Raw genomic sequence first — 144,179 nt, 5'->3', positions numbered from 1 at the left:
CCAGCATGGTTGTTTTTATAAAGCTCTAAGAGTTTCTTATATGTGGCAAGAGTTGAAAACTAAATAAAAATAGAAGCTGAATAGCAAATACTCTACTTCATTTGAAATAGGCAAAGAACAGGGTTTTCAGTAATAAGAATGATACATTAATTAAGGTATCTTTTTTTACTCTCCCATTTCTTTACTCTAGTTTCCACAGGGAAGAAGGGAACAACTGTCATTAACATAGATTATATATATTCCAAAAACTGTAAAGGCTATTATATAGTCTTGGGTGTTTAATCATTACCACAGTGGTTATATTTTCATCTAATCGAAGAATTAAATGATAATAGAAGAATCATTTTCCCAAGGCCACACTAGAAAAATAGGAATAGAATACTGGCCAATTTTAATTACTTCATTATTTTCTTTCAAACTTATTTGGTAAATAGTTTGTAAAGTTTATACTTTAGGGTTGTATCTTTATTTAAATTTTTCTTATCTGCAGCTGTTTTAAGAAGAGGGATAGAGTAAAAATGCCTTTAATCTAGTATCTTTAGTTATAAATCATGGGTGTATTTTCACCTTATTACCGTTAGTTTGCCAAATGCCAGAGGTGGTGTAGCTTAGTAGTTAGAAGGACATAGGATTTGGAGCCAGACTGTGTCCGTTCCAACCTCAGCCCTGCTATCTGCACTATTTGTGTGACCTTGAGGAGTTTACTTTCTGCCTCTATACCTCAGTTCTCCCATCTGAAGAGTGGGGATAGTATTTTTTGCTTTGTTCTGTGGATTAAATATGTTAATATAAATTAGGTGTTGAGAATAGCATCATTATTAATTAAATGTCAGTTATCTTGGTGTGATGAGTACATGTCTGAACTAGTGCAAACACTTTGTTGCTACAGTGGTGCTTTACTAAGAAACTCTTTGCTAGAGTAGAAGACACTATAAAAGGGGTCTCCAGGAACATGTATAAAGGACGCATGGACAAAATCAAAGGAATTTAGGATCGAGGGTGGGAACTGGGGGTGGCCGGGGTGGGGGGAAATTGTGGGGGGAAAATGGAGACTTGAACAGCACTTGAACAGCAATAAACCCACTAAAATGGGTCAGTTCTAGACATTTAAATGTTTTCAAAATTAAGGATTAAGGCCATTGAAAGGCTTATGAGGAATTTTATCATTCTTGAGCATTTACTATATGTCTGGCACTGTATTAAGTGCTAGTGTCATTTTTGTTATTCCCCACAATTCTAGGATGCATTATTCCCCAACTGTACAGTTGAGGAAATGTTCTTGCACACCATAATATTGAAAAGATTTGGAGAAGAACCACTTACATAGTTTCTTTTTAACATTTGTTTAAGGGTTAATGTTATTAAGTATATTGGATTATTGGTATTAATGTTTATTAATTATACTGGATTATATGTATTGCCTACTGAAATTGTCCCACTACTCTATCCATGCCCCATTCTCATTTTTATCCCATCAGGCAATACCTTTTGGACCCAAATAGAGTTCCCTAGGATTAATGTATTGCAAGCCACTCAAATATTTTTACTTTACGGTGGAAACAAACCAAACCTAGATTGAGTGCAGGTGTTTAAACTCCTGGGTCTTGGCAGAATTCACAAATTCTTGCTGCATGTGGAATAAGCTGAATGTTTGGGCATCTGCCCCTTGGGTAGGATTGTGGTTTAGGAAACTTGAAACCTGTAAAGATGGCCTAATGCTGATCCTTTGAGGTAGAGGCTTTGAAGGTCTCTATAGAACCTCTGTCGGCCAGCTTCAGGACTTCCATGGCTGACAGCAAAGTAAGTGACTAAGTGGTTAATGCCATTCCTTGATCCTCGGCAGGCCGCCTGTAGACCTCGGGAAGTGGTCCTCTGCCTCCACGGAGCACAGCCCAGGGGATCGGGGTGCGCGTCACTCACTTAACTTACGGGAAACGCGCTGGCTCCTCCACTCCAGGCCTCCCCACTGCAAGGATCGACCTGTTTTATAATCTGTAAGGGAGTCCTCTTACAGATGGAGAAGACAGGGGAGACCCCAGGAGATGGCTTCAGTGAGAGCCGTGGCTAGCTCCTTTCAGGCCAGAATGTGGGGACCGCAGGCCCGCGGCCGGCCCTCCTACCAGAAGCCTCCCCAAAGAAGTAGCCTCGCTCCCCCGGGGCAACGAGCCCCACACTTGAGATATCATGCCAGGTACACATGGTCCCTGTGACTGTATCCGTGGAACTGGACACTTTCCCTGCCGGCCAGAGGACCATGTATTTTCCTGGAGAGCACGCTTCCGAGATGGACTCCCAAACCCTCAAAGGGAGAGGGCCCAGGGAAGAACCAAGGACCTGGGGACAGGACAGGGTGCCAGCCGCTGTTCCTCGCCAGGGGGAGCAGGGCCAGGAGGGCAAAACCCATGCCCAAGAACGAGTTCCTTCGTGGGGATTCAGGCCAGTGCTCCACGTGCGTGGCTCTGAGACTTGCTTTGGCTGAAACTCCCCCAATATGCTCTGAGGGGGAAAACACGGACCAAGCGTCTTGAATTCCCTAAAGTCTATGCTAAACATACAAGGAGGGAGTGTAACTACTTCGACCACAATCCCCCCAGAGCTCTGGTGGGCTCCTGCCCTTGGTGTCTTAAAAGGCATTCACCTGCAGTGAACCTGGGCACGGGCGAGCAGGAACAGGCCCCATGCTGGGAGCCAGGGAACAAACAGGAGTCTCTGCTGACAGGGTTCAGAATGTCCCAGGGGCTCTTTCCGGGCCCTGGCGAACTCTATGGCTTGGAGAGTGCCCACGATGTCCTGGGATCCTCCACGGGATGCCTGTAGACGTTGGGAACCGAACATCTGCCTCCCCAAAGCTCGGACTCCAGGGGCCGGGGTGTGCGTCATTCACTTAACTCTAGAAAACGTGCGGCCTCCTCCACGCCAGGCCTCCCCACTGTGAAGATCCCCCTGTTCTTCCATCCGTCAGGGGGTCCCCACTTACGGATGGAAGAACGGAGGGGGGAGGCCCCCAGGAGACGGCTTTTGTCGGAGGCGCGGCTGGCTGGTTTCAGACCGAGATGAGGAGCCGGGTAGGGGCAGGGCAGGCTCCCCGACCAGAAGCCTCCCTCGGGGCCACGTGCACCACCCTCGAGATATCAGGCCAGGTTCCCAGGGTCCCTGGGGTCGTGTCCGTGGAACTGGTCGATCGCCCCGCCACCCCGAGGACCGCGCGTTTTCCCGTGGCCCACACTTCCCGGCAGGTCTCCCACCCCCGCAGAGGCAGAGAGGCCAGGGAAGAACTGGGGACCTGGGACTGTGCCGGGGGTCTGGCCTCGGTTCCGCGCCGGGTGCAGTGGGCCCCGGGCGGGCGGGACCCACGCCCATGGATGGTTCTCCCTTGGGGAGTCGGGCCTGTGCACAGCCTGGACGGCTAAGAGTCTTGCTTTTGCAGAAACTCCCCCAGCCTGCTCTGAGGCGGCATACGTTGACTGGGCATTTTGAACTCCCTAAAGCGTGTCTAATCCACCCAAGAAGGGAGTGTTAGCACTTTAACTGTTCTCTGCACAAGAGCTCTAACACCCTTCTCTTGGAAGGAATCGGCGGCCTTCTGCCCTTGGTTGTCTGCAAACGGCTTTCACCTGCGGTGATCGTGGGTCCGGGCCCTAGGACCAGGCCCCATGGTACGAGGCTGTGGAAATAACAGGAGCCTCTGTGGCCAGGTCTCGGGCTTTCCCGAGGGTCTCTCCGGGCCCCGGTGCCCTCTCTTGCCCAGAGAGTGCCCACGCCTTCCCTTTATCCCCTGATGGAGCTCTGTAGTCTGTGTGAAGTGGTCCGCTGCCTCCTCGGAACTCGGACACCGGTGGCCGGGGTGAGCGTCACCCGCTTAACTTTCGGGAAAGCTGCCAGCTCCTCCACTCCTGGCCTTCCCAGTGGGGGTATCGCCCTTTTTTTCCATCTGTAAGGGGTTCCCCTTACAGATGGATGAAAGAGGGGAGATCCCCAGGAGTTGTCTTCAGTGAGAGCCAAGACTAGCTCGTTTTGGGCAAGAATGGGCGGCTGGGCAGGTGTGTGGCGGCCCCTCTCACCAGAAGACTGGACAGAGAGGACGCCTCCCTCCCCCGGGGCAACGTGCCCCACCCTTTTTGATGTCGTGCCAGGTTCACGTGGTCCCTGTGACTGTGTCCGTGGAACTGGATGCTGTCCCTGCGGTCCAGGGGATTTCGTGTTTTGCTGGTGACCACACTTACGAACAGTTCATGTCTGCCAGTTACAAGCACTGCAGCCTGCTTGTGCTGGTCACAAGTAAATGTATGGACCTTCCACGTACAATGTTGGAAAGTCCTTCTCAGTTTGGACCATTGTGAGAGAGAATATTTCAAATATGTCTTGGCAAGAGTACCAATGTGTAACCTGTGATTTGTGAAATTCTTCTTCTTATCTGCCTTGATGTAAGAATGTCATTACCTGGATTCCTAGCTATTAATTTACAATCAATTATATATCTTCTGTCACCCCTTAAAGATTACCTGGTAATTATGGAGATATGGAATCATTCAAGCATGTTAAGCATCTCTTATTTATTAATTTATAATATCAGCATTTGAGTAGATAAAAATATCTGGCCAACATGAATTTATAATTTAGATAACAAGATAAAATAAAATATGGACAACATCCAGGGCTGTATAGGTATTCAAAGCCAAAATTTCAAAGATGAAACATATGATCAGATAAGCATTTAAGGAAAAGTAATGTCTTGAAAGATAAGTTTTGAAAAGAAGGATTTATGGGTTTGCTGAGATTTTTGTCCCATGGGAATGGTGTCGACGCTAGTATTGCCATAGGAATAAGTTAGGTATGATCGTAAACAGTAAGTAGATATGTCAGCTGGGGGAAAAGTTTATGGTCAATGTCAGATTTCTTTTTAGAAAAACACATATATATATAAATTTACTTACCCTTCTGATGACATATTATTTATTCACTAATACAAAGTCATCTTGAAGTTCCTTCCTAATAATGTATTTAATGTCAAGAGCATTGCTTTCATTCTACCTTTTGTCACTGAATGTTTATGAAACTAGTTGACACTGATGTCTGAGATCGAACTTCTCTGGTAGTGGTGGAGGACTGGAACTACATTTTCACCAGCCAGTTTGTTTAGCACCAACCTGCTTCTGTGTTTTGGGCACATTAATGATGCTGAAGAGCTCCTTCTTTACCCCACACAGGGCTGCTTACTTCTCTTTGCTGATAAACTATGGACCTCTTGAATGAAGTCATATGTGGTATTTTTTTTACTGGGTGGAGGTGGGTAGATGGGTATAAGATTTTAAAATGACCCTAGATGTCCAAAGTTGTGCTCAACTTCCTGCCCTTTCAAAGGAAGAATAGCAGAGGCTTGATCAGTTCAGCCCTTCCTCCTGCATGAAGCATCGATGTGACCTTATGGTTAAGGGTACAGACTCTGCAGTCAGGTTGCCCTAGTTTGAATCCTGGCTTCACAATTTTCTAGCCCTGTTGACTTAACCAAAATACTTAGTTTCTCAGTGCATCTGAACTTTTGTCTGTAAAATAGAGAGGATAATAAATATCTACTTTGTTGGATTGTCCTGTGACAATCAAATAATTGAGCTATGTCTTTTAAAAAGTGCTAGATATTTATTAAGAACACAAGTTCTTAAGAACACAAACTATTATATAATTATAAAATTGCATAGTTTTATTTTCTAATATATTTCATACCACTGAAAATTTACTATTATGTGGGATAAATATAACTGCCAAAACTTTAAATGAACCTTGAAAGGCTTTTATATGTTTGCTTATTTAAAAAAAAGTTTGCCCTACTATATCACTCCTTTATGGCATCAGGGGAGTTTTACATTGTTCTCCATAAACTGTGTTCTCACAGTCAACTGTGCCCTTGTCTTCAGCTGTCATCTAAAATGACAGCTCGTGGGGGGGGGCAGTGAAGGTGAAGGAGAGGAGGGATTAAGCAAAAAGGAAAAAGGAAAAAGGAAAAAGGAAAAAGGACTCATGGACAAGGACAACAGTGTGGTGATTATTGGGGAGAAGGGGGTAAAAAGGGACTAAATGGTAATGGGAAAAATACGATAAAGATTAAATTAAAAAAAGAAAAAGAAAATGTGTTTATTCTACTGGTCACAAAGACTCGCTTTGCTGAAATACTTTCAGTGGTCTACCTTGCTTCCCCATTTGCTGAGAGAGAAGAAAAAGCAAAGAAGGATTTTCTCCCCTCTCTCTAACGTCCTTCATCTCCCCGCTCCCCCACCCCACCACACATAGACATGTTGGCATTGATTTATCTTCAGGAAAATACAGTAAGAAAACATGAATAAGAACTTTTAGTCCTCTGCATTTGAACCTTTGGACTCAACTTTAAACAAATTTGGCATATGTTAGCCATGTGTTTAAATGTCAGCCAAGTAGTTAGATGTCTAATATTCAAACATAAGCTGCAAAGTTTAGAATTGCAGTAGAAAATTCCCTTTTTGTTCAGAACTGGGCTCACACAGTGGAGTTTCATGTTGTATGATTTGAGGGGCACCAGACAGCCTTTTTCCTTTGTCCAGAGATTATCCCCTTTGCCCTCTTGTTCTCCATGCCTCTTCCTTTACAAATTATTTTTTGGGAAAATGACAAAGACTTGCATGCTAAAACAAGTTAGAGTACTTTCAGTCTGGAAGGACTGAGGAAGCATGACTACGTCCAGTATATAACATTTCAGCTGAGTGAGAGGAAAGCGGGGGTGGGGTGGGGGGTGGAGACTGGCCTGAATTAATCTTTGCCCACATGATTTTTTGTTTGTTTAGAGTTTCTGTTTTCACTTATTTCTAAAATTTGTTGAAGGCAGATTGGTTCAGCATAGGCCTCCCTGTGTTATGTTATCTGGCAAGTAATGGTTACCTTTTAAAAAATGAAACCATCAAGACTAAGAACCAAACAACATTAGCTAGATTTAAAGACTATTCTAATACAAGCAAAGACAAGTGTATTTCCCTTTGAGAAATGATCTAACACTCAATGACCATGATATTGAAATGAAAAATATTCACTTAATGGAAAACAAAGGTAGAGTAACTACCTACTATTGATGTTTAAATTGTCCCCTGGTTTCCTCAAAAGCAATGCCCTTTGTTTCAATCTCTCGTTTTTGCCAAATAAGTGCAAGTATGGAAGGAGATTAACAAAGTATCTGCAAACACCCTGAGGCCCCAACTCATATCCAGCTATGAGAGACCTGACCAAACGTCATCATTCCAAATGTTTTATTTCTGTGTTTTCTCACTTGTGCCAATAATTAAGAATGGCAAAAGACTGACATCTTTTCTTGTTTCATTTGGTATAACTGTTACTCTACCATGTACCCATTAATCTTGCATCTAACAAGTCTCTTTGGGTCTTGGGACTTTTTTTCTTTTTTGGCTTTAAACTGTCCTGATTGGGAATGTAGGGCAATATACTTTTTGAACCATTGCGTTCACATGCTGCAGAGGAGCTTTTTAGGCCTCTGGCTGTATGTGATGCTTCAGCCACATGGGAAATACTTCCAGGCATCGATGAATGACCCCATTAGGACTGGTTAAGCCAATGTCATAGGAGGTTGGCTAATGTCAAGCCTAAGTCATAGGAGGTTGGCTTTGCTTTGGGGCTATGAATTCTTCATGGAAGGAGAAAGGGTAGACTGTAAACACCGGAGGTTAACAACTTAATTCAGTCATGGATGTGGTAAAACAAAAACAAACAAACAAAAAACATACAAATGGCAGACCATAGGTCTTGAAGTTTGTCTGATTTAGGTTCAAATCTTGCCTCTGCCATTAATAGATATGTAACTTTGGGCAAGTTACCTGAACTTTGAATGCCAGTGTCTTTTCTTTAAATGGAGACATAAAAACACTCCTCAAGGACTAGTGCAAGGAGGTGAATAAAATAAAGCATTGGAAATGTAAGTGGGTTGTAGGCCATCAGTAAATATTAGGTACTAATATTAAGGTTGTAGATTTCTAAATTTTTCTAATCCATTTACTATCATCATTATCACGATTCTGCAAGTTTCTACTTTCTTTTTATTGGGGCACTTGATTATTAGATCTCATTATTTTGAAAATGTAAAAAAGGAGACTCAAACTATGCTTGTCAGTCTTCTTTTCTGTAAGTTGTGCTAAATTGCCAACGTAAAGATACTTAATATTCAAGTAGAATTGTCCAAACACCTTGCTCAGTAACACATTCACTGGGGGTATTGTCCCACTGACTCTAGGCATCTTCTAATAATTTGTCATATTTTAACTTAATAAGTTGGCTGATATTTCTCTTAGAATCTTTATTTGATGGCTGTTGGTTTCCTAAATTCATGAGACGTTCCGTAACAGTGCCATCCTATTGGGAAACGAGATTTAAGCATCAGTTAGATGCTTATAAACATACATAATGGACCTTTTGTAGAGTTTATCACTTGCATTTACTTTAGAAATATTTACTATGAGAAGAAAAGCAAGGAAAGGCCAGAGAGGGAGCAGTATGTCAGCAATTCCACTCTCCACTTCGAATGAATTCTGTCTTCACCCCTGCCTCATGTCCCCTCAGAATTATTCAGTGTGTTTGTCAGAATGGGAATTTAGAAAGATGAGCCTTTATTAAGATAAAATAGACTACATTAATTTGTGATAGAACTATTTTACAATTTCCATCCCAAATCACCAAGTTTGGGGGCATTTATTAAAACATCGTTAAGATGGTGTGGGGTCCCTTGCATTTTAGGAAGAGAAATTGATGTTCTAATTAAGACTCAGAGCTAAGTGAAAGTAACCATCATAATGCGCTGTCTTCAGTGAACTGTAGATTTAAACCATGTATTTCCTTACTTTAAATAATTATAAAATACAGTGTTATTCCTGGTTAGAGAATTTTATATTTTAATTTATTATACGTATGGAACAAATTTAAAATAAGTGAGAAAAAGACCAATCTATTCCAATCCTGGTTTTACCACCATTTTCTTGTTTTTTGTTTTTTTTTTTTTTCTGATTCATTTTGGGTCAATTATTCTACTTTAGGGATTTCACTTCTTGATCTTCAGGCTTTTGATATTAAAGACTTTTAGGTTTGCTATTTCCCTTGGCAAGCAGTTTTAATTGCACCAATAAGAGTTCTTTCTGTGATCATAAGCTAAAAGGGCTGTTTGTAGTTTGTTTTTAAAAATATTCTCTCTCATCTAAGACCTCTCATGTTTCCATGTTAAAAAAGCAGAAATTAGTCACTGCTTCACAGGCTGTCCCTCTAATTTGAAGTCCTAAGTATATCTTTTTTTTCCCCCACAGCGAGGTAGTTTCTGCTACTTGACTCAGTAGCAAATTATAACAGTTGCACACTATTTCATCATTTGAATATTACAACAAGCCTATGAAATAGTAGATTCACTTATTGAACCTCTGAACTTCAATATTGATTGAATGAAATGTGGGTATTAATGTCTTATTTCTTTAAATGGGTATTCCATGCACTAAGAAGTTAAAATTATTTTTTAAAGTCATTACGTAGCATTTGGGCTCTTTTTTAGCTTTTCTATATCAAGGGCAAGGTTTTTTCTACAATATGATATATCACATGATCATATTTGAGGCTTTAGTTTTTGTTATTGTTGTCAAAGTAAAATTTACATAGAGTGAAATACTCATATGTTAAATATACAATTGAGCTTTGAGAAATGCAATCACATATACAAAAACCAACACATCAGTCAAGATATTGAATATTTCTAGTTCCCCCAAATTCCCTGGGGACATTTCCCCTAACTCCCATCCCAGGCAATCGGTGCTCTGACTTCCTTTCCCACCACAGCTCAGCTTTGCCTGGTCTAAACAGTCTTATGAATACAATCATGTAATAGATATGTTTCTGTGTCCCACTGCTTTTGCCAGCATAATGCCTAAATAGTTTATGGTATAAATGTTTATTACCTTTTATTGCTGACTAATATTCCATCGTAATGAATATGCCACAATTTGTTCATCTGTCCTCCTATTGATGAGCATTTGGGTTATTTCTTATAGTTAGCTGTTATAAAACAAATCGCTATAAACATTTTTGTACAAGTTTCTTTGTGGATGCAAATTTTCACTTTTGTAATTGCTAGGTTACAAGTTAGATGAAAAGCCTAGGCTTTTCCCAGAATTGTTCCATTTGATGTGTCCATCAATAATGTATACTGTTTGTTCCATATCCTTGTCGATTTTCAGTGTTATCAATCTTTTAAACTTTAGCCATCGTAGTGGGTATGTAGTGGATCTCATTATGGTGTAATTTGCATTCCTTTGGTTAATACGCTAAGATTTTTTCTTGTGATTCTATGCAGTTCATGTATGTTTCTTAGTGAAGTGTTGAAATTTCCCCCCATTTTAAAAGATGATTGTCTTTTTGTCATTGAGGTGTAGGCATTCCTTATATATTCTGGATACACTTTTGGGGGGCAATTAGTATATTGTGAATACGTTCTCTGAGGGGGTGGCTTGCCTTTTTATTTTCTGTCACTTTCCCGATGGGCAAAAATCTAACGTTTTTGTTTTTTTTATTGTTATTGCTTTCTGCATTTGAAAACATATTTGCCTTACCCCAGGTTTCAAAGATATTATTTTCTTCTAAATGTTTTATAGGTTTAGGTTTTACATTTGGGCCTGTAAGTTTAGTATTTACATTATGTCCCCCGGTGTGAACTCATCTCTATGGTGTAGCACAAATGTCAAGGTTACTGTTTTCCCTGTGGATAGCCAGCTTCATTCAGTACCTTACATCGCAAAGAGGTTTATTTCCCTACTGAGTAGTTTTATCCTTTTCTCCAGTCAGTCGGCTGTATAAGCATGTTTGTTCCTGGACGATTTTTTAATTTAATCCTTACGTCAACATCGTAACATCTTAATTACTAGAGCCTAATAGCAAGTCTAGAAATGATAGTATCTTCCAATGATTTGGTCAAAATTATTTTGACTAGTGGAGGTTCTTTGCATTTCCCTTTAAATTTTAGAAATAGCTTTTTAGTTTTAGTGAAATCCTGCTGAGATTGTAATTAGATGGTATTCCAATTTATAGGTCAATTTGACACGAATTAACAGTTTAACAGTATTGTTTCAATTCATGAACTTAACACGTCCCTTCATTTATCTACATCCTTATTTTCTCTGTGCAGTGCTTTGTAGTTTTCAGTATATAGAGCATTAGATATTTTGTTCAATTTATTCCTAAGTATTTTATTTTGATCTTACTGTAAATACAATGTTAAAGTTTATTTTAATTGTATAGTGCAAGTATATGGGAATAAATTAATTTTGCATTTTGAATTTGTACGGAGATCTTGATAAATTCATCTAGTTGTCTCATAGATTACTTCAGATATTTTTACATAAAATCATGTTATGTGCAAATATATACTTTTTCTCACTTTTATGAAGTTTATATTTCTCTTGGCTTGTTGCACTGCATGGTATGGAACAGAAACGATGAAGCCAGATACCTTTGCTGTATTCCTGCAGTAAGGTAAAAGTGTTAAGCGTTCAGTGTTTTCTACCATCATGTAAGCTGTAGGTCGTTTACAGATGGATAGTAACGGATTGAAGGAATTCCACACTATTCCTAATTTGCTGTGAATGTTCATCGGGACTGGTGCACTGTTTTCTGTGGCTGCTGAGATGACCGTATGACTTTCACCTGTTTATTGTGCTGACTTACAATCATTTCCAAATGTTAAACCAACTTTGCTCTCCTAGAATAAGACCATTGGGCCATTAAGTTTTACTCTTGTTATAAAGTGCAAAGTTTAATATGCTAAATTTGTTAAGGAGTTTTACATTTCTATTCACAATGCACATTGGCCTAGTTTTCTCTTCTTGCAATTTCTTTGTCAGGTTTTGGTATCAGAATTATGCTGGCCTCAATGCAATCTGGGGAGTATTCCATCCTTTCCCCCTTTACTGAAGGATTTCCTTGAGTTCTTGATATAATTCACTGGGAAAATCATCTAGGTCTGATTTGTTCTTTGTAGACTTTTTAAAATAATTACCTTAGGAATAAATCTATGCAGATTCTCTATTTTATATTGTCTCAATTTTGGTAAGTTTGTCTCTCAAGGAATTTAAACATTTCATCTAAGATGTTGAATTTATTGGCACAAAGTTTATCTATAATGTGCCCTTATTACCCTTTTAACGTCAGTGGCATCTGCGGTTATTTGGCCTCTCATGTATGGTTTTGGTAGACGGTGTTCTTCCCCTCCCTCACTTTATTCTGCTCCTCCTGCTGTTGTTGCTTTTCCTCCTCCTCCCCCTTCATCCTCTTCCTTCTCCCTTTTCCACTCCCTCTCTCTCTCTCTCCATCCCTCCCTCTCAGTCTCCCTTTCCCTCTTATTCTCTCTTCTTCATCCTCTTCCTCCCCCTCTCTGCTTCCCTTCCTCCCACCTCTACCTCAATAAATCCTGGTAGGGATTTTCTAATCTTATTGATCATTCTAAAGAAACAATTTGACTTTAATTTTTATATTGTCTGTCTGGTTTATTTTATTTTATTGACTTTAGTATTTTATTTCCTTTCTTCTACTTCTTAGATGAGTAAATTAAACCCAAAAGATTTTGAGAGGTCTTATGTTTATTGAATTCTAATTTAATTCTGTTGTATTTACAGAAGGTACTCCATAAGATTTCAGCCTTTAAAATGTATTTATTCTGTGGTACAACATATCACCTTGGTGAGTACTTCATATGCACTTAAAGAGTACAGATATAATTCAGTAAATAGGAAGTTGTTTATGGTGTTTAAATCTTTTCTCTCTTTTACTACTTGTCTTTGTATAATTGTTCTAACAATTACTGAGATCGGAGTTACTATCAAACTACTTTTGTGGATTTCTTTTTCTTTAACACTGTCAATATATTGCTTCATGTACTTGGAAGCTCTGTTATTAGGCACAGATACATTTATAATTTATAATTTAGCATGATTTTATTGAATTAGTCCTTTTATCACTAACTTTCTTTATCTTGGGTAATATCCTTTGTCTTGAGGACAGTCTATTTCATGTGCTATTAACACAGCTACTCCAGACTTCCTACGCTCTTTTCATAGTGCATTTATTCCATTTACTCTCAGTCTGTCAGTGTTCTTATTTAAACTGTGTTTTTTATAGGTAGCATGTAGTTGAGTCTTACATTTTTACTTAGTCTGACAACCTCTCCTTTTTTAGTTGGAGAGTAGAGTATAGGCCATTGCATATAACATAATTATTGGTATAGTTGAATTTAATACCATTTTATATTTTTAAAATTTTGTTATCTGTTTTTTTTTAATCCTCCTTTTCTGTTTTGCTATGGGTCAATCATTTTTTAAAGTTCCATCCAAAGTCCTCCATTGACTATTTAGTTTTACTTCATTGAATAATCTTTAATATTTTTATAATTATATCATTATATTTTAGTGATTGATTCAAGGTCTTCAGCATGCATCCTCTAGAGATATTTTTTAAACCCTTTACCTAAAATGCAAGAAATACTTAATAGTGAAATCCTAGTTACCACTCCCATTTTACTACTATTTTCCCATTTTAGTACTATTTTTACTCCCGTTTTACTACTGTTGTGTTTTGTAGATATATGTATGAACTCCACAGTGGAAACTGATTTTGTTTTAAAGTTATTTGTCTTTATAAAAAAATTAAAAAGAAAATACAGTCTTTATATATTTACACACATTTTTACCACTCTTTTTTTTCCCCATCCCTCCACCCCACCCCAGCCAGTCCCACCTCCCTCCCCCACCTCTACCCTCCCCCTTGATTTTGTCCTTGTGTCCTTTATAGTAGCTCCGATAGACCCCTCTCCCCACTATCCCCTCCCCACTCCCCACCGACTATTGTTAAAATGTTCTTAATTTCAATGTCTCTGGTTATATTTTGTTTGCTTTTTTCTTTTGTTGATTATGTTCCAGTTAAAGGTGAGATCATATGGTATCTGTCCCTCACCGTCTGGCTTATTTCACTTAGCATAATGCTCTCCAGTTCCATCCATGCCATTGCAAAGGGTATAAGCTCCTTCTTTCTGAGTGCCCATCAGCAAATGAGTGGATCAGAAAATTATGGTACATTGACACAATGGAATTCTATGCAGCAGACATTTTTACCACCCTTGCTACTTTTATTTTACCTTTAGATTCAAGTTTGTGTTCAATGTTAATACCATGTATCGAGAAGAATTTCCTTTAGAAATCAGTGTTCTGCTGCCAATTAATTCTCTCAGTTTTCTCTATATTAATACTACATTTTTTGGAGAGTGAAATATTTTCACTGGATTTACGGTATAGGGTTGTCTCACACCACTTTTTCCCATCTCTCAGAGCAGTAAACAAATACCAGTCCCTGTCCTCTGGTGTTCTTTGTTTTTGATGAGAAGACGTCTGTGACTTATATCGTTGTTTTCTTATATGTAATATTTCTATCTGGTTGTTTTCAATATTTTCTCTTTATTCTTTCCTCTCAGTTGTTTGTCAATAATGTGTCCAGCTGGGGTTTTCTTTGTCTTTATGCTGTTTGGAGTTTGTTGAGAATCTTGAATCTCCGTGTTATTGTTCTTCATCAGATTTAGAAAGTTTGCAGCCTTTCTGTTTTCAGGTATGTGTTCCTCCCCCACACTCTCGAGCCTTCTGGCGTCTGCGTCACATGCATGTTCGATGATGTGCTGCTGTCTCCCTGGCCACCGAGGCTCTATTTCTCCATTTTTTAATTCATTTTTTCCGGATTTCTATTGTTTCTGCCTGAAATGTACTAACCTTTTCTTGGCCTTTCTCTAGTTTACTTTAATGCTCATTGAATGACTATTTTTTTTAATGCTTTTCATTTTAGTTCTAGAATTTCTTCTAATTCTTTTGTTTTTCTTCACCTTTTAAAAACTAGCTTCCATTTTTATTTCTTCTGAAAGTTTATTTTTGGTCTGAATGGATTAACAATTTTTTCTTTAAGCCATTTTTTAAATAGATGTTTTAACGTGACTGTCTGCTATTTGCAATATGTTGCTTTATTCGTTATATGTAACTTTATTCTCTTGGTGATTGTTCACACTTTTGCTCATTTGCTTGTCAAGTAATATTTGATTGAATATTGCACATTCTAGATGCTATGTAGTGGTACCTGGGTTTTGTTTCCCTTCATATTGTTTTTTATTACCCTTCATATTGTTTTTAAGTTTTTTAAGAGTGCTTCTGCTCAAATTCGGGCTGGTCAGAATGTCTGTATCTCTCTGTATAGCTCTAGAATCTCCAGCTTATATTCTGAAGTTCTCCTAAAATTTTTTCTGAACAAAAGTGTGTTTTTTAATGACTCTACTTGGTTTCATTTTATGGGATTATCACCCTTTTCCCCTAAGGGAGAAAAAAAATTGACTAAGAAATCTGGTCATTCCTTTATGGAATAAACTTATTTAGAGAAGCATTGTCTTTGTAGTTTTAAATTCAATTATTCCCTTTAGGTTGAAGTAGACAGGTGGCAAACACCCTTTTCAAAGGAATTCTGCCTTCAAGAGTCTTACCGGTTGTAGTTAGACCAGACCTCGGTGGAGAAAACAGTACTTCAGGATACAGCGGTTCTGCTGTCCCAGAAGTAGGGTCACCACGTGGCAGTGTGTCAGGCCTAAGACACTTTTGCTCAGTATAGTGAAAAGCACATTAAAATACGGATCGTGTGGTAAGCGTTCTGTGTCTATCTCGGGCAGTAAACTAAAATGCTATGGGAAAGTACAGAACCATCTCCACCTCAGTTACCTTATGTGTAAAGTAATCAACATGTTTTGGGTGAAATGTGAAATCTGTTTACTGTCAGTTTTCCTGCAGCTTCATCTCTTTTCTGGATCCTCAGTTTCTTCTTCTTAACTTGGATATTCCTGAGACCTTGCAGAGTTTTCAATATTTTGATTTTTTCATCTCTTTTTTCAATCTCATATCTCCCCCACCATTCCAAGAAGTAGCTAATCTTTCAGTTAAAAAAAAATCTTCATCTACTAAACAAGTCATTAAAACTTACTTAAAAGACCCATGGACAAAAACAACAGGGTCAGGGAGGGTTGAATATGGGAGGTTCTGTGAGTGTGGGTAGGGCAGGGGGAGAGAATGGGAGGAAATGGGGATAACTGTAATTGCACAACAATAAAAAAATCACTTACAAGAGGCAGGGATGGGAGCCTTTGAATCTACAGCATTAATCTCATCATGAACCCTAATAACCCCCAATTTGTTCTAAATTGTGTATTTGGTGTCGTTCACTAACCTCAGAGTCTAGGAATCCCATGCACTGCCGTGGCACCTATCAGTTTTCTCCTTTATTACCAGTGAGGTTTATAATTTTTGTAAATTACATATTAACTTAATGTGTGTTTAAATACATATTTTATACAATTTATTTTAAGGAAATATGTATATTTAAAGGAGCATATGTTTAAATGCTGTTAGAATGTGGGAAGTTTACTGCTTTTTCTATGTAACCAGTGTGCACGTCCAAATGATCACCTTTTATCTTTTCTAAATCTAATCAGAAGCCTTTGTTTTATAGGTAGACACATTATCATACAAATTTGCTACTAATATTGGCAGATTAAGAAACATAGTTTGGGATTCTTTTTGAAAATTTTATGCTTTGTAGTTTAATATGTGCCTATTCTCTGTTTCGGGGAAGATAACCACATATACAATATTTCATCAAATGTTCACCATTGCTACAGACATCCTAAGTACCATTATCTTTTTTTTTCAAAATTATTTATTTTTTTTAGAGAGAAGGGAAGGGAGGGAGAACGAGAGGGAGAGAAACATCAATGTGTGAGAGAAACGTGGATCAGCTACCTCTTGCATTCCCCCCACCTGGGGACCTGGCCCAAAACCCAGACATGTGCCCTGACTGGGAACCGAACTGGTGACTTCTTGGTTTGCAGGTTGGTGCTCAGTCAACTGAGCCACCCCAGCTAGGGCTAAGTACCTTCATCTTAACAGCAAACATTGCAAGTGTTAATAGCAAATGCTTGTTTATGTCTCAACTTTTTTTTTTTTAATAGGAAATGCAGGCTGTCTGGAAAAAATGAGAGCTTCTACTTTTCCAGGCAAATCTCTTTTCACTAGGGTCACAGAGAAATAAGTTACCACGAGGGGCCAGATTAGTTGCCCATTCATTCACTCATTAAATTACTGTCCTACAATGTCATTCCCACTTCTTGGTCTTGGAACACAACTTGACCTTTCATTATGAATTGCTAAATAACAATTATAAATCCATGTATTTATTGTCCTATTTGAAAAGGCTGGTTTTGATGTTTCATTGGCTGTCAAAGTTAATCTGGGAGAGATTGATTGTAGTAAATCTTGTTACTTAAACCCTCAAGGGTGGAGTCATAGGTTTATTGGTGGTATCACAACGACTCATAAAGATAATTGCCTGCCCACAATGGAAACTGAAGTTTCTTTCCTATGAAAATTATAGCATGTTGATGAGCGTCTGATGCTGACATTACTGCCACTGACATGTGGGATTTTGCATATTGAAATGAATTCAATCAAATCATTTAGAAATAGCCAGACACAGTCTACTTATTGCTAAAAGAAACCCTCTCAAATTAAGACTGAGTTAGGATTGTATTGACTATTCATTTGCTCTGATGGTAAAAACAATCTTTATATTAAAAACGATGCTTTTAGAAATCAGAGACATATGCAACATTTTCCACGTTGTTTTGATTAATACTTATACTCTCCTTAGGACTCTATGGAGTCTTGTGAGATTCCTAAAAAGAAGGTATTGGAAAATTTTCAGCGTCCAGGGAGAATGTAAAATTAACTCACTAAATTGAAATATACTCAAATGCATTATAACTCTTATAAACACAAAAGAATAAATGATCAAAATGATTAAAAAACTTGATTTAGGTGGTATAGGTACCAAAAGAAGTGAGAAACACTTGGTCTGATTGCATTCATATATAAGACTGGTCTGTGTATGTTAATCTCCCCTTTGTAAAATGGCCGTGTATGTCACTGGAACCCTTCTGAAGAATGGAAAAAAGTGATGGATGAGTAAATGCGGAGTTAAACATTGCTGCTCCCCACCATTGGTAGAGCGCTGCTAGTCTAATGTCTATGCCAGCACACTCTAGCTCCAAGATTAGGCTATGGAATCATTCTACATTCTGACTCAACCGCTGTGACCTGTGGGAACGTCACCGAGCCTTTCTGGTCTCAGTTTCCTTCCTTATAAACTGAGGTTGTTGAAGTAGATGATCGATTTATGATTTTTTCTGGTATTTAATCGTACATTTTGATTTTCCCAGATGAAACTGTCTTTTATTTTTCTGGTCACAACTGTGATCATTGGAATTTACATAGTTCTTCATGAAAATTGGTGTCAGAAGTTTCAAGAACATATGTTAGACTTCCACCCATTCTCTCTCTTTTCCAATTTTGTTTTAAATAAAGACCAAAACTTTTCAAACCAGAATGGCAACATTTACCAATCCTTAAAGTGGGATTGTCATTTTTTGGTCAGATGTAGTTAAATGACAGCTACAAAATGTAACTTTATAAAATGTAAGAGCCTGCTTCTGCTTGGAGTTGGTAACTATTGTAGTGGAACTTATAGAAAAAGAAAACAAAGTATCCTAACCCCCAGCAGTGATGTCCAGCCCTTAAGCAGAGGCACTTCATCATTTTAAAGCATAAAATGCCTCTCACTCCTACCCGTATCCAGTGTCCTTCTGCTATGTATCCATTCTGGCGTGTTAACTTTTCTACTTGACTAATGACTAAACTGAGATAGGAATGGAAAGGGACTTGTGTTTAAGTTGTGAATAAAAATGGCTGGTAGGTTGTACTGCTTTTTACTATTTCAAGAAAGCAGTGTTTATCTTCTCCACACAGTTTAGGAATAAAACAGCTTTCCGTCAAGTGCAAAGATACATGTGTGATTCTAAAGTAAGGTGGTTTGGGACGTGAGAGAGTTTGTGGTTGCTGCACAGTCTTCTGTTACGGGCCAAGTCCAAATTCAGCTCTATCTAGATCACTCAGGAAAACTAATCCTAAGAGGTACAATCCTCATGACCTTATAGAAATAAAAGTGCTATTCCTTTCTTCCACACACATAATCTTCAATATTAGTATTTGAAGATTTACTATAATGAATAGGTCCTTGAAGTCTTCTTACTTTATGAAGAATGTAGTATTACAATGTATGACTAGATGAAAGGAGTATTTAGTATAACTTGAGGACAAAATCTCTACCATAAGTTTTTAAAAGAAGGTAGAGTACAACCAATTTCTAAAGCATCATAAAGCTATTATGCTATAATCACATTATGGTAGATTTTTGGCTTTTAACCAGTGTAGACATATGTGTCAATATCACTTCATGAGTAACTGTGCCAAGTCCTCACTGAGTGTCATCAATAGGTTTGTGACTTCAAATGAAGTGATGTATAATGAAACCAACTTTACCATAGGCTAACTAAGTAAGAGTTAAGTTCTGCTGGCATCTTATGAACATTAAAAGAACAAACAATGTTGAACAAAACAATGGTATTCTAGGACCTGTTGTATTTACATTTAACAAGGACAAAATTCTATGCCAAACCAGCCTTGCTTATATGCGCCTATTATTTGCTCCCAACCTGTACAATGTGGTAGATGGCCCGCCAGTCTCATTCTGCGTGTTTTTTGCGTGATCCTTCTTGAAATGTTTGCCCTTCTTTCATCCCCCAGACATCCCCGCGGAGCGGGCCTTTTCACTCGGCCTTCAGGATGCAGTTCCAGTGTCCATTCTCTGCCACCAAGCTCGGCATCTCTCTCACACCCATCCTCCTGTGTGGGTCAGGCCCTCTGTCAACAACTACCTCTATCAGAACGCATTCTGTCAATGTCAAAACATGTTAAAATTTGTCTTTCTCTTCCAGTGGACTTTAAACTCCCAGGGTAGACATTTGTCTCATTTGTCTTTGGATTGTGTATGACATGGTGGCCAATAGAATGCACAGAAGGAGGTCTAGAACTGTGATGCTAAACTTTCCCTTAGCATCATGCCTCAAATGTCAGCTTCTTGGGAGCTATGAAATCATTGAAATAGTACTGAGCTGAGCATTTCAGTTATTATTTTGGAGAAAATTGAGGGCAACTTACCCAACCTGTATAGAAATTCCCAAAATCTTCCCCCACTACTATTTACGAGTTTATAAGGTCTGTAAAAGGCAAGGACAGAGTCTTACTCATCTGTGTGGACCTCACAGTGCTCTGGATACAACTCAATGAATATTTTATTGAGTAAATGCTTATCAGTCACGTCCAATTGAAAGTCCTATTACTATCTCAAGTTCAATGTTTGGCTAGCCACGGACTCAATTTTGATGACGCCCTTTTTGAGGTTATCAGAGGTATTTTATTACAAACGTCTGGGACAAATATATCCTTTAGAGATTTATTTATTTACAGAAAGAAAGAAAACCTTGTTCAGGTTTAGAAACTGGAACTCCTGGGTGTGGTGACCAGCAGGAAGACAAGCCACCAATGAGATTGTTTGCTCTGCAAAAGAAGGGGTAAGAATGAGACGAACAGTATTAGGAGACCGGAGGGCTGAGTGCTGTGAGGCATAAAGGCAGAGGGAAACCACAGAGACTTCTTAGGTACAGGAAAATCCTTTCTATGACTGGAATCTGTTTGCCTTGCCTCAGTATAGAACCCTTTTTAATCACCCTCAAATCTTCAGTTGAGACTGACTGCATTCATAAATAATTTGGGTGAGTGTTTTGTATTTTGTTTTACTTCGATCTTCAGAATTTGAAAAAGATCATTTCACATCGATCGAGACCAAATGATCAAGGATGAGAGAGATCAGGTATCAGGAGACAGATATGGCCTCAAGAACAATGTGCAGGAACCTCGGGAAGAGCTTTAGGTTTCTGCAGGCTGTGGGTATTCTGAAATAGCTTCCCTGGCTCTGGAGGCAGGGAGGGTCGCAGTGAATAAATAGATTATAAGAGCATCTACTAAGTACTACTTTAAAAGTACTGTTAAGTGTAGTTTCTTATTTTCTTGGTATATCTGAGCTTCTCAGGGATGGAATTATACCTTATACCTATTTTGTTTCTTCTTCTCCTGTCTTAAAAACACAGACAAGTGACTCATAAAGCGCACAGTTGGTCAGTTTGAATAAAGGAAATGAATAAATTAAGAAGTTTACACTGTATCCTCACCATTAGAGCCAATAAATGGTCAGATATACACTGGTTTCAAAGTAATTTTATTAAAATTGGGGGCCAAGAGGAAATCTTCTAGATGTGTGATTCCAAGAAGCAATGAGCTCAGTAGCACTCAGATTTTACTGTGCTTCGGAATGAGAGGGAGGTTTCATAAAATGGACTTAGGGGGTTGCTTGCGGAGTTGAGCTCTGGGTTGGGGCCCACCACCTTTGCATTTCCAGCCAGTTCCCAGGAGATGTGGATGCTGCTGATCTGGGAAGATCATGCAGATTTGTGAGCCACTGATCAAGGTGACACATTAAAACAGAGTGTTCTTCACAGAGAACACAGCAGGAACACTTTGTTATTGAAATGCCTAAAATATTCTCCGCTGCCTTGCAGTGTAACAAAAGCAGAAGGTACTCACGTCGCACATCCTGAACTCGGCCACCCACTCGCTTTGACCTTAGATAAACCACGAAATCTATTTGTACTTCAGCTTCTCAGGAGGGGGTGCATGGTAGCCTTCATATTTTACAAGCTCTTTCCAGTTTTTCTAGAATGAGAACTCTCTTACTACAGCATAGAAAGTACTTGGTCTTTTATGGAGAACAAGAGTTAAACTCTAGTGATGCAGCAACTTTTTTCACCAGAAGCTTTTGTTACAAGACTATCATCAGCCATACCCTGAAAGATGAACGCATTAATGATAATAATTAAGAAAAACCAAAACAGAATTGACCTTGATCAATCTTTTACGCCTTGTTTAGTACAAAGATATTGAATGTGCCTGATTGAGATTGGGGTCTAGCCTCTCCCCTTCATCATCACATGCAAACAGGCTGTACAGGAAAATGAAGCGATTGCCCTCTCTGTACGGGAGGAACGTCGTAGCTCTTGGGCCCTTTGCACATTAGTTAGGTTAGAACAGTCTTGCAAAATGAATGAAATAATTTCCCACTTCCTCAAGGTCTCGAAGCAAAAGCACTTCAAGCTCACATGTTTTTTTCTGTTATAAAACAAGATTGGTGTTTTAAATTCGGCCACGTGGGATAAAGACATATTTTTACTGTATTCTTTTCTCAAAAATGATTCAATTATCTAGAATCAGAATGCCTTTTGGGGACTCTGTATGCAGGGGTTGGTTGTGAATTTACATAAGTTGAAGGCATGAGCAAGGCCTAAACATTAATTTTGAGCTCTTTTATATAGTGATATGCATACAAGTTAGTTAATTATGAGCACTTCAAGTTTATTCTCTCACCATTAGCCTTGACGCTTGTTTGTTTTTTGACACTGATTGATACTGTCTAGATAAAATTGATTCTTTTGCTCCCTCTATTGTTTGGTGCGGGCTAGAGCTTTGAAAGGGCTTGAGCTCCATGTCTGGCACCCTTTGTCTGTGAACTGCCACATCCCTTGCAGAAGGAACTGGGGCAACATTAGGGAGTCACATCTGATGTTGGGCAGCTCTAATTTTGAGTTTTCTGCTCAGCATCCCTGTAAATTCTATACATTGGACTGACATTTGGATTCTGGGAGGCAGGAGAAAATGATGCAGACTGCAATGGACTTCAAAATTTTAATAAAAATCATGGTATTCTTGGAGCAATCATATAATTTTAAACACAAATTACCTTTCCTTGATATTATGCAAAAAGTGTATTTATGAGTATGGTGACCACAGATGCCATTTCACCTGGGACAGTCCTGGTTTCTGCCAAGTTTCTAGGCAAACATTCATAATGCCATCATTTGCCCCAAAGTGCTTCAGTTTGGATGGTAAACATGGTCACCTTATTTATTAGTAGTGTCAACCATATTTTTTTAATTACTTTTTTTTTGGTATGTATATTAAAGAAGTAAGTGGCAAACACTTTCTGATTTCTTGTATCCGTATAGTTTCTAAAATGTTTGGAACAGCAACAGGCATTTACTTCGGCGAATAACTAGCCCCCGTTTCAAAGAGGGCCCCCAGCAGACTCACTGAAGGTATTAAGGCCAGGGAACACAAGATGTGGCAACTAGGCGACCGGTCCAATCAGTGGTGATTGGAAATTTACGACTGATCGTTTGTATATGTGGAAAAAAATGATCTGACATTTTGAATTATTAATGGTGCTGGCTGTAGTGCTGAATTATTCAGGAAACAGGGGAGGATTGTCATGGGTGATGTTTGCAGATAAAAGGGTCCATTATGTAAGAATGATCAGCAAGTTTCCCAGTGAAAGGGGTCTTCCCTCTCCGTCATTACTTATGAATGTTTGTTGTTACCGAATTCTGTTCACTTTCTATTTAAGTCATCAGTACTACCTTATAGTATCCATAAATATCATAAGTTTTTCATAAAAGTTATATTCTGACCATCATTTTTCTGGTTTCAGGTAGATGACATATTTAGCACCAGCTTTATTCTTAGCATTGTCATCAGCTCTGGAATATATAAAGTAACAATTTAAAGTTCAGTAAAGAAACACAAGGCAATTATACAAATGTAGATTCATAGTAAACAGGAAGTATGGTTATGGTACAGAATGGATGACATAAAAATTTAAAGACATTTAAGAGGTGGCAACTAGAACATGCCTGCTGCCTGGGCCTTCACATGATGTACACTGTGCTCGGTCCTGATGTGCCAAATGTCAACCCTTTGGAAGCACTCACACCAAGTGCTCGAATAAACTGCGGCCAAATTGGCAGAGCAATTAAGCAAATGGCATGATGAAAAGACCTCCTTTTTATTTATGAGTCTGTTGTTCTGACTCAGGGGCCATTTTGCTCTACATGGAATGAAGAGGCTTTCTGGAAATTCTGGGCACAGTGACAGGGAAGGGGAAAGAGATTGAAGTAACTAATGCCGGGAGAACATTAGAAGAAATTGTGATTGATACGTCTGGCACTAAACAACACCATTTTGAAAAACTCCAAATAACTAAGAATTTTATCATTGTCTTTCTTAAGCTAAATGTTTAATTAGAGGATAAGTAAGTACATTCTGGGAATTTTAAAACCCTTTTTTTCCCCTTGGGAAGATATTAAGACATTGAGGAGCATGAAACTATTGGAATCTTTGCCCTTCATGTTCCTGGCAGGATAAAAGTGGCTAAACTTGACCAGGCAAAGCACTGGGCATCATCAGAGTGGCGGCCTTTAGTTTCCTTCCTCTCTTTTCCTAGAAGCAGTAATTTTTCTCTTTCCATTTGGCCAGGCCAGAGCATGAGTACCACTTTTTTCCTACATGCAATTGTCATACAAAGGTACTAAAATAATATGTTCTTGAAGCATTCAGGAGTTAACACACCTAGAATAAGGATTCTTATTTATAGAATTTTTAGCAAGAAGGGGAACTAGAAAATATTTGTTTTCTCACTGAAGGAAGCAAGTTTTTCTTGTGAAATTCAACTTAGGAAATTTTGAGGTTGTATTGAATGATTTTAGAATAGCTATAGAAGTCTATTACTAAAGGGTTGTTTTTTTTTTTTTTTTGTCTGAACTCTCAATAAAAGGTGAGGGTATAACACTGAAGGAGATGGAATGCCAGAAAAATTAGGTAGACTAAAGCTCACGCAGATGGGAGCTAAGTTAGAACTCATACTGGGCTCTCGACTTTTAAGCTAGAATACTTTCCTTTATTTAAGTACCTTCTATAGCTTAGCTACAGAAAAATTCCTGGTAGAAATATTTGCACAGAAATTAGGTAAAGCTAGTTTCCAAATGATAAGCTAACATTATCCTATATGATACTCAAAGGAACATTTTGTGAACACATCTGAATTATTGGAGATGATTCTTCTCCATCTGTTCAAATCTTACTAATCTATAAAGAACCAGCTCTGTTAGTCCGCAAACAGAATTAATCTAAATTAAGACCAAGAAATGCAAACCGGGTACACAAACCCTGACCAGACCTGCTGAATCGACCTCTGAAGGATGAGGATGTGGACAAGAGTTTGTTACAGGGTATGCATGTTCACTTGTTAGGGCGGGGGCTTAAATAATACAATTGTATTTTTATACAGTTTTAGAGTCTAGAAGCCTGAGATCAAGGTGTGTTCAGGCTTGATTTCTTTGAGGTTTCTCTCCTTGGCTTGCAGATGGTGGCCTTCTTGCTGTATTGTCACACGGCCATCCTTATGTCTATGTTGTCTGCCTCCTAATCCCCTCTTCTTATAAGGGTACCAGTCATACTGCATTAGGGGCCCCCAATGAACTCAGTCTACCTTGATTCTTCCTTTAAAAGGCCTACATGCAAAAAGTCCTGTATCCTCAGAGTCACATTCTGAGGTATTGGGGTTAAGACTTCAACAGAGTTTGGCGGGGGGCACAATTCAGCTCATAGCAGCATGCATGGGTTAGAAGTCCTATAGCAGAGGACCTCGGGGCTGCTTAAAGGCACTGCCCACCTGGGAATGTTTGGAACAAACGTCGTGTAGTTCGTAATTATGCTAATAAGAGGCTGAGTCTTTTTTTATGATGAGAGATTATTTTTTCAAGTACAGTTGGCATTCAATATTATATTAGCTTCAGGAGTACAGCATAGCGATTAGACGTCTATAAAACTTATGAAGTGATCCCCTTAATAAGTCCAGTACCCACCTGGCACCATACATAGTTATTACAACATTGTTGACTACACTCCCCAGGCTGCACTTTACATCCCCATGACTGTTTCGTAACTACCTATCTGTGCTTCTCTGTCCCTTCACCTTTCTCACCCAGTCTTCCAACTGCCCTCTTATCTGGCAACCATCAGTTTGTTCGCTATGAGTCTGTTTCTGTTTTGTTTGTTCATTAATTTTGTTCTTTAGATTTCACAGATTAGTGAAGTGATATGGTATTTGTCTTTCTCTGTCTGACTTAACTCACTCAGCATAACGCCCTCTAGGTCCGCCCATGCTGCCAGGGGCTGAGTCTTAATGGCAGTCTGTATTAGAAGTCAAGGACCGGAGTCGGGAGGCAGTATGGGATGCTGAAAACAAACCGGATTTGTCACTAGCAAAGGCAGCTCTTTTGACTGGTAGTTACATGAACTTAGGCAGAAAATTTAACCATTCTAAGTCTTACTTTTCTTATCTGAAAAATAGAGATAACATTTATCTCATAGGTTATTTTCATAGACTAACTCTGATAATGTTTAAAGTGACTGATACAGTGGCAGACAGATAGCAGCACTCAAATATTAGTAAAAATAGGATTCTAGTCCGCCCTTTGCCACTTATAAACTGTATACCTGTATTCATTTTCCATGGTTGCTGTAACAAATTGCCAGAAACTTAGCTGCTTCAAACAACACAAATGTGTTGGTTCTGGAGGTCAGAAGTCTGACATGGCTCTCGTTTGGCTAAGGTCAGGGGTCAGCGGGCTGTGTTCCTTTCTGGAGGCTCTGAGGGGAGTGTATTTCCTGTCCTTCTCAGCTGCTAGAGGCCGCTTGCGTTTCTTGGCTCACGGTTCCTGTCTTCCCTCCTCAAAGCCAGCAATGGTGGGTTTAGTCAGCATCTCTCTGACGCCGTTTCTATTGTTGTCACATCTCTTTCTCTGACTCCAGCCAGGGACAAGTCTGCTTTTAGGGACCCACATGATTAGAGTGGACTCACCTGGACAATCCCGTATAATTTCCCCACCTCACGGTCCTCTACTTAATTGTATCTACCAGGCCCCTGTTGCCAAGTGAGGTGGTGTATTCACAGGTTCACAATAATGATGGCCATTATTCTGCCTACCACTCTATCCTTCAACACATTTGTCTGAGCCAATTCTTTAACAATAAAATGGAGATATTACCATCACTGCTCTTACCTTGAGTGGCTTGTTGTGAAAATTTTATATATGATAGTAAACTCGATACTGAGATTGATGCCACAGTCTAAGCTTCTGCAAAGTCACACTTGCTGAGCTAGTTCTAAGGTAAACTGATGACATAATTTGGGAGTACACATAAATTCTTTTCTTGGCACACAAGGTCAGTCCTGCTTAGTGCACGGGAAATAAGAAGATATCCGGTACATCTTACACTGTATTATATTCACACCACATAAAGCAGCACTTCAGAATTCGGATCTCACAGTCAGAGATGTTGGGGTTTAACCATTTGTTTGCTATCATTTACTAACTGAATGACCTTAGGAAATTTCTACCTGATACAAACCTTCATTTTCTCACCTGTTAAATGGTGGTAATATCTAACTTATAGGTTTGATTTGGGGACTAAATAAGATAATGAATGTAATACATTTATCAAAATATCTAGCACATATGAAGGACTCAATATTTATTAAATTTTGTTATATTTTGCCTTCTGCTTTCCAAATGGCAGATATGAAGGAAATGGGAATAATTTACATTGTTAATAATTGGCAAAGATGAGTTTTCCCTTTCCAGTGTTAAGACCTAACAACATTTACAAGAAGCAAACGTGGTGAGTAAATTAAAAATATAAAGTTTCCAGGTGTCTTCCCTTTTCCTCCCTCCCAAAGATAGTCCTAGCTTCCTTTCTCTCCACGATCAGTTTCTTCCTCTTTATTGACTATCAGAAGAAAGGTCTGTCCCCTTTAGATGTGCCCTTTGACCTTTTATAATGCAGAAACTGGAGAAATGGACAAATGGCAGGAGAGAGGGTGAGGAGGTATTTTGGGAGGAGAGGATTTGAGCAGAAATGTGCCAGAGGAACTATATATAGTAGGAGTAAAAAGGCAAAAGAGGATTTCTAAAGGTATTGTTATAAATCATGTATTCACTTTCAAATATTGAGCAATACAATTAATAAGGGATTGTTTTGAAATTAGGGTTTAGTTATGAACCTATTCATTTGCTCTACAGCAAATTGTGATAGGCTAAGGTCGCAATGCAGCAGATATTGAGAGAGACTGAGGGGGAGAGAGAGAAGAAAGGAAAGAGAGAGAGTGAATAAGGCACCGAAAGAGTAGATTAGAACAGGGAACGGAGGGAGGTGTAAGCCAAACTGTTTATTTTAGACTGCGGACAGGTCGAACCCTGCAATATGAGTTGCTTCTGTCCATACTCAACCACTCAGAGTTCACATTTAAGGTCATATTTTAGGCAAGGCAAGACCACAGATCGATTTGCTAACCTCAGATTTAAAAATTCTTAACGACCGGGCTATGTTGGGTCCCATGGAAACAAATAACTGGCTTTACTAACTGGACATTTTTAAGCTGGTGGTTTTGGCTCCACAGTCCCAACTAGAACTGAGGATCAAAACCAGGTCTGGCTGTGAGTGAGTGGATACAGACGTGTCAAATAAAAAGTGACATTTTCATCCTGGACAAAGATCACAGATTATATTAAAATTGTAAGTTTTGGCTTTGTCCCTGGGCTATAATTCCAGTTCTGATACATTGTTCCTCCCCCCATCCCACTCTTTTCTAGAAACAGTGGCAATTTTCATCCAGAGATTGAGCTTGTCCAGGTAGCTGAAGTTAGATTTCTCTTATTTATAGATTAGATGCTGGCCTGATTTTTTTCAAGTCCCTAGACACAACCTCAGAAACTCATTAATACAGAAAAGTAGAAGCTGTAGTAGCTAAAAGGCGAGAGAACTGCAATTCTTACGCTTTCCATTTAACATAAGCACTGCAAATGTTATCAAGGTTTTAGAAGACCCTCTCCTCGGGGCTACCGAAACCCAGACCAAAAGCCAAAACAAGGCGTGGCTCCTCCAGTCAGAGGAATGACCATCTGGTCCATGAGACCGACACAGACATAAATCACCACAGGGCAAGTTAAAAAGTGATTATTATAAGCCACGCAGTCTGTGAAAACAGAGAAGAAAGAGGAGAAAGGTCATGACAAGCTTCATTGAAATGGTGATATTTAAACTGAATCTTTGACTAGCTAGCATTTATTTTCAATATTGGCTACAGTTTGTTTTTTTACCATAAAAGTTATGCACGTGCAGGTTATTTGGTAGATCTAAGCCAGCCCTCCATTATCCAGTAAAAGGCAACACTAGCATTTCGCCTTTTTTCTTCTTTTTATGCATAGTTCTTGCATATGTTACATATTTCATGATTGAAGTTGATCTGTATAATGTATATTCCACTTATCTCTTTTTAGAAAGGTCATAAGCACTTTTCCCTGTTTTGTTCAACTTTGTCAATAAAATTGCAGTGTATTTGCCTATACTATAATTTTAAACAAATCTCTTATAAGTGGATATGTAAGTGGCCTTCTTTTTTGTTTTTTATTTGCGTGTTCTTTAGTGTTGTGATGGGACTTAAAAGTGCAATTAATATCTTTAATATTACCTTTGCTTCATTCTTTACTTCCTTAAAGTAGTTTTCTAGAATTGGACTTTTGCGTATAAACACTTAAAGGTATAATGGGGCAGAAACAGAAATAGTGTTCCAGGTACAGGTAGCAGCATAACCACAGGCAGACTCTTTTCCCAGTTGAAAAAATATAAACATCTAGAGAGAGGACTGTGAGTGTAGGGGTGATTTGCTACATAGATCCTATGTTAGTATGTATTTTAATCCCCTGGATCCATCCATGCCTGAAGCCCTTTTCCCTAACCTTCCCAATCATGCTTAAACCAGATTGCAGTTTCAGTCAGTTATGCCTGAAAATATCCTGACTAATACAGGTGCCACAGAAGTGAGTTTGTTTAGGAACAGGCGATATTTATGTGGAAGACTCTGTAGTGAAGGATGAAAACAAATATAACCTACTCCTGTTACCGTACAGCCATTTGGGGTTCTGCTGCCTGCTGCCCATATACTCCAGAGGCAGAGGTTTGGTGGAAAAAGAAGAGAGTCTTTTATTTAAAGGCCACATAATTTTGGAAGAATAACAGGTTTCTGCCTTAAAGTCCATTCCCTTTAAAACACCCAAAGGCAAACAATCCCTCCACCCCTTGCCAACGCAGTCCAGGGACGCACCTGGAATCCCTTCGCCAATTAAAAATACCGTTCTGTGCAATATGCAGGTGGCCGCATGTGGGGAACCGTTCCAAGCGTGGGAAATGTGGCTCAGCCCCCACTCGGAAAAGCCAGTGGGGAGCGACGTTGGCGGGCAGGACCCATGTCCATGGAGAGGTTCTCCAGTGGGAAATCAGGCCTGCATTGTACCTTGACTGCTATGAGACTTGCTCTTGCTAAAACTCCCTCACCCTGAATTGAGGCAGCAAATGTTTACTGAGTATCTTCATCTTCCTAAAATCTGTGCTAAACCACCCAAGTATGGAGTGTGAGCAGTTTCCCCCTGGGGCTGTAACATCCTTCTCTTTGAAGTAATTAGCAGTACTCTGTCCTTTGTTGTCCTTAAAAGGTATCACCTGTGGTGAACCTGTGCATAGTAAATGAGGACCATCCTCCATGTAATGTGCCCAGGAAAGCAATAAAAGCCTGTCCAGGGGGGGGTCTGCTCTCTCTCTTGGGCTCTCTCTAGCCCTCTTGCCCTGTCTCACTTAGAGAGTGGCCATGCCATCCCTTTTCCTCCACAGGATTTCTGTAGTCCGTGTGTATTTGTCTATTGCTGCCGCAACCGAGCCGGGATCCGCATCGGCTGCAGCCTGATCACCCAGGCGGCTTAGTGGGTTCCTGGTCGCAGTCTGGCTTCAGGCTTCTGTCTTGAGTCTGTGTGCTCCTGGTTGGGCGGGGCCACGAAGATCACCAGCACTGCCATCCCCTTTTCATGCAGGGAGGGGCATGGAGCTCACAGCCTGGTCATGGAGTCTCCAGAGCCCGCTGGCTCTGGAGTGCTCAGGCCCCCTACTGCTGGACAGGTTAGTGAGGGGGAAGGAAAGAGAGTGCTTTTCTATGCACCCTCCATTTTAAATCTTTTACCCCCAAATCCTATGGACTGTGGGAGTGTCCAACTCGTCAGCCAGTTCAGGCTAATGCCCACCACACAGGTCAGCCTGCACCCTGTCCTTGCCCTTCCTTTGGCTGCCCCGATCCAAAAGCAGGTAAGAAGGGTTTCTAGCCGCACAGGATCACAGCATCTCTGCCTGGGCACTTGGGCATCATGCACATGCACAGTTTGTGCACCTGTTACAGAACAGACCTGGGGGGAACGATATACTATTACCGAAAGCACCCCCCTTTCTCTCCGGGGGTCCTCCCCCCCACCACCTACTAGGTTCACCTTGCCCGCTGCCAGAGGAAAGACATCTATCAGTGACAGAGATTGGTGAAAAGGAAAGGAATTATTTATTTAAAAGTTATACAGACTTAGAGTAATGACTTAATGTCTTCATTAAAATACTAAAGTTCTTTAGAATACCCACACAGTCCTTCCTTCTTCCTCTGTCCAGTCTGGGTTACCCTACCTCAGGAAAAGAAGTAGAAGTCCGTGATTCAGGTTCCCGGCACCATCAGCTTTGTTGCCGCCACGGGGTCCCCACTCCGCCAAACCTGCGTGGTCCTCTCCCCCTACTCTGCCAAAGTCATGTGATCCTCTTCTTGGTATGGCTGCCACACCTGGGTTTAAATCCCAGCGCCGGTCTTCCTCTGCAGCCCCATTTCCCACTCCTCCTACAATCAGTTACACCTGTCAGCATCCCCGTATTCTTCCAGCTTTACTGGGCTGCCACAGTGAGTCTGGGCAGGTGTGGCCCCATGGCATGGAGCCAATCTTCTCCAATCTCTCATGCAGTCGCTATAACCAGGAGGAGCTGCTTCCCAGCTACATCTTGGGTGGAAGTCACTCCCATCCCCCTGGCTCAAAGCATGGCCACAGCTATTTAACATATCCATGAAACCAGTTAAACGTTATAGACATGTTAAATGACCACTCCAGAGGTTAGCTGCACAGCTGTTGCTGTACAAAACAGCTCTGAATGACCCTGCTCCATGTGTCCCTTCCCCCAGCTCAGGCTTGTGGCAGTGAGGACATCCTATATATATTTTTCTAATATTTCCTGGACACCTCAAGTTCTGGGCCCCATTACAAATCCCTGTTTGGGGCCCCCCTCTTGGCTGCACCCTGTTACATACCCTCACCCAGAGGAATTGTATGCCCTGGCTGTGGCTTCAACCCCCCACCTTGGGATGGGTAGGTCCTTCCCCTTCTCTGGGGTAGGCAGGTGCTCACACCATCTCAGGGATCCCTCCTCTACTCCCTGGAGTGCAGCCTTTCGTGCTGGATCAGGGTTCCCCACTCCCTGGCAATCTGGCCAGACCCCCCTGTTACACTCCCTCTTGAGCCATTAGGCTGGAGTTTCTGAGAATCCCCAGGGTAAAAGAGCTTGCCCTGGACAAGTTCAGGGGCCTTGAGTAACAACCAGACTAGACGGACAAATACACTTAGGAGTATTTTTAAGTTCATAAAAATCAAACAAATTAAACATCGAGTAAACAAAATGTTACTGATTTTTAACGCAAGCCTTAGTGAGGGGAAGGAGGGGGCCTGAGGGAAGTAGTAGCCGCAGGAGGACCTGCAAGACTTTAAAGAGAACAGGGAGGAAGTAGGCTTCAAGGCCAACAATACGCTTGCCATCGCACCACTGATTAGAGGGAGACAGAGAGGAGCTGCTCACCCCCTGCTATGCCCTGCCCCCGAGGACAGAGCAGCTATTTTCAGGGAGAAGACAGCAGGATGACAATTTTCTTGAGGGTGAAGAGGAAAATGGGCTGACCTTAAAAGAAAAGAATTTTTTTCCAGAATACATCTACGACTGGTGGGAGAAAAAGCCCCTTGAAGAGATGTGAGAAGAGAAACCTCATTCTCAGACCAGATCTGAAAAGCCAGTGTGAACAGCAGGCTGCGCTGGACCAGCTCCTTTGGCTCAGGAAAAAGTCAGCCAAGTTTCCTGACTTCTCAGGCTCTGAGGAGCGGCTTGAGCCCAGGCCATGCAGGAGAAAATGAGAAGCACAGGGCTGGTCAGGGAGTTCTGACAAAGTAGAGGAAAATGACTTGAAAACTTGGCTGAGATGGATTTGGAACTGCAGAAAATAGCTGAGAAGTTCCGTGGCAACCGCAAGGGCTGATGGTTTTGGAGAGAAGGGCAGTGTGAAGAAGCATCTCTCACATTAACTATTTCTCACCACTTCGTTGACCTTAAATTGACACAATTTATTTACCTACAGGCAGAAAGTAAAATGAGCTTAGTATTCATTACATGTTTGACACAACTGGAAATGTCTCTACTTTTTTGGCAGCAGGCTACTGAAAGTAAGAATAGCATGACTTGTGACATATTCTTTCTAACAAAATAAGCATGTTAACACTCTTGTGACAATGACTTGTGATACCATCTTTGAAGAGATATTTGTTTCAGTTTAAAATAAGATTCAACTAAGGAAAAACTCAAGTAAGCTTCAGCCTGATGAATATCTTTTAATTAATTTCTGTATACAATCGTTGTTTGCTTGCTGAACATGTTTAGGCTTCTCCCTCCTCTACACTTCCGGTGAAGTGGTTGTAAATTTGTGTTTGCTTTACTGCACGCTAAGGGGCGTTGAGTCTAAGCCTCCTTCCAAACGGCCAACACTTTCTAGATTTTATGATGTGGAACCATCGATGCCTAGATCCGTGATTCTTCCAAAGATGTCGGTTAATCAGATGCTTGAGGTGGAAAAAGCTTCAGATAATGTGATTATTCCCCAATGGCTTTTCCAACATGTGGGTTAAACCATTTTCACTCTTTCCCTTGAGAACCTGAGGCTACAAAACAAATCCCCATCCTCTCCAGGCAGGGTTCTGTCTCAGCACCTCCTCACGAGCTCCTTTTTTTCTCTCCACAGGGCAAATCGCAGAAGTCCTCATCCTTGTTCTGACATCACTGAAGTCGTTTAGCACCTTATGCGCAAGCTTCTGGGAAGAATCACCTCTTGGGATGCTGTCTTAGGCATTAGAAATTACTCTCTCTCCTTCCCCGTGCCTTAGATGCATTTCTGCTCAAATTAAGTGAGGATGGCCCATTTAAGGAGCCTGGTAAAGACTGTGTCTTTTCTGGATGTACAACACGATGCTTACAGAGACGTTGGTATTCAGGTACACAATGTTGGCCTGAGTTCTTTATACCATTTTAGTTAAGCATTATTATAAAGTTGAAAGTGAAACACTTCATTAGAAACTCAGTCTCATCCCTTCTCCAGGACCTATACAAATGAGCCAAAGACGTCAGTCAAAGTTCTCATAACTCTAAGAACACGGGAGAACCCAGACTCCAGCACAGTAATGTCGAGACCTGGTGTATCTATTCAGAGGGCAGCAGAAAAGTAACAACGTGGAGACACTTCCCGCCCTCAAGATTCATAGATTGCTCAGAAAATAGAAACTTCTGATAAGGGTTTCTTGTTTTGCCTTTTTAGTCCTACAAGAGGTTGTAATGCTTTGATGTATTCAATCATCACTTAGGGAGCTTGTTCAAGTGCAGACTTCTGGGCTGTACTCCTGTATATTCCAGTTTCATAGGTCTGAGTGGGTCCAGGATTTAACGTTTAAGCAAGTGTCCCAGATGACTGCACTAAGTGTTCCATGGGCCATATTTTGAGAAACATTTCCACAGGGGATAGAGTGCTCAGCTGTGTCAGGACAGCTGGGGAGGCCCACAGTTCCCCAAGCTGGGTAGAGATGGGCTATGCTGTTTCCCTACTAGTGTGCTCCTGACAGATTCTGACCAAGATTGTCCCAGGAGAAAGGGCTATTTGCTTATGGGTTCAGATTTTCCCTTCATGATTTACCCTTGACTCTTGGGAAAGGACATGATTTGCAATATGGAAATAACATCTGGGGGTTGGAAGTCCAGAGGATGGCTAGTTGTAGGCGAAGCAGAATTCAGATACAGCAGTACAGTTTGTGGGCTGGTGCCCAGTAATTACATCCTGTTGGTGAGGAGCGTTCCAATCTGCTTTAATCGCTCATAATGTTTTATGGTAATGATCAGATAATTTATCAGCACCCTACATTTGTCCAGCATAATTTCTGTTCACCACTCTGAGTTGTGACTTTAATGAGTTGTTTTAGCCAAGGTACAGGATGTTGATTCACTGTTAATTTCAAGTGGGAAGACAGCCACAGCAGCATGTCTCTTGGGTTTTTGGGTTTTTTTTGTCATTGTCCCTGAGAAGCTTGGATGGATAATGCTTTGCCTGCTTTGTTCTCACATATCTTTGATTACACTCCTTTTCTCCTACAGAAGCATCCATTTGGCACTCTAGTTGACTTGGTACATAATATTTACCATTAACTAAGAATTAGAATAATGAAGCTAAGCTAGCAAGCTACAGACTCATGTTTTGCAAAAAGTCAATATGCATGTGAAATGTATCAATTTTCCATAAAAATATAGTTTGGAAAAAGTTGTATAGATTACTGAATTTGTTTGCCTATTTCTGTTTTTTCCCAAGGTCCAATAGAATATGTCGGCTAGAAAAACTAGCAAAGTGAATTTTAAAATTCAAGTTGTAATGTACTTGGCTTAGGAACAAAAGCTGAGGAGATAAATGGAAGCTGGATGTCTTTCTCCTGAGAGAAACGGAGAAGGACTAGCACATTACTAATGTGGCTGTGGCAGCTGAGTTTATTATATGTTTATACTGCTGACTTAAGTACTTCATACAGAGGAAATGTAGCAGTAGACAGCGTTGTTCTTTAATCTACAAAGTAGCCCTGTTTTTAGCTTGGCACTAAAGAGTAGCAGGTGGCATCACTTCATGCAGTAGATGCAGCCTGGAAATGTGTTTGCCCATTGAACTTTTATTTAAAAAATAACATTAAATTTTCTGAAGGTCAACTTTTTAAAATATGTTCAGTTGCAGTTCATTTTCAGTATTATTTTGTACTGGTCTCAGGTGTACAGCTTAGTGGTTAGACAATCATATACTTTTTATAGTGTTCCTCTCGATGTTTCCGGTACCTCACTGGAACCACACATAGTTATCATAATATTATTGACGATATTCCCTATACTGTGCTCACATCCCCGTGACTATCTTACAACTACCAATTTGTACTTCTTAATCCCTTCACGTTTTCCACCCAGTCCTCTAACCCCCAACTCCTCTGGAAACCACCAGAGTCCACCCTCTGTGTCTAGGAGTCTGTTTTAATTTTGTTTGTTCATTTATTTTGTTCTTTGGATTCTGCATATGAGTGAAATCATGTGGTATATGTCTTTCTCTGACATTTCATTTAGTGTAATACTCTCTAGGTCCATCCATGCCATCACAAATAATAAGAGTTCATTCTTTTTATGGCTGAGTAATATTCCACTGTGTATATGTAGCACTGCTTTTTTATCCACTTGTCTATTGATGGGCATTAGGGATGCTTCCATATCTCGCCTATTGTAAATAATGCTGCAGTGAACATAGGAGTACATACATTATTTTGAATTATGGTTTCCTCAGATAAATACAAGGTGGAAAATTTTTAAGGGAAATTCTGTAATGATTGTTTTTAAAGGTAAAGACAGTGATTCTTTTTATAAGCTGACTCCTAATGTTTTAATTTTAAAACAGCATAGCATACCAGGGGCCAGGAGCATGTACCTGAGCCATTAAGAGACCTGCATTCCAGTCCCATTGCCGTTTCATTAATTGGTTATAGAATCAAGAGGAATGTATTAGGTGGTTTCTAGGAATACTTTAACATCCAAAATTCAGGATCCTAATTCCAATGTTTCAGTGGCTGGGTTTCTTCAAAATAAAGGAGAATGAAGACTCAAAAGATGTTAAAATATTCTAAAGCTGCCATTTAATAGAGTAGCCACTAGCCATGTGTGGCTATTGAGCTCTTGAAATATGTCTGCTCTGAACTGAGATGCACTGTAAGTGTGAAGCACATATTAAATTTCAAAGGCATTAAAAAATTGGGAAGTATCTTATGAATTAATATTTTTATATTGTCTATATGTTCCAATAATAATATTTAAGATATATTGGGTTAAGTAAAACATACTAAAATGAATTCCACTGTTTCTTTTTTATTATAAATATAAACCGTTTTAATTTCAATAACTTAAACTTAGGCAATTCATAGTCTACTAAATTTAAAATAGAAAACTTCAACTCCCACACATGGCTCACACCATGTTTTGGGGGGCAGCCCTGCTATGAAAGACTAGTGTGTCCTATCAAGGAAGAAGCCCCCTGAAGAGAAGGAAACCTTCGTCACGGGTTGTTCAAGCTAAGCCTTGATGGTGTAGATGAAATTCTCCAAAGATAAGATGAGAACACTATTTTCTAAAACATAGTTCACTGAACACTAGCCTTGGGAAGCGCATCCCCATAGCACAACGAGTTTAGGCAACCATGCTCGCTACTAACCCCCCTTACTGATGCACAGCATTCATTAACATAATGAAGCTCAAGGAAGTCCCTAATAAAGCTGTTTTTCTTGTGTTAATCCACTGTTTCCCACATGACTCACTTGAAACAGAATCCCCTTCTCCCCTCTAAGATATAACTAGTAGTAATGGACAGACTCGAAACGGTTACTCCAGGAAATGCTGGTGGGTGAGATAATCACTAAGCCCCTTTTGTCTGTTGCGTATTTATAGGCAGTTTATAGAGACTCATCTATAAACTGCACTTACTTCTGTGTTTGCACTCTTCTTTTCTAAAAAAATCCTTTCTCTAGTCTACATAAAGGATTTCTTTTCACTTTTCTAGGCTACTTGAAACATATCACCAGTTACATGCGTTTGTGTTATCAATCATCCTCTTAAAAATTTCTAATTTGCCTCCCTCCCCAAAGAAGAGATGGAGTCAAGGGTGGAAGGGACGAGGGGCGGGGGTGCCAGCATGTACGGAACAGATACCGAAGGAGAGGTGACAGGACGCTGAAAATAAATTTGTCCTTTTTGAAATGTTATGTTTACTGTAGTCCTCACCGAGAAAAGCGCTATGTTATGGGTTAGATAGGTTTCTATAAACTAGCTGGAAAAAACTAAATCTGATTTATAACTTTGTTTTCCAGCAAAATTGCATTCGGCAATCCCAAAAGCCAATTTACAGGCAAATGCTAGGAACATACATTACAGTTGGACATGACCAATATATATAGATGGACTCAGAAGCTCAGGAAATAGAAGTAATCAATATCCTGTATGCGTTTCAATGTCCTACCTTGATTTTTGCAATAAGCCCTTTGCTTCCCCACGCAATGAGGAGATGAAGAGGATGACAAAGTAAAAGTTTCTACAACAATGTTTATAGGATCTCATAAATCATGAAGGAACAACAAGAAGGCACTATCAAGCACTTCCCTAGGTTACGGAGCAGTGAGGTTTTTATTCTTAACAATAAGTACTTTCATAGAACAAACCAAATTATTTTCGTGTCGCATGAAACAGGTAAGAAGCAGACTGACGTGCACATACACACACTCCCAAATTCAAAAAGCCCAAAGACTGGTTCCTGGTTGCTAAGGAGAAATAGAATGGCTCGGATGCACAAGAGAACAGAATGGCACATTCACTTGCACTGAGTCCCCACTGACGGGAGGTCCTCCATCCAGGGAGCCCGAAGTGCTATAGATGCATGGAGCATTTAAGTGACACTATTATTTTAAAATAAAATATTGTTACTGAGTTAAAAGTAGAAAAGATGCAAATTAAAAATCTATTCTGAGCTGCTGAACATTTGTTTTTAAATAGATTTCAGGATGGCTTTCTTTGATTTGCCCTCCTTGCTGAATTCCCAGAAGACAGATGTTTCTTTTTCTGATCAGCATTTTTGAGGTATAATTTGCACCACTCTAGAAGGTTCCCTTGAGCCACTCTTGTTAACTTCGGACTCTGGGGACCACTGATCTGCTTTTACTATTGTTCTCCTTTTATGAATTTTATATAGATGGAGTATTATCATATGTAGCATCTCATGTATGGCTTCTTTTACTTAGCATGATGCCTTGAGAATCATCCAATAGTATGCCTTTTTATTGTTTAGTAGCATTTCATGGTGCAGATACACCATAATTTGCATATTTACTCACCCATTAATGGAAACTTGAGTTGTTGCCAGTTTTGTTGGGTTTTTTTTTGCAATTATGAAGAAAGCTTCTATAAATGTTAGCAGATAGGTCTTTATGTGAACATAGATTTTCATTTGCCTTGGGACATACTTAGGAACAGGATGGCTGAGTTGTGTGTTAAATATATATTTAACTGTACAGTGGACTCCCCGGCTGTTTCACACAATGGCTGTACCCTTTTGTACCCCCGCTGGCAATGCCTGAGTGTTCCAGGACGCAGACGTCCTCACTGACGTGAGTATTGTCGGTGTTTGATTCTTGGCTACCACATTCGGTGGGCACACTGTGGTTTCAATTTGCATTTCTCTAACGTAATGATGCTGAGCATCCTCTCATGTGATCATTTGCCATTTACATATCTTTTTTTGTCAATTATCTACTCAAAACTTTAGCCCAATATTTTAACCATATTGTGTATCTTGTTGTTGATTTCTAAGAGTTCTTTATATATTCTAAATGTACATTCTTGGTGAGATATGTATTTTCCACATATTTTTCTCCCAGTCTGGCTTACTGTTGTATTTTCTTAAATGCAAATATTTAATAAATGGTAAATTTATTAAGCTTATTTATAAATTTATATTATATATTTACATGTTAAATATTTTATTTATAAATATATAAGTTTATATTTTATAAAGATATAATTTAAATTTATAAATATATAAATTAAACTTATTTAAATGAAATGATAAACATTTATTTAAATGATAAATTTTTAACTTTGCTTTTATTTATGCTTATTATGTCCTAAGAGATCCTTGCCTAACTCAAGGTCACAAAGATTTTCTCCTGCTATGGAAGTTTTTAAAATTTTAGCTCTTATATTTAGGTCAATAATGCATGTAGAATTTAAGTTTTGTACATCATGGGAAGTATGGATTGATATTTATATATCTTGCACATGGATATGAAATCATTACAGCATTAACTTTGGAAAAGAATGTTCTATTCCCACTGAATTTTCTTGGTGTTTTTGTCAAAAATCAATCAACCATGTAAGTGTGGTTCTGCTTTTGGTCTTTCTGTTTTATTCCACAGGTCTACATGGCTTTTCCTACACTAACAACATGCTATCTTAATTAGTGTTAATTTAAAAGCAGGTAATTTAACATTGAAATAAAACCATATATGTGGGGATACAGAATTTGCTAAATGTAGCATTTCAAACCTATGGAAAAAATATTTATGTAATTTTTTCCCTCTCAGAATATTCCAATAGGTTATTAACTCAGGACAACTGAATTCAGCTCGACTGATTAATTTTCTCCCAATGAACTGGCTACTTTTTTATTAGCCTCAAAGTGGGCATAGGCTGTTTTAATAAGAAAGCTTGGCTGGTATTATACTTAGAATGAAAGATGCTGTGTTTATTTACATATGTGTAAGTATTACATGTTACATAAAAGGAAGATCCTGAATGATAGGCTTCTTCCCTCACTGCTGTGAGGCATATGAGTACAAACACAATATTTAGAAATAAAGTCTTTAGAACCTTAAAAGAAAAGGAAAGCAATACAAACAGCAAACACTGGTAGTGGTAGGGTGGTGATAACAAACCATATTCAAGAACACACAGGTTTTCATCATTAAAATACTATTTTAAAAACCACAACTGTTTCTAGCCTTTGTTTGTGGAAAAGCCTGGTGCATAAGAGGAGTAAGTAATTTATATTTGTTCAATCTCATGTTCTTGCGTAATTGCCAGTTGGGACTGAAGCCAGTGGTTCCATGCTTTTTTAACAGGCCTGGGTTTGCATGCATGTGTCTAGAGAAGTTGCCGGTGTTAGTGACTCGGAAGTTTACTCCCTTAGTGTTTGGCCCAAGAGGGCACCCAGATATTTCATTATGTCTCCTTAGGAGCCGGCTCTTCATAAGAACTGGCTGAGCTTCATCCCCAAGTATAGTTATGGGAGTATGAACTAGACTATAATTCTAGAAGACGGCAGCATTAAAAAAATTTCAGCCTGCCTTCATTTGCCCTACCCTGTCTGAATGGACGTTACTGAAAGTTAATCACAGCTCCCTCAGCTGTTAGGGCCTTTAACATATAGTTACCTAAACTTGCAGTTTTATGATTTTTTATGATTTTTTGCCTTTTTTTCTTACTTCCAAATCACTTATCTTTTTTCTCTTCATTCCTTTCCTCTGTTACTCCTTCCTGTTTATCCTAAAAACTGATGTAAGTGGCTCTCTAAACTGCTTTGAATTTCTGTACTTACCATCACCTTTTGTATCCCCATATTTTAGTTTCATGCTATTCCTTTTGCCTAGAAAATTTTCACTATCTAATTTTCCTGAATAACTTGTATATATTCTTCAAGGTCCAGCTCTGACACAATCAAATGAACTAATTTGTGTCAAATTATATGTCCACCTTATAGACAAATATTTGTTAATGATTGAATACAAGCATAAATGAAGCAAGTCTTTCCTAATTGTTCTCCTTCCTATGTCTTCATCTTTACAGCTCAAGAACAAGAGCCCTATCTTAGGTTATTAATATTTCATGAATGTCACTATGGGCTCTAGGGTCTGCCTTTCCCTCTCTGGATTAGATCCTGGCTCTACCCTCTAAATAGTTATGCAAATTTGTTTTTTCTTGTGACTTGGTATCTTCATCCCGGCAACTGTAATCATAGTACTGTCTCTTCCATAAGGTTATTGTAAGGATCGATGAAATAATACATAAAGTGCCTAGGACACACCTAACCACTCCAAAACAGTAGCTATTATTATGAACTGAAGCTTATTTTTTTTTTACATCACATTCACTGATATTTCAACTCTACAATTCGATTGTCCCCTCCTGTCTCTTAAAATTACAAACATTTTGTGTTATTGCAAGAAAGACTGCCCTAACATGAGAGAATGTGAAAATTTTGTTTTTTATTATATTGACATAAAATAGTTACACCAAGTTGTCCAAATGCATTGGTGAATTAAAGTCTCCAACTCTTACAAATTTTTATACATATATCAATGCATTTATAAATACACACATATGTAAAAGATATATATTTTCTTCTAAAATAAAGTGCCCAAATCTTGATACATGGGGCATAATACAGAAAAAAGAATCACAAAGTTTTATCAGTTACAGACTGTATTTTCACAATATAAGAATCTGTTTTATACACATTTATTTGGGTATAGTGAAATTTAATCACCAATTTTTTTCTGAATTTTCCTAAATAAATGAATTTATCCAAAGTACATGGTGGGACAAAAGTAGGTTAACAGTTATGAGTATGTGAAACAGAGTTTATTCTTGTATTATTATTTACTAATTATTGTATTATTTTCCACATGAATAGCTGTAAACCTACTTTTGCCCGACTCCGTGTTAGATATCGTGCAACCAACATAGTGATGAATCAGAGGCTATTTTTTCTTACTGCATCTAGCACAGAGCGTTGGCTCCCCAAGAGAATGGCTGTTTAGCTTCATTCTTAATCTTCCTGCTCTTTGGATTGTTGTCTTTCTGTGAAGGTGGTATGCAGAGAGAGAAATGAAGCAGACATCTCTGACTCTAAGTCCTCTGTTAGCTTCAGTAAAGTCAGGGTTTGGTAAGAAGATTTCTACTGCCTTTACACCATCCTGGGCTTGTTGAGAAAGGGACCCGTAGGGTCTGAATCGAGCGGTCCTGCGGCCTCTTTATAAGGAAGTATGGTTGGAGATACAGAAGGAGAATTAGGTGTGATGATCCATAGATCATTTTAGAGAACCAACTCGAACTGAAATGGAACTCTTATCACATACGGGGAAACTTCGTGAGAACGTGGTTTGGATTTAAGAACAAAATAAGGGTTAAAGAAAAACAGATAATTTACAATAATTCAGAAAAATCTATTCCCTGCTCTAATATTTCAGCTACTGTTCCTGCATTTTTACTGTATTTTCTATTATGTTAAGACTTTTAAGGTAATCATTTGTAGACTTTGACGAGAAATGAAATTCGAAAATGCCTTGAAAAGAATTCAGCCTACTGAAGCAAAGTGAAAATGCCTAAAAATAGCTTCATATGAACCCAGCTATTTCAGAATCTCTGATGATTACATGTTCAAACTGCAATAAAGTGCATTTTATTCAAGCAGGAAAGCCAGCACTGTATTGCATAAAACACTTTAACTTCTCAACATACAAGAGGCTGAGAACAAGGGGAAACCCAGACACTTCCCAGAGTCAGAACAAGGAATGGTGTATTTTCTCTTATTTGGGGGGAGAAAAAAGAAAGAAGGACATGAAAGTGTTTCCAATCACCCTACCTGCCTCAGTAGGGCCTTTGCAAGGATGGAGCTGCCTAACTACTGATTTTGGTGAGCATCTTGTTAATGGCTTGCTTGACGTGTGTGGTGGAGCTGCGTCGCCTGGTCTTGCCCTGGACCATCCTCCGGCGACGCACCTCTCGACACAGCTCGTAGAATATCTCTGTGATGTTCCCTTCACCAGTGCAGGCAGAACACTCATAAAAAGCACAGGCCAATTCTGTGGCCAACTTCTCCCCTTCTTCTGTACTAACCTGTCTGGAGTGGTCCAAGTCAGCTTTGTTTCCAACCAAGATGAGAGTCACATTCTTGGGCTTTTTGATCTCATCCAGAATGTTTTTAAGTGGCAGCATTTCCTCAAAACTTCCTCGATCAGTAATGTCATAGACCAGCACGAAGCCTTCCCCCCATCGCATGTGTCCTTCCCGCTGGATGGTGTCTTCCTGATGGCAAGAAAAAATAGCAGTCAGGAGACCTGGATAATCCTGGTGTGTAGATGCTGCTGTTGTTAATGGTGATCCTTTAATTACTATTTCTGCTAGTCAGTGTCATTAAAATTTCTTGATATTCTGTCTGTACAACTTTACCCTCTCAATCACTTTGGAAAAGCAGCATTACTTACTCATAGCAAGGTATTTCAGGGAACTAAAAATTTTCTATCTGCATAGACCTTAACTTTCTGCCTCTAATTTTGCATGCCATGTCATTAAATCTTTAATCGCAAGAACCATAAAGAAAGCATCATCTTAGTTGAGCACATTGCCTCTGAGACTTTTCATCACAATTAAAGGTTTGACAAACAGGTAACAGAGTAGACCTTACCTCGTCCCTTAGAGATCAGAATTAGAGGCACAGCGTAGTGACATGGTTTTGATTTTGTTTGTTTTTTGTTTTATCTCTTCATTCTTCAGATTATAGACAATTAGCCACCAGGGGCAGAAATACTGATTGATTGTATACAGAGTCAAACTCACAGCCAGGGACATTTGTCCCCTGTGATCTCAATGTCCCCAAAATATCATACAGTCCCAATAACGATAGAAATTCATCTGAGGTGATTTTCGAAGGGGGCGATCACTCCTTCTTAGGAAGGCGCAGGTATGGTTTGGAACTGCATTGCCTGCACGTGTTTCCCTGCTGCCTGTCTCTAGAACTGTTCTGGGTAGAAGGTGGGAGCACATATAGGAAAGAGGTGATGAAGAGAAAGAAAAGTCTGTAATTAGTTACAAGAATATTTCTCGGATTAAATACTTTAATTCAAGTCTTCTTGGGGCCATAGGTCACTCATAAGCACCATGGAATCATCAGCCTTCTAATTCTCATTCCTAGCGGTCATTCCTATCTTTGGGAACTAAACCTATCTATGAACCTCTTTGTCATCTCAGAAGTGACTGACCTCAAAGCAAATTTTTATCACTTTCCATTTAAATGGATTGTTATTGTTCAATGTTATGGCTCAAATTTTGAATAGGATGTGGTGAGGTCTAGAAAGAATTCTACAGGAGAGATTCCTAAAATGAAATATTCTGAAAAAAGATTCTGAGGTCATATAAATTTGGAATACAATATATACTAAATCCCTTACAGATTCACCTTACACATAAGCATAATAAAGGCCCTAAGAAGTTCTCTGGTAAAGATACCCGCTTACCTTTATCAGAGCATTCCAAAACCACTTTTAACCATTAAAATCTACTAGTATTTTACAATCTCCCCAAAATGTAGGTGGGCGATGTGAATGTTATGGTATTTTCAAAACCTCCTCGAAGTACTGGGTAATTTACATAGGGTGCATACATAAGCTTTTGAAAAGATATTAACATATAAATACTTAGACATTGAACGAAAAAAGTCTTTACACATAATGAATTAATTGTAAGAAAGTGTCTTTTGTTCATATTATGCACATCTCATTTTTATTTGATCAAGAAAATATTTTAGCCGAACTCTTTAATCACCTGACCAGCAGTATCTAGTATCTCCATGGTGACAACTTCATCATCAATGGTTGCTTGGTGGCGGTAAGTTGATTCTAAGGAAAGAGCAAAAAAAGAAGATAAAAAGGTAAATAAGATCATAGTTTGAGTTGATCCTTAAAATAACAAATTAGTCACAGGAGTATGTCTGTTGAGTAGCATAAGGGAATGTGCACACTAGGAAGGAAAGGGTAGATGTGCGAGAATGTGCCATCTCTGTATTCTGAGAGCTCTGGAAGTAACAGGTAACAGACTTCCAGGGTATAGCATCCAAGAGTCTCTTTGCCTCTTTGCTCATTTTAGTTTCCTATGAGGCCAGCTTCCTGATGCTCTCTTCCTTCCAAACTGAGGCCTCCAGCCCTGGCTGGTGTGGCTGAGTGGATTGAGTGCCAGCCTGTGAACCAAAGGTTCGTTTGTTCGATTCCCAGTCTAGGGCACATGCCTGGGCTGTGGGCCAGGTCCCCAGTATGGGGCAACCACACATTGATGTTTCTCTCCCTTTCTTTGTCCTTTCCCTCTCTAAAAATAAATAAAATCTTAAAAAAAAATAAAATGAGACCTCCACATCCTAAAATGAGAAAGTTGTTCCTACAAAATGCATCCTACTTTGATACTAAATATCCAGTTTTTGGAAATCACTGCTAATTACTGTTCCTGAAAAGATGACATATAAGCAGGAGCTGCTCATTTCTTTCCAGACTCCAACCTTAGAAATGTAATAGGCATTAGAAGAAGGTGATTGTTATCCATGTAAAGCTGTGAGAAACCCTTGTGACAGTAGAAGGTGGGTGGACCCTAGTGTTTAGGAATTGGTGAGAAAAGTAGAGGAGGGCTGGGCGGCCTGGAGGGACATGGAATGGAGCAGAGTTCTCTTGCTCAGGTTGCCTCTTCAAGGTAGAAAAATGATGGCAGCTCAGCACCAGCTGGAGAGTGGCCCTAAGCTCTACTGCGGGGAGAAGTTAGCAGGTGCAAGAGTTTGGGGTGGCTCAGAATGGGCCCCTCACCACATGAAATGGACACCAGAGGTTAAAATAAATACCAGCTGGTGCTCCTCTATATGAAAACTAGACCAGTTGAATGAAGAACTCAACAAATGACTGACTGTGTTGATGAAGTTCAGGTTGAGGAACTCTCCCAAAAGATACCAGTAAATGATAAGAAGAAAAATGTAAAAGTAAAATATAAGACCTATAGATAAAAGAAACAGACATGTTATTTTTCCCTTATAATATAAGCCTCAAGGAGAGAATTAAGGACACAGAGGTATGAAAACAAGTGAGGTTGTAATAATGGAGACTTTCCCAGAATGAGAGGTATTGAAAAACTTCAGAACAAAAGGACTAATAGGATACACAAGGAAAGAAGTCCCGTGTCTCAACCTGTTACCACATAATGTAAGGGTATTAATGACAAAGAGGAAAATTTACAAGGAGTAGAGAAAAAAAAGTGCATCGTCTACAGAAGGACATGATTCAGAATGACATTGGATTTCTCCCCAGCAAAACCGAGTTCAAGATCCCAATGGAGTGAAGCAAAGCAGTAAAACTACATCAAAAGCAGTCCAGAAGCACAATTCTAGGTAATTCTAGGAGGTGGAGGAAGAGACCAGAGGCAGGTTTCCATGTACTTGTCTTATTCTGGAAGGTTGAGATGATAAAAAGAAAGAATAGAAAAAGAGAGAGCTAAGTATTCAACTTAACTAATTAGAAGAGGAAAGCAGAATAAATTCAAGAAAAGAAGTAAAAGAGAAAACAGAGGGGGAAAAAGATCAATTTAGCAAAACCAAGGCATGGTGTTTGAAAAAATTTAAAAAATAGAAGAAGAAGAAGAGAGGTAAAAATCTGGCAGTGCTATCCAGTAAATTAAGAGAGAGGGTGTCCTCACACAAAATTTAGCACAGAAAGAGGAAATAGCTAAATATTCTGATGAAATAAAAAAATAAAATAATATTATGAACTGTATACCACAAATGTCAAAACCTGATAAATTCTGAGAGAAAAAAATGCATAGATTGTAGCAATAAGAAAAAAACAACCAAATCATATTCAGTAAATACATTTAAATACTAATTATAGAATCTCTCCAAATCATAAAAAGTGACTGCATCCAATTGGCTTTAGAGGAAGTTTCTATTAAACATTAAACACATTCTAGAAAATAGAAAAAGAATAGCTACCCAGTTCCTTTCATGGGACATTAGGCTGACTCTTATAAGATATGCCTCTTATTACTTTTATGAAATTACTTATAAGAAATTACTCTCATAAGAGTAATAAGTCAAAAAAGAAAATTGTAGGCTCATTTCATTTTTAAACATAGATTCAAAAATTCTAAATAAAATATTCCATTGAATCCAATAGTTATAATAAGAACAGTACATCATGATCAAATAGAGTTTACCTCAGGAATGCAGTGTTTAACATCTATCAGTGCAATTTAACACATTAAAGGCTAAAGGGAAAAACTTACATAATTACCTCTATAGGTGAACTTAGAGCAAGATAAAATTTATATGAACTTAAAATGTATGTATACACAAAAAAATACTTCCTTCAAAAATAAAAGTTAGCACATATGGCTTACCATTTGAACAAGAATTGTTCTAAATGCTTTATTCATATTAACTTATTTAATTTTTACAAATACCTCATAAAATATGTATTACCATTAAACCCATTTTAAAGGAGGAAACTGAGGCACAACAGCATTAAATAACTTGCTGAAGGTCACACAGTGATAAGTGGTAGAGATGAGATTGGAACTCAGGGAGACTGGTGTTAGAAATTTAGGCTTTTAACCACTATGCCAAGTTTCATACACACTAGACCATACACCTACAGGAAAGAGGAGAGCAATGGTGTCTGAATAGGGGATGTGAGAAAAATAAAGTGAGATAAAGGCTTCCCATGCATATGGCACCCTGCCAGGACCAGAGCAGCATGACTAATATAAGTGTTAATTTAATTAGCTCAATTATTTGCATCTAAACTCTCCAAATCACTAACCAATCAGCAAACCAGCCAAACCTACACGTTTCTGTCTCACTGGGGTAGCTGTCAAGCCAGTGCTTTTAGTTTTTTCCCTATTTATCTCATGTTTCTGACCTTCATTTCTCCATATCATCAACCATCTCACAGTTCTTTTCTGAACACAGTGTTATGTTACTTTGCTGGAAATATAATCTACTCAAAACACACCGCAGAAAGGAGGCTTAACTAAGTAGCACCAGCCCTGCACAATGACTATTGCCCCAGCATGGCGCACTGCTGACGTATTTCCTGAAAATTAAGATTTAAAAATGAGAGGATGTTCACTATATCTTGAGAAGTGTTTTTTACATTATTGTCATTCTCCTAGAATATGTGATCCATATGTGGCATGTCCATTTCTCAATTCTAGAACATTCCATGCCCCTACCGTACGTTAAAGGGGTGATTATTCTTTTGTGTGATTTAACGCTCTAAAATACCATTCACAGCAATGATTCATCTATTTATTTCCTTTTTCATCTTCAGAGTTTCAGCTTGCAGAGGAGAGGCCCCGAGGGCAGCGCACATGGTAGAATCCATGCCCTTCTGGTTTCTTCCTCCACTGTCTGCAGTGACCTTTGCTCTGCTTTCCCTTTTAAAAGGACTGGCATCAGCTCTGGGGCCTGGAAAACAGAGTTCTGGGCTCTATTCCATCTCTGCACCAAAAGTCTGACAGACAGGGACATTTTTCTCTGCTGCTTCCATGATAAATAGGGTATGTATTTCAACCACAGAAGACCACAGTAGGGGGAAATAGAATATAATAAAAATTGTGTGAAGTTGTGTGGTTCTTCGGCTGTTTGTTAACTGAAATGAGAACGATGACATGCAGGAAATGAGGGAATGTCTGCCACCGACACAGCCGCGGGTGGCAGCAGTCTTTCATTGGAGGACTGGCTTCATGCCATTCTGAGCACTTTTTGAGTCTCGTCTCTCCTGCGTTGGGAACCCACCCCAAGTACATGCAAGGCAGTGCAAGTGTTGCCCAGAGAGGCCAAAGGTTGCACATCTTTGTGCTAGCTTTTCTAAAGATAATTCTAAAAAATGTAGGAGGTACTTTGTGGAACTGACCTCTACTACTCATTTTAAAGCATTAAAGAAAATATGTGTGTGTTTGGAGGGTAGAAACTTTTCATTTTGCTCATTCTAACAGAAAATGGTCATTTTGAGCCTTTTTTATGAAGGGTAAGAAGATGATTAAAGAGGTATTTCTAAATAAAACCAAAATGTTGTATACTATAAGAACAATATTAGTTTTAATATGGAATTAAGCATATTAAAATTATATCTGGATCACACTGTATATGAGGGATACATGGTTTAAGACCTACATTCAGTTACATTTTTCTAAAAAGAAGTACATTTTGTATACTCTAAGAGAAATGGATGCTCAAAAGGATGTCATATATGGTTGATCTTTTCAATAATTTAGCTTTTTTGGTAAGTTTTAACATATTAATATGGACAATTGGCCAATACAGTAACAGCAGAAGTTAGTAATGTTGATTTGTGCTAGAGTGGAAATTGTACTGACCTGAGTTCTATTGCTGGTGTAACCACAAACTAGCCACACAATTGTGGATAAATTTACTTGGTTAGACTTGTTTTCTTATGCCAAATGCCGATCTTGAAGTTCCTTTCTGTGCCAAAATTAAAAGTACTAATATTAAAGAACCATCCAATAGTTCTTTGAATTGGTTGAGTACTTCTGCTTTAGTGTTCAGTTCAGAGATTTGTTCCGGGTGTGTGCCTCTGTCTGTAGGAGCCTTTCCAAGCAAAGGGAACTGTATGGAATGCAGGCAGGAAGAACCAGTCACAGAATAAAATCATTGTTGGGTCCTGTATGTCTCCCAGTTCCTACCCTCATTCTTGTCTGAGTCTTTACTAAGCAGATTTGAATTGATGCCATGATCCATTCAAATACAGAGCAGGGTGCCTCCACGGGGCAGTAGTGGTCAGCGCTGAAATGCAGTCTCTCCCTCTAAATGCCCCCAATGCACACACACAATTGCACACGATCCAAGCTTTTGTCTGTATTCTCTGCCATGTTCAGCATTTTCTGAGGGTAATATGACTCTTGGAGAGATTCAGTTCTCTTCTGGGACCTAAGCAGAACATGGGCCCTATTGTTTTACAACCGGAACATTGTTGCTCCCACCATCAAGGGCTTTTCCTGGTTGGACGATCGAAGTCCAAAACCTTGTAGGCTGCAGTGGTGATTTCAAATGCTGTGCACATGGACCGGGGCTGGCCTCTGACAAAGCTTCCACTGACCCACAGTGAGAGAGAAAACTTCAAGGCAAACTATAATTGTTCAATGTAAATAAGTGATCGAGCATTTTCCTGGATTATTATATCCTTCAGAACTCGTGAACATTAAAAATACTTCCTTCTTTTATGAAATGCAAGTGCTTATAAAGGGTGTAAATTTAGTTCTTCTTTACACTCTGTCCTTTGCTTACATCCCTAATTGTAATTCCTATGGTATTCCCTTCCATTAAAAAAATTAAAACAAACACCAAAACAAAAGCAAAAAGAAAAACAAAATCATTGAATCCTGAAACCTAAAAGTTTGGAAATCACTTGCTACTATAATAGCAAATATTTCCTTCATAGAATTCTTTCAGAGAAGTTAATATTCAAGTTTTTGCTGATATGTTGAATGGTGTTCATGGTCTTCAGCGTTTTCAGGGAGCATTAAATAATTGTGTTACAGGCTGAAAAACTGACCTGTATTTCTAAGGGAGGCACTGAATTCAGAGTTCTAGACTTTTTTTTTTTTTGCAAATATTCCACATTGCTCTTTTAAAATGTTATTTTTCAGTTACAGTTGACATTCCACATTGTTTTACATCAGTTTCACGCATACAACACAGTGGTTAGGCAATTATATAATTTAGCAAATGATCCCCCTGATAATTCAAGTCCCCACCTTTGCTTTTTAATATAACATTCCCTTTTGGTGGTGAGTTTGAAACTCTAAGATAGTACCAAGCTGAGTCCAGGAAATGCCCACTGCCTTGGATCAAATGGACTGGGAACGCCCTGGGCTAGAACTTCAGTGACTCACACATGTGTGCACACAAAGCCACTTTCCAGCAGGAGTTAATGAAACCCTCACCTGGGAGTGAGTCATAGCTCTGATATTCCCGAAGTCTGATCAGCGCTCTTGTTGCTTAGCAGCTGCAGTCCTTTCAGAGCAGTACAGTACAAGGTCACTCAATAAAGTTTCATTACGCCTAGTGAAGGAAGCCTGCGTTACAGATACTGACGCAGGCAGACTCCTATTAATAGCAGCTGTTTTTCAGAATGAATAAAACAAAAACAAAAGAAAAAATGGCTCACCTAAGACATTAAAAATAGTAACATTAGTTACTGGAATATATTCAGAAGGAGTTTAAAATTTTTATGAGATCATTTTTATAAGCTTCCTCTTTTGTTCAGGTGTACTTGTATGACTACACAAAATTAGTAATTTTCTACTGAACTCTTGTAAATCATTAAGAGTCTCAGGAACTTTGTAAAGGGCATATAAGGGATAAAAATATAAAAGGAGAGTCAATATTTACTTAGGTGGAACAAGTAATAGATAATGATTGATTTTTTTAATCTGCTACATTTTTAGATCCAAATACATCATCTTCAGATTAGATTCTGGCTATATTAAGAACACGTTAAAAAATTGATGTTGAAAAACAATTTACTTAAAAGTAAAAACAGAGAGGTGAAGATCTCTTAAAAGATGGAGTATCTTAAAGATGTGAATTTTCTCAAAGTTATTTATAGTTTTAGTGTGATTTCAATCAAAATTATATCATGTTATGACATAGTTTTAAAAATTGACCTGCGAGAATAAACTGGTGAAGTCGCCAAGATCATTTGGTAAAAAGGTAAAGAAGGAAGGCTTTCTCTACCGGGTATCAGTGTGTTCAAAAGAGCTCACCATTATAGAGCGTGTGCTACTGGTTTGGGGACGGGAAAAGCAAATCTAGAACTGCATCCTGGAGCAAATGACCCAATATACCTGTACCTGCAGGTTCTGTACCCACGGATGCAACCAACTCAGGATCAAAAATACTTGGGAAAAAAGTTACGTGTTGCTAACGTGACTACGTAGTCAGGCCTATGATGGTTGCGTCTGGACTGAGCATGTACATTTTTTTTCCCTTGTCATTATTCCCTATACAATACAGTGTAACTTATTATAAGTAATCCAGAGATAAAGCATATGGGAGGATGTGTGTGGGTTATATGCAAATACTCCATTATTGTACAGAAGAGAACCAACCCCTTGTGGATACCAAGGAGGACTGATCATATAAAAGGCAGCTTTGGAAGTAGTGGGGAAGGTGGGGACTATGTAATAAACAATAGGAGAATAATTGGTCAACTATTTGGGAGAAATGTTAGGTCTTCACCTTGTTCTTCTCACTAAAATATATTCCAGATAGACTAAAATATTAAAATTAAATAAACAATAAAATCACTCTATCCCATTAACTGTTGAATTTTCCTTCATAGTACTTATCACTATTGACATATATTTATTTGTTTACTAACTCTTCTTTCTTTATCAGACAATAGCTGAAAAAAAAACCAAACCCAAACCCCAGAGGCTTTCTCTTTCTGTCTATTGATTTACCCTCAGCACCTAGAATAATTTGACACAGAGGCTCATTTAACACACATCTTGTTGAATGAATGAGTAAAGCAATGAAAGAAGGCAAAAGGGGAAAAATTTTCCTTTTAAACTGACCATATATAACAACAACCACCAACCCTCCCCCCGCCAAAACCCAGTCAGGAAACAAAAACATGCAGGGATCATCTCCGCCCCCTTCAGCACTCCGAGTAAGGCCAGCTTGTCCCGGGACACTGTGCCTGGGAGCGAAATAATGGACAGCTTCCCTCCTCTTCTGGATTTCAAAGTTATTGCCCTTTAGGATACCAACTGTGGTTCTGAAGCATAGCAAACAAAAGCTCAAAGGTTTCATTTGGAGTAAAGTCTGAAGCTTAACTTAGAGCCCATGGATTTTTAGCATTACTTTGGAGACAACTAAAAATATTTCTAATAAATACTCTGTTTTGGACTATGAAAAATACGCATGACAAACACTTCATATATCAACATTATTGCTATTTTCAAGATACATATATCAATTTTTGCTGCTTCTTTTGTACTTTTTAAATAGGTTTAAGACAGCCCTGTCTGATGTGTTTCAGTGGATTGAGTGCTGGCCTGCGAACTAAGGGATCACGGGTTCGATTCCCGGTCAAGGCATGTTCCTGGGTTGTGGGCCAGGTCCCCTGGGGGCATGCAAGAGGCAGCTGATTGATGTGTCTCTAACACATTGATGTTTCTCTCCCTTTCTTTCTCCCATCCTACCCCTCTCTCTAAAAATAAATAAATAAAATCTAAAAAAACTTAAATAAGCTTAAGACAGATTCATTGGAGATAAGAGGGGAAGGAACTCAATTTATTTATACATTTTCCCCAAATCAGTACTCACAAGTTTTATTTTACTGTTACACTCTCCTCAGCATACCATTTTATCCCACATCAAACTGACCATGTCCACTCTCTCTTCTGTCTACCATTGGAATGTTGCTACATTTCTCAGTGGAAAAGCATCATTTCTAGCTACTTCCTTCTTGTCTCTGGTTTGGCCTGATTTCTTCATCTTTGCATTAAAATCCATGCAACACACGTCTAGCTTCTTAGGGGACGTCCTTGCATGATTCAATAAAGCACTTCGAAGACATTTGAAAGGTACTTAAAAATGTTGCAAGAGCAAATGTCATTCTCTCTTTTGAGTCATAAACTCTGACTGGATAGTAGGAGGAAAGAAAATTTGACCTACCGAGAGTGGGATCATATTCCCAGATGAACCGTTTGGTCAGAAATCTCACTACAAGAGCTGTGGAAAAAAAGAGCAACATTTCAAACAAATTCGTTAATTTTCTTATAGTTTTTATCCTTGTAAGGAAGGAGAAATAGCCCATCAAACTACACATGTTTTATATTTCCTTGGAATATGAACCAAGTACACTTATTTATGTTTATTCAGATACACTTTTCCATTTTATACTTTGGCTTAAAAAAAACGGGTATAATATTTTACGGAGTTTGTTGTGCATTAATCAACAGCTTAGCTTTGTTCCTTCAGTCACAGAGGTAAAAACAAACAAATAGAAAACATCACAATGTGAAAATGCGCAGATGTAAAAATGTTACCAAACAATGAATCCAGTCATGAATCATGCAATACAAGTGTTGAAGATTTGAATATTGCTAATGATCGATAAAGGCAAGTTTAAAATGTGATATAATTTTTCCTGCAATGAAAAGACCACTAACTGGTTATTTACAGTATGAAAGGTTTTCCAAATTAAGGATTGTATTAGTGACTCATTAAAGCTCATCAAAAGTAACGCTGCTGAATTCAGGGGCAAGATCTGGAACGATGCTAAGCACTTCACTTGCATGGTCTCCTCAACCCTCCCTGCCTCCCTAGGAGGCAGCTACTAGGATTGGTCCCAGTTCCAGATAAGAAAACTGAGGCTCTGAGAGGTGAACTAATTTACTTGAGGTCACCTACCCAGTTAGTGGCTGAGTCAGGATTTTCATCCAAGAAGTCTCTTTCCAAAAGCCTGTACGTTATCCTTTGTGCTCAACTGGATTTAAGGCCCAGGCCATCTGGATAATATTTAACTCGAAGATGGGTGGAAGAAAGAGAGGCGCTGAGGTATGTGGACTTTATTGTCCTTGAAAGTGGATGGGAAACATGCTGGACATTAAAAAAAAATATTTGTATTGTAGTTGAAAACAGCGGTGTCTTTAAGAAACTTTTTTTTGGAAGGGAGTGTCAGAAACACTTCAAAAAGGCAATGAAAGCTTTAGATCCTTTCTTGGGAGAAATGGGTAGCCACGCAATTTGGCACACAATTTCAGCGAGCTCGTGAGCCCTCTGAAAACCCTGGATGGCCTTCCTGGGATCCCCCTGACCCTGACAAAAGAATCAATGTTTGTCACACTTTATATTTTAAAACATATTTATCATGTGGGTATTTTTATTTTTGTGGAAATGCCCTGTAGGTAGTCGTCGAAAGATACTCCTTGAAGAAACGAGACTAGTTAGTTGACAGTTACTGTCAGTCTTTACCTATTGCCTGTGTTAGAATCAACAGAGGTCTACATATCAACGACCATAGTGCCTCAGACGAGAGGACCCAGAGAGGTCCCAGTCCAACGTTCAGTCAGAACCTCGGAAGACAGACCACGAGCACATGGTGGCTTGGCTGGAGGCTAAAAGCAGCAACGTCGTTTCTAATTACAGAGTGTAAGGCTGGATTTGAGCCAAAATTTTTGCAGTGCCTGAAGTAGCAGGCCACTGACCCTGCAATGCTTCCCACAGTGGGCCCTGTGGTTTTATCTTCAATTTTCAGTCCATCACTGCTTGCTCTCTTGAGAATGAGCCTTTTTTTTTTTCTGTTTGCCTTAAGAAATAGTAAGCACCAGACAAATATTCTTCTGCTTTTAAATTTTTCCCAACTGTTCAAGATGTGTTTATGTGTTTTAAAGGATGGTTTGAATGTCAAATAGAGATCTCATTTGTAGTTTATTGGATACATTTAAGAGAGTAAAATAAACAGTCTTATTTTAAAATGTCAATATTTATGAGATATCAAAATTTTCACACTCTTTGTAATTAAATTCACAAGGAAAAAATTAGATATAAAATAAAAAATATGCAAGAGGTCACATAGTTTTCCAAAATGTTTTTAGGAAACGTGCAAGCAAAAAATAAAATAAAGACTGATGAACTAGTCTTATTACTAATCTTTTTTTAAACTGAATTTATTGGGGTGACACTGGTTTTCAAAACCATACAGGTTTCAAGTGTACCACTCCAGAAAACGTCATCTGCACGCTGCATCGTACACCCATCTTTCTCTCCCTATCCCCCCCACCTTGTCCACCTCCACTAGCCCTCACCCCTGTCCCTCTGGCTAACACCACACTGTTGTCTGTGTCTGTCTGTGCTATGTGTATATGTTTTATGTAGCTCGGTGGCAGAGCACTTGCTTTGCATGTAGGAAGCCCCGGGTGCGTTCCCTGGCATCTCCATAAGGGTCCTTCTTCTGTTTTTAAATCAGCATCAGGAAGCATAACTGCCCTCAGTATTCAAAGAGTTTCATCTTTTGTTAGAAAACGTAGTTTTTAACTCTACAGGTTACAACCTAGAAAAGTGCATTTATCTGGCATCTTCTAGAAATGCACTGTTAACATTAACAAAGTTTTCTTTCTACATAACTAATATTGGAAGTACTCCAGTTGCAAGACCATTAAAACTTTAATCATTTCCCAAAGGAATGTTTCTAAAATGTATTCGACATTCCATTGACTACAAATATTGAACATAACTGAACCCTCTTAAAGTGTTTGGACCTTGGTTAGGAACCTTGGTTAGTGAGTGCCCTGCGCAGTTCCGTGGCAATACTTTCCCAAGCTGCAGAGCGGTTGAAGCAAAACAACTCTGGAGTGCTAGGGCTCTGAGTATTTTTACTTCTTGAATATACGTACTTAATACACACAGAAATGTGATTTTTGCCTCCCTCAGATATGATGGCTTTCTCTTTTTTTTGCCATAGTCACCGAGACTATCTCTAATAACCTATTCATCTCCTTTGTGACTTTAATTATTCCAAAGACTGACAAGCCATATCAAGAAGCTTGTTAGCATTTTGTCTAATATCAGAGTAAATTAAATTAGTTCTGGGGCTTCGTTCTAAGGAAGCTGTGCTGTTGATATAAAGCTGATTCTGCTATACCTTTGAGACAGGACTTTGTCGTTGACAAGTGGCTCCTGCTGACCCCTTGGGTTTTGGCTCAGCTTAGCCTGCTCCCTTCCGGCGGGCAGTGTCGCTGGGCTTAACCAGCGAAAGCGATATAAACATTTTTTATGTTCTTTGTAAAGAGACCCACATCATTCTTCGATGGTTGCTTTAACAATAGAATCATACATTAGTTAAAAAACCCAATCTCTTTCAAGTGCACCAAAAAACATAAAAACTGCTTTGAAAAATTGACATATGTGTTTTCTTTGAAAATGTGTTTTCATCTCTCTCATAGATTGATTACTCATGGAAAGGAGGAACACATTTTCTATTTTTAGTTTTTCAAGAATATTTTATTTTAAATTATTACTCCAAGGATTGCAAATAATTTTCCATCTGTGGATGTGATATCTGTTAAAGGCTCTATTGTTACTTAAATGGTGACTGAGGCACGTGGGTGACATTTCACCATCTACCGATGTAATTATAAAATGTCACCAGTATTGTCTAGCCCCCAAACTTATTATAATACTATTATGGCATACCATTTTCATACGTGATATACCCTACCACTCCTCACCCCCCCAGTTCCACTCTCACCACATTCTCACCTGTTACAATAATGCACTCGCTCCCTCAGTGGTGTCCCTACTTCACCTGCACCCCAGAACCCCCTTAAACTCCTCTCCATACAGCAACCAATGACTGCTAAACTGAAAACATCTCGTGTCACATCTTTGTCCCAAATTCTCCCTGATCTTATCTCATTGGATAAATATTTATTAAGTACCTACTCTGTTCTGTTCTAGGTGTTTGGACTAACCCAGCAAACAATTCAGATTAAGATCCCTGACTTTACAGAGTTTATATTCTACTAGGAGGAGACATGCACATAGAAATGGTGAGTTATGCAGTACAATAGGTCAGAGGGGGTACATGCTGTGAGATTAAAGTATGGAGCAGGGTAAGGGATTCAGCACTGCAGGATGAAGATGTGAGGTGTTACTTAAGACCGGGTGACTAGGGCAGGGCTCACTAAAAAGGTGATATAAAAAAGAGATGAAGGAAGATATCTGGGGAAAGAGTCTTCCAGAAAGAGGGAACAGCCAGTGCCAAGTTCCTAAGGCAGGGATGTGTGATTGATATGCTCCAGGAACAGCAAGCAGGCCCGTGTGGCTCAGGCAGAGTGAGCGACAGCCAGTGTGGTAGGAGATGAAGACATTCCCTGCCACTCTCCCAGGCAGGCATTCTGTAAACACACTACTACTCCTATCACCAATAAAAAAATAATAACAACAACAAAGACAACAACAACTAGAATGGTTTTTATTATTTTACTTGATTCCTCCTTTAGAGTGTATATTCCACAGGGAGCATGAAATTTGTTTTATTCATCACTGTGTTCTAGTGTCTAAAAGAGTATGTCTGGCCACAGTAGACTAATAAAATTCTTGCTAAATAGATGAAAAAGATGAATAAATCCAAGTCACAACTTACTTTTCTTAACTATTAAATGATAGCCAGGCATTAAGAGAATCAGCAGAAAAATTAGCACAACAAAACTTAAAGCAGAACCATGCCATTCATCATTCTACAACTTTTTCTAAAAGGTTATAAGAATATATAATCTGAAATGCTTTGGCCATTTCATTATTCATATACAAATTATGATTCTATAGTTTATTAAAATAGTTACTGTAAACTTGATCTATTTTTCTTTTTAATACCATGTCCTCTCTACTCCCACTATTCTGAGCAAAGTTTTCTTTAAAAATAAAATGATGGTATTGGTAATCTTTAGTTCCTCTAGGAGTCTAATATAAGGTCTTGTTTCTCCAGAAGTTTTAAGGTTTAACACGTTTAATTGGTTAGAGTGAAGTCTCTGCGTTCTGAACTATCTGATTTCCTTTCCATTGCCTTGCACATCCATACCTTTACACCATGTAAGCCAAACATGTCTAATGGTTAATCTAGAGAAGAACATTTTTCTCATTTTGCCTAATTTATAACTTGCTTGGATAATTTGTCCTCATTTGTGGTTTACTTTTGGTATTACTGGCACTGAATTTCATTACTATCGATAAAAGCCATTCTCTTAAAAAAATGAAAAATTCACTAAGTGGAATTTAATCCATCAAAATATTATTTCAAGTGACATCAATAAGATAATATTCTATTTATAAGCAAGATCTAAAAAGCAAAATTTCTACCTTAAAATAGTCATGCTATTTCTAAAAGTTAACAAGTCTGGGCTAATTTTTCTTAGCCCAGAATTCTGAATAATTATTCCTGATGTCATTATCAAAAAGAGGCAGACATTAGAAGTACCAACTTTAATGGTCAGAGTAATATTTTAAAATAAAAATTGATCTGTACAATATTTTAGGAAGACATGAACTTTTCAAGGTAAGTAAAAATGAACATACATGCTATTCTTACACTCTAAAACGTGTAAGAGATATACTCAAGAGAAATTCAAAATGATTTCCAAATGTTACTTTTTAAACTCATGTTCTAAAAAACTTATTTCATTATTTTTCATTTATACAATTCAAGCATCACCTGATTACCAGTGTATGCATTTATTGGACTGGCCAAAAATTCCATGTGATTTTTTTCCATAAAATAAAAAATACATTTTTCATTTTCACCAATAACTTCATTGATTTGGATATTTTGAGTATGTCTGCTATCTCCCATGCAGTATAATGTTGATTGATCTCAATTAATGTCTCAATTTGATCGCTAGCAACTTCAACTGCTCTCACAGAGCATCATCCAGTGAGCAATCTCCAGTACAAAACTTTGCAAACCACTTCTGACACATTTGACCAATCACAGCATTTTCTCCAGACACTGAACAAATATTTTTTTGTATTTCAGTTGCATTTTTACCTTTCTTGAAATAATAAAGCATAATATGCATATTTTCTTCCATCTTCAATATTAAAATGCCGACACAAAAATTCACCAATTTTGGAAGTTTTTTTTAAAGGTGTACTTATATGACATCTGTCACATGACAATCTAACAAAATTGTTTCAAATAAAGTTAAAGACAACTAAGCACTACAAGAGCCATCTTATGGAAAAAAATGAATTTTTTTGCCAAGTCAATATATCCCTGTATGTCTTACAAATTAAGTCTTGTCCATTACATGTAGTAGGTATTCAATAAATACTTGAGAAATGAATTGAGGAAAAAATTAAAATTTGTATAAATCATTTGATTCCCACATTACTATTGTAGTCAGGTCTATACTGTAGTGGGGTTTTATTATTTGAAAAAAAAATTCTTTAAAGTAGAACTTCCATTGAATATATATCACCACTTCTCAGGTTCACTGCCTAGTTCATATGTCCACTGACAACCTGATTGGTCACCCACATTGCAAACTTGACTGAGAAGGGCAGGACCCACCACGCCTCTTTTCTTAGGCCAGAGGGGAACCACTCTCCTTGACTTCATACTATACTATTAGCCCTAAGTTTCACTCTAACGCTTCAGTGGCCAAAAAGCTTCAGAGAAGTACAAATAAGCATCTTACAAATACAGGGTGGGACAGAAGGAAGTTAACAGTTGTTCATTTGAAAAATAATACAATAATTAACAAATAATAATATAAGAATAAACTCTGTGTAGTCACAACTGTAAACCTGCTTTTGCCCCACCCTGTATAAAGGGGATTCTACTTTAGATTTTTGGAGATAGCTTATTTTTGATTAAATGAATTTTGTGGAACTAAATAACCATTTATTAATCATATTAGCTGTTGGGTTAAAGTATATGTATATATATGTTTAAAAATATCATTAGATAGGTTTCAGTTATGTTTTAATAAGAACACTAATGGGATTTCTGGAATGCTAAATATCACAAGGGGAGTTTGTATTGAATACTAACTACAAGCTTATTTATTTCTCACAAACACTCTTAAAAGTAGAAATTAATTTTTCCATTTTATACATTAAAAAACCTGAACTTAAAAGTAAATAAATTTTACAGAGAGCAGTTAAGTGACAAATTAAGATTGAACCCAGGGTTTTTTTGTTTGTTTGTTTTTTAAAGATTTTATTTATTTATTTTTAGAGAAAGGAGAAGGGAGGGAGAAAGAGAGAGAAACATCAATGTGTGGTTTCCTCTCATGCACCCCCAACTGGGAACCTGGCCCGCAACCCAGGCATGTGCCCTGACTGGGAATTGAACTGGCTACCCTTTGGTTCACAGGCCATCTCTCAGTCCACTGAGCCACACCAGCCAGGGCTTTTCTTTTACTTTAAAACTCATACTTTTTTTTCAATATTTACCACTATATTTTAACATTTTTATGAATATGATTTGATTCTGGCTGGTTGAAATTATTTTCCATATGAACATTAACGTTATGGAGAAGCATACATTGAAAAGGGCATTTTTGATCCTGATTTCTTCATCCTTGGTGGAAGGAATATCCATGATCAGAAACCATGGCAACACAGAAAGAGAGTATGAATTTCCAGGAGCAGGAAGGAAACTTACATAATTAAGATTTTTGTTTTTCTCTTGAAGAGGTCTTTAAGGATGCAGCGGAGGAAAACAAGAATATAATGATATAGACAGAGAGTAGTATAGGATGAGCAACTGTTTCTGTACTCATTTCCTCAGTCATTAACAAGTTTATTCTCTCAACAACAAAAAATAGGATGTCAGGAACCATTTTAGGCAATGAAGACAGCAAAGAAAATAAGATACAGTTCCTATTCTTGAGGAGTTGAGAGTCTGCATCTTTTCATGTCCTGGGAAAAGTATAAAAAGATACACGGGTAATTTAGAATATTATCCTATTTAGGTCTTGGAAATATGCCTCGCTAAAAAAAAAAAGGAAGGAAGGAAGGAAGGAAGACGACTGAGGTGAGTCTAACTGATTTTAGTGCCTCGGGTGGGGGTGGGAGGAGGAGGACAAGAATCAAACCAGTATGTGTTTTCTGGAAGAGAAAATGTAATAGACAAAATCAGAGTGATATGTATAAAGTGTCAATCCTATGACCACATGTGAATTTCACACACATTCATTTAACCAATAATTATTTATTCAACATTGTGTTGGGCACCAGAAAAAAGTAAGACAGTGAATCCCCCATACAATATATTAGAAATGACTTCATATTAGAGCTTCACTGTAAGCTGAGTCTCGGGTGAGCAAAAACTTGCTAATTCAGGAAGAGCGTTCCAAGCAAAGAACATCATGGTTCAAGGCCTAGACATGGGAGGGCCTGGATCAGTTAGGAATCACGTGTTGTGCAGGGCAAGAAGAGGGATGTTGGGTGGCGCCAGATGGGGAACAGATTGTGAAGGAGTTTATATGTCACGGTGAGGAGCTTGGACTTTATTCTGAGGTATATGGGTACACAGGAGTTCTGGGTAGGGCTATGGCTCAATTTGATCTGGTTACCTATAAAAATTGGTCATTGATTAGATCTAGAGAGTTAGGAAGACAGATTAGTCCAAATGGAATATAAAAGTCTGGGGTAGAATATAATAGGGAAATGAGTTCAAGTCAGGTTGGACTCAGACCTGTTGAAAATGAGACATTAATGAAAATATCCAGGTAGAGAAATACCATCTACCCACCCACCCATCCATCCATCTATCCTCTATCCTTCCATTCGTACACTCAATATATACTTATTGAATGGCTATCATGTCCCAGGCACTGATTGACACTGCCCCACAGACAGCTGACTTCACAGGCTGGAGCTGCAGGAAGTGACTGGTGAATGCATTGGGCATGCAGGACATGCCCCATGAGGATAGTTTAAAGTGAGAGGAGCAGATTCAGCACAGGATTTTACTTTCAGACCCATCTCATGGCGCTCTCCTTTGCTTCCTACCTCCTCCCCACCTTAACTCCTCCACATTTCTAGCTGAACTAAAACAAATGACCGGATCGGCCAGGAGACAAAATTTTGTTCATATAGCTGTAGTTTCTGAAGTAGCCCCATCCCCACCCCTTACCTCACCAGCTCCCTTGCTCTATTCCTGTACCAGTCAAAATAAATTGGCATAAAAAACCCTTAAGCGCCATAAAACACAGGCATTAAGCAATTTAATGGAAATTTAAAATTAATATAATATAAAAGTAGATGCTTTATAATGCCAGAAGTTAAAATGAGAAGCAAATCAATTCCAGATGGGGGGCTAGGGATTGCTTTTAAATTATTGTGTTCGCTTAAGCCAGAAAATTTTGACTTATCCTGCATCTGACAGAAATATCACCCTGAGAAAGAGTTACAGAATAAATTGTCATTGTTCTGTGCAAAGAATTCCCTAAAGATAAATGGTGTAATCTCTAATAATTGTTAGGGAAGTGCTCTTTTCTCTCAAAATTTAGGTAGTCTAGCTTCAGGGCATTTCAAATCCTGAAACTGACTTTTTTGCTATGGAATGGAAAGTAAAGGTTAATGTGTGTATATATATATATTTTGTTTTCTTTCCTTTTTTTTTCTTTCTTTTTAGGTAAAAAGTTTAATTTGACAGAGACAATTTCCCATTCTCATTTGAAGTGACAAATGAGAATGGGAGAAGTGGCAGGACCATGACTTGCAATTTGCAACATGTTTGAGATGAAGAACTATGGGAATGCTTATAAAGAATGTAAAATCAAGAAAAACCTGTATTTTAAAATTAAAAAAATAATTTTTATGATTAAATAAAAATAAATTATTTGTGGATTTAAATTGGAAGTAGAAACAACAGAAATTAAATTTGGAATATGGTAATCAACTGATTTGGTTTTGTCTTTCATTTGTATCTTAAAGGTTAATGAATCAAAACCTATGGATTCTGTGCCCAAGAATTCAAACCAGTTTTATATAAGTTGAAAATCGTTATTCATTTTAATTATGAGTGATGGTTAAGAGACAAATTACTAAATTTTCCAAATGAGAGTTTAAATTTAGTAATTTATAATTTAAATTATAAATAATATTTTACACCAAGGCATCATATTTAAATAAAACTACTTGTATTAAGTATTTTCTAAATTTTTAAAATATTTGGTTATAAAATTTGGATTTTTAATTTTTACTTTTTCTGGAAGAGGAAACATGTTAATGTCTGAATTTTTTAATGCTTATATTAACAGAGCACATAAAAGTTGGTAACATAATATTTGGAGTCTGTTGAGGCATAAAAGTGATGCAAGGGGCTAAGTATCCCAGAGAAGCAGAGAAATATCTCCCATGATCCCACCTGATACCTTCTTTGATAAAGAACCAAGGATCATACACGTTATGCTACTTACACACACCGTCTGCTCCAGACTCATTTTGCTTCCTGCCTGTATGGGCCCATGTAGATTTGCAGGCTGTGCTTATGACTGCAGCCTGGGGCTGTGGGGGTTACTGCTATCCATATGGTGTCTCCATTGGCAGCCCCACCACACTTCTCCTGCTACCTCCATTACCTCTTAGAAGAAAAACACAGACACTTCAAAAGTCGTAGTGTACATGGAGAGCTTGAGCCTGGCAAAATGAGTGTGAGAGGAATTGGGAGAGGTGGGGCTGGAAAAGTATCCACATTATGAAGAGCTTATAAATCAAGCTAAGAAATGTATAATTATGCTTAAAATGATGAGCAACCATTCAAGTATTTTTATATCTATTAGAGTATGATAAACACAAAGATGACATGATCATCTTTTTCTTTTATCAAGGTCACTGCTGCTTCAAGGCCCAAATGAACTAGTTGGATGCAGGTAAGGCTGGAGACAGGAGCAGCTATTAAGGAGCTATTCCAAAAATGCAGAAGGAAAACAAACTAACAAAGTAATACAGAATGACTCCTCCTTCATGCCTCTTCATTAGTAAATGTGTCAAGTCATAATTAGAATTATGCAGTATGTGGTTGATTCAGTCTGACTTCTTTCACTTAGCAACATACATTCAAGGTCCTTCCACAGCACGTCCTGACTTGAGAGCTTATTTCTATTTATTTCTGGGTATTCCAATGTATGGGTATATGACAGTTTATCCAGTTACCAGATGAAGAACATCCTGATTGCTCCACATTTTTGGTAATTATGTTTTGGCTGTAAACATTTGCATGAAGGTATTTACGCAGACATAAGTTATCAGAACACTTGGGTAAATATTTAGGAGCTTAATTGCTGGGTTATGGTAAGATCATGTGTAGCTCTATAAAAACCTGCCAAACAGTTTCCCAAAGTGGCTGTAGCAGTTTGCATTCCCACCCGAGATGAGTGAGTCTCGCTTGCTTCACATCCTTCTAGCATTCCACACTGTCAGTTTTGTTGTGATTCGGGGTAGGGGCATTTTTACCATTCTAACAGCTGTGCATTATTTTCTCATTTCCTTGCAATTCTCTAATGAAAAACGATGTTGGGAATATTTTCACATGGTTGTGCATCATCCATCTGTCTTCTCTGGTGAGGTGTCTGTTCAGATATTTTGCCCATGACTTAGAAATAGACTATTTTTAGAGCAGTTCTAAAGTGAACTATGTCTATCTCTTCAATGTTTAGTTCTATTTTTGGAGCTTTGATCTGTTCTTTCATTAGGGCCATACTTTTTTTTGCTCTGGCCAAGCTGTTACAGGTGTAAGGGGTGGAGCCTTAGGTGTTAGTTAGGGCTGGGCAACCCACTTCACTGTGTTGTGGTGCTGAATGTGGGGGAGGGGTCCGAGAGGGAACAATGCCGCTTGCTCTGCTCTCAAAGGCTTTCAGTCACTTCCTCTGCTACACAGCAAATTGGGCCCTTCTGGTGCTGATTCCCGGGTGGGTTGTTTTGTGTTTGTTCCAGGACCCTGTGGGTCTCTCCAAGGAACTCTCCTGTGAGGCTGGGAATTTCTCCCGCTGCCTCAGCCCCCATAGGTTTTTACCACCAGAGGTTTTGAGGCTTTATTTCCCCACACTGGAACCCTGGGTTGCATGGCCTATCTTGCTCCCCAGTTGTTCCTCCCCATTATCCACACGGCAATGTGGGACCGCAGGGTCAGCCAGTTGCCCCCTTACTGTGCATCCTCTCGGACCTGGATGTCTATCTTTGCCCCTTCTACCAGTCTGAACGAATGTTTCTTCTTCAACTCCTTGATTGTCGGATTTCCATACAGTTCAATTTCCTGGCAGTTGTGGTTATTTTTTGTTTTTAAATTTGTTGCTGTCCTTCTTTTGGTTGTGCGAGGAGGCAAAGTGTATCTACCTATGCCTCCATGTTGGCCGGAAGTTCTATCTGCTTTTTCAATTGGAGATCAGTTCATAGTTCCATCAGCTTCTGTCCAGGTAAACTAATCTTGGCAATGATTTTCTGTGTTTGCCTGTCTCTCTCAAGATTTGAGGATATGGTGGGTTGTCCAGAGACCTTAAATTTTTAATGGTCCAAGACAAGCATTGGTTTTGTTTGTTCAACATTTTTCTCATTGTAAGTAGGTTCCAGAGCTCCCTTACCACTGCCTTGTTATCACTGCCTCTTCAATATTCTCTCCCCTTTCTTTCATCCCTGCCATGCATTATATGTATTCTAGGATTTTTAAAATGTGTAATAACACTAATATGAATTTCACTGGTCTTCATTGGACTTTACCATCGGGCTTGAAACAGAATTCAATGACAAGTATTTAACATCTCCCAATTAGTTTTATTTCTAACTTTTTCAAGTTACTCATATTCACCTAACTGGACAGATTTTATAAGAATATGTAGTATATATATGTGTTTGTATATATATACTATGTACATATAATCACAAACTGTTGATTATGCTGTACTAATAAATAATATGTTAATTTTTAATGTAGTCATCAACTTTTGTGTTATCTTTTAGCCTCAATATTCCCAGAGACACTGCTTTGTTCAAATTAGAAGGTTGCACTTCAGATTAACTTTGTTAATCTTTTCTTCTCACCTCAAATGACGCAAGCATATTCTCCTGCTAGCAATTTATTTAAGAGTAAATTGTCACACAAAACCAAAATCCAACAGCTAGAAATTTATGGACACAGGGCAATGACTGGAGTATTTTATAATAAAATTTTACCTTACACTTCATCTGTTTTATTCCTTTTGTTCTGAAATAAATTAATTTTAAAAGCTCACTAAGTCATTGTCATGTTTATTTGTTTACTGTATACATAATTCTTATATGGATGTATGTTGATAAGGGTCATGTGGTATGATTTGAATGTCAATTATAGGTTATTGGTGATAATTTATCGATTAGTCTCTTTTTCTGTCTTGTTTTTTCTAGCATTTCTCTGGGGAAGAATAACAATTTGGGTCACAAGAGGAGAGAGGAAAGAAAGAGTGGTGGAGGAGAAGTAAAAAGTGTAATACCAGCCTCTCTCATTAAACCACCTTAAAAAGTCACTGGCATATTTTTATACACACTCTGAAATCATACTGTCATCTGTTATGTTCTGCTTTTGAAGTAATTGGCACAGATCTTGATGCATATGTTGACAAACTTACACAGCTCAACCAGCTCTCTTCTAGGTGTTCCAAACTCACTCGTTCTTCACAGCGTGGGATATAAAAGCAATCTGCACCATAGCAGGTAGTACATTTGAATACACAAATAGTCACCTCAAAGAACCCTGATTTTACATCCAAGGGATTTGGCTCTTCATTGGTACTTTTCTGGGGAGGCAGGGGGATAGATGGAATAGTAAAGTGTTAGGTAATGTAGGTCATGTTGGTGGCTATTAACAAATGTGTGTGTACATATGTATTTACATACACACAGTGTATATGATGTATATATGTATACATCATCTGTATATATACTTATGTGTGCACGCGCACACACACACACACACATGATATGATGCCAAGCTTGGATTGGGTTGGCCAAAATGTCTACTTAGTTTTTCTCTGTAAAATAAAAGACCCATTTTCCATTTTCACCCATAACTTTATCGACTTATTGATTTGGATATTTTCATCATGTCAGCTATCTCCCACATGGTATAACATTGATTGTTCTCAATTAAGTCTCGATTTGATCACTATCAACAGTTGTCCTACCTGCCTATGGAGCATCGTCCAGTGAGAAATCTCTAGCGTGAAGCTTCTCACACCACTTTTAACACATCTGATCAGAGCGCCTCCTCCACACTCTACACACATTTTTTTGTGTGTGTTTCAGTTGCATTTTTACCTTTTTGAAATACTAAAGCATAATATGCCAAAAATGTTGCATATTTTCTTCTCTCTTCAATATTAAAATGGCTACACAAAAACTCACCAATTTTGATAAGTTCTTATACAATCTAACAAAACTGTTTTGAATGAAGTTAAAGATGACTAAGCACTACTAGAGCCATCTTACAGAAAAAAACAAATGAACATTTTGGCCAGTGTAATACTTAAATGCACTAAAAATGAATTCAACAGTAATTAATGATTTCTTCCATAGAACAACTAGAGAAAAAATAAATCAAGGACATATATTTTTTTTCTATGAGGTTTAGAGTTTGAGACAAATGCTCCTAGGTTTAACCCATTTCATTCACTCATGCAAGTCTTTATTCATCCCTATTATGTGCATGACATTGCTGAGTGACAATGCCAGCCCTGAGGATTTGTTGTTGTTGATTGACTCATTCAATATTCACTGAGAAACTACAATGTACCAGACTCCTTTAGGACCTAGAGAGGTAACCAAACAGACCAAAGTTCCCTTCCTGATGCTTTATCGTCTTTAGAAGGACAGATATTAAATCCAAAAACAAGTACATAGTGTGCTACATGGTGGTAAGTGCGATGGAGAAAAGTAAAGCAGAGAAAAGACAAAGGACTGGAGGGGTTGGCATGGTGTACATTTTAAGAATAATGATCAAGGAGTGCTTCACTGATAAGATGTCATCTTGGCAGAAACCCAAAGGGGTCATCCAAATATCTGGGGGAGAGCAAATGCAAAGGCCCTGAGGCAGAAATACACTCTGCACATTTAAGTAAAAGGAGGTAGCTACTGTGCCTGCAGTAGAGATAACGAAGGAAACAGTGGAAGAAGTGAAGGGTGGGGAGGAGGTCATGCAGAGCCCTGCAGATGCGTGTAAGGATGCTGATCGGAGGCAGAGAAACATCAGACCATTGCAAGGAAAGAAGTGACGTGATCTGATTGCTGTGTGGATGATAGACTGTCGGGCTCAGGGCAAGGGAAGTAACGGGGAGATCAAGGAGGACGTTATTGTGATAACTGAGATCCTGGCAGCCTGGACCGGGGAGCGGCAGTGGGAGTGGTAGGAAATAGATTCACTTCTGGATGGGCTGTGGAGTATGAGAAAGAAGGAACAACCTGGGAGGATGAAGTGCCATTTCCTGGCATGAGGAGAGGCTAAGGGCTCAGAGTATTTTAGAGGAAAAGTCAGGAGTCAGTTCTGAATAAGGTAAGTTTCTGCTACCTTTTAGACAAGCCATGGAGATGTTAAGAGGCAGTAGGATGTGAGAGCCTAGAGTTGAGGGCAGAGATCCAGGCTAGAGAAATAAATCTGCAAATATGTCAGTATAAAGATGTTATGTAAAAACACAAGACTGGATGAGGTCACCTGGAGTTATCACTTTGTTTGATGACACTACTGTGAATCACACAAATTTAGTGAGATGCATATTCAGTTACTATTTGGTGGTGTACCAAATATAGTTCAAGTGTGCAATGCTACAGGACCAAGACTAGAACAAAATGAGAGTGAGGGACAATGTGGTAAAGCATTTACTTAAATGTTTTTTTTTTTTTAGGCAGGAAATTTCTTGGATATTTTTCCCCTTTAAACTAGGCCTTGACCTCCACTCCCCCAAGGGAAGGTAGGTCAGAGCACAAACACAAAGAGAAACCAGATATTTATTCATGGATTTTGGCATTCCAGAGGCCAAGAGCTTGGCTTTAAAATTAGATTCTAGCCAGAACCCCCTTCTCACCCAGCCCTTAAATACCCCCATCCTCAGACGCCTCAGATAAATACTTTTTCTGGCCTAGAGAAGAAAAGGGCAGAGGAATCCCTAAGTAGGTTTAGGGTATTTAGAACAAGGTGTGGGATGGGGGGTTGGGGGGGGTGGGCATCTCCTCCACAGCCTGTCTTGGACCTGAGAGCCCTCGTGAAATACCTCAGGCTAAGGACGGACAGGCCCAGGCAGACAAATCACCAACAGGCTAGAGAGCTACTGTCCAAAGAGAACCCAATGCACATCCAAATGCTTGTTCTATGGCTCAAAAAGTGCCAGAGGTGTGCCATCAAGAGTCAGTGGGCCTGGGTACATCCTGTGGTCTGACAGGCTTTCTCAACCTCAGACGCCCTCAAGTTCATCAGTGGATGGCTGCACAGCAGAAAAGCCACCTGCATACCGATGCTGGCAGACGCCCGGAGGGACAAATGGTGAAGAACTTCCAGTGCTTGATGTAAGCCCTCATTTGTTCTGTCTTACTACACAGAGTGAAGAGGAAAAATCAAAACCCTACAGTGGCTGAATGGACCATCCGTCCACGACACAACCCTGAAATTACAAACCAAACTCACATAAACGTTGACTATTTTAAGTTTCATGTCAGAACACAAAATAAGACTTAACATTAGAAGTGGGTTGTTTTAGAGAAATTTACCAATCACACGAGACCACATTTGCATAGAAAACGTGTACATAAGCTCTTTGGGAGAAACCGTGGTGCAGGGAAATATAACACACTGTACTTGGAATAGTAAGAAATGAATTTGAATATTAGTTCTGTCACTTGCCCAGGAATCTCAAGCAAGGTGACTGTGCTCCCTGAGCTCCAGTGCCCTTCCTTAGAAAAGGAGGACGTCGAGACGCAGTTCACCAGACTGTTGTGATTATCAAATGCCGTAATCCAGGTAAAAGTGTTGCATAACCTTTAATGGTTCCACAATAAAAGGTAAAGAAACTGCTACCAGGAGCTACAAAGTACCAGGTTCCTTGTATTGTGGTAAATTTCTGTGTATTTTATAATATATTTAATATACAGGGTGGGGCAAACATAGGTTTACAGTTGTTTGTGTGGAAAATAATATAATAATTAATAATAATACAAAAATAAACTGTTTCATGCACTCACAACTCCAACCTGCTTTTGCCCTACCCTGTATAATATAGGGTTGTTATATTATAGTATATGGATATTATATTATATTATATTATATTATATTATATTATATTATATTATACTATATTCTTGGCTTTCCTGAGATAGCCTTATTATACTGCTAGTGTCTTGGTATAAGTTTTAACAATGTCCCTTTCATTCTCAAAAGTACTTTGGTTTGGATGATAAATTGCATGGTCACCCCATATATACTTTTCATACAATCTCCTTGCAAGGGAAAGTGGGTACTTTTACTTTTATCATAGGTGAGGTTTCTAATGCTTAAGTGGCTTTAGTAGTTTACCTATGTTCTCACAGCTATTCACGCTGCTCTACTGAAAATCGAATCTAGGTCCATCTGCTTTGAAAGGTCTGTTCTATCTACTGCCCTATCGTATGAGGTATAATACTACTTTTTTGATTTGCAGAAGCATAGTATTGTGTGTGTGAACTGGAGCACATTCCCTGAAGCACGGAGCATGGGGCGCCTTTAGACTGACAGCCGCAAGTCAAGAGCCGAGCCAAGGCTTATCCTTGAATTCCTGAGCAGGCAGCCTCCCGAAGCCTGTTTACCTTAGCAGATTTGGCCTTCGCCTGGGCTTGGAAAGCAGTACAAAAGCATGCAGATTAGATTTAAGCAAATCAACTAAAAAATATTACATGAACGACCCAGCTCTTCAGTTTTATTTTTGTTTGGGTTTTATTCAAATATTCTTGAGGGAAGAATCTACATCTCCCTCAAATCTGCCTTTTTCTTGGCATTTTAAAGCTTTTAATTGTGTCCAGCTTATAAATCTAGTTTAGTGAACCCTCAAAAAAAAAAAAAAAGAAAAAGAAAAAAAAGAGGCTCTGTTTGCTTCAGTTAAGCCCGGAGTAAAGGTTTATGCCAGATCTCATTTTAACAGAATGAATTCACTATCCCCTGGTAAACATTGGATGAAAGTTATAATTATACTGGTGACCAGAAAGACTCTCTGGCTTTGATTTATAAAATTATATGATCTTAAGTTAATACTACAAATCAAAATGATTGAAATCTGGGTCTGAAAATGAACATTATTCTTATTGTAAAATTTTCTTCACACAAATAAGCATTTTGCAACATTGTTGAACTAAAGCTCAGTCTTTACAAGTCAAATGATATTCAAGGGAATGGTCTTCAGTTAATTCAGGCTGAGATAATCTAACAAAGATGGCGGGAAAGAAGAATCATCGTATAACTGTAATTATGCAGATGTGCTTACTATTAGAATAGTGAGGACATAAATCATTTTCCCCTTATACTGATAAAAGATGAGAAAACTGCAGCTTTGTGTGGGGAACCGTTCCAAGGGTGGGAAATGTGGCCCAGCCCCCACTCGGAAAAGCCAGTGGGGAGCGAGGTTGGCGGGCAGGACCCACGCCCATGGACAGGTTCTCCAGTGGGAAATCAGGCCTGCATTGTACCTTGACTGCTATGAGACTCCCTCTTGCTAAAACCCCCTCACCCTGAATTGAGGCAGCAAATGTTTAGTGAGTATCTTCATCTCCCTAAAGTCTGTGCTAAACCACCCAAGTATGGAGTGTGAGCAGCTTCCCCCTGGAGCTGTAACATCCTTCTCTTTGAAGTAATTAGCAGTACTCTGTCCTTTGTTGTCCTTAAAAGGTAATCACCTGTGGTGAACCTGTGCATAGTAAATGAGGACCATCCTCCATATAATGTGCCCAGAAAAGCAATAAAAGCCTGTCCAGGTGGGCGTCTGCTCTCTCTCTTGGGCTCTCTCTAGCCCTCTCGCCCTCTCTCACTTAGAGAGTGGCCATGCCATCCCTTTTCCTCCACAGGATTTCTGTAGTCCGTGTGTATTTGTCTATTGCCCACACAACACCGGATCCTGCGGGCCGGGATCCGCTTCAACTTTGTTTTAAAATACATGTACATGTAGACCCTGTGTGGAAATTAGGCCCGTTGACCCACAGGCTGCTGTCAAAATGTGATGAATATGCAACACCGAACAAAGCATCACCCCAGAGTGGTTAACGGAAGACAGTATTTGAATCCATTAGAAGGTAGACCGTGAGAAATGAAGGTATTTTGATGCTTAAACAAGAAAAGAGAGACACCAAATTATTTTCTACTTGGGAAAATGTAAGTTTATAAAATTGGGGCTAATCCTTTTACAATTTATTTACAACAAAAATGTGTTTCAGGGATCGAACAGCATGTCTACATGTTTTGATGAAGAATAGTAATAAAACACATCAAACGTAATATGTGAAGTGCCCCTGATTCCCTGAGAGACACATGGAGCAGCGTCTGGACCTGGGATATGGCTCACAGAGAGAGTGGTCTCATGGGTCCAAGGAAACACTGCCAAAGTCGAAAGCAGGCTTACAGCCCAGGGAGTGAGTGCGATACATTCTTAGATAATGTGAACTGAGAGGGGGGAAAAAGCCGGAGGGAGATGTTTTCCAGAAGACAAGGTTACAGGTACGTTCAAGGCAAATTATAAGTGAATTGTGGGTAATAAAGCTAAAGGACACTGAGAAATCCATGCAGACTGGCCACCACAGGGACTCTGGGCATTTCCGAACAGACCTGTGGAAATGCTAACTGGAATAAAACAAGGAGGGATAAATAAAGAATGCAGACCTGAAAAAAAATGACCTAAAAAGCAACAAATGAAGGAGAATGCTAGTAATGATCTGCTCCAGGGAGCCTCCTGTTTCTGAGAGGGTGTGGAGCTGAGGGCTGCAAGAATTAAAATCAGACACTGGAAGCAGACTTCTATCCATGTCAGCCCAAGAAACGTTGTCAGGGAGTATTTAAGTGTATCCGTTATCGGGGAATCACCACTGGTGCCAAGGGCAGAGGCACTGAGGGGGGCCATGGAGAGAATCAGAGAAAGTCACTTTCATTCAGCTACTTATTCCACAGGCATTTAGAGATTAAAAAAAATGCTTACATGTTCCAACTCCAATATTAATGTGTCTACTTGGCACTGGAACTGGGGTCTCTACACAAGCATCTCTCCTGTGGACGACGCTCCCATCAAGCCCACCAGTAGTCTATCGACTGCGAATGTCTCTGACAGCAAGGGAGAAACCAGGACTGTGTTTGTTCTTTCTTAAAGTCAAGAAGATTCTCACGTTTTTCTATGACTTCATGTCAGGATTCCTGTCTATAAGCTGGATGTTGACACTTAATTCTAAGCATATAAAATATTAAACTGTATCATTAGGTTTAAAGCAAAACAATATGTACCCACATATTTTCTATGATTCAAAGGGAAACACCATGCCAGGTACTGTTGGCCGGGGAAGGAGACGAAACACAAGCTCAGGAAAGAATGAATTCTCTGTCTTTGTAGTCCAGATGGGGAGAGAGATGTTCACAGACAACAAGAGTACACAGCAGGATGTGGCCTGTGTTACACACTGGAGGGGCAGAGTACCACTCTATGGGAAAGTATAGGAGATTTAATTCTACTGGAGGGAATTCCACTTTTAGTAATTTATCCCAAAATACCTACTGGACGAATGCAGAAATACATACGCAATGATTCCTATTCAGTATTTAGCCTACGCTTGATTGTGCCAACAGGTCAATTACTCTGATGTGAGATTTGGAGTAATAGAAAGTAAAGTGTTTAAAAGGAAGTATATCTATCAATTGATCGATAGATAGTCCAGTACCAATAATGCCCCTTTTTTATTACAAAATCTGAAGCATGTAATTCTGTAACATAACAATATCACGCCCAAGTACACCATACAACACTTTAGGTGAAATGTTCAAATTAAAACTATACCAGGCACGCTTAGCAGGCATTACTTTTGCTGGACATACATATATATATTCCTAGATACGATATCATACGTATCATATATATGACATCTAGGGCCAGCGCACGGACTCTCACCATCCCCCTTTAGCGCCTGTAGCAGACGTCACTGACTGACAATGGCATATTTTCCTTAGAACCTTTCATTCTTGACGCGTGGCCACTGAGAGGTGCCACCCCCTGACTGAAGTGACCGAGATGAGCGCACGGTGTTGTCCAGGATACAGGCACTCCTTCCCATCCCAGGCTCCTTGGATCTGTAGCTGTCCCTGGGGTCTGCTAGGAACAGTGAGGGGAAGGAAGGCAGAACAGTGGACATCTGAGGTTTCTCACTTTTGCTTCTGCACAGCAACTAATCTGGCTAACATTGTGCATTGCAGAATAAGATTTCTTTGGGGCAGTGGACTTGCTACTGAGAATCTGAAAAACTATTAAGACTTTCTAGAGTGGGCCTTTTCTGCCTTTCTCTAATCTCCAAAACTGATGAGGACAAGATCTCTGATATTGAACAGTTTGTTCTAGGTGAACACATACAGATCATGGATGACTATAAAATAATGACTATATAATACACTTCCAAGGACATAGCAAGGAAACCATTCTCGTCACAAACTACTTTGCCATAGATACCACATCCTTGCTCACTCTTGATTTATCCTTTTAAATTTAAATTTCATGATATTTCATTCATATTATAGTAATTAACTGTGGTAAAAATGAAGAATTATTTTATTGTATAAGCATTTTTAAAATAAAAAGTGGCCTCTAGTTGTCTTATATATAGTTTAAACGTTAACCTGCTGCAGAGTGTAATTTGATATAACCATTTTGGAAAATTATATGGCAATACCTACTAAAGTTAGAAAATGTTCTTGCCTTGTGACCTGGCAATTTTGCTTAGATTTATGCAGAAAAGCATACATGTGTTCACCAAAAGTCATGTACAAGCTTGAGCATAGCAGCAACCTTCACAATAGCCCCAAACTGGAAATCTCACAAATGTCCACGAGTGGAATGAATACACCGACATGCCACTCAGTAGAACACTATGTAGTAACTCAGGCTACATACTTGACCACTGTATTATCTTGTGGAATAAGGACCTAATGAATGGCAGGCATTACTATTACAAGAACAAATGCTGCCAGAGGTGTAGGTGGTTATAGGGAAGAATTGAATGTGGGCTAAATTACCCTTCCGTAGGAGGCAAATGGCAACTCTAGGAGGAGGTTTTGAAATTCTGTGCTAAATGGCTGCTACAATTATTATGCAGTTACCATACTTAATTTGAGACAGAAAACGGAAGAACATAAATGCAGTATTATCTTCACACTTCATAAATGGAGAAAACATCTGCCCGGAAGGTAAGTGATGTACTCAGCCTCAGTCCAGTCCGAGCCTGCTCCCTTAGGATATACTCTAGGAAAACAGTCTACCTGGTTAGGCTGTACCCGAAACCAGCCTTGGGCTTGGTGGAACCGTGGGTGATTTCTTTCCCTTTGTCCTTCCAACATTTTCTATGATGAACATGCTTTATTTCACAGTGGAAAGCTGACTTTAAAAATAAAATCAAGTGAAAACAAAAATCAATCTCTGTACAGCAATAAGAACCACATGTCTTTTAAATGGAAAACATACGTATTTCTCCTTTGTTTCTTAGAAGCAGCTTGCCAGACACAGTCTAGAGCTTTGAACCATTTACATAAACACACCCAAGCCAAGTGTTTGCACGCAACAGTTAAATTGCACCCACATTAGCAGCTTCAAGACTTCGAAAGGCAACGGTAAAAACTGATATTCACTTCAATTGAAGTTAGTTTATATGTTTCTTACAATTCACACAATGGTGATTTCTGTAGACTTTAGCATCCCAGATAACTTTGAAGGAAAACCGTATTTATCCTGAGATGGGGAAAAATGTACTAGGTGGTAGCAAAAGGTACAAATCATTCCGGTGAAATGGAATGTCCAGGAACTGAGTGGTGCAAGTGAATTGTGACAATCCACCAGAGGGCGCTACCAGTACTACATACAAAACTCTCTCAGGAAAAGTTCAACACCCCTTTTGCCCCTCCCCCCACTTCCAAGCAGGGAAAGTTAATGAGATGAGGTCAACAGAATTCCATTTTCATGGTGCATACTTTTCCTGCAGAAATCAGATAAGTTTGTCCTCCTTAGAAGGGATCAATGTGTTACAATTACTGGTATGACTGCCTTAAATTACTATAACCATTTGATTGTAAAAATGTTATTTTACAATGTTGAGTGTTTCCCATGTGCTAAGAACTGACCTCGTTACCATGATGGTATAAATTAATGACAAGTGCACTTTCTTGTCTGTAAGGTTGGAGATACATCAAAAGCTCTGCAATAACTAAAAGGCACATGAAGGAACTATAAAATACAGAAAGTTGATGCTATTTTGTTTCTCACTGCTAAAACTATTGTTCAATGATGAGACTATTGCTACAGTCATTGCAGAAAGCCATTTAAGGAAGGCACAGAAGGAAAACAGAAGCCAGCATTAGCAAAGTCCTAGAGGTAGAAATTTAGTTATTAAGGAAAACCAATGCCTTTTATTTAATATTTCTGGCTGCCCCACACTGATTTGGAAAACTTCTAAACGCACCAATTCATCTGCTTTAGAGACCAAGTAATATTTCTGTCCCACCTGCTGTAATAGGTGGGTTTTCATATTTTCTGAAGCTCTTATCCATAGTTTTTTTTCTCTAACATAGGAAACTCTAAAATAAGCCACCTCTTGGAGACTGAGGTCCTCGCCTTGTCCTGTCTGATCCTGGACATGGTAAGGGTGTGTTCTGAGAACGGAGAACTTGTGGCACCACCCCATTTGTGCCCCAGAAAGTTCACATCGTGTAGCAGGGCCCCAAGAGTGAAGTCAAACACCGATACCTTAAAGTGAGGGGACCCCCCCAGCTGGAAGACCTCCTTGTGGTTTCCCATGTACTACGAACAGAAGGTAGCAGTGAACAAATGTATTTTTTTAAAGTTAATTTTCACATAGCACTTGAAATTTAATAGAACCTTTTTGATTGAAACCAGATCTAGCACACATGCTCTTAGGTATAAAAGCCTAATATAATTACATTATTATTTGACAAAAAAGGAGATATTTTTGTCATAATAACTTTTCTTCAGAAATAGCACTGCTTTTTACTTATATTGAATTCTCTATTTTTTATTTTATGCTACTCAAGAAAATTCTATTTTCTTGTTAAGTTAATATGTGCAGACAAGCATTGACTCACCACACATCACCATACCTTCTTGTAAGTCATCACTCCTAATATTTAGGGTCTAAGAATGAGCCAGTTTGGGTGAGTCACATATTTACACTTAGTCCAGAGATTAAGAAAAAAAATAACACCACAATTTCCTCGAGGCAATGGAAAAAATGTGACTTGTTGCACATTTACTTTCCAGGTCAGTGTTTTTCCAGCCTTGCCACAGAACCCTCTTGTCACCCAAGTCTTCTTTAGGTTTTCTTGAAAGAAAGAAAGGGGGGGTGATGGGTGTTAAGTTTTAAATCGGGTAACAATCGTCTGCTACTTTAAGAGAACACAGCTAACCACTGTGAAGGTCACTGCTCTGGATAGTGCAAAATAGGAACCAGCGGTATAGACTTTGAGTATCCGGAATGAACGAAATTGAATTAAATTTACCAAATAACAGAACCCCAGAAAAACGCATTGCTTATAAAAGAGATCCTTTATGCCAGTCTTTTATGTTGCTTATCCAACGTAAAAGAGGAAAAATCTGGTGTTTATAAATGAAGGAGAAACAATGAAATTTGGAAAAATGCCAACAAGGACTATGAGGAAATAATGGAGAGACATGGTCCCTGGAAAATATAGGAATAATTGAATAGCTTCTGTAATTCACCGAAAAAGAACAAAAGTGGCACATTACTTTTGGCATCCTATCATCTAAATAAGACATCTAGAATAGATAAATTTGCCAAAGGCATATTATGTGATTTATATAAATTTCACTAAGAGTTACAAATTATCCTCTCTGGTGATTTTTCAAGATGGATATTGTTCTGGGTTAAATTGATATATTGATATTAAAATCCATACCCTCAGTAACTAGAACGTTGCCTTACTTGGAAATAGGGGCTCTGCTGATGACCAAGTGAAGATGAGGTCATTAGGTGGGCCCTAATCCAGTGTGAGTGTGTCCTTACAGAAAGGGGAAATTGGGACACAGAGAAAACAGAGGTGCAGAGCAGGAAAATGATGTGAAGACGCAGGGAGAACACACCCGCAAGCCAAGAAGTGCCTGAGACTACCAGAAGTTGGGAGGAAGGCCTGGAACAGATCCTGCCTCACAGCTCTCAGAAGGAACAAGCTGTGCTGCCGACACCTCTGCTTCAGACTTCTGGCCTCCGGATCTGTCAGAGAGTGAATGCCTGTTGTGCGGGCCACCCGGTTTTGTGGCGCTTTGTTATGGCAGCCGCAGGAAACAAAGACAGATACATGTTCCTAATTCCCGTCTTCTGGCCGCCCATTCAGCCATGGAGTCTCCCTGGCAGTCTGTTGGCCACAGAAGTCGTGTCCAGGCTGCTCTTCCTTCTCGTCAACTACCTGGTCTGGTTCTGGACCATCTCACACAGAGAGAGATCCTTTTAAAGTTTGCCAGAGCAAAGCAATTAGGAGGGCGAATCTGTTCTAAACACTCACATATTGCATGAGGAAGCCAAACAAATTCTATTTTGGTTATTGCTCCTCATGAAGAAAGCAGTGACCCCAATCATCCGAACAGAATCAAGGGTTGATTTCATTTCATTTCCTTCCAGGAAAATTTGGCCTAATAGCTGGAGTCATCTGATTAATGAGAATTTTGCAGAATGTGAAAAACACTGGAATTACGAGAAGTGACCATGGACATCCATTGACCGCCAAAGAACACAGCTAGTCTTCTGGTGCTTCCATTATGTGGCAGCCCATTGGTCCCCTGCCCACCAGGGCAATCAGTGTCAAACTCGCCTCACTCACACTCAGCAATCATGTCTATAAACTGACCTTTGTGTTTTACATGGGTGAAAGAGAGACTAAAACCTATCATACAAACAGAATTTTTTTAAGTATTTTTTAAAAAGATTTTATTTATTTATTTTTGGAGAGAGGGGAAGGGAAGGAGAAAGAGAGGGAGAGAAACATCAATGTGTGGTTGCCTTTCGCATGCCCCAAACTAGGGACCTGTTTGTGCCCTGACTGGGAATCGAACTGGTGACTCTTTGGTTCGCAGGCCGGCACTCAGTCCACTGAGCTACACCAGCCAGGGTGCAAACAGAATTTTTACAATTAAAATGTTTTAAATATATTAAACTTCAGAATGAACCTGTCCTGATATTTGATGAAGGAGCTTTAGAGAAGCTAATTTAAAGGAAGTAATAGTATCACAGGTACTCGTTTTTTGAAATGTAAGTTACACACGCGTAGTCACTTAGACACGATGTTCATCCTCACTCCACAAAGAGACTTGAAAGAGACACTGAGAAGTATATGTATAAAATGATCAGTCATGATGAGAAACTCAGCTAAGAGCTATTCAGACTAAAAAAAAGACCAGACAAAAAACCTTGATGAAGTATACACTGCAGGCAATGAACAATAAAAGAAGAAAAGCAGGCATGGTATTAGAATATAGAAAGTAATCTAACACCACTAAGTTTTTTTTTCATCTTTCATTTTTCAATAAGGACCTACAATGCTTTGTAACTATCAGAAAAATATGCACACACCTGGTGCCACCCGTATAGGTGTGACCAGGATCTGCCTGTTGGAAAATAAAGGATGAAAAAGAAAAGAAATTAGAGAAAATGACACATAAAAAGACAACTTAAGTTTCCAGCAAAGCAAATATATAGCTAAGTTGATCAACCCTCCAGCATAGTCGTCCTGGGCTGTGTTTTCACAAGAAAATGAGGGTGGAGAGAATCACAAAAGTTTTGGCTCCAATCCACCCCTGTGGCCTGCTAACACAGGCCCAACTCCCCAGAGCACTGGGGTCGCGCTGGAGTTGCTGCCAGAAGAGATGCTTTCATTAAATTTGAGTTGGGAGGAAAATAGGCAGGAAGGTTGGGCAGAAGGACTGCCCAACATTCTGGGACCTGGGAGAGGTTGGGGCTGGATGGGGGAGGATGGCTCCCCTCTTCTGATTGAGAAGCGCTGGCTTAGACGTGCTTGTAGTGTCTTTCACAATTATCTGTTCTAGCAGTTAGAGCCTTCCTCCTTTCCCGGGGTCACTGCAATACCCCACGGGACACTGAAAGCAGCCAGTGGCTGAGCCAGGGTATTCCCTGCCAGGCTGTGCCAGGTCTGTGCTACGGAGCAGAATTCGTAACCATTTCTGGGCTGCAGCCATTTGGGCATAACCTGCAAACCAACTCTCAGAATAATATCTTAACCTATATATTAAATACACATAAAAACATATAATCACAAATAAAACCAACTTGGTTGAAGTAGCACTATTAAAATATTTTAAAATACTGGCATACTGTTATAAAAATGTTAAAAATCAAATTTGTGATATAGCCATTATCTGCTTCTACGTTAACACATTGAGATCAAGTCACAAGTTTAACAATTACTTAAGAATTATTATAACCTTAAATTAATTATGAATATAAATGACATTTTGAAATATCAGCAAAAACTGATATGATTGAAAAATCTGGACTTCTATCGGTGCGAAAGATCCAGGTGTGACTTCCAATACTATTTGTATGTACGTTCTTCATGGAAGGCAGAGGTAAATTTCACTCAAGTAAAATTTAAAGGTTAGTAAAAATGAAGACTCAATGTGTTCCCATCCAGTTTTATAGCCCCCTGAAATCGATCTATAGACTCCCTAATGGGCCTGGACCTGAGGTTAAGAACTCCGCTACAGAGACTCACCCATCTATGTGCAACAGTTTATCCCAAACACCACACCCCTTTTTTAGCAGTTGTATTATGATTACCAGCTTCCCAAAAGTTAATCTCTCCCTGGCTGGTATGGCTCAGCGGATTGAGTGCTGGACTGAGAAGAAAAGGGTTGCCAGTTCGACTCCCACATGCCTGGTTTGCAGGCCAGGTCCCCAGTAGGGGGCACGCTAGAGGCAACCACACATTGACGTTTCTCTTTCTCTCTTACCTTCTCCCTTCCCCTCTCTCTAAAAATAAATAAATAAAAATCTTTAAAATAAAACAAAAAGTTAAGCTCTATCTCTTTGATGATTCAAAAGTCACCTCAAAATCTTACGTATGCCAAGAGGTAACATTGTATCAAATTCCATTGTCCTGTAGATTAAAGGAATGCTCATTAATGAAACTGGTGGGTGCAGAAAATGTGTAATAATTGTGGGTATTTTCTTTCTGTACCAGGACTTGCAACAAATTATATACGAGTGTGGAATGGCATTATCGTTGCACCATGAGGCCTCAGGAGAAAGAATTAGAGTGGGGTGGCCAAAATAGTTACTAAAACAGGACAATTAAAGCTTCATGAGACTCTGATGTTGGGCAGAATTTTGTTGAAATCTCAGCCTTACCACTCACATTTGTCAAGCCATATTACTTCTCTAAAATTTAGTTACCTGAGCTGCCCAATGGGGATAAAAATAGTGCCCATCTCAGAAATATTAAGGGGCTAAAAGAGATAACACATGATAAAATACTAAACCAGTGCCTGTTAGAGAATGAGAAAAATGAGGACAGGCTACTGATCTGTCAGTCACCTCTCAGTCTGTCTTCTCTTCCAGCTTCTTTTCATCAACCTGCTGTAGACTCTCCCTGTGAGGAGGTAGGCTGTTTTTCAGTCTGGACTCTGGGTCTGTGCTTTCAAGGAGGCAGGAGAACATGGGAGAGGCCATTAAAGTTGCATGTAAGGCGGATGCACAGGCATACTGGAATAGCTTAAAACTATTTGTAGTTGGCAGATAACAGTGTAGGTCTGGTATCATCTCTAAAATATTTTGTAATTTGGTGAAACATTTTCCAATCCAGCCACCCCCGGTTTTGCTTTGCCAAAATGTCATGAGACGTGCAAGAAGCTTGAGAACTAGCAAGTGATTTGTCATGTGAATTCCCGCCAGTTGGTGCTGGCTTGAAAGGATGTGATTTATGGGCCATTCTTGGGAAACAACCATATTCCTGTTTCATGAAAATATGGTGCTAAAATTGATCAACTGCTTCCTGTCCCTAAATGGTAGGGCTAAACTGATCATTTTTACTCATTTTAGTTCCTACCTGACACTTAAAAATGCAAAAAAATAAAAACAAAACACCCCCCCTAAAATTAAAACAACTCTTAATTCCAAAACACACAAAGATAACTTACGAGGAAATGAGAGCTTTGGCTGCGTATTACAGGAAGCTGGGTTTTTCTATCTTATCCCAGTGAAATGCAAATGATTGGGGAAATTTTGCTTTCCAATAGTTTTTGTCACTTTTTTGGAAAGTACTGTTAAAAAGAAAAGGCTATGAAAGTAGAATAAATGCCTCGTATACTCTTTATCCAGTCAACCATTATTTACATTTGTCCCATTGGTTTTAACATTCTCTCTCTGTATATGCATTGCTCCCCATCTTCCTGTACCACTACAGATAAGTTGGAGATACTGGGCATCCTTACCTCTAAATATTTCCACAGGTGTCCTTAATAATAAGGATAGTTTGGAATATAATAACTGTAAAATTATCATGTCACAAATTTAATGGTGATGTAATATTATCTAATCCATGGTTCGTACTGAAATTTTTTCAATTGCCCCCCAATGCCTTTTATGTTGCTTTTCCCCCCTTGTTTGAGATCTCATCTAGGAGCAAACATTGTATTTAGTTGTTATATCTCTTTGTTCTCTTTTAAATTAAAATAATTCTTCAGTCTTTTGTAAAGCAAAATATTTCAAGCCTCTGGCATTTTTGAAGAGTACAAGGCATCCTGAAGAGTATACAGTTTTTGAAGGACAGGCTGAAATGTCCCTCGTTGAGATTTGTCTAATGGTTTCTCATGACTGCACTTAGCTTATGCATTTGGGAACAGAAATGTCACAGAAATGACACTGTGTCCCTCTCTGTAAATCGTACCAGGAGGCTCAGGTTGTTGGTTTGTCCCATCATTGGTGACGTTGACTTTATTCACTCGATTAAGTGTGGTGGCATTTTTCAAGTTTCTCCAATGCAAAGTTGCTATTTTTCCATTTGTAGTTAATAAATGATCTTCGAGGACATTCTCTGAAACTGTGTAAGTTTCCTGATCCTCATTCAGCATCCACTGATACTCTTGTCTGAATCAATTAGTAATAGGATGGTTCCCCGAAGGGGTAATTTTCTACACCTGGCATTGTTTCTACATTTAGTAGTTGCTATTCTACTGTAACGTACTGTTTATGCGGACATGGGCTCATACGTTCTTACTCAAGGAGTTGCAATCCATTACTATCAATACTCATTTTGTCTCAGAACTGGCCAGTGAGGGCCCTTTCAGGCTGCTTTCTGGGTCCTTTTGACAGGCCCCCACAATTGGTTGATCATAACTATGGCAATATTTCATTCCTTTGCATAATTTGCTGCCTTACTAGTACAGACATAAATCTTTCGTTCTTACATAAAGATGATTCATTTTACTTTTACAGGAAAGAGAATAATTATTGGCTTAACTATGTATATATTTTTAATTTGTATTTGGCTTTTCAGAACTTTTACTTTTCGTTATGTTATTGACTTCAGACATTCCTTTATATCTATTGATACAAGAACAAGTCAGACCAACAATACAATAAACAACAACAAAATCTAACCACATTTATCTTCCTGAGAATGAAAAAGAGGAGACTCAGTGAGTGCTGGCCTAAGACAATCAAAGAAAATTCTGATATTCCATTGTTCATATAAGAGGGAAGAGAGCACTAGAGATTACCTTAAACTTTGGGAAATGAACAGGGAGAAAAATGACCATAGCTACTTAGCATTTACGACTATTTTTTTTATAAAACTGTAAATATGTTTCATTATCATGGCTGATATACGTTCTCTGTAGTTGAGCAGTTTTAATTTGTGGAGTCCTATATATAGCGTACTACAGTTACATAGCTTTTTCTTTCAATCCTTTTCTTGATACTGTACTGAAGAAACAGTGTTAGACTGTGCTGATTTCACCGACTCTTAGGAGGAAGCACTCCGACCCTTGCTGGGCAGCAGAGTAACCCCATCTGGCTCGGACCACTGCATGAGCTAGAACCGGCCACTGAAATGTGTTAAGCCCACATTTTTGGAAATTTTAAGGGTTCCATCTATAAATGACCTTAGATACGTTATTTAACCTTTTCATTGCAATTTCATCACCTCTAAAAACGTTGATAAAACTTACCTTACCTCTCCTAGAGGGGGCTCTAGTAACTGAATGAGATACTGAACAGTAAGATACTGTGTAGGTGGCCAGGAGTCATGCAATGATGGTCACACTTTGTCCAAAGACATTTGAAGACAGGGCAAAGTCTGGCAAATTAAGAGTCCATTACCCCCAACATGTGGATGATAGTAGAATAGAGATGGAAATTTAAAAACGGAGGTGGAAAAATCTATCTTAGAATGCTCAGCATGCATTAAAGCTTTAGGGGGAACTGTTTCTTACAAACAGAGGCATGGTTGCATGTTCAGATCTACCTGGTATAAATAAACTATCACACAGCCAACCTTCCATGTGCGGAAAACCTCAGCGTCGATGGAAGTGTGTTCTTTGGAGGCTGTTCACCCTCCTTCAAGCTCTCTCCTGGCTCGGGGGTCGGCTAGCTTCTGACCGCCTTTTGCACAGTGTGCAGACCTGCTGTCCATACATACGCTCTGAACCTTCCTCCCACCTTCTTCCCACTTGTATTCGCCTGTTCAGGAGCTACTCAGATTCCCTTCACTCAGTGTGAATGGCCTGTATACTCAATTACTTCCCCTGGAAGTACCTGCATTTTAGGAAGAGACTGTAGAGATTCATTCATTCGTTTGTTTGTTTGTTCTCTTAAAAGATATTTATGAAGTGCTACTCTTTGTCAAGCCCTGTGTTAGGAATTCGGACTCTGGTCATGCATAAGAGACACACAGTTTCTACTTTGTGTCATTAGAGTCTGATGACAGAGACAAATAAGTAAACAATCCACAACGTTAATAACGATCATAAGAATAACAACAAACCATATTGTTGAGCACTTACAGATGTTCTAAGTGTTGTACATGCAAAATCCATCCCCAAAACATGGGTGTAGATATCTACTCTCATTATTCCCATTTCACAACTTCAAAAATTAAGTCTTGTGATGCTTAAGTAACTTTTCTATTGTTACTACCTGGCAGAGGCAGAATTTAAACCCAGGCTGGCTCTGGTATCTGTACTCTCTAGTAAGGAAAATAGAGGGCACTGTGGAAACGTTCTAATGCACACTCAGGGTAGAAATGAACAGCTTTCCTGAGGGAGTGTTGTCTAGGCTGAGACGTGACAAATGAGAAACTGGCTTACACTTGAAACCTCTGTAATCTTATTAACAGTGTCACCCTAATAAATTTAACAAAAAGGAAAAACACTGAATCTCTTAGGAAGTGTTCAGGGTCTTACACAGGACAATGGTAGGAGAATGAGAGGGGAACTGTTTGAGGACAGAGAACCGGAATCTGATTGTTGAGATGGCTGATGCTTTGGGTAGGTGCAAAGGCAGTGAGGCCCACGCGGAGCCCTCACAGGGTGCCGCCACCAGGAGAAAGCGCGCGGTGAGTCAATCAGAATAAAGGGAAAAAAAAAACAAACCCGGAGATCAAGTCTTTCAAGTTCATCCTCTGGCTAAGAGAGGTGGAGACCTTGGGAATATGAACACTAAGTATACAAATGAAGATCCAGAAACCAAATACCCCACGAGTCTTTTCTCCCATTCTTAGAGCCGATTGCTAGCACACTGCTTTTAAAACAAAAGACTAATTAGGCATCCAGTTAGTGCTGCAGTGGGAAAAGGAAACAGAGCAAGGTGGGTTTTTTTCTGCATGTGAGAATCTCTTTTGTTCTCCAGTAGGAAAAGTTGGCAGGAAGAATAAAAATGACCACAACCAAATTTACTGTACAGTTATAAATTTATATTTCTTTATATAAATGTAACTTTATATTTTGGTCTCTTAAGAGATTTTCTAGTTCAACTCTCTTGTTTTGCAAATGTGAAAATGGACCCAGAAAGAAAAGTCTTTTTTGTGGTCACACGAGTGATTACAGACCCCTTGCAATGGAGCGCCAGACCTTGGAACCCTATAACATACACTTGTATAGTGAACAGTTTAAATTGCTACCATTAGCAATAATTTTATAGAGTTATTTGCTTATTAAGCCTAATTTTTTGCTAAGAATTTTGACAAACTTTGCTGAAGCAATACAAGTTCTTGAGCCCCTGGCTGTGTTAATGAGGATCCTTAGCTTCTTGGTGATGTGGCATCTCTGCCTTTTGCTGAAATATGACAGACGTAGGTGGAGATGATTAGCACTTTCCTTTGTTGTGAGCCAACAATACTGGAAGCACCATGCAAACCTGGGCAGACACTACCCCTGCTAGGAGGCCTGACATTGAAAAACCATAAAGTGGGGAGAGGGGGGTGGGTGGAGGTGAAAGAGGGTATGGAGGAATAAATGGTGATGAAAAAATAAAATACACATATATTTGCATGTGAAAAACCGGAAATGAATAACATACTAGGAAAAGTGGATGACTCAGTCTGGAGGGAAGAAGAAGGCATGAGAATTAACATTTATAATTTCATTTTGGGATTCACAGAGCCTTTTTTCTCTAGATTGTATCTCAGACAGTGCCAGTGAATTTAAGATGACTATATAGATTAGAGACAAAAGGGATGGTGATCCAAAAGAACTAAAGCTCCATCTACACATGAAGAACTGGGCTGGAAAGGAGAAATGTTTCAGGTAGAGGTGAGAATATAAATCTGGAATGAGGGAAAGGAAGTCACTTTATGGTCAGATGGCCTCGGATGCAATTCCAGATCTGCTCAGTGTCCGTGTATCACAGGGGCTAGCCACGAACCTAGAACCACGCTAGGTCTTTGAAACAGAGGGCATTTAATAGAGGAAAACTGTGATCCAAAAGGATGGAAGAACTGGGAAGCCAGTTAGGAGATGGGGAAGCAACAGCACAAAGCTATAGCCGCAACTAGCACTGAAGGGACAGCAGGAAAAAGTCGGTAACCAGAGCATAGCATCTGGAGCCTGCCAGAAGGAGTTGAAGTCAGGGGAGACTTCCTTGTGGAAGAGGGCAGCCCTGAGAGACAGCCTTTTTTGAAGTAATTAGAACTCTAGAGGAGGGCAGCTACTACAAGAGAAACCAGAGGAAACAGAGAAAGGGAGGAAGAAATACTGTGGTTTTTCCTCCTTCCTGTCCTTTCATCTTCTGTCTTGCATTGGCCAAACATACTGGGAAGACAAAGGTAGAAAATGTACTTCCATCTGAAACAGAGAAGAGCAGGAGAGGGGCAGTAATCAATCAGAAATTACTCAGGTATCTAGCTGACCAGCAGCACGCATCACGGTTAATGAGGTCGGATGCCAGCAGATCCTGCTCCATGGACGTCTGAGCAAATGCTGACTGAAGCAAGCTTTACATTAGCACCTCCGTTACCAGGGGGCCAGGATTTTTCCCTCCTCCCCTTCAGTAATTTAGTGATACTGAAGTAAGCCCCAAACTCATTGTCTATTTGCCAAACTTTGGAGTTTCCCTAAACCGACATAAAGTTAACCTCCAGCTCACCACAAAAGCCTAGTCTGGACCTGCTGAATTTTCCTGAGACGGGATAGCCTAAGTAGCTCTTATTAATTCTCTCTTCCAAGGGACAGGAGCAAGATGTGAACCCTCAACTTTGGGTCAGGTGTTGATCCAAAATGGATCAGTTATCAGACACCTCAGTACAGCCACCTGTGAGATGTCCCTCATCACCACCAGTGAGTGTCCCTACTCACCAGGTTGGACAGCCCTGATACGGTCCACAGGAATTTCCCATGAGGCCCCATGTCTTCATCTGCAGGCTATGAATCTCAGGAGCAACAGAACCATGGGTCTGTGCCCGGCACTCGGATCGTCCCTAGTCCACCCAGCATTCATACTGCGTTTTCCCTCTCTATCTTTCCCTCAGTAACTTTTGAACCATGAGAGATGTAAATTAACACAACTTTGTGAAAGGTGGATGAGAATAAGAGAGAAATGAAACCAAATTTCCTGTGCAAACTTGACCTTCTGTCCCTGGAGAGAATCCCAAAAAGGGTGTTACTGAAGTTTTCCAGGGAAGTGCTCTCTTCGTTAAGACAGAGTGCCGTCCTGAAGATTTACATGGAAGAGCAAATTGAAAATAATACTCTCGGCACTGAGGACTGAGTTCTCTCTTCAAGGTTCCAAACTGCTCCTTTAAGCAGATTCTGAGCTAAATGGAGAGGGGGCATGAAGTGTAACCAAAACCCAAATGGATTCCAAGGACAAAGTCAGATGCTCAGCGGTTTTCCCTCTGCCTGTCCCCCTGCTGAGCCCTGGCGGCATCAGTCATCACAGGGCGGCAGCCACTCGGGGCTGCAAATTACGGACTTCTGTCTCTGCGTGTAAACTGTCACGGTCCAACTAAGGAGACTAGATTGGAACCCCACATACCAACCACTTCTTCTAGCCAACAATCTTTTAACTTCTGCCAAGGCTTTTTTTCACCAAAATAAAGTTGCTTGGGCTCCAAAAATAACATCTGTTGCTCAGAGTAACATTTTCAAACAACATAATAAACTGTACTTCCTGAAAATATACAATCTGTGCTTCCCTACGGGACCTCACAGAAGGGATGATGTGGGATTCTGGGCTTTCTCCTTTCATGCGCTGCCTGCCCCTGCGCAAATTATTTCGTTGTCCTACATGGTGGGAAGAATTCCCGAGCACAAGTTACCTCCATTCGCAGCAGGCAGGGAGTGCCTGGAATGGCTCTAAACAGCCTTCCCATATGCAGCGGGCTGGCTTTCATGAACAGAATGCTTTTTTAATACTGGGGTCAAAGTGCCCTGGAGTTGGTACCAGGGAGATCCAAGAAGGTTGAAAAATAATAACCATAACCATAAGACTCCCAGCATGGTACATTTTTAGGCTTCCCTGAAGGTTAACTCTGCTCAGGGATCACCTATCCCCTCATTGCAAATCTCTACGATCACTCTGCAATTTGCTAATCTTAAAACCTTATCTTCTCCACCCTCTGGCTCCGTCTTTAGGGGTAGAAGACAGACAAAGGCAAGGAGGTGATTGGACAACATTCTGCTCCATGAATATCCTGAGTTTCCCTGATCAGCTCCAAAAGGTAGGTCACTAGTTACAAGAGAAGGAGAATCATCCTTCTGTGCAATCATCATCACTCCAGGAGACCATTCAAAATAGTCATTTCTGCAGCAGGGTGAAGAAGGACGCAGCTCTTGTGAAGCCACCATTTCTAATTTGGGCAAGAATTCCCAGTACATTTCTATGGTTCTCAGCCTCTGCAAAGCATGAGAGGAAAACCGCCGCCTGCCAGGGCGAGGGTGTGTGGTAGAGGCGACGAGAGGATGTGGCTGCCGAGGTCAGAGGAGCAAGGAAACATAGCCAGTGACCCCAGGGATCCATAGAGTCCAAAAAATAGGGAAAGGGAATATTCATTATCATGGGCTTACAAGGAGAATTTTTAGAAATAAAACATCATATTCATGCAATTCGTCCAATTTAATTTAATTCCTTGAGCCTCTGGCGGCGTGATGCAAAGAGGAAGGGAAAAATGTGAATCTCAGTCTCGGCTCTCCCATTTAACTTAGGGACTCTGGAAAAGCCACTCAGCCTCTTTGAGCTTCAGGTTCCTTATTATAACGATGATGATGATATCCATATTCCCTAATATACAGGTGACTTGAAAATCACATTAAGTTATGAAATTATAGAAGATATAGTACTTGGCAAGTATTATTATTAGTATTAATGTCAAATTATTGAGTATGTTGTCATCAACCACTACACCGCCAGACAAAGGGCTGGACTAGATGCTCCTGACCCTAAGATTCTGTTATCCTAAGTGCTCATGGTCTGTCTCATCATCTAAGGTCAAAGACCAGTGAGAAGAGACTGTCTTACAAGTAAGATAAGTCTTATTTGGAGACAATGCATAAGCAAGCCTTGGATATCCCCTCTGCCAAGTGCAGAGGGTAATTTTCTTACCATGTGTAGGGCATATGTAAAGATTCCTAAGGGACACCCCGACTTGGCTTTTCCAACTGGGCCCACCTGGAGGCCCGAGCACACCAGGATTTCACAGAGGCTAGACCCGCCTGGATTGAGTGTGACTGTCTGCCAGGTTGCCGTGCGACAAGTCCACCCTCTAGATTGGCCCTCCCTGTTTGTTCCATAGCGAAATCATAGAGGATTTAGGATCTGCACTAAAAGGACTTCATCTCACCCCCAGAACAATCCCTGACTCTTCCAGGGCAGTGGTTTTGAAAGTAGAGAATCACCTTGAGGGCTTGTAACACAGGGATTGCTGAACTCTGACTTTGAATCTCTGACTAGGTAGGGCTGCAGTGGGGCCTGTGGTCTTGCGTCTCCAACACGATGCTGATGCTGGTCATCTGAAGACCACATGTTCAGAATCACTGTTCTGGAGCAGATGTTACATGTGCTGGTATCAGAAATAACTCTGTAAACGTACCTCAGAAACAAGCAGTCTCGTGAGCTGGTTCTGATGGAAGCCGGATTAGAAAAACGTGCTTATAAAAGTTGGATGATATGTATAAACTTTAAAGATAATATAACAAAATACAATGAAGATTAAATAAAATACAAAAAAATAATCTAGTAATATAAATTACATTTAAATAAATATTCTTTGTTCATGTCAGAGTTCTCTTTTAAACATTTTATAAAGGCACAAAATCATTTGGTATCTTTTGTGTTTATTCGTTAAATCTTCTTCCCCCCTCCGGCTATAAAAGTAAGTGAAGTTATAATTGGTTCTTTGCCCAGTCATGGCAAAAAGGCTGGCAACACGAATTTATAATTCATCCTTTGAAAGTTGAATAATAATTAGAAATTATGCCCCATGAGAAGGTAAGGTCAATTGTAGACCTCAGTTTTCCCCTTCACTATACCTGCAAGTCCGGTTCATGGCTGCTTCCCACCTAATTAACCAATTAAGCTCTTAGTCTTTTGCTGTTGCACTCAGAATTCCAAGGCTCCACTTCACTAGGCCATTCCATCAGAACAAAAACATGTGCAATTCCCTACTTTCCTGAAAATATTACATTGCGTGAGATGTATGTGTTGTTCGTGTTGAGTATTAATGATGTGGCTGCGTCCCCTGTAGCTTCACTCACCCACCACAAACCAGAAGTGAAGTGTCAGCATGGTCCATGCAGCCTCCGCCCTCACCCTGTTTGCCTTGTTTGCACCAAGCCACTCGGCCACGAGAGCGCCCTGTTCTGAGCTGGAAGACTCAGCCTCATCCAGCTATAAAGCTCATTGGTTCTAGAACCTCCAGAAAGCTGAAGACTCCCCAGACTCTTTCAGTTGTAAAAGGGGGCCAGTAATCTGTGCCTGAACTCCTTTGAGGGCTGTCTTGATGATCAAAATAAGAATGAAATGTTAGTGAGAACACTTTGGGAACTGTTAAGGCTTCAGAACAGCAAGGTCTCCTTCTTCTTGGTGTCACGGTAGGGGCACAGAGTGCTCAGTGATGACTGCTTGCTGGCGCTGGTTGGTGCTCACAGGATGTGCTCCTGCTCGCAGTGGGCGGTTTCTCAAACGTGTGCTGCTGGTTCCTACTTGGAGACTGACCAGGGACGATGATGGGTCCACACCCACTCACCACCACAACACTGTTTCTCTGCTGTGGGGTAGGCAATAAAGGCACTTCCATATACACGGTCTCTCTTAACCTTTAAAACCCTGTACACTTAATATATTTCCCTCAATTTACAGATGAGAAAACAAAGATGCAGATTCTCATTGTCTTTCTAAGTACATAATAAAGGGAAGAACTCAGCCCTTTGAAAAAGTACACAGTCTTTTTCCATCTTTAATATGCTTCTCTTCTAGGAAACCAAATTTAAATGAACAGACAAGTGGGTGGATGGGTAAGTAGGTAGGTAGTAGATGGACAGACAGATAACCAAAAAAGGGTGTTCTGCTGATATACTAAATGTTTCTTTTTTATATGAGAGTATTTTTTAACAACTCTTGGGAAGAAAAGATTTGAATTGATTTACAAATCAAAGAAATACCAACGCAGAGGAGTAAAACAAGACAATGGGAGTTCCCTCTGGTTTGCTAGCAAAATGCACCACAACCCCCCCTCCCAAGAAACAACCCTATAAGGTTTGAAGTGGTGAGGTTTAAATGGTTTCAGCTTATGATAGGCTCTATCAGAGGCAACCGACAACAGCAGATCTGAAGTGTTCCTTCTAGTTATACAGGGCTCCATCTCAAATGTGTATAGTATTTTATTTTTATGTATCCCTAGCCAGGCATTCATGTGACAGCAATCTTTGGCCCATGCTAACTTCCCCTTTTAATGATTGACTCACACTTCCACAGAGAACAGGAGGTGGGAAAATTAACAGAACCAGATACCACATAAGCAATGAAACAAGGAGGGTCCACATCAACACCTTATCCACTTAAAAGTGTGTGTGTGTGTGTGTGTGTGTGTGTGTAAAATACAGTGCAAGAATTCTGGGGAGATCTGATATCAAGACCCAGCTTGCAAAGTGTTTTGTATTTTTAATTGTTGTAAACCCCACGGAATTTAAAAGAGGTTAGAAATACATACATATAAATGGCACTCACAACTGAATTCAATTACTCATAAGACAGTATCATTTCAATATAAAGAAACAATGTTATTTACATAAAATGAATGCTCTAAATTATTTTAAGATAAATATTAAAAGAGTGAACCCTAATGTAAACTGTAGACTTGGGTGACAACCATGTGTCACTGTAGGTTCACTGACTGTGACAAACGTGTCACTCTGGTGTGGGATATTGATAGTTGGGGAGGCTGGTATGGGGCAGGAGATTATGTGGGAGCTCTCTGTACTTTCCACTCCAGCTGTCAACCTACAAATTATATTCCTAATATCTTCAAAGGCACACTTTCTGGAGTTGTAGTCTTCAAGATTGTTGCTATCAAGTGAATTTTACAAACACGAAGAAGCCAATGGCTTCCCATCTCTGAAATTATATGTTGGTTCAGAGGTTACAGTCTAGTTTAACTGATGGTCACAGAGCTTTTCTCTGAATGAATATGTTTTTTAGTGCACATAATGGGCAGCCACATTTTAAGGACGTCTGCAGAATTCTGTCGTGTTAAGCCAAGGCACCCGGGGTCAAAATGAGATTTCCACTTCGCAGCTTTCCCATGCACTCTGCCTCCTAACTACATTAGCTCTCAAAACACAAAGTGAGCCTAAACAACCACTTTTTAAAAATATAAATCACTTTTCTAACAACCAAAGGAAGGAGAAATAATTTTATTGAAACAAAATTGCATCTTTATATTATTTTTTCTTTTATACTACCTGTCAGCACAAAGCTCTGCAGACAATTTAAAGAAGCTTTAGAAAATCTCAGCTATCAGTATAGGTTATTCTTTTTTATTTGTTTTCAGGGACGAGTCTTAATTTCTTTCTCATTTTTGAAGCATAGTTTTGCTGGATATTGACTTCTCAGCCGTCAGTCATTTTCCTTCGGCACTTTGGTATGTCTTCCCATTGTCTTCTCTTCTCCATGGTTTCTGAGGAGAAATCAGTTGCTACTCTTAAGGAAGATTTATTATATAGATGGATAGTGTTTCTCCTGCTGCCTTCAGAATTATCTCTTTGTCTTTTGAAACTTTGACTCTGACATGTACAGGTGTGGATCTCCTTAAGTTTATCCTAATGGAATTTTTTGATCTTCCTGAATATGGAGATTAATATTTCTTTAAAACCAATTTTGGGGAGTTTGGGGGCCATTATTTCTTTAAATAATCTTTCTGAATATTATTTATCTCTTCAACTCTGGATTCCTGTTATACATATGTTGGGAATTCTTATGGTGTCCCAAAGTTCTCTAAGGCTCTCTTTTTTTTTCACTTTTTTTTTTCCTGTTCTTCATACTAGATAATATCAAGTGATTTATATTCAAGTTCACTGATTGTTTCTTCTGCCAGCTAAAATCTGCCATTGGGTTCACTTGTGAATTTTTTACTTTAGTTTGTACAACTTCAAAACCAGAATTCTATTTGATCCTTTACTTGTAATTCCTATCTATTGATATTCTCTCTTTGATAACTGTTATTGTCATACTTCCCTTTAATTGTTTTGCAATATTTTCCTTTAGTTCTTTGAATAAATTTTATAAGCTTATTTAAAGTCTTATAAAGACTAAAGGCTAATAAAGTCCCAAATCTGGTATCCCTCTGGGACAGTTTCTGTTGACTGCGTGTTTTCCTGTGATGTATAGTACTTTATTATTCTTTCGTGTGTCTCATAATTTATGTTGAAAATTAGGCATGTCGAATAATATAACATGAAAGCTTTGGAAACTGGATCAATCCATCCTGAGTTTATGTTGTTGCTGTTATTATGTTCTTGTTGCTGTTGCTGCTATTTGCTTGTTTTATAACTTTTCTGGACCAATCCTGTAAAGTCCGTATTCTCTGTAGTGTATAATTGCTTAAGTCTCTGTTCAGTTAACTTATTCATTAGCTAACGATTGGTCAGAGATAGCTTTAAGTGTCTTGGAAAACCAAGTCTTCCAAACTTTATCGTCAGCCTCTGTGTCTGTGTCGTGGCCTAATTTCAATGCTCAGTGAGTTTGCTATTCTCCCTCAGACTATGTTTTCTGTCTGCACAGAGACTCAGGGTCACCCAGAGGTGAGAGACTGACAATCTCTTGTGTCTTTCCTGGGCTCGCATACTGCTTTGCACAGGAGTACAGCCTTCTAGATCCCCAGGAATATGTATGAGCTTTTCAAAACATCCTATCGACATCATATTTCCCTTATTTTCCTTTTCAGTTTCTGGCCAGGTTCTTATTTGGCTGCGATATTAAAAATTCACTAATGATTTTTTTTTTTCACAAATTACCTTAGGGATAGGGCTCTTTCTCATCAAGTGTTCTGAGTCAGATCAAATAACAACAGAACCCTCAACGGGCTTTTCCAGAGGCAGTGAGATAAGTTACATAGTGACAATGTTCTGAAGGTGGAACCTTGTGTGGAGCTCTCAATCCCATCTGCCTGCTGCTCCAATGACTGAAGGGCTGCCATTTTCCCAGCCGCCCTGGCTGTGAGGCTGCTGGATTTCCAGGCTACTGCAGAGCTGGGAAAAGAGTGATAACAGTAGATCAAGTTAAAGTACCTGAAGTCCTATAGTTCTTGATGAGGTTCATGAGTTTTCTCTGAGTAAGTACATTTTAGGTTGTTACGAGATTTCAGATTCCAGAACTCTAGAGTTGATTTTGATGATCTTGCCAGTGTTTTCATTGCTTTCATGGAAGCGTGAATTTACAGAGGCCCTTATTCTGCCATCCCAGATGTCTCCTAGTATTATTTATTATTAAAAGGAAATGGAATTTGATTGAAACTTTTTATACATTACAAGTGATTCTTCACCTTTATTGTCATCGACTTTATTTGAGTGATTGCATATTTCAGTTCAAACTGCAGGAATTATGACATGGCAAAAACCCAATTTTCCTACTTCATATCATATAGCTTCTCATATTAGATAGAAGATTCAGTTTCCTAAGTGACCCTCTTTTCTGTTTTCCCTATTTTGGTTATGTCTTTCTTACCATTGGCACTCTGAATAGCTGGTGTTTTAAGATAGGTATTATGCTTATTTGCTGTGGTTTACCAGTGTACACACCTGCTTGAGCATGTGAGCCTATGAAGATGCTTATCGGCTTGAAGTAGAACACTGGGTAGTTACAATTGTACAACAGGAGCTGAATAGGTTAGTTTTTGCTGTTGGAGAGAAGGTAGTTGAGGACATTGGAATTTGAAAATGGCTAGAAGGCTAGTCTGCTAAAACACATCTTTACAACTGTAAATACTTTAGAAAAGAATGAAAAGAAAAAAATCCACCCATCTTTCATGATTATAAGGATCTAATTTAAAACACCAGAGCACACAAATTTTTAGTTAGTATTTTATTTTGTTGTTCCTTAAATATACTTTAAATTTATAAAAAACTAGAATAATGTAAGATTTCTTCTTCCATTGGAAAATGCATTACCCTATAGTACCTTTTTAATATTTGATCTTTCAATAAATAACTCACTCTCATTAACCACTAACACATACACATACTTTTAAAAAGAAAATATAAAAAGGTAAACAAATTTATTCAGCCAGTAAACCTTTCTGATATTTTATTAAAATGTTATCTAATGTATGAAAACCATTGAGTTTATTACAAATTTCCTCACCCACTTTTTCTACATGTAAAAGATACATAGGTATTTATAAACCTGTATTTCCTTTCCAATAAATTTAAGAACATATGTTGGCATGATAAATTCTAATTTCTTAAAAACTCATATAAAAATTCTCCCCATATAATTTAGCTAATTTATGAGTTTCTTCTGAAATTCATACCATTGCTAAATAGAACACCTCAAAATATTATTTCTTTCTATTAAGTTCAATGGCTTCATGTTAAAACATGCAACGCAGTAAAAATAATCACAGTATATTTTAAAATTGAAGACACCTAAGCTGTCAGCTTAATGAAAACCATTTGTTATCAACCTTCTATTTTATAGCGATAAAAGACAAAAACACTTTGCGAAAGATGGAGCCTGTGAAGGATATGAGGAATGAAGAAGGGAGACAAAACGAGAGCTGAACACTGTGATCTCTGTGATTTCCTCTCTTTCTTTTCAGCTCGCATCATCTACTAAATCATTTTTGCTCCTCGTGACCATGACATTGCACTTTACTATTTGTGGTGTTGACCAGAAGCACACGGTGCACGGAACAAAGGGAGCCGGAAGCCTACATTCAGACGTTTAAAAGCTCTAATCTCCGGATCTCTTCTTTTTGGCTTTTTTCCCAGATAGGTTGAAACCCTTCCCTGTATGGCTAAAGGAACACATTTCATATTTTTATTGCTGTCCTGGAGCAGGACAGGGGGAAGATATTTGCTATAATGGAGGAATACTTGGCAATTCTCTCATTTTGACTATGTATATTAAGAACATGATTCTATAATGAAATAACTTCAAGAATAGCTCTAAGCTTTCTAGAAATGGCTAACTATATCCTTCTTATCCCTTTCAACCATTCTTCCAACTGAAACATGCAACCTTCTCACCCCACTTAAAATGACATCATTGCACTTCCTGCGATGTTTACTATTCTATATTTCTTTGGGTCTCTAGTAAAAATATAAATACTGGGACCTTGGCAGTACTGAAAGGACTTCATCTGTACTCTGCAAAATTAAAGTATCAGAAATGATCAATACACTATTAAGGAAGGCACCTAAGATCATATCTGTGTTTTTCCTCATTAATTTTATAAACCTCTGTTTTATTTGGGGAGAGTTATGCTTTGGATTCATGGAGTCCTACATTTGCATTCCAGGATTCTCTTGCTATGTGACTTTATGCACATCAGTTACTATGTTTGAGTCTCAGTGTCCTTATCTGTAAAAAAATGGATAATGAAACCTGTTGTGAGGAGCAAATCATAAATATAAATTAAATGACTGTATTGAAAGGGAAGTTTGACTCCTACAAACCTCCGAGACATCCATTTGGGACACAGACACAGAACATCCTCCAAGCTCCCTGACTGATGTGGAGACTTTGTAAATCCCAATGGAAATGTGGACAAATCTGCTTCCCTGGAGAGGTTTCCCCTCTTAGCATGTAACTCTTTCCTGGAGTTATAGCCATGTTAAAAATCAGCCATAACTTTTATCTCAGTTACATGAAGTAATTGCCTACAGTAAAAGTTTCTTAATTGTTTGCTGAGTTTGCATTGAAATTATAACTTACTACTTTCTGTAGTTGATGTATTGCCTAAAACACAATTATTTCCCCATGCCCCAGTTAAACAAAACAATTTTGGCAATCAGAAAATGTAGAAATAAAAGAAAAAATGGCAGGGAAGTGGGGAGCAGGAGAAAACGTGTTTATTTGGGGGGAAGAGCGGGTGGGAGGAATGACTGTGCGTGTGCATAGGGTCAGGAGAGAAGGTGTCTATACTTCTTAGCTATCCTGGTCCCACGGTAAGCCTCTCTACTGTCCTTTAATTAATACTCTTGCTTCTAAATACAGCAGTGATTTCCTCCTTAGGTGATCAGCCATAGTTTTTTGCAACCTCAGGGGTAGTTTGGAACAACTGTGTCTCAAAAGCCAATGTGGGTTGAAGACAGTGTGCAGCCTAGGGCGCTGCACTGCTTTTATTCATCTAAACTGAGCTGCAGAACTGCATTAACGTCTCTGCCATCAGTCCCTGTTCCAGGCCCAGGATGAGAGTTCTGTACCTGCGTGAAAGCCATCTCCTGCCCCACCGTGCTGCAATTAAATGTACGGATTTTCCGAATCTCCACCATAGTTTTTTGAAGTATCTGGCTTATTCCCCTAAATGGATTATCTTCCCTAGTTAGGTTGCATCTTTCTCCAAAAAAAAAATTGTTAGGAAACATTTGCTGGCTGCTGTGTAACATCCAAAAATATCAAGACATGAAGAGATGTGTGAGAAAATGTTTACGGGTTTTCATATTCCAATTGCCATCCCAGAAAGCCACAACAGAGTGATTCACTGCTTGTCAAAGAGAACAATTACCAATCAACAGCGAAAGCAGAATGAGACCCTGAGGGATTCAGTGCGGGCAGCTCCAGTTCTGGTCATGCTCTACAGCGGCCTCTTTCACCGCGCCACGGGGAGCTTCAGATGATCGTGTCTGGACCTTGCATGAGTGTGTGGAACGGCACTTCCCAAGCTTGCACACACATCATAGGGGTCAGTGGCCAGGCCAGAGTTGTAGTGAAAAGCAGGCGGGTTGAGTTTAGTAGTTTTGGGAAGAATGAGGAAGAAGAGAGATGAAATTCACATACATGAACTTCTTTTGGGAGGTTTCCAGTGGGGGAAATCAAAAGAAAAAAAAATAGGGCATTATTTCTTAGCTAGGAATTGACCTTTTTTTTTCTAAACTGGAAAGTCAAGAAATATAATGTAACACTGTCCTTTCAAATAAATTTATTCCACAAGCAATCGAGAACTTGGAATTTTATTGCAAAGGGATAGGAAGGGAACAAGGTTTGAAGTATAAAATCAAACATTAAACATGTTGTCCTATTTCCGGTGTGAAATGAACCCACGAGGCATGCCCACTGTGGGTCAGGGGAGTCCCTGCCCTGGGCCATTCAGTCACCCATAAGCCTTTCTCAGACGTGTCCTTGTGGAACAAGAGGTGAGAGAGCTGCAGCCCTGACGCCTGAGCTGCTGGCTTCGGCTCTGGCCTTAAGGAGGCCTGCCGCTCTGCACCGTCCTGATGGCCAAGGTTGCTGAACGCAGTAGCTCCGAAGATTGTGGCCAAGAATGTTCAAATGCAAAACCCCAGGCCCTTAAGGAAAATCACATTAATCCCCCTCAGCACCCTGCAACTAGAGGCACCGGCTTTGCGACTGAAGTCACACTGGTCGGAGTCACTAGGGACGATGTGCAGTCCTCCTATCCATAAGAAGCTAGATGATTCTGACCCTCATCTATCCTGAGCATGACTGATAAAGAGATCTCTGAGGAGGGTCGGCGAGCCTCACTCACGGGATAAAACCCTCACCCCTGCTCCATGGGGATTCATCGTCCCCTTCTGATGTAGTAAGGAGAGAGAGGAGGGGCTCCCAGCTCTGCGTGGAAAGCAGAATTTTCCAGGATGCCTTATCCACACTGGGGAATAAGACCACACACCCAGGTTGCTTCTGGATGTTAGGCAGACCCTGAGATACAAAGATACTTCATATGTTCTCAGCCTCGATTCTTCTCATATGTACAAATGATTAATAGTGACAATTTTATTGTACCCAGACATTCATGTTTTCCACTGCCTTTTTTTTTCCCTTGGGAAACATCTTTTAGCCAGGAAGAAACTGCATATGAACATCAATAGCTTAAAAATCTGGATTTGGTTCACCTTTTGCATATGAGACTCTGGTTTCATTTAGAAGACTTTATAGCAGTCCTTATTTGGACTTCATAGGAGTTCAAATAAAACCCTTAACCCTCCCAGGACAAGGGAGGCCCTAAGTGAGTCCCATAATGACTGAGTCATGTGGATTTAATCCAGGAACCCCAAAACCAGCAAGCTAGTCTTCTTCATCTTGAAAAATCTTAATCCAAACAATATGTGAAATATTTAGCTGGAACACACTTTTATGAAATTCCACATTCAATTCAAAGGCTGGCATGGGGTTTGTTTCCTTGTTTGTGTTCACAGATACCCCATTCATCAAGATCACTAATAGCGGGGCCTGGCGGACGAGAGACTGAGCAGTGAGCTATTGTCAGAGACAGGGCAGGGTGTTGGCAGCCAGGATTGCTAAATTCCAAATCCTGGCTGTGTCACTAACTGAATCCCTTCTCCTCAACTTCCTCATCTGTAAGCAGGGACAATGTTAGCTATTTCATAGCATTGTTAAGAAATTAATCAGTGTACGTAAAATGTTTAGAACAGTTCCTGGAACATCAGAAGAGCTCAATAAATGTTAGATTTTATTATTAGGTCTGGGTGAACCTATTCTCCATTCTATCCATATAGGAAGAAAGAAAACAACTAAAGCCTGCTGACGTGGCCCTGCCAGTTCATGTTAATAGGAGGGAGTGGAAAGTGGAGAAAAGGAATGAGTGAGGTCACACATACAGGCAGGTGGAAAGTGCTCTGTGAGGTCATTGCAAAGGTGTGGCCAAATGGCTTGCTATTCACAGAGTAATCTCCGGAGGAATGTCATTGTGACCACTGGCAGGAGCCGTCTGGAAATTCAATCATTGTCTCTTTTATACTTTGAAGAATTAAATGACAGTCCATGAAACAATTTTATCTCAGAAGAAGAAAGCAACTGACAGGTTAAGCTTGACAGACTTAGCAAGATAATTCTTTAGCTAGGCATACAACTGTAATTAAATAACAATAAATAAATTAAAAAAAAAAAAAAAAAAAAAAAAAAGAAGCTAAAAGAATTATCCATCCAAACCGGGTAATTCCTTCCAAGTCTTAAATGTAACAGGACCAAAGGATGACTGTTGGCTGTTAAATTTCAAAGGTTAAAAATAATCAAATATTGACTCATAGATACAAGAGCTCATCATTGGTATGTGTCTTCTTTCTTCTCTCCTCATCTAAAGACATTAAATATGTATACATTTAAATATATATAAACGTATATAATTCTAGGAAAGGCGAGCTAATTTCTAAATTGCAAAACGTGCTTTCTATACATATGTGTTGATCCCAGCATGACATCGGCTGCAAGTGATACAAACAGTTCATCTTCACACTCTGTCTTAATGAAATGACCTTTCACTTCCTGATGACCTCAAAACACTTCACAGACATTATCTCACAAAGAAGGTATTAATGGGAAACTCCTGTCCAAATGTTATAAAAAAGTGGGATGGGAGATACATGGGATGGAAGACCTAAACTGTAATAAATGTAAAAAAAACCCTTTATATGTGATAATAATAATGTAACAATAACTGATTATCTATCATCTTTAATGGTTTAGAAAATATCCTTTCTCTTTTTTGTATTTTTTTCCCATTAACATTTAGTCCTTTATAGCCCCCTCCCCCTAGCAATACCCACACTGTTGTCCATGTCTGTGAGTCCTTTTTCCTTTTTGCTCCATCCCTGTACCTCCACCCTCGCCCCGCTGTCATCTGCTCTCCATCTGAGTCTGTGCCAATTTTTCTTGTCAGTGCGGTTTGTTCAACAGATTCTAGATATGAGTGAAGTCAAATGGTATTTGTCTTTCTCTGACTGGCTTATTTCACTTAGTGTAATGTTCTCCAGTTCTATCCATAATGTGGCAAAGGTTAAAAACTCTTCTTTTTTATGGCTGAGTAGTATTCCATTGTATAAGTGTCCCATAGTTGTTTTTTCCACTCATATACTGATGGACACTTGGGGTGCTTCCATAGCTTAGCGATTGTAAATAAGGCTGCATTTGACATAAAGGCTTGTGTCCATAAGAGCACAAAAGCTTATGCTCTTTTGAATTAGTGTTTTGGGTTCCTTCAGATACATTCTCAGAAGTGGGATCACTGAATCAAAAGGTAGATCATTTTTAATTTTTTGAGGTATCTCCATACTGCTTTCCACAGTGGCTACACCAATCTGCATTCCCACCAACAGTGCAAAAGGGTTCCTCTTTCTCCACATCCTCGTCAGCACTTATTGTTTGTTGATTTGTTGATGATAGCCAATCTGTGAGATGTTATTTATTGTGGTTTTAGTTTGCATTTCTCTGATGATTTGTGATGTTGAGCATCTTTTCATATGTCTATTGGCCATCTGTATGTCCTCTTTGGAGAAGTGTCTATTCAGGTCTTTTGTCCATTTTTTAAATGGGTTGTTGGGGGTTTTTTGGTGTTGAGTTTTTCAGGTTCTTTATAAATTTTGGATATTAAACCTTTACCAGATGCATCAGGTACATGTTACATGTATATGTTCTCCCATTCTGTAGGCTGCCCTTTTATTTTGTTGATGGTTTCTTTTGCTTTGCAAAAACGTTTTAGTTCGATGTAGTCCCATTTATTTATTTTTTGTTTCCCTTGCCTGGGGAGATACATCTGATAAAATATTGCTCTGAGCAATGTCTGAGAGTTTGTTGCCTGTGTTTTCTTCTGCGATTTTTATGGTTTGGGGCCTAACGTTTAAGTCTTTGATCCATTTTGAATTTGTTCTTAGGTGTGGTGTAAGAAGGTGGTCTAGTTTCATTTTTCTGCACATATCTGTCCAATTGTCCCAACACCATTTATTGAATAAACTATCTTTAGCCCATTGTATGTGCTTGCTTCCTCTGTCAAATATTAACTAACTGTGAAGGTGTGGGTGTATTTCCGGGCTCTCTGTTTTGTTCCCATATGTGTGTTTTTATGCAGTACAGGCTGTTTTGATTACTGTGGCCTAATAGTATAATTTGATATTAGGTAGAGTGATTCTTCCAACTTTGTTCTTCCTCAGATCACTGTTGCTATGTGGGGCCTTTTGTGGTTCCATATAAATTTTTGAAATGTTTGTTCTAGTTCTGTGAAATATGTCATTGGAATCTTGATAGGAATTGCTTTGAATCTATAGATTGCTTTGGATGGTATGGACATTTTAATGATGTTAATTTTTCCTATCCATAAACCTAGTATGTGTTTCCACTTATTTCTATCTTCTATTTCGTTCTTCAGTGTCTCATGACTTTCCAAGTACACATCTTTTATATCCTTGGTTAGGTTATTCCTATGAGACAGGCAGGAGAACACATAATTGTGATCAAGAAAGTACTATAGCAGCTCTGGCTGGTGTGGCACAGTGGTTTGGGTGCTGGCCTGAAAGTGAAAGTCACCAGTTCGATGCCAATCAGGGCACATGCCTGGATAGCAAACCAGGTCCCCAGTTGGGGGTGTGAGAGAGGAAACCAACCTACGTTTCATTTGTACATCCATGTTTCTCTCCCTCCCTCCCTCCCTCTCTAAAAGATAAAAAAAAATTTTTTAAAGAAAGTACTAGAATATTACAAATTAGAAAGTACTAGAATATTGAGTAATCACCCTGTTCAGAATATTACAATAAATAAGAAATGCCAAATAAAAATAACTTTGTTAATAAATTTAAACGTGTAATGGCAAACTCATTCTACATCAGTTTTGCAACACTGAGATCTGTGTCTTCTTACTGAAATATATACTGATAAAGAAAGGTCTTTTTTTTTTGGCAGCCGAGAAATATAGCCATCTATCTCAATTTTCAGTGAAATAAAACCAGTGAAGGCATGAAATATGGTATTCAATCCAAACTTCTAGTTCATGTATATAATTTCTAACTGAGGAAGAATATTTTCCTGATGTTATATAAAGTTTTAGGGTTACAGCATGTTTATTCTACCATCTGTCATTCTGGGCTGTCAAAGAAGTAGAAAGCTATCAGAATATTTTCTTCTCCTTAAATAATAGAAATAAAAATTACTTAATTAGAGTTTATTCTGAATTCATAAAAAGCACAGCTCCTACACAGGCCCATGAATAGTGTGGAAGCAAAGGCTCACCGTGATTAACACTAAACTCACACATTTCAGGGGTAGCCTTCCATGAATCCAACTGGGAATAATGCCCAATTTTATCCCAATTTTATCAGGACTGTGTTTCTCTTCATCTTCTATAATGATGAGTATATTGAAGAGTATAATGAGAAACCTGTAAGCAAATAGTATCTCTGATAGGAGATACTTAGAAGTAGCTTTTCTAAAAGTCAAATGTGCGATGTGAATTTGTGGAAGCCCTCTCTACACCGCTGCTACTCTCCAGCTTCTGCCACCAACAGACAGACATGTCAAACCCAATGACACTCCTGAGTTGGAATGCAGTGGTTTGGAAGGACAAACTGCAGGAGGGAAGAACTGGGGGACCACCTCATGCCTTCAGTCTGTTGCCTCATCTATCATCGGTCATCCCCAAAGGGGTGCTGGAAGCAAATGTAAACTTTAGCCTCTATTAATTTTAATCTCATTTTTTTAAATGTCTATATTTTATATGTTTAATAATATGAACAAAATATGAGTAGGGTAGTGACAGGTAGTTAGTTCAAATGGGACTAGTCCAAACAAAAGGGAAAGACGTGCCTTTGTACATAGGACTTGTTTTGTAGGGAAAAAGGTCTTGTTTATCCTCAAAAGTAGGTCATTTGCTTTTCTAAACTTATGGCTTGCTTCTTAAAAAAGAAAGAAAGATGACCTATGAAAAATGTTTTCTGGAGAAGAACAAGAAACCAAGAATGTCTGAAATTTTGAATCCAGTACACCTTCTTCCCGACGCATGCTATGTGATCATACGGGCCTAATTTATCAGGAATGCACCGAGATCCAAATCATGATCACAAGTGGTAGAGCTGGGAACAGAGTGTGTTAGAACTGATGAATTTGCTAGCATGCAACAACAGCAAATCATAATGACACAGGGCACGTCAAAAACGCATGCGGAAGCAAACTGTGAAAAATGCATATCACCAAGTCAACTCTGCGGCGGCTATGTGATTTTCCTGTACTTCTTGCTCCTTAAGCGGGCCAACCTCAGGAGTCCTTTCAGAATGTGAACTGAGGTACTTACAAAGTCCCGCGTAGATGGCATGATTTGAAATATCACGAGGAAGAGTGGGGGCAGGCATTCAGAAAGGCACTCTGTTTTACCAGTAATTTCATTTTCCCTTAACTTAATATAGGGAAAGATGACAGAAAGTGACAGAAAGTGACAGAAACGCAGCTCCAGTAATTTGTCAGAGACAAAGAGCCTCCGTGTGATTTCCCCAACATTTACTTCATTCCCAAGCAGACAAGGTCTCAGGGAACGGTGTGCAGGGGTGGGCGAAAGTAGGTAAATAATAATAAATAAATAATACCGTAATTAATAAATAAATATATAGTACAAGAACAAACCGTATTTCGCCTACTCACACTGTAAACCTACTTTTGCCAACCCCTCTATGTCTACCTTTTTCTGATGGTTTTCTTTATATAATATTCATTCCCCCCAAACAGGTAGAGCTTATCATGATGGCTCTAATTGTCAGAATACACTTCAGTGGAACCCAAATTCTGCACTGTTTCAACAAGTAGAATATTGAAAACAAAATGCTTAGTTTCTTTGTTCCTGAGATGTGGTCTATATTCCTAAACAGTATGAGCTGGGATGAAATTCTTTGACCTACAGCTTGACATTTTAAGATCTTCATTATCTATTCATATTTTTTAAGGTTTTATTTACTTATTTTTAGGGAGGGAGAAACAGAGGGAGAGAAACATCAATGTATGGTTTCCTCTCACGTGACCCCTACTCGGGAACCTGGCCTGCAACCCAGGCATGTGCCCTGACTGGGAATCAAACCATCAACCCTTTGGTTCGCAGGCCTGAACTCAATCCACTGAGCCACACCAGCCAGGGCTATCTATTTATACTTAAAAATGAGCATCTTCCATCTTTTTCATTGGGAGGGGAAAGGTCTATGGTAATTAAGGATTCAACTGGAAGCTGACCCTGCATATAGGAATGCATATTTGCTAGAAAAAAATAAGTTATAAAGTATTATTTCTAAATTGCAAAAATTCCAGAAATTGAGTTAAATGAAGAAGGATTTGATCTTGGTGACTTGATTTGGGTTTAAAGGACACAAACATACTAAAATAATCTCTGTTGATCATTCTTTTTCATGGAAACTGATTTATTGAGCAATTTATAGGAACATTCAAATTCATGTGCGATTTTATATTTACAACTCTATACGGCAGACGGTAGCTGCTCCCATTTCACTGAAATTAGAACTGAGTCTCAGAGTTCAAGTGACAAGCTAGTCTAAGGCCACGGAGGGGCACAACTGCAGAGTGCACTACTCCTGATGCTATCTCCTGCACTCCACACCAGGCCTCTTTTATTGAGTTGGTTCTATTAAGTTAACAACCTGATAAAATGCCTGCTTAGAATATTGTGGTGAACACACACCCTAGGGTCACAGCCACGAGACACAACTGTGTGCACTCCCCTCCCCTCACACCGCTTCTTCACTGTGGAACCTGTGACCACCTTCTAACCAAAGACTATGGCAAACACGATGGGATATCACACCCACAGATATGTTATTCTAACCAACAGAATAAGGCAACAGTGATGGGGTATCACTTCCAAAATTATGTTATGTCTCATAACACCGCAATGAGAAAGGTGCCCTTGCTGGCTTTGAAGAAGTAAGCTGCCAAGCTGTGAGACGGCCACACAGGAAGGGGCTGTAGGCCCCGCTAGAGCCCGGGGGGTCCCTGGCTGACAGTCAGCAAGGAAATGGGGACCTCGGGCATACAGCTGCAAATGAACGAATTCTGTCAAAATCCCAAATGAGCTTGGAAGCAGACTTTTCCCTAGTCAAGCCTCTAAAGCAGAACGCACTCAGCCAACACCTTGGTTGAAACCCTTAGTGAAGAATCTGGCTAAGATGATGCTGGACTCCTGGCCCGTGGAAATGGAGAGATCATACGTGGCTGTCGTATTAAGTCGCTAAATGGGTGGTAATTGTGACACTATAGAAAGCTAACACAAAGATCATCTATTTTTAAAATAAATGGGTCTTAAGCATACAAGGCACTACATTGAACATCTGTGAAGATTAAATAGTTAAACTGCTTCTTCTGTGGTAATGCACTTCGGAACAATGAGCAGTCAATGATATTCATCTGTGCCAATCTATAAGAAACATCCTGTCTACCCCCTTAAGGAATGCTGATGAAAGACGAGCTTTTAAAAGGTTCTCTGCGAGGCATGCAAGTGTTTTAGAAGCAATCAGCAGCATACTGGCACTGCTTGTTTCAACATGAGTCCATAGGCTCTGAAGATGGGTTGGAAATCAGTATTTTTTGACTTCCCAAATGGTAAGGCAAGTCGGAGCTTAAAATTGAATCTCCCCCTTCTCTTCTCTTCCTTTACCTTATGTCCTCAAATGTGCAATGCACATTCCTTTGCTTCTAGGAGTGAAGGTTACCTTGATCCTCATGGATTCTTCCCCTTATTTTGTGCTGTGCGATGCCACACTGGCGCCAGTTAAATTCAGAACAACAGTTTTGGGGAATGCCTAGCAGCCTTTGCATGCTGAACGACCAATGTCCACACAGGCGAATCATCTGTTTGCTTGGATGACAAGATGCCTGAATGGTCAATTGGCAGAAACAGAGGTCTGCTCACTCTATTTCCCCCCTGAAACAGCATTTTCTGCCACAATAGTTTTAGACTTGTCTTACTACTCTGCGAGCATAATATATTAGTTTGACAGCAAAAAAAAAAAAAAAGCATACAAAAAAACAACAACCCAGTAATAACAAAGACTCATTCCCTGAAGCTACAAATTAGTTGCTCCTGTCTGTTTTTTGAAGACTTGTAGGGCTGATTAATTCAGTATCTGGAAAACACAGCTATTCGCTCTCATTCTCAGCTATGATGAGGGAGTCAGGTAATGAGTAAAGGTTCATTTATGCAATTAGAAAACAGATTTTTGAGCCTCTGTTGTGGGCAAAGAACTAAGTAAAGCTCTGTGCTGGGCAATGGCTCTCACACTTGGCCTCTCACTGAAATTACTAGACTTTAAAAATGCTGAGGCCTGGTCTAAGGTATGTCCTAGGATTTTTTTAAAAGCTTCCAGGTAATTCCAATATGTGTACCCACAGGGTGAGAGTTTGTGGAGAAGAGAGGCAATATGGGAATGAAAACTCCTCTGAAAGGCCTGCGATTCAGTGCAGCTCAATGAATTAAATTTGAACCCTCGTAACAATCACAACGCTTTTCCTCGAGAGGCTACAGGCGATTGGCCGCCCTCTTTTCACCTTCCAAGCCTCTTTTCTCCGACTCCCATGTCATCTCCCCCACTTGTTCTCAGTGTCTTCCTCTCTTTTCTGACTCATAGTATTCTGGACAATGCCAACCTTTCTGTGATATTAAAGAACTCGTTTGTAAAATGTATATTAAACACCTACTATCATCTAGGTATTGTGCTAGGCACTGGGATACCTAACAAAGGGAGTGAGTTCCTGCCTTCAGCAACTAGAATCTAATGAGAAAATAGATGGGGTTTCAAACTATTGACATGCTTTGTGCCTTTTCAGGTAGGTACAAAGTGCAGAAGGAAAGTCACCACGGGAGTACTAAGTCTGTACTAGGTAAGTTGAAGAATGCTGTAGGTAGAAACTGAGCTAAGCCTCGAAGGATAAATATTACTTTGACAATTAAACTATCAGAGGGGATGGATTCTTGTGGTTAGAATGAAAAACATGTACAAAACTATGGATGCATGAAAGAGAATTGTGAGTAATGGACCATGTACTGTGAGTTTGTGGGTGCGGAGGAAGTGTGGAGCAGAAATGGGGTGTGGAGCAGTCACTCATCATGCTAAACACCTAAATGATTTACAGGATTCTTAGGAAGTGCCCACGTTGCACACTGCATAAGTGTTTTCCTGTTTACACACTTCATAAGTGTTTTCCTGTTTAAACTTCATGGCAAACATATGGGCTGGTATAGCGATTCCCATTTACAAGTGAGAGAACTGGGGCTCGGAAAGGTGGAGAGTGTGGCTCCAGGGTTGTAGGCCGCAGTGCCCGTTCTCATCTAGCTCTGCCTCCAGAGCGCGAGGATTGCCTGCTCCAGGACCCTGACCTCCTTTAAGGAGAAAAGGAGATATCCAGGGGGTGCCAGACTTGTAATTGGGTAATAACCTGGCCTCCAGTGGGAGCCCTGAGCCACTTCTCATTGAGTTTTTTTCTTTGCAATTATTAAATGAATGCTCTCTCCCCCCATATCAATCCCTTCTCACATTGGTCTTGCATGTAGCTTACACAGCAGGATTTTTAAAGCTTCCCCACCTAATTCCAATGGGCACCCAAAGGCTGAGAATCGATGGACAGGGGATGCAAAAATGGGTAGGGAAGGTCCTTAGGGAGCTTGTAATTCAATTCGGTGACTATCTGCTCCCAGAACTCCTCACCACCCTAGATCTGCGATGACACTACTGTCCAATAGCAGAAGATGCCCCATTTAGTGTCAAGAGGCATCATTTTTTAATAGCAAAAATGGGGTATGTTAAGGGAAAATTCTGCCGTCTGACTCCCTGGGGAAAAATAATGATTTTAAAATATCTTCCTGTATTACCAGGATGTGGTCATTACTAGCACAAAAACAACATCAAGAAGTGAATTTTAAAAATTTTTTCCTGGTCAGCTTTTACAGCAATATGTTGTCTGGGTGTTGGCTGGACGTTCGGTCAAGCCAAAGATTAACCTTTGTGGGGAAAAGATTAAAAAGCAATGCACATTTAATTCTAAAATCTTAGATCTTCTTCTGAGTAGCAAGAGGTTAGAACGGATATAGAAATAGTTGCTATCGCCCTGGTATATTATGTAGAAAATCTGGCTTTCAGCCAAAGAGATGAGAAAGAAGAAGGAGAGAGGAAGGAGGAAGAAGAAACTGCTTGATTTGGAAGGAGAAGAAGAAATAAAACGGAGGAATGATTTAAAGGCTACTGCTTCACCGCCATATGGGGTAAGTGACAAAGAACAGGCCCTGCTATTAGTGAAAATAAGCTGCCAAAGTACAGGGCCATGCAGAAAATAACAGAGCATTTAATTACACGGTGACAGTTGCAGTGCTGGGGATTTCCCAGAGATTAATGGAGCGTCTGGGAAGACTCGGTGGCCCTGGGGACAGCCAAACTGATCCCAGTCAATGAATAATTCCCAGGGAAAGCCTCTTGGTAACTTCACTGTTAAGCAGAAAATGGAGGAGGACTTGGGTGTTTGGTTTGTTTTCTTATTTTTCTTCCCATTAAAAAAAGATTAACACGGGGATAGATCGGTTTCAATTAAGATTCCTATAGAGATAGACTATCTAGCTCATCTCTAACTATTCGAATCCCTTAACTGTGGAAAAAACTCTTCTACTACCCCAGGCTAAACTAGGAATTATGACCAAGATAATTTTTATGCAGGTGGGAATGGGGGAAGAACGGACTTTATAAAACTGGAGCTTTGAAGAGGAAGTAGAACCGGCATTCAAGTCAACAAGTAGGTTAAGGCACAATGATGAAATCCAAGTGAAAGACAACATACATGAAAATAAATGCAGTATTTAGCAAAACCAAATGGTCAATATTAATACATTAATACAAGATTTAAATATGATTTGGCAGGCAGCCAGAAAGTCCTTTAGATCTGGGGGCTTAGGACTAATATTAATTTTCTCATAATTCAGTGACCAGCCATAGTAACGTCAGCTCTTCAGCTTAAGTGCAAATGTGAACTAAGGCCATACATAGTTACTGCTTCTTAGTCATTTGGTTATTTTCAATAGCAGCACTAAATACTCTGAGACCTTTTCTTTTTGAGTAGTACTAGGAGAATTATATTGCAATAAGTCTTGATTATAATTTTGTACAAATACATATTGTTTTCCTCTGCATTATCAGAAAATAAACAAATACAGATTAAAAAAATACCAAAATCTTAGAAAATTTCTTTCCACCAGAGTAAATAAAAGAACACCAAGCTGGGTTGTGGAGTTCCAGAGCTAGAATGGGTTCTTAAACAGTCAGCAATCTTATTTTAAGGACAAGGAATAGATATCCAGAGAGATGGATTACCTACTTGCCCAGGTCACATGGCTAATTAGTGGCAAAGTCAAGACCATAACTTCTGGCCCCCACTCCCACCCAATGCAAAGTTGATGTTTTCCTCCCAGGTTTTCTTTTTCTCCCATGGCCAGCTTTAATGCCTCCTTGGTGAAGAGATGTTTATCTTTCATGCTTTCATAGAATAGACTTTGACAAAGGACAAGAAAGCACACTCTGCTCAGAGATCCAAGCTTGGGTAACCACTGCTCCTTAGAGAAGGTCATAAGGCCTCTACAGATACACTAGGGAAGCTACCAAACATATATACAAAGATTTCTAGCCTAGTAACATTCTTCTCTGATCATCATGCATGAAGAAATGCCCAGAAAGCAGGCAGTATACAGTTTATCAATGAAAAGGGAATGGTTTTGGGGATCTCTCTTGCCCTAAACTAACTCCTACTGTGCCTTTATCTTCTCTGAACTTTGCCTTTATCAGTAAATGTAAATATGATATATTTTGCATACTTAATATGAAGACAAAAATGAAATAACACTTAAGTAGTATTTAGCACATAATGGGTACACATATGTGTGCTTATACTAATATCATATTAAAATTGGATTTCGCATATATGGGTGCTCAATAATAAGATTGTATTTGCTATTCCTTAAAAGGGGTTTTCCAGCCAAAATTATAATTCTTAGAGAAAAGTAAATGTTCTCCTTGAAAGAAGGAGGAATCTATTAGTCCCTTCTACAGCTTTTCATTCTCCATTGGCAGGAGTTAAGAGAACACCCCAGAGTCCCCATACCCTCTCAGAGTAAAGAGAAAGAAATCTTGATCTCTTGAATTCAGACACCAACGGAAGGAAGCCAAGGTATCCCACATTGTCCTTCTTCCTAGTAAGTCAACTAGAACTTCCTGCGATGGTGGAAATGTCCTATATTTGTATGGTCCCACCTGGATTATTGAAATGTCCTCCTAACGTACTCCCTGTTCCTACCCTTGTTTTCAATCCCCCATCTCCAAACACACACTATACTGTACTCTTAGCATAGAAATTAGGGTAGTACCATTAAAACATGTCATATGTCACTCCTTTGCTTAAAATATTCCAATAGCTTTTCATCTCATTGCATGTACGAGTCGAAGTTTTTATAGTAACCTATAAGAAGCTGTATGGCTTCACCACCCCCGGGAATCCTGCTGAACTCTTTCCCTTCCTCCATTCCACTCCTCCTCTCTCCAGCTACACTGGATTTCCTCCTCGGTGTCCTTGCTGACACAGGACCTTTGCACTCATTGTTCCTTTTGCCTGGAATGGTCTGTGTTCAGATAATCACATGACTCCCTCCCTCACTTTCTTCAGACCTTTGCTCACATGCAGTCTTCTCATTGAGATCCTCTCTGACTACTCTAGTGTAGCCTTCAACACTCTTTCTATTCCCTTCTTTATTTTTTCCATTACTGCTATCATCATCTGACACAATGTGCATTGTAAATATTAGTTTTCTTCTTATATCTCTTCCTGTTAAGAATGCAAATTCCATTGTTTTTGACTATTTTGTTCATTGCTATATTCCCAGAGCTTCAGACAGTAGCTAGCATATCGTAGGTAGGAAACAAATATTGATTAAATGAATAGTTCTACAGCTAGAGTATTAGGAGGGGGCCTTTGGAGAAAAAATTTGCAAGACCTTCACTAAGGGATATAAATTCCATGCTCAAATATTCATAAAAAAAAAGGCAGAAAGCCACAGCCTCCTAATTACCATATATTTTAGCAAAGATACCAATCAGGGAGTTTAATACTAAGAAATATGTATGAATTTTCAGACTGTACATATTCAAATATGCTATTTTCATAATCATCTATCCATTTTCTTATAGTAACTTAAGATGATATTTTTCTTATTAACAGTAAGACAGGAAGGAGTTGAGGATACACTATATAGAGTCCATCTTAGGGATGACATTAAAGGGTGTTCCAAGAACTGCCTAAAAGCACCTTAGGTCCGCAGGGCCTACGGTAAGGGACACAGGAGAACTTAGGAAGCCAGCTTGGGTCTACAGTGAGTCCTCAGAGTTTAAACAGTAAGAGGACCTTAAGATGCTGCAGCACCTGAAAGCAAATGTTATTGGTAATAAGTTATGGGCACGTCATAATTCCAAAGATGATAAGACAGATATTCCTTTATTTGTCAGTTACCCAGTTCTGGTACAAGAGCCAAAGAGAGTTTTTGATATTTGGAACACCCAGGCTAAATAACTGAACACATAGAATAGATAAAAGCAAGAAGAACAATCCCTGGTTTAAGGCCCTGATGATGGACAGAGCTAAAGACAGGAAATACAAAAGGGGGAACAAAGTCATCTGGAATAGGTGGCTGCATAACCTTTATTATCTCATAGGTTGTTGGCTCAGGAGTCTACCAGACTGTAGTCAAGGTATCATCAGCGGCTTGACTTGGGAAAGATCAACTTTTAAGCCTCTTGAGGTCATTGGGAGAATTTAATTCCTCGAGGTTGTAGGACTAAGGTTCTTTTTTTTTTTTTTTTTTCCTGGTTGTTAGTCAGTGATCACTCTCAGCTCGTTAGCCATAATTCCCTGTCAGGTAACCTTCTCCCAACATGGCTCCTAACTTCTTACACCAGTAATGGGCTCTCTCTCACTCCAGTCTGCTAAGACAGTCTTATATAATGTAATTTAATCACAGAAGTGACACCCCGTCACTCTCACCATTTTCCATTGGTTAGAAGGAAGCTATAGCTTCTGCCTAAACTCCAGGGGAAGGGAGTGACTCATTAGGGATCTCATCAGGGTGTCTGTCACACACGCATCAGCCTCATCACAGCTCTCTGGACAATCACTTGAGTCACAGCCTACTGCCATGCACGACAGCACAGGTCTATGTGTAAGCTAAGAAATGACTCACAGATTTTGGATGTGAAATTAAACATTCTCAACAGTAAATCCCCCCTCTCCTCACCATCCTCATACAATCAAATATTAATTTCTGTAGACTATACCTTCTGAAAACCTCTTAAATCTGTCAACTTTCTCCTTAAAGCACTCGCCATGGTGTCTAGGCCATTTTCATTCCTTGCAGGGGACAACTGCAATTAGCCTTCTAATTGGTCCCCCCACCCCGCTGCCTCTGCCCCCCCCCCCCTGTCTAATCTACTCCTCACAGGAAAGCCAGGATCATTTTTCTAAAATAGATGACATCTGATGACATCACTACCTGATTAGAGCTCTCTACGGGCTGCCCCTCACATTGTGGATGAGTTACAAGCTAACACAACCTGATTTCCGTATACCTTTCTAGCTCCCCATGACCGTCATGTTCCAGCCAACTTAACCCTGGTTTTCAAAAGTTTGTGCTTTTTGTTGCCTCCACTCTTGTGATGCTGTTTCTTCTGCCTGAAACACATCTCTATGCTTCACCCCATCCCCGCACCCCATCTCTCCCCAGCCAATCCCTACTTGGCTAATTCATAGTCACCTCCAGCTCTGTGATCTCTGATGCCCTCAACCCAGTTAAATGCTGCCTCTGTGTTTTCCCATAGAACCATGTACTTCCCTCCCCTGACACTAATCATTTTGTCAGGATTTGTTGGGCTGGTTGGCTGCTAAATCCCTGAGACTAACACAGTGATTTGACCTAGTGCCTGCTGATAGCCACAGAATGAATAAATTCCAAGTTTTACTGTAAGCAGTTATCTTCCCGCTGTCTCAGATGCCTTACATTTCATTTATTTTCCATTGTTGAGAACTAATGAGAGATAACTATCACCTGTGCAATAATTGTTGATTTTGAGATCATTTTAGACCGACAAAAGACTTGTAAAAATAGTACAGAAAGTTCTACTACCCTTCACTTACATGCATGTAATGCTAACATCTTACATAACCACAGTGTAATGATCACAACTAGTAAATTAATATTGGTACCACACTATTAACTCGTTCTTCCAATAATGTCTCCCTTTTTTTCTCTTCCAGGATACAACCCAGGTCTTTGGTGGTCAGGTCTCCCAGTCTCCTTAGTCTTCCTGGTCTTTCCTGACCTTGCCACGTGTAAAGAGCATCGGCCAGCTGTTCTGTAGAACGCCCTGTGATTTGGGTTTGTTAATGCGTGATTAGAAAGGGGTGTCCCATCATTGGAAAGAACGTCGCAGAGGTTAGGTGCCCTTCTAAGTGCCTCATGTCACTGTGTCAATACGCCTTATTCCCAGTAATGTAACCTTTGGGACTGGTTAAGGTGGTGTCCGACAGGTTTCTTTCCTGTGAAATTTGTATTTTTCCTTTTGTAATTAATAAGTGTTTATTTTAAGGAGAGTTATTTGGAAATTATGCAAATATCCTGTTTCTGCTAAACTTTTACCCACTACCCCCATCAAGAGTTGCCTGCAGCAGTTATTACTGTGGTGTTCTGATGCTCTCTTTCTCTCCTTCATCCTGTATGTCCTAATTGGCGTTGTTTTATAAGGACTACTTGTCATTTCTTCCTCTTTTATTTATTCATTCAGCTATTTGTTTCTATCAGCATGACTCAAGGAGATCCGTTTTGTCCTTTGTGCTACATTCAATACAATTATTGGATTTGCGTTATTTATTTTGCTCACATGGTTCCCACTCTGACCATTGGCAGCCCCTTCCAGTTGGTAGACGTGCCTCCATCCTGTCTCATTTCTCAGAGCTTCCTTACTTTCTGCACCACGAGGCGTTTCATGCTCACCTTTCATTTGCCTGTCCCAGCCCTGGAACCAACCATTTCTCCAAGGAACGCTGGTTCGTTTTGTTGGAGAATTATGCCTGCCTCTGAACATTGTGATAGTCTTAACTCTGCAAGCATTCCCACGCTCTCCACACTGCTCTCCTCTCTTCTGTTCCTCTCAAAGAAAGACAAACTTAAAACAACAGTTTTAGAAACCTCTATGTGTCCATGCCATAATGGTGGACACAAGGCAACACAATTCTTTCAGCAGAAAGAATGCTGAATTTACAGTGGAGCGACAATCTGATTAGCTGGCATTGTGACTCTGAGTCTGGGTTTGCATAGACAGGATATTGTAAGTAAGGGAAATTGTAAATATCATTGCAAATGAGAGAAATATGCCTCAGAACACTTCACTATTATTTCCCCTGCATGCATTTTTGTGTTCCCAAATACCAGTGCAGGCAAATGATTCAGGTTATTATACTATAAAAAGGAGGCTTGCTTCCTTTTTATTTTCTACTTTCCCACCCCTCCCCCACAAGGATTTGAATCTGAGATTTCACTTTGCCAGGAAGAAAAAAAAGTAACTACCTTTACAAGAACAATCAAAACAATGACTCACGAACTCTGCAGAGATTTAAGATGATTTCCCTGTTTTGAGAACCTTCAGCGGATTAAGCAAAATCCCACACTGAAGGGTGAAAAAGAGAGTGGCAGCTGGAGGACATCCACCCTTGCCTGACACATGTTCTCAGCATCCAGGCTGGACTCTAAATGACAAACAGTGACTTCCTTCCACAGCACATTCCAGGCGCGTGTCAGGGAGAAAAGGCAAAAGACACTTAAGTATGATCATAAATGATCATTCAAAAGTCACTAGAAACTCATCCCCCCAACCTACTCTTTTCCTCTCTCTCACCTATTGACAGCAGCTCCCCAGTTTCCCAAATACACATGTTCTTCCCCCTGCACAACTATCATTTGAAAATAGGATTCGTTAAACTGTTTTTAATTTAAAAAATAAAAAGAAGGCTGAGCTCCCAAAAAAGGTAGGTGTTGAGTGAAATCTGCACTAGGAACGGTCTGCTCTTTTACTACATTCCATTATCTCAGATTCACGCACTATATACACAGTCTTGGTGTTGTTTAAAAGCCTGGAGCCTGTCTCTTCCAAGAATGTTTAACATCATGTCCAGTGTACAGTTGCCAAGAACGATGTTCTCTTCTGCTTTATTGCTTGAACGCAATTCTGTTCACAACAGCAGGATCTCTTGCTATGTCCATTTTCACCCTTTGCTTGCTGTGGGATAACTGTCTGACCACTGAGAATTTGATGAAATCCACTGAAAAAATCTTAGTGGTAGTGTTAGCTTCTCGAGGTACGATTTCCACAAGCAACTCAATACCCACTATCTCTGCAGGACCAATTCCTGGGTTGCCGGATGGCATGTGGAGACTTGTGTCAAGGATTCACCCCTTCACACCCATCAGAAATTGAGAGTTGTTTCATTGTGCAAACATCTATGTGAACTGCGTTTCAGCATACACTTTGTGAGGGAGTGTAACGTGTGACCCAGACAGCTAGAGAGGTTATCAGATGAATGCTTGCAAAGTGGCTTGGATATGACTCTTCTGAATATCACTGTAGTCAAGGCTAATGAACAAATAACTGTTGAAATGGAAAGATTCGAATTAGCCACCTGGAGATTGTGGCAGAATTGAAGAGATTCTGCACTGCCTTGGAGCGTGTTGCTTGGGTAAGGTCCAATGGTGTTGCTTGGTGTTGCTTGGGTAAGGTCCAATGGTGTTGCTTGGTGTTGCTTGGTGTTGCTTGGGTAAGGTCCAATGGTGTTGCTTGGTGTTGCTTGGTGTTGCTTGGGTAAGGTCCAATGGTGTTGCTTGGTGTTGCTTGGTGTTGCTTGGGTAAGGTCCAATGGGGCTGAGGATGAGCTTCGGGTGGCAGAAGTGGAGAGAGGTGCAAACTCTGTAGAACCCCTTCACTTTCCCCTCCTGCCTCAACCACAAGTGGCACTACTGTGAATGCCAAGGGTACTTAATTGAGAAATGAGGAGTTGGATCAACAGACAGAGATCATTGTTAATCTTTCAGTCCCTGCCCACTCATTTCTTCCTGCTATGTAGGTGGCCTTCATTCACCCTGTTCCACCAATGATTGATTGTGTATTCAGTTCTGCAACCACCCATGGAAAATCTTCACTTCCCTTGTTAATGCACAGCAAGCTTGGCTCTGTTTGTTTTGTTCTGCATTTTTTGTTTTGTTCTGTTAATTTCTTCTGTTGATTTAGTTAATTACCTAAATCCATTTGCATGTATTTGTCTCAAATAGAACTGAGGTCAAGAGAAAATCAGCTCGGGAAGGTGAAAGGAAAACAGTGTTGGCTGCCATATGGCACCAAATTGAGACAAACGGATCCCTCGAAGTTGCATCACTAGTGATAAATCCACTGTGAATAGCTCATCCTCCTCCCCAGACGGCTGCCGGCTCCAGTTCCCATCCTACGCGCCTGTCCCTGAATCGCAGTTTAAATTGGATGTGTGAAAAACCTAAAGTGAAGAGCCACTCAATCAGATGCTTCTGTGTTTTATGTATCTTGAGATGCTTTGCAAGCTGAAGGGACAAGCATGTGGAAGGGACATAGCCACCCACCCAAATGCTCAATGGGCTGCATGCAGGTCCCATCCAAAGTGACATCCCCGGAGTTGAGTGTGTGACTTTGGACGACCCTGGGAACACGATTTAATGACTTCCTCCTTCTTTCAGGACATTTAAAATATATGAGAAAGGAATAGTTATTCCTTCGCAAGGTTACATGAGTGAGCCCTTGCTAGTCAACAATTTGTCAAACAGGATTCAGCAGAAATCAAGCAAGAAAGCCGCCTCGTAGCAGAGATAGGTGGGAACGAGCATGTCACCCACCCGAGCGAGGTGGTGTGGATGCAGAGCTGTTACTTATTTATGGGAAGAAAGACTGTTTCATTCTACCCAGGCGCAGTTTTCCTGACTGAAGAGATGAACCTGGGTTCTTGGACAGAGACAAGGAACCTTGTCAGCTCATGACAAGGTTGGTATAAACCTGCTAGAAAATGATACCTTGTCTCAATCATTCTTTTTCCCTGAGGAAGCATTTCTCAAACAGATGCAACACCAGGCATGGGCTTCATATTAGCAACTGTGCCCAAGTGTAAAGTCTCAGTATGAAGGTCAGTCAGGACTCCTCTGCCTACCGGACTGCAGACCTTGCACAGAAAATACGCTGAGAGTCAACTGAAGTAAACGCATGGATGAAGGGAAAGCTTTTGACAATTGGTGAGCATTTAGTTTAAATGAAAACAAAACCCAGGCCACCTCTCTGGGGTGAGAAACTATTAGAGACCTTCAGAGATGGTGATTCCCCAATTACTGTCAGTAATTCATTCAGAGGAAGGTGTTTTGTACATAATTATGCTGGAGAGGAAAGCCTATTCTTAAGCATTCATAGTACCATTTATATTTTACAAATGCCATTTAATCCTTCTTAATTGCTGCCATTGAAACCAAATGTCCTAGGTGAGGAAGGGAAGACAAGCAAGAAAGGCCAGGAATGAGGGGGAAAGGTTCAGGCCTAAAATAACCAGATCTCACAGTTGGCATCTCAAGGGACTATACGCCTTTTCACTCAGAGTCCCGGGCTTCAATCTCATGCATATCAACAATTGCTACCCCCACCAAGCATTTGTTAGTTGCCAGGCACTGTTCTAAGTACGTCCATGGATTATCCCACTTAATACTTACAATGACAACCGATTCTCTAAATGTGTATTGGGCACCTACAACGTGTCAAACACTAGTTCTCACTGATCAACACACACAAAAATGCCTGCATTCTGTAACTTACACCTAGTGCAGTCAGGGTTTGAGTCCAAGAAGTCTGGCTGGGCTGTAAAACTATTATAGCTATTAGCAGGTATTATGAAATGCAGCCTCTTTTAGAGACCAGTGAGAATCTCATAAATCACAAATATTTAAACGTGCAACAATTGGGAGATATTTGCATTCTGAGATTTATGTACCCAGAGTGCTGAGACTGAGCTCTTTGTGACTGGAATGGCACGAGCAGAGCCTGAAACTGAAAACAGCTACTGGCGTCGGAGTCAGCGCAGTTGGGTTCAAGTTCTGGCTCTGCCATTCATTACCCATGTGCTTTGGGCAGGTTGTTAAACCTCTGTGAGCCTCAATTCCTTGTCTGCAAGAGGAGAATGATAATAAGGCCTACTATACCATGTTTTGGTGAACTGTTTAAATGAGGTATTATAAATGAACTATTTTGTAAAGTGCCTTGTGTTCTATATAGTAAACTGTGTTTATTATGTGCTGTTTATGGGCCCTCAGACCTAGACAGCACAGGATGAGAAGCTAGTTTAAGTCTTCTGGGGGATGTGGGCCCTGCACATTCTACGTCTCTCTCTGACTACACGGTCCGCAGCAGAACAGAGGCCGGTAGCCCCGCCTCCAGTGTGTGTGCACGTGTCAGGCAGGTCAGAGCGGAAAGGGCAGGCAGCCTGCCTTCCTGAGGGCACCGTTTAGTCCGCCTCAGATACCCTACTCCCTGTATTAAGGAACCCGAGTCTTTCATTCTGTGTCATCAGCTTTGCTTCCTTTAGGTCTCTGCCCTTGGAATGGCCAGGTCATCCAGGGTCCATAAAAAACAAAGAGGCAAAGATCGGAAACTGCTTTGTCCACATGGACACCACTTGGCCTGGCCTCCCCACATTTGGTGGCTCAGTTCTCTTCACTTCATGAAGTCTGGGTCTATTTCTTTGCCCTCCATTTCCTTGTCCTCTCTCTGAGTGAGGATATGCCCACTGATAAACCCAGATGGTTTGACCTGCTGTTAGTAGCTGCCTGTTCTATGTGTTCAGTTCTCAAAGGCACCTCCTTCTTTACTAAGAGAGATACAGGATTCAAGTCCATTCAGGCCATGCCTCGCTCAAGGGATCACTCGACGTGATCCACAAGACTTGGCAATTGCGTAGCTCTGATCCCTCAGGATTCTGGTCATCCCAATCCATTCGGACTTCCCCGGGTCTGACTCGGAGTTTTCACAGGCTATGCTGAAATTCGTGGGAAGGAGGCCAATGCATGACCAGACTCAGAGACCGTATTCTGTGGAGACTTTATTCTACTGATCCTCAGTAGGCTCTTACTCTAGGAAATCAAAGCGTCTTGGAACCACACTCAATTTTTATGCATAAGAATCCAAATTATCACAAATTTCATGCCCTGAAACAACACAAACTTACCACCTCCCACTTCTGTAGGTTAGAAGTCTGACACAGCCCAGCAGGGCCTTTCTGGCTTTAGGAGAGCATCCATTCCCCCGCCTGCCCCACCTTCCAGAGTAGACTCACAGTTCCTGGCTCCTGGTCCCCTCCTCTGCCCTGAAAGCCAGCAACATCGTATCTCTGCAACCATTCCTTCTTAGTCAAATCTGATCTCAGTCTCCGACCTCGCCTGGGAAGGCTTCTTCAAAGTTAGGGAATCGTGATTAGGTTGGACTCATCTGGATAATCTAGGATAATCTCCCCATCTCAAGGTTCATAACTTCAATCACATATGTAAAGTCTTTTTTTTTTTTTTGCCATGTAAGGTAACATATTCAAAAGTTCTGAAACCTAGAACACGAATATCTTTGGAATAATTTATTCTGCCCATCACATTCCTCTCTCTGGCCTCCAGAGGGGATTCCACATGCAAATACACTCATGTAATCATAAATCCTCAGTATTCTCAACCCATTCCAGGGTCTACTCAAAGGTCAACATCTTGTCTAAACCTCATCAGCTCTAAAGTCCCAAACCTCACTCTCCACCTCGTGTAAATCCGCGATGGGTGAGGCTCGGGGGGACAACAGGAGGTAGACTTTTTCTAATGCAAGTGTTTTGAAATAATTCACTTGTGGTTTCTATGGTCTACACATTTTACCAAATGCTTCCTCTTGGTAAGGGCACCGCGAGCAGTGTTTTATTGAAAAGACCACGCGCGCTTTTATTCCTGCCTGCCCCGCGTATCTGCTGTTCCCATCGCTCCTCTCACTCTGAATGCGAGTCTGACTCCCACCATAGAACTAGTCGCGTGTTTTTCTCATATTCCCCTATTCTAAACTACACTTTGGAATAAAAAGTTAAACACAAGACTAAATGGAGACTAACTATGGAGCCCACTAGTATCTTAAATGTTTCCATGTGTTGAGAACACAGAAAACACTACCATTCATAGCTGGTTTAGGGTCTGGTTTTCTGGAGCAGCACTCTTAGCCAGCACACACACGCACATGCACACACGCACACATACACATCCATGAAATTACAGTGGATATTTAAAAATTACCTAATGTAACCTAATAGCTGGCCCAGTACTTTCAAAGTGTGGAGCTTGAAGAATTCAGTTTGTTTCTGTCTTTATCTTCATATAAAAAGCATTCCAAGATTAAAATAAACTTGGTATTTCTTGGAAATTTCTTCATTTTTGTTTGCCTTTGTTCCTCAATAAAACAAAACCCTTTCACTGTAATAAAATTAATTACTCTACAAATTAACTCTAGGTCATTCAAATCAGAACGTGTTAGAAATAAAAGTTATTAATAGTGTGAATGATACTGGAACTCAGCACAAAGTATACAGGACTTACCATCAACCTAACTGAGCAGACAGACAAAGGTGTATGGTAGACTATAGTGAATATTCTAGAGGTGACCACATAAGATATAAGTGTTTACTTACTAACTATGGTAATGCTACATTTCATAACCAAAAGATAATTTAAAAACCTTTGTTTCATGATACCTAAATAAAACACATTTACAAGATGTGGTTCTTTTAATCAAAAGGTCATGTTTTCTCATGATGGTGGGTTTGAGGAATGTCTTAATTTATACTGAATAAAACCTTCTTTTCACTGACTCTAAAAAAAAAAAAAGACCTGGGAAAACTATATTGAAATCTTCCATTTTGCCATCAAGTCTGTTTGTGCCAATTATTCATCCAAAATAGTGCTACCATAATATAATTTTGAATAATGAATTATGGAATCAAAACCAATCATCAACTGTGATGTCCATGGTCCCTTGCATTTATAAGATGTATCATAGTCCTTAACAATATTTAATGACCTCCAAGTCTCCAGCAATAATTAATCATGAATTATTCATGGCAGATAAAAGATCTCTAGTTATCTGATGGGATCCAAACCTACCCAATCTGCCCTCATAAAATGTTTGAAGCCTCTGGCATGTTGCCCTGTGTAGAAGCTAGATTCTTTGGTTCACAAGAACATCTTGTATTTCAATAAAGGAAAAAAAAACACCCTCCTATTGTGATAAATAATGAAGAAAATCTCTGCAATCCAATATTTTTAACACATATCATCATTTTAAATGCTTGGCTTGATTATATATTGTCCTTAATGTTAACATGCAAGGACTTCCACATTTTTAAAAGCTTCTGAGTTTTGCTTTTGGGACTCTTCCAGGTCAAATTACTAATGTATCCTCCCTTTCCACTGAGGATGTTTAACAAACTTCACATTTTTCATATATTAAATGTTAAGTTCTTCGATCTTCCTTCAGAAATTCTTTCCTTCTCCCTTTTACCTCCTCCTTCACATACTGCTGGGCCTCAAGTGCTGAGGAAGAGGTTTTTGCATGAAATCATAGGCAGAGTTTGGAATAGAAATATTATGATAAATTGAGCCGGATTAAAATGTAATATAAGGCTCTAAGATCTCTTAGTACTTTAATCAGTTTCCTCTGTTCTGGTTCCTTACTTTCTCTAGTAATGGTTCAAGGGAAGTAAAGTACTTTTCATAGATACTGATTCATCTATATGAATGTTCCTGAGTAACAAGGGGGAAAAACCAAGAGATGGAGAGGGAAAGAAAACATTTGCTGAGCACCTACAATTGTACATAGTACTTAGTTGGAAGTCTGGGGAGTGTTGTGGATAACAAGACAAACCAGAGGCAAACTGTGTGGATTTGAATCCCAGCTCTGCCGGAATCCTGTCGCCACTTGTATGACCCTGGGCAAGTTACTAACTTACGTCTCTGGACCTCAAGCTCCTTATCTGTAAAGAAGGGATAAGATAGGGCCAAATTTACAGAGATGTTGTGATGATTATATGAGTTTAGATGTGTCAAGTCCTGTAACAGTGGTTGGCTTATACTCAATGATATAAGCATTAGCTAATTATTTTAATTGCTAATTTTGTTATATATCATTTGGTTTTGGTGCACAACAGCCCTACTGTAAGGTGGATATCATCGGCATTTTACTGGAGAGGAAACTGCAGCACACCAAAGTTAAGTAAGCTCACCATGCGCGCAGTTAATAAATAGTGAGTCAGACTGGGCTCCAAAAACCACTGAAGGGAAATGAGGACTGATGGGCTGGCTCCGGGAAGCTTCCAGAGGGCCTTCCCTGTGGCTGAATGAACAAGACCCCAAACGCTCTCCACCCTTCCTAACCATCACTTAGTTCCTACCCCTTTCCTCTAGCAGCTGTTGTCCCTGTCCCCTTCTAATTCCAACATTAGGGACATTTTGAAAAATAAAAAACATAAGAGGGAAAGTTATCCCACTTCTCGCCATAATAATCCCACTAAAAGTGCAGTATTTTATTTTCACTGCCTCCTTCAAGGTCTCCCAAGTAGTTCCCACTGAGTTTTCTTCCTCTCACAGCTTCCTGCGGCATCTAGGGCCTGAGCCCAGTGCCAGGACGTTGTCTTATGTATGATCTAAGATGCTAAGTTGCACGTACCACAACATAGACATTTCTGATAACAAGTAGCTTATCAGACTTCAGCTTTTGAAAACTCATGATGAACTCCATGCTTTCTTGAAGGTTCTCCTTCCCTATCACCCGCCCCCCACCAGCTGTCTTTTCAAATTAACACTGACCCTGAATTATATTCATGCTATACAGCTGACATTGCATCCAAATCAATTTCCTGGTTTTGATTATGTTTTATGGTTATGTAACAAAGATGTATTGTTGAGGGAAGCTAGGTGAAGGGCACAAAAGGACTTTCTGTACTGTTCTTGCAACTCTGACACTTTTCTAAAAATATTTCAAGACACTGACTTAGAAAAATCAAGCATTCTGCTGAAATAAAATCTATCACTGGCTGATGTCTAATTGTAAGTCATACATGCCCAATGGCTTCATCCACAAATGCTGACATTGTACTGGGCATTTGGTGGGAGTATGGAAAGGGTGGAAGACTTGGAAATATAGGAGAATGTTCATACATATTTGCCAATTAGTAAGTGGGAGACATAAGAAATAATAGGTTTAATTTTGGGACTTGCGAACTTGAATGTACAGTTACTGTGTTCCTGATTTCACCTCTTTTGGAACACTGCTAGAAAATCACATTCAAGATACAAAATATTTGAATGGAAATACAGTCCCAGGCATTGGAACAGATAACCATGACTCATACTACCATGTGTGGTTGAGTCTTCCTTTAAAACATCCAACTCAACACGTGTTGCCAAGCGGCTATGGAGCTGGCCCCGTTGTTAGGTTTGGTTGTAATTTATGAGGTTCTTGGTACAAAAAAAGTCAAATACTTTTCAGACAGACAAATACTTACAATATTTTACTCCTCCTTTTTTTTGTTTGTTTGTTTTTGGCTTCACCTCTTAAGTTACTGCCCAATGGCATAAAACAAAAGAGAATTTTTAAAAATACTTAAACAGGAAATGCATCATCCAGAAAGAGATGTTATCTTTCTACCCAAAATAGTGGAAATTTATGAAATCTTCTTAACGCTGCAGTTCTTTCTACAAAACCATTGCGTAAGTTATACAAATGCCACTGTCAAAGAGCAACTTAAAACCACTTTTTCCAAATGTTGCGGAAGGAACAACTCTCCTACTTTAATTGGGTTCCTACAGTAGCCTTAATTTGACTCAATGGAGCTTGGTGTTAATAAACTTAAAGTTATGGGTTCAATTTCCATGTGGTCTGCTTAGCTTCTCTCAGCAGGAAGTTTGGTACCATGGTCTTAGACTAGAGCTTAACTCCCAGACACTTAATACTGCGGTTTAGGCCAACTCACCCGCACTATTGCTGAACAGCTCAAAGGGTCATCTTACTACCAAAGCTCAGCATGTCGAGTCGTTGAGGCTTACACTTTTTTTTTTTTAACAAAACTTACCATACCAAGATGTGAATGAAAAATTCTAGGGACCACAGAAAAGCTTCACATTTTCTCTGCCTCGCAGAGTATTTTTTGGTTTATTTAGTCTACTGCCATTAGAATATTAGCTTCATGGAGGCAGAGGGCTTCTCTGTTTTGTTTACACCAGTATCCATGGCAGTGCCTGGCACTCCATGTTCACTACATGCAACTCACAAAAAGCTATAGGCCTTCTCAAAGCTGAAAACACCTATTTCAGGTGGAAATTGAGGACTTAGCAAACTGAACAACGGTTCCCAAAACGTGGTCCCCAGACTAGCAGCATAAGCATCATCTGGGAACTTGTTAGAAATACACATTTTCTGGCCCTTCTGCAGGCCTAGTGAATCAGAACCCCTGGGAATGAAGTCTTCAAGCATATACCTTAATAAGCCTTCTGTGTGCTTCTGAGGCAAGCTAAAGTTTGATATCTACCAGTAGAACCCAATGAAGAAAAAACCCTTTCTGCACTTAGCTCTGATTACATCAGCAGTCCCAAATCACATAGAGTCAGCCATTCTAGAACAACAGTATACATCCATATCTTGGAATGAGTCTCTGGAAGATGAATTTATGTATAGAACAGATACTTGGGCCAACCAAATTTAATCACTCTTATGCACTTTACACAGCAATGTACCTTGAGTCCTAAGACAAGAATGTGAGGCAGAAATAGCAAATGTTAAATAAATATTAAACAAGGGATTATAACTGTAAGGTTTCCTCCCAGATCACCCTTTGTATGGCAAATCTAAACAGAGCTTATTTAATGAATATAGAAGTAATATGATATGATGTTAATGCCCCCACATCAGGAGCCAAAGACCTTTGTTTTTCTTTTCTAGCTTTATTATCCCCAAACCTCACTGGGATTCTTCATCATTTCAATGAGCTAAATAATACCAAAGTGGAAAATTCTGTTTCAATAAGAGCAGCAAGGGCCTATACTGTTCCCGAACCAACATATTTCTAGATGGCAGAAAGTGGGGAAGGATGATACCTATGTTGGATCGAAAAGGCCCCTGACAAGCCAGAGGATATATTAAATCAAACAGAACAGTGGTTACAGGGTGAAAATACACTTTACACCTGGATTAAAATACACATACTCAGGTTTAGGTTTGAAAAGACGTGACTCAACGACAGCCTTTTTTAAAAAAATTTTTTTTATGAAGACTCATTTGCAGTAAACTCCCCAGCAGCAGCCACCACCTCCCCTGTCACTCTGTAAGCAACAGTGACTCTGGGATGTCTTAGCAGCAAAGGATCTAAGAGCAAAGCCACAGTTGTGCTCTGGCCAGAATGGGCATCCCATATCTGAAACGTCTGCATTCGTATGGAGGCTCCACACTTTATGGAGTGTGAGGCGGGGGGCGGGGGGATGGTGAGGATGGCGCTGTGACTACAAACCATGGCCTCTGCAGGGCAGTTTGGTGACTATGATTACGCCTGACTATGGATGAGAAAACGCAAGCATGGGTTGAGGTGTGCTAGCTATCTGCAAAGATGTTAAGGGCTGTCATAAGAAAGAGAAATGTAAAGTGCTCCCTGTTAACTCTAAGGCATTAGACTAAAGTCAGTAAGTAAAAATTAATGAACAGTCTTTGGTTCCAAAAAAAGGTAGAGTAACAAACAGGAAGAGTTGTGACTGTTTTCCATGCCAATTTGGCTGGGCTCTCACGCAGTTACTTAATCAAACATTAATGCAGGGGTTAGTGCGAAGGTATTTTGTAGATGTGGTAACATCTATAATCAGTTGACATTAAGTAAAGAAGATTAGCCTTAATAATGTGGGTGGGACGCATCCAGTTACTGGAAGGCCTTTAGTGCAAAACCTGAGATTTCTCAGAGTAAAAGACATTTTGCCTTAAGATTGTAACGTTCACTGCTGCCTGGGTTTCCAGCCTGCCAGCTTCTCCACAGTTCAGTCTAGCCAGCCCTGACAGATAGACGAGGGATAGATAAGTAGATAGATAGATGAGAGAGAGAGAGAGAGAGTGTGAGTGTGTGTGTCCTCTTGGTCCTGTTCCTCTGGAGGACTGGGACTGAAACAGTTGTCCAAGGGTGGAATGGTCTACCTCCAGTCATGGTGAGTTCCAGTCACTGGAGATATTCAAGTGAAGGCAAGAAAACCACTTTGGTTATAATAGGGCATCCATGTCTGTTAATAAAATCATAAAACATGTATAGACTGCATAGTCTAACTCAATTTACTTATTTTACTGAGGATCTAGTCTGAGTCAATTACTGGGGATATAGAGATAAGCAGAAATAGCTGCCGCTCTGCCTTTTTGGGATGTGTGTGAAATGTGTACTATTGCTGGCTATCTGAGGACACAAAGTTGGTGCTCAACAGGTACTAGTTGAATGACTGAATAAATAAATACACAAACATATTTTAAGATTATAGGGAAATACACAGATACATACTTACATATTATTTGAGAAATATTTCTATCAAAAATATTTAAATGTTTTAAAGCTTTAACTTTTTAATAAGGATAACATTGGTTTATCCAACAATTCTATAACATGCCATGCTACTTTCTCCTAGTTTAGACTCTTATCTACTGATCCTAAAAAAAAAATCCCTGCCTCAATATCTATTCATTTTACATATTTGAAAGGTCAGATTACAAAGCCCAGAAACTACAACCCCTGGATAATCTGTAATGTTATGTTCTCAGTGGAAGGACGCTCACAGCCGACTGCTGGACTGAGCATGTCCCTCTGGCCTCCAGCGATAAATGGCAAGAGAACTCCCCACGTTGCTTTTCTAGACAGAAATGTCAAGAAACATGGCAGGAAACTGCATATGAATTTCCACAACAAGGACGTCAGAGTATGAAGACCACATTTGTATCACACCTGTAATTTTCCAAAGTACCTTCAAAGCCTATCCTACCTGCATCCGTGTAAATCAACACATAAATAAGCAAATGAATATGTCAGTTGATAGATGAATGGAAAGAGACATGATTGAGATGAAGCTAAAGTTCTAACCCTACTTTTTCCAGTCAGGACAGTGGGTACTTCTTTAAAAAATGGTTACATAATATTGACAGGACATACACAGCATATTCTTTTTTGATAATGAGGAAGTTATTCTCAAGAACACGATTCGTCGGCTTCCTTACACTTGATTCACAGCCATAAGAAATGGAACATTGCATGGCAGGGGAACTCTCTTACATAGACAGGTCGCTGAGGGTCTCAGCTGTGCTGGCGGGCAACACACCTAGCAGGCCCAAGGAGCTTTGCCATGCCTTGGTTCATTTATTGATTACTGGAAATTTTTTTAATAAAAACAAAACTCATCAGTTTTATAAGGTTCATATTATAAAATTCTAATGATCATCTCCTTTCCTAACATAAGGTATTCGAAAGGATGTGGAAAAGAATAGAGTGATACAAAAGGACAACATTTAGTAGCAAAGTTGCAAGTGTTCATAGAGTCATAAACAGGGATTCCAGACTTGGCGCTGGCACCAAGAAGGTGGGCGATCTAGGTGAGGACCTCTCTTCTCATACACATACATACGCACGCAGATCTATTTCTCTCATATCGTACACATATTCGTGCTTCAACTATATGTATTTCAGACCGCCTTTCCTTTGTAATGTAACTACTTTCCTTTCTAATGAAATGGAAGAAATTATGGCTGTTTTTCTGAAACCACATCAATTTTCAAAGGCAGCTGTAGCAACAGAGGTGCGTTTGCACTGGAATGTTGGCTTCCAGGCCAGTACCACCTTGAAAATTTGGCTCATTTCCCCAAACCCATAAGTTGGAAAAATACCAGGAATAAAAAGGGGAATTACAAGGATGATTTACAATTCCCTTCACTCCCTTCCCTCAAAATTAGTCCTTGTCAGTTGCCAAGAAAACAAGTCAAGATCAAAATGGAACCGAATGAGGACTGATTATTAACTACAGGAAAATATTGCAATGAATAAATTAGTCATCAGTTACAAATAAAGGACAATGAATTTGAATAATGTATTCCAATAGAAAAATAGCAGGGGCAGAGATATGTCCTTTTTGGTGTTGAAAAACAGTCCTTGATTTTGTTTTGTTCTTTTTCCAGGATTGTTTCCTCCATAATTATATTTTTCTTAACAGAATAGCCTAAGAATTGTTCATTGCCAACCTACAAAATGTATAACAACCCACCAATAAATAACTGATTCTGGTGATCTTCATTTTTCTTTCACTTTCTCCCTTTTGTTTACTTTCTTTCTAAGCCCATAGAAGCACCCTTCCTCCCATTTGCTTTACTTCCTGGGCATGCAAAAAAGGTCAGCGTGACTTTGACTTGCACAGAAGTCTGACTTTTACACAAAGCCAAAGGATACACCTGCAATTTGAAAACACTCTTTTATTCCTCCTGAGGTGGAAGAAACAAATGAAAACGAACTCACCTGGGCTGTTCGTGTCTTTTTGCTTTTCTGCCTTTGCAGGTAAAGAAAGGTTAAACACTTGGATGCCTCAATAACCAACTATATCACCATATCTTGTGACAATGGAATGGCTACTTTTCTAGCCCCATCCAATCTTGTCTGAGTGCCACCTTCCTCCCTTTGGTCCGGTCCTTTAAAAAAACAATTATTCCTCTCACCACCAACTACACAAGGAACGAATGGACCTCATTTCTGCTAATCCTTCAGTTTCCACAACCATCTAGGAAGGCTTTCTTGCTTTCTCTCACACACATGCTTCTAGAAGCTGTGGAAGTTCTGCACCCACTTGAAACATAATCTGTCCCTCTTTTTACCTAGACAAAATTTTAAATAAAATTTAGCATTAGGATTACTTATATGAGCTTAGAACAAGAATGACCAAGAACTTGATGAGCCGTTTGGGACCGACCAACCGCAGGAAAAGTACAGGACTGTTGCTGGTGCCCCCACTTACGTGACGAGCCAACCTGAGGCTATTTCCTACAATGTGGTCCTCAGAGGGGTCCTGAGCCTCGGTGTCACCGAAGTCACAGACCAACCTGCTATACCTTCCTGAAGCGTCCACTTTAGCCACTGGTTCGGGGGGGGAAATCACTCTTACATACACACAGACATAGAGATTTTATGGATTAATATTAAATTTTGTATACATTTTATATCATTAATAAGGCTTGCAAAATAATTACATGATTTTAATGAGATGCTTACATACCCCCAACACCCTAGATTTTTCCTCTTCTTCTTTTAGAAGTACTTTGAAAACAATGTTCAAGAAGCATCATACTACACCATTAAGTCAGAGTGAAGGGAGCAAAACGGTTTATAGCTACTGAAAATAGAGAAACATTTCTAAGACATAAAGCCTGGTTCCATAGCATAAGGAAATGGATCTATCCAAGATGGTATTGATATTGTTTATACTTGATGTATATGAGAATATATAAGATCTCATAAACGTACTCCAGCCAAAAAGTACATATATATATATATATATATATATGCACATATATATATATATATATATGTTAAAGCAGTGTTTGCAAGCCATGTTTAAAGGCAAAATTGTCCCTCTTCCACTTGAAAATAAGAGAAAAATAGCCTTCAAAACATTTTAGATTACAGAGAGAGAGGGAAAGCAAGCAAGAACAAGGAAAAGGAGGAAAAAGTAAATCCCCCCTCTTTGTGTCAAGGAAAAAGAATTTCACAAGCTCATTTGTCTTTGGCACCCAATTTCTAGCTTAGCGATCTGAATCTGTGAACTTAAGCCTTCCCGGATGAGTGCCTTTGAATTAGAGGATAACATTACTCAATTAACTTTGAGACTAGCCCTTTCAAGAAATATATTTAGCTATGGCACACATTTCAATTCCAAAATGAGAATGTTGGCCTGGCTGGTGTGGCTTAGTGGATTGAGTACCGGCCTGCAAACCAAAAGGTCACCGGTTCGATTCCCAGGCTAGGGCACATGCCTGGGTTGCAGGCTGGATCCTCAGTGGGGGAAGTGTGAGAGGCAATGTTTCTCTCCCTCTCTTTCTCCCTCCATTCCCCTCTCTCTAAATATTAGTTAATTAATTAATTAAAAAATAAAATGAGAATGTTAGCTATAAAACTAAATTTAAAATTTCAGTTGTTTTTCTCTCTGCCTCTCCCACACTTACTACAGATTTGAACACTATGAATCCAAGAAGCATTTAAATAAATATAGTGCACATTCTAGGTTGTATGGTAGATCTTACTGCTTTCGTTACTTGGAGCCTATCAAACTACAGCCTGACACACACAAGTAAAGAAATCTATGTCTTACACGTCATGGTAGTAGGGCTTTGCCCTTAGCCAGTGGAAGTAGATGTTTGCCTTACTGGGACAAGAGAAGATGACAGGAACTGGGAAGTTGTGGCTCCAGGCTTTGCAGCGGCCCCTCAGCGCACACCATACTGAGCCAGAAAGCTCCCTTAGCCAACAAGCAAGCTCCCTGAGCCAGCAACCAGAAGACAGAACTGCACGGTAAAATTAGACAAAAGGAAGAAGAATTCCCCAATAAAAAAGACCATGGTAATGCCGCCATATGTGTGCAATATTGCCATATGTGCACACACACATGCTTTACATGTTTTATCAGTGTTTCTGAGTAATTGAGACATTATTAAGTTTTGCCTACAGTGATACTTCTACTATAATGACAAGCTGCCAACCAAAAAGTTCTGGGTAATGTTAAATTCTGTTTTAAACACAAATGGCCTATATATTACCTAGGCTTAAGAAGCTATCCACAACATACCAGAAGCACTTTCAAATTGAAGGGTGGTAATTTATTGATGACATTAACATATCTCTGGCTATTTTCCCAAGATTTCCAAGATATAAGCCATGAGAAGCATTGTTATGATCATCAGTTATCACGCTGTAATTGACATTAACCAGACTCAATTTAAGAGAAAGAGAGAGAGAATGTGTGTGTGCATGGGGTGGGGGGCAGGTGCTGAGTAGCAATAGAGAATTTTTGTCTTATAAGTTTTCTGACTCCTGAAAACCACTTGAATGTAAATATAGCTTAAATTGTGTGTTTCACTAAATAACTTACAAATTAAAATGATCATTACTCAAAAACTTACAATACCTAATTCTTGAGTACTTACTATATGTCGTGAGGTGTTGTAATAAACTTGCATGTAATCACTTACTCAATCCTAACAACAATCCTCTGAGATGGGCACTATTATATCCCTTTTATAGTTGAGGAAATTGAAAAGTTCAGCCACTTGACAAAGTTGCCAAGCTCCACAGTTTATAAAGTGCGGATTTGGGAGTCAAATCCAACAGCGTGTTTTCTAGGCTGTACTACTCTCTGTTAGCAAATGGTCAATGGGGTCTTATATAACCCAAAGTCAGTTTGGTATTGAGTGTGGGGGACGTGCACGGGACAGGGACGACCTGAGGCCTCTGACGCAATTCACACACAGACCCAAGTCAGATCAGAGATCAGCTCCATCACTCCAAGATCTCCAGCTGGCCTCCCCCCAGAAATGCTCTCCGCACAGGCTGTTTGGAGAGAAACAGATAGTTTGAGCCCCTGCAGAGATCATGCCCCCTTTGATGGAAGCGTAGGAGTGAGGGAGTGAGAGTGGCAGTTGTGTTCTTGTAGACACACAAAACACAAGTTACTAATGTGACTGGTACAGTCTGCATGCTGAGAAGGTGAACATGTGGTACGATGACTAAGCAAAGACATTTACATAACCAAACTTACAGAGATTTATAGAATATACATGGATTCCATCTTGCTACAGTCTGGTTTCAAAGCTGATAGATATGAAGTACTCTGTGGTTGTTTTGACCCAATTATGGGTAAAGGTTTCAGAATTGTCTCCCATGCTTAAGTCAAACCAGTGGTAATTTAAAATGTAAGGTGCGGTTACAAGGTCTCAGAAAAACAGTGTGATGTGGAAATAGGAAAACACGGTGTATGAATAATGAACAAAAGACAATTGTTTAAAGGCAGATAGTCTATCATTGTTGTTTTTATCTAAATGAAAATAAATCCAAGTGCTAGAATGTATATATTCTAAAGAAGATTCATTCATAAAGAACCACAGGATTTTAGTGAACAAGTTCCACTTCTGCGTTTTGCATAAATAAAAGCAAGGTCATCCGAATTTGTAGTCTGCGTGCAGGTGTTGGCGTCAGCAGTAAAAGAGCATATGGAGGGAGAAGACAAGAGGATGGTATATGGAACCCTGGAAGCCCCGGTGCTTGACAGGCGGACCCCTGAAGAGCAGCCCAGGAAGGCAGCTGGTTAGGGGAAATGCAGAGGGAGCAGGGAGGCCAAAAGTGGGATGTCCTGGGAGCCTGGGAAGAAAGTAGTTTTAGAGAGAAGAAGTGACTGTGTTGGATGATAACAAGAAGCCACAGAAGTCCAACACTGGGAAATGTTCATCGCGTTTGTCGGTTGTTGATCAATGGGGACCTTAGCAAAAGCAGTTTCTGTAGCGAGGTCGCAGTGGAAGCTTGCCATGTTTTAAGCAATGAAGGGGACTTAAAAAAATAAGTTAAGACAATAAGGGCAGAGCCTATATTCAATAAGCTTAGAGGAAAGTAAAAGATGGAGACGTGGACAAAGAAATGATTAAGGAAAAAGGATCGGTAGAGAACGAGAAGAAACAATTTGGAGTAGGCAAAGAAAACCAGAGTCTACGCAGAGGCTGATGGATTGGCCCTGACAGGAGGTACACGGCTTGCTCTGAGACGAATGTATGTAGAGCTAAGTGGTTCTCGCAACAGATACTTTATTTTTACGTTTTCAAACTATGTGAGATTTATTTTGATAAATAATATAAGGTTAATAGACCCCGTTGCTTTATCGCCTATGATGAATTTTGAATGAGTGAAGAATAAACAGTCAGCCTCAGGCCTAAACCCTTCTCTGTTGAAGGACTTCGCTGAGCCACTACTGGAGCTCAGGCCTCCCACTTACTCCCTCGCCTTCACCCTCCACTCACTGGGACAGTTTCCTCGTTCCCCAGATCCTTCCAGCAGCTACAGAAATTAGGTTCTCACGCCATCAGGAAACACTGTGATCAATGGGGAGGGTTTAAACTATCTTCAATCTCATGGAGGCCGGCAGTTTCTCAGCCTTGCCAACTATCTATTTTCTTTGCTTGGCTTCTGCCAGAGGCAAGAGCAAGCAGCAAGCCGAAGAAAAGGGTGACAGAGGGAAAGGGTAAAAGAAAAAAGAAAGACATAGAATAGGGAAGACTTACTGCTGAAATTAAACCAGAGAGCAGGTTAGAAAAGAAAGGCCGGTCACAGAATTAAACGCTGCTCATGGGTGTTTGCTTAAGATGATGTGGATTACCTGTTATTCCGGATGACCCAAACAGGTTTGCCTCTACACACACACTCCTCCCAGACAGCTGTTAAGATTCCTCTCCTAAGAACCCAAAGCTCCATGTGCAAGGTCATTTACGGGTCTTTTCTCCAGTACGAGGTCAAGGCAACATTATCTGAAAAGTCAGGCTGCCCTGACATTTGAGCGACACCTACTTTAGCATTCTTGAATGATAAAATCTGAGATATACTTTTCAAATTAGATTAGATATCTCTTCACATCCACCATGTCACCCTTAGTTTCAAAGGCCTGCAAGCCCCTTTCTTCTGAGATGGGGCATAAAACAACCTTCATTATCTGCGAGAATTCCTAATGTGAGCCAGAATTTGATCATTAAATTCATCCCAGAGGCGCTGGCACTGGTTGTCTTGCATGGCCGGTGTAAGTTCTCACCAGTCCTCCCCAATTTCACAGGTGATGGACAATAATGCAATTCTATTTCTTATAAAGATGTATTTATTCAACAAGTACTTATTAAGCACCCAGCACATGCTTGGCGTTGTGCTGGTTGCTGAGAATATTGAGATGAATGAGATATAAAACTGGCCCCTCAGGATTGCATATGGAGAAAAAAGAGCAAATACATTTTTAATTTCCACAATCTGATTTCTCTGGAGGTTTGTTTAATAACCTTCCTCAGAATACCAAGACATATGATATGGCCATCGCCTTGTGTATTATTAATGAAGCTATTTTATCATGAATATGCAAAAGAATACATAAAATTTGGCTATGCAAAATAAAAGTTCTAAATAAAGAAAAAGAGGCTTCATCTAAAAGGACATCACATGAGAGTGTGAGAAATACCACCCACCCTCCCGCCCAGTCCCGAGAGGCAGTGATGAAGGCACACTCGCACGCGTGCGCACACACACACACACACACACACACACACTCTTGAACCACCACAACAAGGCTTACCTGACTTGCCCACGCCTGCTCTTCCAAATACTGCCAGCTTGACCTCTGCACTTTTAGCCATCCTGGGTGTCGGTAGACAACTCCACTCACTGTCGTGTAAACTAAAGAGCGGAGAAAATCGTTTTGGTTCCAGCCTTTGGGTTCACCATGTCATTGAAAATCTGCAACCCTTAAACAAAAGAGATTTAGGAATTCCTAAGTGACTGTAGAAAGGGATTAGTATTTACTAAGCATCTCCTCTCTGCCAGCCACCATTCAGCTTTATCGACGGTTTCCGTTTTGACCTTTACCACAATACGGCGAGAGGGCTGAAGTAACTTGCTGTAAACTACTCGACTATTAAATGACAGGTCCAGGACCTGAACGTCTGTTCTGGTTCTAAAGCATATGCATTTGCCCTCACCATAGCATTTTCTAAAGTACTTCCTCAAGGGATATTTTCGTGAAGGCATTGGTTTCTGTCAGTAGTTTGAAGTATGTGACTACGTGCATTTACCATGTGTCTGTAACCACCCAAGATGCAAACATACGTGATGGGGGAGTCACATTTGGGACTCCTTATTTCCCTTTGGGCCAAATCATATACGTTCATATTAGTCAACCCAATGTAATATAATTGAACACGCATTTGAAGGTTTAAATTTTATTTCAGTTCATACTAGATCACATGATCAAGTCATGTGACAGATACGCATGATCCAGGAATTGATATATAATATTTAGATCATATTTTTATATTTTTCTAGGCACAATGCCCTGGTACACAAGAGAAAATGCTATGCCCTGACTTTGGATTCCTTTTCTATGACAACTTCAAGTATATTGGTTTATGGTACTGTCCTAACACTTGGCAGGTTACATCACACACAATGTGAGCGCATTTTATATAGGTGAGTGCTTTGGGACTGACACCTAAGTTCTTAGTACCATGTAAAGTTGAAAAGAGCCTTGGGGTCAACCAAAGCACCCTCCAGCCATCACAGGCGCCCCTCCTTATGATCAATCATCCCACAACCACCCTGTGTCTAGTTTACCACTTTCAGGTACGGAAGGGAAGGGGGAGCATTGTCGGCTTTTTCTTTTCTTTTGCTCAGAACATTTCAAGTAGCCTAGCAGCTATGAGGACCCTTTGCCATCATCCTAGACTCTACTTTCTAGGGAAATGAGGGCTAGCATCTTCCTTTGCTCGTGACGGGGTGAATGGTATCATTGTTGTTCATTTTTGGACCCTCACAATCCCTCTTCACCATATGCAGCTCTCTCCTCTGGCACTTGCCATTTTAATCAGTCTACAAATGTGGCATCCATTGCAGTCACCATGTGAGATGTGACCTGACAAAGTGACCCAGCAAAAGCTCACTGAGATTTTCCCAATTGCATATCTGGGCACTATGGTGGTACCGCCGCACAACCACTTATGTAGGAAGGCTCGCATCTTCCACATGAGCTGCAGACTTGCCCACTCTGAACCTCTGCAGTCAATGTTTTAAACTAGATACAAGACTTCACTTTTATCCTCGTTAAACATAATCACATCAGTCTTCAGTTCATCCATTTTTCCAGTCTGTAAAGAGAATTTTGAAACACAAATTTGTTATCTAAGTGTTCCTGCCAGCTTTTTGTCACCTACAAATTTTCAAAACAGCTCCTCAAAATCCTTCCGAAAAATTATTTCTACAAAGATGTTAACATGTAATTATTTTCGTCCTTCCATATCTGAGCCATCAACCTGTACCTAACAAATTTTGAATGTGCTGGTTTCCAAAGTGCCAGAGCCTCCTCTGAAAGATGAAAAGGTCAACATTTACATTAGCTATTGTTTACTTCATCCCCCTCAAATGAAAAAACTTCTCAGTGATCATTAACAGTACAAAACCCAGAAGCTTTAACATCTGTAATGTGCCCAGTCCCAAATTTCGGCTAAATATAAAAGGATTTCCTTATTTTAATTTTATATGCACTCATTAAGAAGAGGTCTCTCTGTTTCATGCTTTATCACAGAAGTTTCACGGAAGCATAATACATAAAGATACATTAACCGTGTAGATTCTATCTAAGAATGGCAGGCATGTTCTGGAAACATAGACCATGCAAGTGTCTGGAGCTCATATAAACAACAGTGCAAAACTGTTAATTCCCATGCACATAAAATCAATGTAATTACCCATCTGATTGATGTCTCATGAAAGTAGCCATCAAATGTGATTTTTAAAAACATTTGGTAAGTCAAATATTTCAGTAACTCCCAAATGGCCTCAAAGGAATAGGAATTTCACATAAGAAAGAAAAACTGTTTGGATTAATTTTTTCATTTATAATTGAATAAAGATACAGCTGGTTATTGTCAATCTTACGTCATGTTTAGAAAAATGACTTAATGGAAGACACAAGTTAACACATATCCTTCAATATTTTATTTCTCACATGAAAATGTGAAAAGTTACATTTGACAAAGATTAAAAAAAAACAGATAAATGTGTAAATTGTTGTAACAAGTGACCTGTTGTCAAATTTCTGATGTTCAAAATAATTCATACACCAAGACCTTCCATAACTTGGATCTAAAAAATCACTTGTTTTAATGTTGTGCAGAAATATTCTGGCTGAGTGTAGAAGCTGCCATTCACTTTCTATGCAGACAGTGCTTTATTAGGGCAAAAACTTCTGAGTTCCTATCGCTCCTAAAGCTAAAACCACACCCAGATATTGGAGAGATAAATGGTGATTTTTTTCTCTAAACATAAAAGTCCTAAAAGAAAGCTTAGAAAGAAGAAAAAAATGAAGCTAGCCTCCAAATCCTGTTATTAGTAATGCATTAATTGATTCATTCTACGCTTATGCTAAGTGAAAACAAACAGTGGCTACCTCCAGCAGCTTACAATCTGTTAGACCTATGATATTTAGGTCACTAATGACCTCATTTAAAAATATATTTAAAGAAAGGTTTCATTCATAATAAATCATTCCCAAGACTACTTGTCAAGGCCCATGCTTTCCATTTCCTCATGGGGGAAAAAAGAGCAAGCATCTTTATAAGGTTATAGTTTTTCTAACTTCTGTATTTATCATCAAAATAAAGTGCAACTGTTTGGGGAAGCAAAGAATCTAGTCTGGTCGTGGGAATGAGACACTCTTCGGGCTGCTCCTTCTCTTGCTTTGAAACCAAGTTTTCCTGATTTCATCACTGGGAATTTTCCCTCATCTTACGACGCAGCACCCACAACGGTGAGAATAATTGTACAAGACCTCTGGCTATGGCGCTGCTCCGAAAGCAACAGGTTTCTGGAATGATAAACAAACAAGCCCACTGGCGACTGCAGGTTACCTGCTGCAGCCTGGAGATCAAAGGCAGCCCAAGTCAAAAGGGTACTCTCTGTCCCAGCTCCGAGGGCGCTGTCAAACTCCGGGCGCCGGCGCTCCCATCTCCCTCTCAGCGAGCCCCAGAGCCTTCCTGGGGGGCCCAGTGACCAGGAGGACCCACCTAGAAGCTCAGCGTGTAGGGACACGGAAGGTCTGCAGGAAGTCGTCCCGAAAGAGCCACCTGGGCACGTGCGTGACACTCACCTGTTCACAATCTCCAGGCCCGGGAGAACAGCGGCCCCCTGCAAGTTCGGAATTGGTCCCCCGAGATCGTGAAGCCCTCCCACGCTGCGTAGCCCAGGGTGCAGGCCGCGTTTCCGAGTTACTGGGCTCCGATCGCAGTTGCAAGCTGCTGCGGCGGCAGCAAGTGCGGGCGGACGGGCGAGAGTGTGCTGGCTGGCGCTCGCCCCGACTGCGGCAGGACGCGCGGGAGCTCAGTCGCCCTGGGCCGCGGCGCTCGGCGGCCAGGGTGCTGCAGTGCGGCGCTTCGGCGCCCCCTACCGGGGCCAGGGGCCGCTCCTGCAGCGGTGCTGCCTCCCCCCTGGAGAGCGTGGACTATCCGCCTTCTCCTGGCTGCACCCGAGTCAGATTTCCCTTATTCCCCTGCTCAGTTCCCGGCCTCTAGGTTCTTGCACAAAGACCTCTTTCTTTAGTTAAAATGTTGCGTGAGAAAGCATCACTACCTGGTGTTTTTCTATTCCTGACTTTAAATGATGCTCACAACATCCCTTTGAGGTCCGTTTAATTATCCCTGCGAAATCCAACAGGAAACTGAAAGAGAGGATCAATAACTTGTCCAAGGCCAGTATTTTGTTGGAATGAAGTCCAGGCCGGATTGGGAGCTCTGATATGCTAGGAAGGACATAAGTACTAAATTCAGTTAAAACGTATTGTTACATATTTGAGAAAGTTCCAAAAGCTTCAGGTCCTCCTTTCCAGATCAGTATTTACATTTTAATTGAAGTCATACTCCATCATGCTCAAAACCGACCAAAGATGGTTAATTTTTGTGCTGTTCTGGACCTGCTTCCGCCTGTCATCTCATTTGATAGGTATACCCTCCCTTGAGGTAAGCACTAGTTTCGTAATTACCAGTCTTTCTCAGATGAGGAAGTGAGTTTTAGACAGGTTAAACTTGCATTTCCCAAAGATGATCAAAGAGGCAGAAAACGCCCAGGCTGTATTTTCCCCTTCAGAATCTGGGCATTCTTACCAAGATATGAGGAGGCCTCCAGAAAATCACTGCAATATAGAGCAGACAGGGGTGAGGGCTAAGTGAACAACCCTCATTATGTCCTTGATGGAAAAGATGTAATGGGGTGGGTGGGGGTGGGAGCAATGTCCAGGCAAGTGCTGACCTGGAGACTCACTGCAGCCACTGGAGACTCAGCTGGTGTGGGCCAGGATGAGTGGAGCAGTAAGATGTGTGGCAGATGTTGGAATTGCCCCCCTGGGCAGAAGTTGTCCTGTTAATTATTTGAAAAAAGCTCAGAGTTTTACCCTCTATGATTTTTCTGATCATTAGGCTATGCCCCTCTCCCCAGCATACAGGTGGATCAGATTTCCTGAGTCCGTGTTAAACAGCACCCCGTTGTCCATCATAATGTTTACATTATTGTCATTTTTCTTTCTCAGTCTTCTCCACTAAACCGGACGTCCTGAATGTAGAGATATATCATATGTATCTCTATTTCTAGCCTCTACCGCCATGCCCGACACATAGTGGGCATTCAGAACTCAGTTGTTGGATGGATGGATGAAGAGAAATAACAAGTTGTGATGGGGGATATTTGATTTTTCTTTGCATGCTGAAGTTAGGACAGAATAACCAGTAAGAAATTGACCATATGGGTCTAAAGTTCAGGGGAAAGATCTGGAAGAGAAATTTCATGTCCCAGCAGGCAGGAAGTCTTTGAAGCCAACTGTACTGAAAGCGTTGCCTGGGTTGGTTATGTAGAATGTTATAGAAATCCAATTACACAGAAATTTGTGGCATTAAGACATTTAGGTCTCACGTGTTACCTTTTTTCTTTAGCCAACCACATAATCATGGAAGGATTTAATACAAAATATCCATGAGTAAATAGATGTAGCTAGATAAATAGGTATATACATCTCCTATTTACAGAGACTTAAGTTGAAAGTCCCACCTTGCCATGTTTATCTACTTGGAATTGTTGAAGAGAGCTCAAGCCGGTCCTCTTTATAGCAGTGCTTTGGGACGTTGTCTCTGGAACCTGTTTCTCTCTATTTTCCTTCTTAGCCCACATAGGCCAGCACTCCTCTCTCTACTAGGGAAGCATTTATTTGCATGTACAACCTACAATTCTTGGGATGTACTATGGCAAGAGAGAAGAATAGCTGTTTTGGAGCCTGAAACCAGTGCTGTATCTTCAGTATCCAGATCATTAAGCTATGTACTCAGAATATAGGATACAGTATCCTGTATTCAATGGGAGTGTTTCCTTGGTCTCAGAAATAGCAAAAGGGATCAGTAAGGACAGAGAACACTCTGCACTTACGGCTTCGCAAATGTGTTTGCTGGGCAGGAATTTCCTGTGGAGAGGTCTTGTCATCCTTCAGTCTCTTAGACTGGCTTCAGGCTTACGCTAAAACTTTGAATACAAAACTAGTAGATGAAGACTTGATATAACCTCAAAACATTAAAAACTAGAATGTGTGTGTGTATGTGTGTGTGTGTTTATAGTTGCTAATCATGTTCATTGTAAATAATTCAAGTAGTAGAAAAAATACAAAGAAGTTGAAAGGCACCCCCCAAATCACACTACCTGAAATAACCGTTGTTAGCAGAAGAGGACCATCATTCCAGATACTGGAGGACATAGTTGAGTCAACAGATATGCTAAATGTCATACAGTTTAGCTAACTCATATTCTAAATAAAGAATTAAAAGCTATTTTAAATTTAAAAATACACAAACAGAAGATAAAGAAGTTAAAGTGAACCTTAAAAG

At 39.7% G+C, this 144,179-nt stretch overlaps 1 protein-coding gene across 3 annotated transcripts; it reads right to left on the bottom strand.

Moving 5' to 3' along the window:
* Positions 1-42,044: 42,044 nt before the first annotated feature.
* Positions 42,045-141,660, bottom strand: RERG (RAS like estrogen regulated growth inhibitor). 3 transcript variants are annotated; one of them, XM_024575850.4, is made up of 5 exons: positions 141,410-141,660; positions 137,846-138,014; positions 54,310-54,366; positions 45,402-45,475; positions 42,045-43,886 (listed from the first exon to the last, which is right to left on the bottom strand). In XM_024575850.4, the coding sequence occupies exons 2-5, from the start codon at positions 137,904-137,906 to the stop codon at positions 43,479-43,481; spliced, it is 600 nt and encodes a 199-aa protein (XP_024431618.1). In that variant the 5' UTR covers positions 137,907-138,014; positions 141,410-141,660; the 3' UTR covers positions 42,045-43,478. The 3 variants fall into 3 exon arrangements, with proteins under 3 accessions (XP_024431618.1, XP_045040318.1, XP_045040319.1); XM_045184383.3 differs by having other exon boundaries at positions 137,846-138,006; XM_045184384.3 differs by having other exon boundaries at positions 137,846-137,946.
* Between the last annotated feature and the right edge of the window lie 2,519 nt (positions 141,661-144,179).

This window comes from Desmodus rotundus, chromosome 3, assembly GCF_022682495.2.
Source record: "Desmodus rotundus isolate HL8 chromosome 3, HLdesRot8A.1, whole genome shotgun sequence".
Classification (NCBI taxonomy): domain Eukaryota; kingdom Metazoa; phylum Chordata; class Mammalia; order Chiroptera; family Phyllostomidae; genus Desmodus; species Desmodus rotundus.
Note: the sequence above shows the minus strand (reverse complement) of the source record. Positions and strands in the feature narration are given on the sequence as shown.

What these genes read in the sequence shown, in the direction of transcription:
- RERG (XM_024575850.4), bottom strand. Translation starts at nt 137,906, where the DNA reads ATGGCTAAAAGTGCAGAGGTCAAGCTGGCAGTATTTGGAAGAGCAGGC. An exon ending in AGCAGGCGTGGGCAAGTCAG is followed by an intron (nt 54,367 to 137,845) that starts GTAAGCCTTGTT and finishes TTTTTTCCACAG; the next exon opens with CTCTTGTAGTGAGATTTCTG. An exon ending in GGAATATGATCCCACTCTCG is followed by an intron (nt 45,476 to 54,309) that starts GTAGGTCAAATT and finishes CTCTTTCCTTAG; the next exon opens with AATCAACTTACCGCCACCAA.